Source organism: Myxine glutinosa, chromosome 1 (genome assembly GCF_964187855.1).
Source record: "Myxine glutinosa chromosome 1, kmMyxGlut1.1, whole genome shotgun sequence".
Taxonomy (NCBI): Eukaryota; Metazoa; Chordata; class Myxini; order Myxiniformes; family Myxinidae; genus Myxine; species Myxine glutinosa.
In genome coordinates this window covers 30,765,209-30,909,387 of record NC_136261.1, presented here as the reverse complement: position 1 = coordinate 30,909,387, position 144,179 = coordinate 30,765,209, and the positions used below count along the sequence as shown (strand labels likewise).

The window sequence follows — 144,179 nt, the reverse complement described above, 5'->3', positions numbered from 1 at the left end:
CGGCCGTCGCAGTACGGCATGGGATCGAGCACCACATACCAACCACGGGCCCGCCGGTCTACGCCAGGGCCCGCCGCCTCGACCCAGCCAAGCTCGCCGTAGCGAAGGCCGAATTCGACGCGTTGGAGCACCTCGGCATCGTGCGGCGCTCCGATAGCGCGTGGGCCTCGCCACTGCACATCGTGCCAAAGCCGGGGGGTGGATGGCGCCCGTGTGGCGACTACCGCCGTCTGAATGACGCTACCACCCCCGACAGGTACCCGATCCCGCATATCCAAGACTTCTCCGCCCGTCTGGATGGGACGGGTCATTTTTTCGAAAATTGATCTCATACGGGGCTATCACCAGGTACCTGTCAGGCCGGCCGACGTCCCTAAAACGGCAGTCATCACGCCGTTCGGCTTATTCGAATTCTTGCGGATGCCGTTTGGTCTCAAGAACGCGGCTCAGGCGTTCCAGCGCTTGATGGACGGCGTGCTGCGTGACCTGCCGTTCCTTTTCGTTTACCTGGACGACATCCTCGTCGCCAGCACGTCCCGGGCCGAGCACCTCCTCCACCTCCGAACACTGTTCGAGCGCCTCAGCGAGCACGGCCTCATCGTCAACCCGGCCAAATGCCACTTCGGCACGACGGCCGTTGATTTTTTGGGCCACCACATCACCAAGAACGGGGCGGTGCCGCTGCCAACCAAGGTCGAGGCCATCACCACGTTCCCGCGTCCCCGCACCATAAAGGCCCTGCAGGAATTCCTGGGAATGGTGAATTTTTATCACCGCTTCGTGCCCTGCGCTGCTCACCTCATGCGGCCCCTCTACGACGCCCTCCGGGGCAAGCCGGCCAAGCACGACATCGCCTGGTCCGCAGCAATGGATGCGGCCTTCCAACGCTCAAAGCGGGCCCTCGCCGACGCAACACTGCTCGCTCACCCGGTGCTCAACGCTCCCATCGCCCTCACCACGGATGCCTCCGACTACGCGGTGGGCGCCGTACATGAGCAATGGGTGAACGGGGTTTGGCAGCCACTCGCTTTTTTCAGCCGGCAGCTCCGGCCGAACGAGCTCAAATACAGCACGTTTGACCGGGAGCTCCTCGGTCTACACCTGGCCGTCCGCCATTTCCGCCACCTCCTGGAGGGCCGACCTTTCACGGCGTTCGTCGACCACAAGCCGTTGATTTACGCCATGGCCAAGGTCACGGAGCCATGGTCGGCCCGCCAACAGCGCCACCTCTCCGCCGTGTCGGAGTTTACCACGGACATCCGGCACGTCGCCGGCAAAAACAACGCCGTGGCCGACTGTCTTTCCCGGGCCAGCGCGAACGCGGTCCACCTGGGCGTGGATTTTGCGCTTATGGCGGCGGACCAAACCACCGACACCACGGTGCAAGCCCTCCGGGCGGCGGACACGGGCCTCCGCCTGGCCGACATCCCCTGCGCGGACACTGTCCTGCTCTGCGACGTCTCCCAAGGCCAGCCTCGCCCCATCGTGCCCGTCACCTGGCAACGCCGCATCTTCGCCTCCCTCCACGGCCTTTCCCACCCGGGCCGGAAAGCTTCCCAGAAGCTGGTGTCGGCGCGTTTCGTCTGGCACGGCCTTCGTCGGGACGTCCGCGATTGGACCAGCGCCTGCACGGCCTGCCAACGGGCCAAGGTCCACCGACACACCCAGGCCCCGCTGGCACCTTTCACCATGCCCGAACGACGTTTCGACCACGTCAACGTGGATCTGGTGGGCCCCCTCCCCCCGTCACGGGGGTTCACACACCTGCTCACCATGGTGGACAGGACCACCAGGTGGCCGGAGGCCGTTCCCCTCGTCTCCACCACCACCGCCGACGTGGCGCAGGCTTTCATCGCCACCTGGGTCGCCCGCTTCGGCGCACCGGCGGACATCTCGTCAGACCGCGGACCACAGTTCACCTCAGAGCTGTGGGGCGCGGTCGCCCGCAACCTGGGGGTCAAGCTCCACCGTACTACGGCCTACCACCCCCAAGCAAACGGGTTGTGCGAGCGATTCCACCGCTCCATGAAGGCCGCGCTCATGGCCGGCCTTCAAGACGGCGGTTGGGCCGACCGGCTGCAGTGGGTCCTTTTGGGCCTTCGCACGGCCCCCAAGGAGGACATCCAGGCATCCACCGCCGAGCTGGTCTATGGCCAGGTGCTACGCGTCCCGGGCGAATTCGTACCCGACGCTACCAGTCCCTGGTCCGCAGCTCACCAGCGCTCGGACCTCCAGGAGGCCGCCCGACGGTTTGCCCCCGTGCCGACATCCCACCACGGTGACCCCCAGTCCTACGTCCCCCCAGCACTCCGCACAGCGGAGTATGTTTTTGTGCGTCACGACGCACATCGGCGGCCACTCCAGCCGCCGTACGACGGGCCCTTCCGGGTGCTGCGACGGAACGACAAGTCGTTCGTCATCGACATCGGCGGCAGGTCGGACCGGATTGCAGTGGACCGCCTCAAGCTGGCGCACGTGGACGTCGACCACCCACCACGGGTGGCCCTTCAGCCGCAGCGAGGCCGCCCCCCGTCCACGGGGCCCCCCACTCGACCGCCCACCACCTCACCGGACCCCCTCCCACGACCCGCCAGGGGTCGCTTCGGCCGGGTCATCAGGACCCCCCTCAAGTTGACCCTGCCGGTGCAAGTCGATTCTGGGGGGACGTGTGTAGCGGCTGCCGCTGGGGTTTCACAATCGCCTTGCACCTATCAAGGACGCGGAGCGATCACCATGCCGGGCTCGTCCAGGACGCCCGTTCAGGCCCGCGCTCAACTTGCCAGGCCTCGGTCGGGACGCCCGGGCAGGCTCGCCCTCAACTTGCCAGGCCGCAGCCAGGACACTGGGCCACGCCCCCTGGCGCCGGGCCTGGGCAAACCCCCTGGGTTAATAGATATATATTGCTGACCGATAAACGGGTTTTCAGAGTGCCTGAGTGTTTGATTTCATTAAAGCAACTCGGATGAATTCTAGCTTTTTGTCGCGTCCATTCTTCCGATCGACGTGGGAGCCCCAGCTCCTTCAACGTCATCATTAACATATTTTATTCCCCATGGAGAGTTCTTTACAATGAGCCATGCCTCAATTTTTTCTATTCAGGACTTTTGGAGATGTGGAGGTGCAGAGTTTTTCGGTTTTTCCAAGATGGCGCCGACCACGTGACATATGACATCATTAACATATTTTATTCCCCATGGAGAGTTTTTTACAATGAGCCATGTCTCAATTTTTTCTGTTCAGCACTTTTGGAGATTTCGTAGTGCAAAGTTTTGCCGTTTTTCCAAGATGGCGGCCGACCACGTGACTGATGACGTCATCATTAACATATTTTATTCCCCATGTGGAGTTCTTTACAATGAGCCATGTCTCAATTTTTTCTGTTCAGCACTTTTGGCGATATAGTGGTGCAAAGTTTTGCCGTTTTTCCAAGATGGCGGCCGACCACGTGACATATGACGTCATCATTAACAAATTTTATTCCCCATGGAGAGTTCTTTACAATGAGCCATGTCTCAATTTTTTCTGTTCAGCACTTTTGGAGATATCGTGGCGCAACGTTTTGCCGTTTTTCCAAGATGGCGACCGAACCACGTGACTGATGACGTCATCATTTACATATTTTATTCCGCATGGAGAGTTCTTTACAATGAGCCATGTCTCAATTTTTTCTGTTCAGTACTTTCGGAGATATAGAGGTGCAACGTTTTTCGGTTTTTCCAAGATGGCAGCCGAACCACGTCACCGATGACGTCATCAATTGGGCACAGTCTATTCCAGGGCAAGACCAATATGTGTGCAAAGTTTGGCGATTCTACGTGCAACGGTGTAGACGCAGTGCTGCAAACAGACAGACAGACAAACAGACAGACAGACAGACAGACAGATGAAAAATCGGTCAGAGACCGAGGACTTGCCGGAATGTACTTTTTTATTGGCCATTTAGGACAAATATGGCGGCCGAACCACGTGACTGATGACGTCATCATTAACATATTTCATTCCCCATGGAGAGTTCTTTACATTGAGCCACGTCCCAAGTTTTTCTATTCAGGACTTTCGGAGATATGGAGGTGTAACGTTTTCCGGTTTTTCCAAGATGGCGGCCGAACTACGTGACATATGACGTCATCATTAACATATTTTATTCCCCATGGAGAGTTCTTTACAATGAGCCATGTCTCAATTTTTTCTGTTCAGCACTTTTGGAGATATAGTGGTGCAAAGTTTTGCCGTTTTTCCAAGATGGCGGCCGACCACGTGACTGATGACGTCATCATTAACATGTTTTATTCCCCATGGAGAGTTCTTTACAATGAGCCATGTCTCAATTTTTTCTGTTCAGTACTTTCGGAGATATAGTGGTGCAAAGTTTGTCCGTTTTTCCAAGATGGCGGCCGAACCACGTGACTGATGACGTCATCATTAACATATTTTGTTCCCCATGGAGAGTTCTTTACAATGAGCCATGTCTCAATTTTTTCTGTTCAGCACTTTTGGAGATATATTGGTGCAAAGTTTTGCCGTTTTTCCAAGATGGCGGCCGACCACGTGACTGATGACGTCATCATTAACATGTTTTATTCCCCATGGAGAGTTCTTCACAATGAGCCATGTCTCAATTTTTTCTGTTCAGCACTTTGAGATATCGAGGTGCAAAAATTTTCGGTTTTTCCAAGATGGCGGCCGAACCACGTGACTGATGACGTCATCATTTGGGCACAGTACATTAGAGGGCAAGACCAATATGTGTGCCAAGTTTGGCGATTCTACGTGCAACGGTGTAGACGTAGTGCTGCAAACAGACAAACAGACAGACAGACAAACAGATGAAAAATCGGTCAGAGACCGAGGACTTGCCGGAATGTACTTTTTTATCGGCCATTTAGGACAAATATGGCGGCCGAACCACGTGATAGATGACGTCATCATTAACATATATTATTCCCCATGGAGAGTTCTTTACAAAGAGCCATGTCTCAACTTTTTCTATTCAGCACTTTTGGAGATATGGAGGTGCTACGTTTTTCGGTTTTTCCAAGATGGCGGCCGAACCACGTGACCTATGATGTCATCATTAACATATTTTATTCCCCATGGAGAGTTCTTTACAATGAGCCATGTCTCAATTTTTTCTATTCAGCACTTTCAGAGATATGGAGGTGCAAAATTTTTCGGTTTTTCCAAGATGGCGGCCGAACCACGTGACATATGACATCATCATTAACAAATTTTATTACCCATGGAGAGTTCTTTACAATGAGACATGTCTCAATTTTTTCTGTTCAGCACTTTTGGAGATATAGTGGTGCAAAGTTTTGCCGTTTTTCCAAGATGGCGGCCGACCACGTGACGTATGACATCATCATTAACGTATTTTATTCCGCATGGAGAGTTCTTTACAATGAGCCATGTCTCAATTTTTTCTGTTCAGCACTTTTGGAGATATAGTGGTGCAAAGTTTTGCCGTTTTTCCAAGATGGCGGCCGACCACGTGACATATGACGTCATCATTAACATATTTTATTCCCCATGGAGAGTTCTTTACAATGAGCCATGTCTCAATTTTTTCTGTTCAGCACTTTTGGAGATTTCGTGGTGCAAAGTTTTGCCGTTTTTCCAAGATGGCGGCCGACCACGTGACTGATGATGTCATCATTAACATATTTTATTCCCCATGGAGAGTTCTTTACAATGAGCCATGTCTCAATTTTTTCTGTTCAGTACTTTCGGAGATATAGAAGTGCAAAGTTTTTCGGTTTTTCCAAGATGGCGGCCGAACCACGTCACCGATGACGTCATCAATTGGGCACAGTCTATTCCAGGGCAAGACCAATATGTGTTCAAAGTTTGGCGAATCTCCGTGCAACGGTGTAGACGCAGTGCTGCAAACAGACAGACAGACAAACAGACAGACAGATGAAAAATCGGTCAGAGACCGAGGACTTGCCGGAATGTACTTTTTTATCGGCCATTTAGGACAAATATGGCGGCCGAAACACGTGACCGATGACGTCATCATTAACATATTTTATTCCCCATGGAGAGTTCTTTACAATGAGCCATGCCTCAATTTTTTCTATTCAGGACTTTTGGAGATGTGGAGGTGGAGTTTTTCGGTTTTTCCAAGATGGCGGCCGAACCACGTGACCGATGACATCATGAACATATTTTATTCCCCATGGAGAGTTCTTTACAATGAGCCATGTCTCAATTTTTTCTATTCAGCACTTTCGGAGATGTGGAGGTGCTAGGTTTTTCGGTTTTTCCAAGATGGCGGCCGACCACGTGACTGATGACGTCATCATTAACATATTTTATTCCCCATGGAGAGTTCTTTACAATGAGCCATGTCTCAATTTTTTCTGTTCAGTACTTTCGGAGATATAGAGGTGCAAAGTTTTTCGGTTTTTCCAAGATGGCGGCCGAACCACGTCACCGATGACGTCATCAATTGGGCGCAGTCTATTCCAGGGCAAGACCAATAAGTGTGCAAAGTTTGGCGATTCTACGTGCAACGGTGTAGACGCAGTGCTGCAAACAGACAGACAGACAGACAAACAGACAAACAGACAGACAAACAGATGAAAAATCGGTCAGAGACCGAGGACTTGCCGGAATGTACTTTTTTATCGGCCATTTAGGACAAATATGGCGGCTGAACCACGTGACCGATGACGTCATCATTAACATATTTTATTCCCCATGGAGAGTTCTTTACAATGAGCCATGTCTCAATTTTTTCTGTTCAGCACTTTTGGAAATATAGTGGTGCAAAGTTTTGCCGTTTTTCCAAGATGGCGGCCGACCACGTGACTGATGACGTCATCATTAACATATTTTATTCCCCATGGAGAGTTCTTTACAATGAGCCATGTCTCAATTTTTTCTGTTCAGCACTTTTGGAGATATAGTGGTGCAAAGTTTTGCTGTTTTTCCAAGATGGTGGCCGACCACGTGACTGATGACGTCATCATTAACATATTTTATTCCCCATGGAGAGTTCTTTTCAATGAGCCATGTCTCAATTTTTTCTATTCAGCACTTTCGGAGATGTGGAGGTTTCGGTTTTTCCAAGATGGCGGCCGAACCACGTGACATATGATGTCATCATTAACAAATTTTATTCCCCATGGAGAGGTCTTTACAATGAGCCATGTCTCAATTTTTTCCATTCTGCACTTTTGGAGATATAGTGGTGCAAAGTTTTTGCCGTTTTTCCAAGATGGCGGCCGAACCACGTGACCGATGGCATCATCATTAACATATTTTATTCCCCATGGAGAGGTCTTTACAATGAGCCATGGCTCAATTTTTTCTGTTCAGCACTTTTGGAGATATAGTGGTGCAAAGTTTTGCCGTTTTTCCAAGATGGCGGCCGACCACGTGACATATGACATCATTAACATATTTTATTCCCCATGGAGAGTTTTTTACAATGAGCCATGTCTCAATTTTTTCTGTTCAGCACTTTTGGAGATTTCGTAGTGCAAAGTTTTGCCGTTTTTCCAAGATGGCGGCCGACCACGTGACTGATGACGTCTTCATTAACATATTTTATTCCCCATGTGGAGTTCTTTACAATGAGCCATGTCTCAATTTTTTCTGTCCAGCACTTTTGGCGATATAGTGGTGCAAAGTTTTGCCGTTTTTCCAAGATGGCGGCCGACCACGTGACATATGACGTCATCATTAACATATTTTATTCCCCATGGAGAGTTCTTTACAATGAGCCATGTCTCAATTTTTTCTGTTCAGCACTTTTGGAGATATCGTGGCGCAACGTTTTGCCGTTTTTCCAAGATGGCGACCGAACCACGTGACTGATGACGTCATCATTTACATATTTTATTCCGCATGGAGAGTTCTTTACAATGAGCCATGTCTCAATTTTTTCTGTTCAGTACTTTCGGAGATATAGAGGTGCAACGTTTTTCGGTTTTTCCAAGATGGCGGCCGAACCACGTCACCGATGACGTCATCAATTGGGCACAGTCTATTCCAGGGCAAGACCAATATGTGTGCAAAGTTTGGCGATTCTACGTGCAACGGTGTAGACGCAGTGCTGCAAACAGACAGACAGACAAACAGACAAACAGACAGACAGACAGACAAACGAACAGATCAACATACTTGCCGGAAATTTTTTTCCGGCAAGTAATGAAAAATCGGTCAGAGACCGAGGACTTGCCGGAATGTACTTTTTTATCCGCCATTTAGGACAAATATGGCGGCCGAACCACGTGACCGATGACGTCATCATTAACATATTTTATTCCCCATGGAGAGTTCTTTACAATGAGGCATGTCTCAATTTTTTCTATTCAGCACTTTTGGACACATAGAGGTGCTAAGTTTTTCGGTTTTTCCAAGATGGCGGCCGAACCACGTTACATATGACGTCATCATTAACAAATTTTATTCCCCATGGAGAGTTCTTTACAATGAGCCATGTCTCAATTTTTTCTGTTCAGCACTTTTGGAGATATAGTGGTGCAAAGTTTTGCCGTTTTTCCAAGATGGCGGCCGAACCACGTCACCGATGACGTCATCAATTGGGCACAGTCTATTCCAGGGCAAGACCAATATGTGTTCAAAGTTTGGCGAATCTCCGTGCAACGGTGTAGACGCAGTGCTGCAAACAGACAGACAGACAAACAGACAGACAGATGAAAAATCGGTCAGAGACCGAGGACTTGCCGGAATGTACTTTTTTATCGGCCATTTAGGACAAATATGGCGGCCGAAACACGTGACCGATGACGTCATCATTAACATATTTTATTCCCCATGGAGAGTTCTTTACAATGAGCCATGCCTCAATTTTTTCTATTCAGGACTTTTGGAGATGTGGAGGTGGAGTTTTTCGGTTTTTCCAAGATGGCGGCCGAACCACGTGACCGATGACATCATGAACATATTTTATTCCCCATGGAGAGTTCTTTACAATGAGCCATGTCTCAATTTTTTCTATTCAGCACTTTCGGAGATGTGGAGGTGCTAGGTTTTTCGGTTTTTCCAAGATGGCGGCCGACCACGTGACTGATGACGTCATCATTAACATATTTTATTCCCCATGGAGAGTTCTTTACAATGAGCCATGTCTCAATTTTTTCTGTTCAGTACTTTCGGAGATATAGAGGTGCAAAGTTTTTCGGTTTTTCCAAGATGGCGGCCGAACCACGTCACCGATGACGTCATCAATTGGGCGCAGTCTATTCCAGGGCAAGACCAATAAGTGTGCAAAGTTTGGCGATTCTACGTGCAACGGTGTAGACGCAGTGCTGCAAACAGACAGACAGACAGACAAACAGACAAACAGACAGACAAACAGATGAAAAATCGGTCAGAGACCGAGGACTTGCCGGAATGTACTTTTTTATCGGCCATTTAGGACAAATATGGCGGCTGAACCACGTGACCGATGACGTCATCATTAACATATTTTATTCCCCATGGAGAGTTCTTTACAATGAGCCATGTCTCAATTTTTTCTGTTCAGCACTTTTGGAAATATAGTGGTGCAAAGTTTTGCCGTTTTTCCAAGATGGCGGCCGACCACGTGACTGATGACGTCATCATTAACATATTTTATTCCCCATGGAGAGTTCTTTACAATGAGCCATGTCTCAATTTTTTCTGTTCAGCACTTTTGGAGATATAGTGGTGCAAAGTTTTGCTGTTTTTCCAAGATGGTGGCCGACCACGTGACTGATGACGTCATCATTAACATATTTTATTCCCCATGGAGAGTTCTTTTCAATGAGCCATGTCTCAATTTTTTCTATTCAGCACTTTCGGAGATGTGGAGGTTTCGGTTTTTCCAAGATGGCGGCCGAACCACGTGACATATGATGTCATCATTAACAAATTTTATTCCCCATGGAGAGGTCTTTACAATGAGCCATGTCTCAATTTTTTCCATTCTGCACTTTTGGAGATATAGTGGTGCAAAGTTTTTGCCGTTTTTCCAAGATGGCGGCCGAACCACGTGACCGATGGCATCATCATTAACATATTTTATTCCCCATGGAGAGGTCTTTACAATGAGCCATGGCTCAATTTTTTCTGTTCAGCACTTTTGGAGATATAGTGGTGCAAAGTTTTGCCGTTTTTCCAAGATGGCGGCCGACCACGTGACATATGACATCATTAACATATTTTATTCCCCATGGAGAGTTTTTTACAATGAGCCATGTCTCAATTTTTTCTGTTCAGCACTTTTGGAGATTTCGTAGTGCAAAGTTTTGCCGTTTTTCCAAGATGGCGGCCGACCACGTGACTGATGACGTCTTCATTAACATATTTTATTCCCCATGTGGAGTTCTTTACAATGAGCCATGTCTCAATTTTTTCTGTCCAGCACTTTTGGCGATATAGTGGTGCAAAGTTTTGCCGTTTTTCCAAGATGGCGGCCGACCACGTGACATATGACGTCATCATTAACATATTTTATTCCCCATGGAGAGTTCTTTACAATGAGCCATGTCTCAATTTTTTCTGTTCAGCACTTTTGGAGATATCGTGGCGCAACGTTTTGCCGTTTTTCCAAGATGGCGACCGAACCACGTGACTGATGACGTCATCATTTACATATTTTATTCCGCATGGAGAGTTCTTTACAATGAGCCATGTCTCAATTTTTTCTGTTCAGTACTTTCGGAGATATAGAGGTGCAACGTTTTTCGGTTTTTCCAAGATGGCGGCCGAACCACGTCACCGATGACGTCATCAATTGGGCACAGTCTATTCCAGGGCAAGACCAATATGTGTGCAAAGTTTGGCGATTCTACGTGCAACGGTGTAGACGCAGTGCTGCAAACAGACAGACAGACAAACAGACAAACAGACAGACAGACAGACAAACGAACAGATCAACATACTTGCCGGAAATTTTTTTCCGGCAAGTAATGAAAAATCGGTCAGAGACCGAGGACTTGCCGGAATGTACTTTTTTATCCGCCATTTAGGACAAATATGGCGGCCGAACCACGTGACCGATGACGTCATCATTAACATATTTTATTCCCCATGGAGAGTTCTTTACAATGAGGCATGTCTCAATTTTTTCTATTCAGCACTTTTGGACACATAGAGGTGCTAAGTTTTTCGGTTTTTCCAAGATGGCGGCCGAACCACGTTACATATGACGTCATCATTAACAAATTTTATTCCCCATGGAGAGTTCTTTACAATGAGCCATGTCTCAATTTTTTCTGTTCAGCACTTTTGGAGATATAGTGGTGCAAAGTTTTGCCGTTTTTCCAAGATGGCGGCCGACCACGTGACATATGACATCATCATTAACATATTTTATTCCCCATGGAGAGTTCTTTACAATGAGCCATGTCTCAATTTTTTCTGTTCAGTACTTTCGGAGATATAGAGGTGCAAAATTTTTTCGGTTTTTCCAAGATGGCCGCCGAACCACGTGACTGATGACGTCATCATTAACATATTTTATTCCCCATGGACAGTTCTTTACAATGAGCCATGTCTCAATTTTCTCTATTCAGCACTTTCGGAGATATGGAGGTGCAAATTTTTTCCAAGATGGCGGCCGAACCACGTGACCGATGACGTCATCATTTGGGCACAGTATATTAGAGGGCAAGACAAATAAGTGTGCAAAGTTTGGCTATTCTACGTATAGAAAGATTCTACATATAGAAAGTTTTCGGGTTTTTCCAAGATGGCGGCCGAACCACGTGACCAATGACGTCATCATTAACATATTTTATTCCCCATCTAGAGTTCTTTACAATGAGCCATGTCTCAATTTTTTCTGTTCAGTACTTTCGGAGATATAGAAGTACAAAGTTTTTCGGTTTTTCCAAGATGGCGGCCGAACCACGTCACGGATGACATCATCAATTGGGCACAGTCTATTCCAGGGCAAGACCAATATGTGTGCAAAGTTTGGCGATTCTACGTGCAACGGTGTAGACGCAGTGCTGCAAACAGACAGACAGACAAACAGACAGACAAACAGATGAAAAATCGGTCAGAGACCGAGGACTTGCCGGAATGTACTTTTTTATCGGCCATTTAGAACAAATATGGCGGCCGAACCACGTGATAGATGACAGCATCATTAACATATTTTATTCCCCATGGAGAGTTCTTTACAATGAGCCATGTCTCAATTTTTTCCATTCTGCACTTTTGGAGATATAGTGGTGCAAAGTTTTCCCGTTTTTCCAAGATGGCGGCCGAACCACGTGACCGATGGCATCATCATTAACATATTTTATTCCCCATGGAGAGTTCTTTACAATGAGCCATGTCTCAATATTTTCTATTCAGCACTTTCAGAGATATGGAGGTGCAAAAATTTTCGGTTTTTCCAAGATGGCGGCCGAACCACGTGACATATGACGTCATCATTAACATATTTTATTCCCCATGGAGAGTTCTTTACAATGAGCCATGTCTCAATTTTTTCTGTTCAGCACTTTTGGAGATTTCGTGGTGCAAAGTTTTGTCGTTTTTCCAAGATGGCGGCCGACCACGTGACTGATGACGTCATCATTAACATATTTTATTCCCCATGGAGAGTTCTTTACAATGAGCCATGTCTCAATTTTTTCTGTTCAGCACTTTTGGAGATATAGTGGTGCACAGTTTTGCCGTTTTTCCAAGATGGCGGCCGACCACGTGACTGATGACGTCATCATTAACATATTTTGTTCCCCATGGAGAGTTCTTTACAATGAGCCATGTCTCAATTTTTTCATTTCAGCACTTTCGGAGATGTTGAGGTGCAGAGTTTTTCGGTTTTTCCAAGATGGCGGCCGACCACGTGACTGATGACGTCATCATTAACATATTTTATTCCCCATGGAGAGTTCTTTACAATGAGCCATACCTCAATTTTTTCTGTTCAGGACTTTTGGAGATGTGGAGGTGCAGAGTTTTTCGGTTTTTCCAAGATGGCGGCCGACCACGTGACTGATGACGTCATCATTAACATATTTTATTCCCCATGGAGAGTTCTTTACAATGAGCCATGTCTCAATTTTTTCTGTTCAGCACTTTTGGAGTTATAGTGGTGAAAATTTTTGCCGTTTTTCCAAGATGGCGGCCGACCACGTGACATATGACGTCATCATTAACATATTTTATTCCCCATGGAGAGTTCTTTACAATGAGCCATGTCTCAATTTTTTCTGTTCAGTACTTTCGGAGATATAGAGGTGCAAAGTTTTTCGGTTTTTCCAAGATGGCGGCCGAACCACGTCACCGATGACGTCATCAATTGGGCACAGTCTATTCCAGGGCAAGACCAATATGTGTGCAAAGTTTGGCGATTCTACGTGCAACGGTGTAGACGCAGTGCTGCAAACAGACAGACAGACAGACAGACAGACAGACAGACAGACAAACAGACAGACAAACGAACAGATCAACATACTTGCCGGAAAATTTTTTCCGGCAAGTAACAAACGAACAGATCAACATACTTGCCGGAAATTTTTCCGGCAAGTAACAAACGAACAGATCAACATACTTGCCGGAAAAAATTTTCCGGCAAGTAACAAACAGACAAACAGACAGACAAACGAACAGATCAACATACTTGCCGGAAAAAATTTTCCGGCAAGTAACAAACAGACAAACAGACAGAAAATCGGTCAGAGACCGAGGACTTGCCGGAATGTACTTTTTTATCGGCCATTTAGGACAAATAGGGCGGCCGAACCACGTGACCGATGACGTCATAATTAACATATTTTATTCCCCATGGAGAGTTCTTTACAATGAGCCATACCTCAATTTTTTCTATTCAGGACTTTTGGAGATGTGGAGGTGCAGAGTTTTTCGGTTTTTCCAAGATGGCGGCCGAACCACGTGACCGATGACATCATCATTAACATATTTTGTTCCCCATGGAGAGTTCTTTACAATGAGCCATGTCTCAATTTTTTCTATTCAGCACTTTCGGAGATATGGAGGTGCTAAGTTTTTCGGTTTTTCCAAGATGGCGACCGACCACGTGACTGATGACGTCATCATTAACATATTTTATTCCCCATGGAGAGTTCTTTACAATGAGCCATGTCTCAATTTTTTCTGTTCAGCACTTTTGGAGATATAGTGGTGCAAATTTTTGCCGTTTTTCCAAGATGGCGGCCGACCACGTGACATATGACGTCATCATTAACATATTTTATTCCCCATGGAGAGTTCTTTACAATGAGCCATGTCTCAATTTTTTCTGTTCAGTACTTTCGGAGATATAGAGGTGCAAATTTATTCGGTTTTTCCAAGATGGCGGCCGAACCACGTCACCGATGACGTCATCATTGAGGCACAGTATATTAGAGGGCAAGACCATTATGTGTGCAAAGTTTGGCGATTCTCCGTGCAACGGTGTAGACGCAGTGCTGCAAACAGACAAACAGACAGACAAACAGACAGACAGACAAACAAACGAACAGATCAACATACTTGCCGGAAAATTTTTCCGGCAAGTAATGAAAAATCGGTCAGAGACCGAGGACTTGCCGGAATGTACTTTTTTATCGGCCATTTAGGACAAATATGGCGGCCAAACCACGTGACCGATGAAGTCATCATTACTTGTTTTCTAAACTAATTTATTCCTTGATGATGCTCAAGAAATTTCATCTTGATCGGATGAAGTTTTGTACTTGGCGAATTATGACGTCATAATGGAGGAACCTATGACATCATCATTAACATATTTTATTCCCCATGGAGAGTTCTTTACAATGAGTCGTCTCAATTTTTTCTATTCAGGACGTTTGGAGATGTGGAGGTGCAGAGTTTTTCGGTTTTTCCAAGATGGCGGCCGAACCACGTGACTGATGACGTCATCATTAACATATTTTATTCCCCATGGAGAGTTCTTTACAATGAGCCATGTCTCAATTTTTTCTGTTCAGCACTTTTGGAGATATAGTGGTGCAAAGTTTTGCCGTTTTTTCAAGATGGCGGCCGACCACGTGACATATGACATCATCGTTAACATATTTTATTCCCCATGGAGAGTTCTTTACAATGAGCCATGTCTCAATTTTTTCTGTTCAGGACTTTTGGAGATTTCGTGGTGCAAAGTTTTGCCGTTTTTCCAAGATGGCGGCCGACCACGTGACTGATGACGTCATCATTAACATATTTTATTCCCCATGGAGAGTTCTTTACAATGAGCCATGTCTCAATTTTTTCTGTTCAGCACTTTTGGAGATATAGTGGTGCAAAGTTTTGCCGTTTTTCCAAGATGGCGGCCGACCACGTGACATATGACGTCATCATTAACATATTTTATTCCCCATGGAGAGTTCTTTACAATGAGCCATGTCTCAATTTTTTCTGTTCAGCACGTTTGGAGATATAGTGGCGCAACGTTTTGCCGTTTTTCCAAGATGGCGACCGAACCAGGTGACTGATGACGTCATAATTTACATATTTTATTCCCCATGGAGAGTTCTTTACAATGAGCCATGTCTCAATTTTTTCTGTTCAGTACTTTCGGAGATATAGAGGTGCAAAGTTTTTCGGTTTTTCCAAGATGGCGGCCGAACCACGTCACCGATGACGTCATCAATTGGGCACAGTCTATTCCAGGGCAAGACCAATATGTGTGCAAAGTTTGGCGATTCTACGTGCAACGGTGTAGACGCAGTGCTGCAAACAGACAGACAGACAAACAGACAGACAGACAGACAGACAGATGAAAAATCGGTCAGAGACCGAGGACTTGCCGGAATGTACTTTTTTATCAGCCATTTAGGACAAATAGGGCGGCCGAACCACGTGACCGATGACGTCATAATTAACATATTTTATTCCCCATGGAGAGTTCTTTACAATGAGCCATACCTCAATTTTTTCTATTCAGGACTTTTGGAGATGTGGAGGTGCAGATTTTTTCGGTTTTTCCAAGATGGCGGCCGAACCACGTGACCGATGACATCATCATTAACATATTTTGTTCCCCATGGAGAGTTCTTTACAATGAGCCATGTCTCAATTTTTTCTATTCAGCACTTTCGGAGATATGGAGGTGCTAAGTTTTTCGGTTTTTCCAAGATGGCGGCCGACCACGTGACTGATGACGTCATCATTAACATATTTTATGCCCCATGGAGAGTTCTTTACAATGAGCCATGTCTCAATTTTTTCTGTTCAGCACTTTTGGAGATATAGTGGTGCAAATTTTTGCCGTTTTTCCAAGATGGCGGCCGACCACGTGACATATGACGTCATCATTAACATATTTTATTCCCCATGGAGAGTTCTTTACAATGAGCCATGTCTCAATTTTTTCTGTTCAGTACTTTCGGAGATATAGAGGTGCAAATTTATTCGGTTTTTCCAAGATGGCGGCCGAACCACGTCACCGATGACGTCATCATTGAGGCACAGTATATTAGAGGGCAAGACCATTATGTGTGCAAAGTTTGGCGATTCTCCGTGCAACGGTGTAGACGCAGTGCTGCAAACAGACAAACAGACAAACAGACAAACAGACAAACAGACAAACAAACGAACAGATCAACATACTTGCCGGAAAATTTTTCCGGCAAGTAACAAACAGACAAATGAAAAATCGGTCAGAGACCGAGGACTTGCCGGAATGTACTTTTTTATCGGCCATTTAGGACAAATAGGGCGGCCGAACCACGTGACCGATGACGTCATAATTAACATATTTTATTCCCCATGGAGAGTTCTTTACAATGAGCCATACCTCAATTTTTTCTATTCAGGACTTTTGGAGATGTGGAGGTGCAGAGTTTTTCGGTTTTTCCAAGATGGCGGCCGAACCACGTGACCGATGACATCATCATTAACATATTTTGTTCCCCATGGAGAGTTCTTTACAATGAGCCATGTCTCAATTTTTTCTATTCAGCACTTTCGGAGATATGGAGGTGCTAAGTTTTTCGGTTTTTCCAAGATGGCGGCCGACCACGTGACTGATGACGTCATCATTAACATATTTTATGCCCCATGGAGAGTTCTTTACAATGAGCCATGTCTCAATTTTTTCTGTTCAGCACTTTTGGAGATATAGTGGTGCAAATTTTTGCCGTTTTTCCAAGATGGCGGCCGACCACGTGACATATGACGTCATCATTAACATATTTTATTCCCCATGGAGAGTTCTTTACAATGAGCCATGTCTCAATTTTTTCTGTTCAGTACTTTCGGAGATATAGAGGTGCAAATTTATTCGGTTTTTCCAAGATGGCGGCCGAACCACGTCACCGATGACGTCATCATTGAGGCACAGTATATTAGAGGGCAAGACCATTATGTGTGCAAAGTTTGGCGATTCTCCGTGCAACGGTGTAGACGCAGTGCTGCAAACAGACAAACAGACAAACAGACAAACAGACAAACAGATGAAAAATCGGTCAGAGACCGAGGACTTGCCGGAATGTACTTTTTTATCGGCCATTTAGGACAAATAGGGCGGCCGAACCACGTGACCGATGACGTCATAATTAACATATTTTATTCCCCATGGAGAGTTCTTTACAATGAGCCATACCTCAATTTTTTCTATTCAGGACTTTTGGAGATGTGGAGGTGCAGAGTTTTTCGGTTTTTCCAAGATGGCGGCCGAACCACGTGACCGATGACATCATCATTAACATATTTTGTTCCCCATGGAGAGTTCTTTACAATGAGCCATGTCTCAATTTTTTCTATTCAGCACTTTCGGAGATATGGAGGTGCTAAGTTTTTCGGTTTTTCCAAGATGGCGGCCGACCACGTGACTGATGACGTCATCATTAACATATTTTATGCCCCATGGAGAGTTCTTTACAATGAGCCATGTCTCAATTTTTTCTGTTCAGCACTTTTGGAGATATAGTGGTGCAAATTTTTGCCGTTTTTCCAAGATGGCGGCCGACCACGTGACATATGACGTCATCATTAACATATTTTATTCCCCATGGAGAGTTCTTTACAATGAGCCATGTCTCAATTTTTTCTGTTCAGTACTTTCGGAGATATAGAGGTGCAAATTTATTCGGTTTTTCCAAGATGGCGGCCGAACCACGTCACCGATGACGTCATCATTGAGGCACAGTATATTAGAGGGCAAGACCATTATGTGTGCAAAGTTTGGCGATTCTCCGTGCAACGGTGTAGACGCAGTGCTGCAAACAGACAAACAGACAAACAGACAAACAGACAAACAGACAAATGAAAAATCGGTCAGAGACCGAGGACTTGCCGGAATTTACTTTTTTATCGGCCATTTAGGACAAATATGGCGGCTGAACCACCTGACCGATGACATCATCATTAACATATTTTATTCCCCACGGAGAGTTCTTTACAATGAGCCATGTCTCAATTTTTTCTGTTCAGCACTTTTGGAGATAGAGGTGCAACGTTTTTCGGATTTTCCAAGATGGCGGCCGAACCACGTGACCGATGACGACATCATTAACATATTTTATTCCCCCTGGAGAGTTCTTTCCAATGAGCCATGTCTCAATTTTTTCTGTTCAGCACTTTTGGAGATAGAGGTGCAACGTTTTTCGGATTTTCCAAGATGGCGGCCGAACCACGTGACCGATGACGTCATCATTAACTTATTTTATTCCCCCTGGAGAGTTCTTTCCAATGAGCCATGTCTCAATTTTTTCTATTCAGCACTTTCGGAGATATGGAGGTGTATTTTTTTCCCGTTTTTCCAAGATGGCGGCCGCACCACGTGACCGATGACGTCATCATTAACATATTTTATTCCACATGGAGAGTTCTTGACAATGAGCCATGTCTCAATTTTTTCTATTCAGCACTTTCGGAGATATGGAGGTGCTAGCTTTTTCGGTTTTTCCAAGATGGCGGCCGACCACGCGACTGATGACGTCATCATTAACATATTTTATTCCCCATGGAGAGTTCTTTACAATGAGCCATGTCTCAATTTTTTCTGTTCAGCACTTTTGGAGATATAGTGGTGCAAAGTTTTGCCGTTTTTCCAAGATGGCGGCCGACCACGTGACATATGACGTCATCATTAACATATTTTATTCCCCATGGAGAGTTCTTTACAATGAGCCATGTCTCAATTTTTTCTGTTCAGCACTTTTGGAGATATAGTGGCGCAACGTTTTGCCGTTTTTCCAAGATGGCGACCGAACCACGTGACTGATGACGTCATCATTTACATATTTTATTCCCCATGGAGAGTTCTTTACAATGAGCCATGTCTCAATTTTTTCTGTTCAGTACTTTCGGAGATATAGAGGTGCAAGGTTTTTCAGTTTTTCCAAGATGGCGGCCGAACCACGTCACCGATGACGTCATCAATTGGGCACAGTCTATTCCAGGGCAAGACCAATATGTGTGCAAAGTTTGGCGATTCGCCGTGCAACGGTGTAGACGCAGTGCTGCAAACAGACAGACAGACAGACAGACAGACAGACAGACAGACAAACAGACAGACAAACGAACAGATCAACATACTTGCCGGAAAAATTTTTCCGGCAAGTAACAAACAGACAAACAGACAAATGAAAAATCGGTCAGAGACCGAGGACTTGCCGGAATTTACTTTTTTATCGGCCATTTAGGACAAATATGGCGGCTGAACCACGTGACCGGTGACGTCATCATTAACATATTTTATTCCCCATGGAGAGTTCTTTACAATGAGTCATGTCTCAATTTTTTCTATTCAGCACTTTCGGAGATATGGAGGTGCTAGGTTTTTCCAAGATGGCGGCTAAACCACGTGACCGATGACGTCATTATTAACATGTTTTATTCCCCATGGAGAGTTCTTTACAATGAGCTATGTCTCAATTTTTTCTATTCAGCACTTTCGGAGATATGGAGGTGCTAGGTTTTTCCAAGATGGCGGCTAAACCACGTGACCGATGACGTCATCAATTGGGCACAGTCTATTCCAGGGCAAGACCAATATGTGTGCAAAGTTTGGCGATTCTACGTGCAACGGTGTAGACGCAGTGCTGCAAACAGACAGACAGACAGACAAACAGACAGATGAAAAATCGGTCAGAGACCGAGGACTTGCCGGAATGTACTTTTTTATCGGCCATTTAGAACAAATATGGCGGCCGAACTATGTGATACATGACGTCATCATTAACATATTTTATTCCCCATGGAGAGTTCTTTACAATGAGCCATACCTCAATTTTTTCTGTTCAGGACTTTTGGAGATGTGGAGGTGCAGAGTTTTTCGGTTTTTCCAAGATGGCGGCCGACCACGTGACTGATGACGTCATCATTAACATATTTTATTCCCCATGGAGAGTTCTTTACAATGAGCCATGTCTCAATTTTTTCTGTTCAGCACTTTTGGAGTTATAGTGGTGAAATTTTTTGCCGTTTTTCCAAGATGGCGGCCGACCACGTGACATATGACGTCATCATTAACATATTTTATTCCCCATGGAGAGTTCTTTACAATGAGCCAAGTCTCAATTTTTTCTGTTCAGCACTTTTGGAGATATAGTGGCGCAACGTTTTTCGGTTTTTCCAAGATGGCGCCAGAACCACGTGACTGATGACGTCATCATTTACGTATTTTATTCCCCATGGAGAGTTCTTTACAACGAGCCATGTCTCAATTTTTTCTGTTCAGTACTTTCGGAGATATAGAGGTGCAAAGTTTTTCGGTTTTTCCAAGATGGCGGCCGAACCACGTCACCGATGACGTCATCAATTGGGCACAGTCTATTCCAGGGCAAGACCAATATGTGTGCAAAGTTTGGCGATTCTACGTGCAACGGTGTAGACGCAGTGCTGCAAACAGACAGACAGACAGACAGACAGACAGACAGACAGACAAACAGACAGACAAACGAACAGATCAACATACTTGCCGGAAAATTTTTTCCGGCAAGTAACAAACGAACAGATCAACATACTTGCCGGAATTTTTTCCGGCAAGTAATGAAAAATCGGTCAGAGACCGAGGACTTGCCGGAATGTACTCTTTTATCGGCCATTTAAGACAAATATGGCGTCCGAACCACGTGACCTATGATGTCATTATTAACATATTTTATTCCCCATGGAGAGTTCTTTACAATGAGCCATGTCTCAATTTTTTCTATTCAGCACTTTCAGAGATATGGAGGTGCACAATTTTTCGGTTTTTCCAAGATGGCGGCCGAACCACGTGACATATGACGTCATCATTAACATATTTTATTCCCCATTGAGAGTTCTTTGCAATGAGCCATGTCTCAATTTTTTCCATTCTGCACTTTTGGAGATATAGTGGTGCAAAGTTTTCCCATTTTTCCAAGATGGCGGCCGAACCACGTGACCGATGCCATCATCATTAACATATTTTATTCCCCATGGAGAGTTCTTTGCAATGAGCCATGTCTCAATTTTTTCTGTTCAGCACTTTCGGAGATATAGAGGTGCGAAGTTTTTCGGTTTTTCCAAGATGGCGGCCAAACCACATGGCCGATGACGTCATCATTTGGGCACAGTATATTAGAGGGCAAGACAAATACTTTCGCAAAGTTTGGCGATTCTATGTGCAACGGTGTAGACGTAGTGCTGCAAACAGACAAACAGACAAACAGACAGGCAGACAAACGAACAGATCAACATACTTGCCGGAATCTTTTCCGGCAAGTAATGAAAAATCGGTCAGAGACCGAGGACTTGCCGGAATGTACATTTTTATTGGCCATTGAGGACAAATATGGCGGCCGAACCACGTGACCGATGACATCATCATTAACATATTTTATTCCCCATGGAGAGTTCTTTACAATGAGGCATGTCTCAATTTTTTCTATTCAGCACTTTTGGACACATAGAGGTGCTAAGTTTTTCGGTTTTTCCAAGATGGCGGCCGAACCACGTGACACATGACGTCATCATTAACAAATTTTATTCCCCATGGAGAGTTCTTTACAATGAGCCATGTCTAAATTTTTTCTGTTCAGCACTTTTGGAGATATAGTGGTGCAAAGTTTTGCCGTTTTTCCAAGATGGCGGCCGACCACGTGACATATGACATCAGCATTAACATATTTTATTCCCCATGGAGAGTTCTTTACAATGAGCCATGTCTCAATTTTTTCTGTTCAGCACTTTTGGAGATTTCGTGGTGCAAAGTTTTGCCGTTTTTCCAAGATGGCGGCCGACCACGTGACTGATGACGTCATCATTTACATATTTTATTCCCCATGGAGAGTTCTTTACAATGAGCCATGTCTCAATTTTTTCTGTTCAGCACTTTTGGAGATATGGTGGTGCAAAGTTTTGCCGTTTTTCCAAGATGGCGGCCGACCACGTGACATATGACGTCATCATTAACATATTTTATTCCCCATGGAGAGTTCTTTACAATGAGCCATGTCTCAATTTTTTCTGTTCAGCACTTTTGGAGATACAGTGGCACAACGTTTTGCCGTTTTTCCAAGATGGCGACCGAACCACGTGACTGATGACGTCATCATTAACACATTTTATTCCCCATGGAGAGTTCTTCACAATGAGCCATGTCTCAATTTTTTCTGTTCAGTACTTTCGGAGATATAGCGGTGCAAATTATTTCGGTTTTTCCAAGATGGCCGCCGAAACACGTGACCGATGACGTCATATATTGGGCACAGTCTATTCCAGGGCAAGACGAATATGTGTGCAAAGTTTGGCGATTTTCCGTGCAACGGTGTAGACGCAGTGCTGCAAACAGACAGACAAACAGACAGACAAACAGACAAACAGACAGATGAAAAATCGGTCAGAGACCGAGGACTTGCCGGAATGTACTTTTTTATCGGTCATTTAGGACAAATATGGCGGCTGAACCACGTGACAGATGACGTCATAATTAACATATTTTATTCCCCATGGAGAGTTCTTTACAATGAGCCATGTCTCAATTTTTTCTGTTCAGCACTTTTGGAAATATAGTGGTGCAAAGTTTTGCCGTTTTTCCAAGATGGCGGCCGACCACGTGACATATGACATCATCATTAACATATTTTATTCCCCATGGAGAGTTCTTTACAATGAGCCATGTCTCAATTTTTTCTGTTCAGTACTTTCGGAGATATAGAGGTGCAAAGTTTTTCGGTTTTTCCAAGATGGCGGCCGAACCACGTCACCGATGACGTCATCAATTGGGCACAGTCTATTCCAGGGCAAGACCAATATGTGTGCAAAGTTTGGCGATTCTACGTGCAACGGTGTAGACGCAGTGCTGCAAACAGACAGACAGACAAACAGACAAACAGACAAATGAAAAATCGGTCAGAGACCGAGGACTTGCCGGAATGTACTCTTTTATCGGCCATTTAAGACAAATATGGCGTCCGAACCACGTGATAGATGACGTCATCATTAACATATATTATTCCCCATGGAGAGTTCTTCACAAAGAGCCATGTCTCAACTTTTTCTATTCAGCACTTTTGGAGATATGGAGGTGCTACGTTTTTCGGTTTTTCCAAGATGGCAGCCGAACCACGTGACCTATGATGTCATCATTAACATATTTTATTCCCCATGGAGAGTTCTTTACAATGAGCCATGTCTCAATTTTTTCTATTCAGCACTTTCAGAGATATGGAGGTGCACAATTTTTCGGTTTTTCCAAGATGGCGGCCGAACCACGTGACATATGACGTCATCATTAACATATTTTATTCCCCATTGAGAGTTCTTTACAATGAGCCATGTCTCAATTTTTTCCATTCTGCACTTTTGGAGATATAGTGGTGCAAAGTTTTCCCATTTTTCCAAGATGGCGGCCGAACCACGTGACCGATGGCGTCATCATTAACATATTTTATTCCCCATGGAGAGTTCTTTACAATGAGCCATGTCTCAATTTTTTCTGTTCAGCACTTTTGGAGATTTTGTGGTGCAAAGTTTTGCCGTTTTTCCAAGATGGCGGCCGACCACGTGACTGATGACGTCATCATTAACATATTTTATTCCCCATGGAGAGTTCTTTACAATGAGCCATGTCTCAATTATTCTGTTCAGCACTTTTGGAGATATAGTGGTGCAAAGTTTTGCCGTTTTTCCAAGATGGCGGCCGACCACGTGACATATGACGTCATCATTAACATATTTTATTCCCCATGGAGAGTTCTTTCCAATGAGCCATGTCTCAATTTTGTCTGTTCAGCACTTTTGGAGATATAGTGGCGCAACGATTTGCCGTTTTTCCAAGATGGCGACCGAACCACGTGACTGATGACGTCATCATTTACATATTTTATTCCCCATGGAGAGTTCTTTACAATGAGCCATGTCTCAATTTTTTCTGTTCAGCACTTTTGGAGATATAGTGGTGCAAATTTTTGCCGTTTTTCCAAGATGGCGGCCGACCACGTGACATATGACGTCATCATTAACATATTTTATTCCCCATGGAGAGTTCTTTACAATGAGCCATGTCTCAATTTTTTCTGTTCAGTACTTTCGGAGATATAGAGGTGCAAATTTATTCGGTTTTTCCAAGATGGCGGCCGAACCACGTCACTGATGACGTCATCATTGAGGCACAGTATATTAGAGGGCAAGACCATTATGTGTGCAAAGTTTGGCGATTCTCCGTGCAACGGTGTAGACGCAGTGCTGCAAACAGACAAACAGACAGACAAACAGACAGACAAACAGACAGACAGACAAACAAACGAACAGATCAACATACTTGCCGGAAAATTTTTCCGGCAAGTAACAAACGAACAGATCAACATACTTGCCGGAAAATTTTTCCGGCAAGTAACAAATGAAAAATCGGTCAGAGACCGAGGACTTGCCGGAATGTACTTTTTTATCGGCCATTTAGGACAAATATGGTGGCCGAAACACGTGATAGATGACGTCATCAGTAACTTATTTTATTCCCCATGGAGAGTTCTTTTCAATGAGCCATGTCTCAATTTTTTATATTCAGCACTTTCAGAGATATGGAGGTGCAATTTTTTTCCAAGATGGCGGCCGAACCACGTGACATATGACGTCATCATTAACATATTTTATTCCCCATGGAGAGTTCTTTCCAATGAGCCATGTCTCAATTTTTTCTGTTCAGCACTTTTGGAGATATAGTGGTGCAAAGTTTTGCCGTTTTTCCAAGATGGCGGCCGACCACGTGACATATGACGTCATCATTAACATATTTTATTCCCCATGGAGAGTTCTTTACAATGAGCCATGTCTCAATTTTTTCTATTCAGCACTTTCGGAGATATGGAGGTGCAAAGTTTTTCGGATTTTCCAAGATGGCGGCCGAATCACGTGAACGATGACGTCATCATTAACATATTTTATTCCCCATGGTGAGTTCTTTACAATGAGCCATGTCTCAATTTTTTCTGTTCAGGACTTTCGGAGATATGGAGGTGCAAAAATTTTCGTTTTTTCCAAGATGGCGGCCGAACCACGTGACCGATGACGTCATCATTTGGGCACAGTATATTAGAGGGCAAGACAAATACGTGTGCAAAGTTTGGTGATTCTACGTGCAACGGTGTAGACGTAGTGCTGCAAACAGACAAACAGACAAACAGACAAACAGACAAACAGACAAATGAAAAATCGGTCAGAGACCGAGGACTTGCCGGAATGTACTTTTTTATCGGCCATTTAGGACAAATATGGCGGCCGAACCACGTGACCGATGATGTCATCATTAACATATTTTATTCCACGTGGAGAGTTGTTTACAATGAGCCATACCTCAATTTTTTCTATTCAGGACTTTTGGAGATGTGGAGGTGCAGAGTTTTTCGGTTTTTCCAAGATGGCGGCCGAACCACGTGACTGATGACATCATCATTAACATATTTTATTCCCCATGGAGAGTTCTTTACAATGGGCCATGTCTCAATTTTTTCTATTCAGCACTTTCGGAGATATGGAGGTGCGTAGTTTTTCGGATTTTCCAAGATGGCGGCCGAATCACGTGACCGATGACGTCATCATTAACATATTGTATTCTCCATGGAGAGTTCTTTGCAATGAGCCATGTCTCAATTTTTTCTATTCAGTACATTCAGAGATATGGATGTGCAAAGTTTTTCGGTTTTTCCAAGATGGCGGCCGAACCACGTGATTGATGACGTCATCATTAACATATTTTATTCCACATGGAGAGTTCTTCACAATGAGCCATGTCTCCATTTTTTCTGCTCAGCACTTTTGGAGATATAGTGGTGCAAAGTTTTTCGGTTTTCCCAAGATGGCGGCCGAACCACGTGACTGATGACGTCATCATTAACATATTTTATTCCCCATGTAGAGTTCTTTACAATGAGCCATGTCTCAATTTTTTCTGTTCAGGACTTTCGGAGATATGGAGGTGCAAAAATTTTCGGTTTTTCCAAGATGGCGGCCGAACCACGTGACTGATGACGTCATCATTAACATATTTTATTCCCCATGAAGAGTTCTTTACAATGAGCCATGTCTCAATTTTTTCTGTCAGCACTTTGAGATATCGAGGTGCAAAAAATTTCGGTTTTTCCAAGATGGCGGCCGAACCACGTGACTGATGACGTCATCATTAACATATTTTATTCCCCATGGAGAGTTCTTTACAATGAGCCATGTCTCAATTTTTTCTGTTCAGCACTTTTGGAGATAGAGGTGCAACGTTTTTCGGATTTTCCAAGATGGCGGCCGAACCACGTGACCGATGACGACATCATTAACATATTTTATTCCCCCTGGAGAGTTCTTTCCAATGAGCCATGTCTCAATTTTTTCTGTTCAGCACTTTTGGAGATAGAGGTGCAACGTTTTTCGGATTTTCCAAGATGGCGGCCGAACCACGTGACCGATGACGTCATCATTAACTTATTTTATTCCCCCTGGAGAGTTCTTTCCAATGAGCCATGTCTCAATTTTTTCTATTCAGCACTTTCGGAGATATGGAGGTGTATTTTTTTCCCGTTTTTCCAAGATGGCGGCCGCACCACGTGACCGATGACGTCATCATTAACATATTTTATTCCACATGGAGAGTTCTTGACAATGAGCCATGTCTCAATTTTTTCTATTCAGCACTTTCGGAGATATGGAGGTGCTAGGTTTTTCGGTTTTTCCAAGATGGCGGCCGACCACGCGACTGATGACGTCATCATTAACATATTTTATTCCCCATGGAGAGTTCTTTACAATGAGCCATGTCTCAATTTTTTCTGTTCAGCACTTTTGGAGATATAGTGGTGCAAAGTTTTGCCGTTTTTCCAAGATGGCGGCCGACCACGTGACATATGACGTCATCATTAACATATTTTATTCCCCATGGAGAGTTCTTTACAATGAGCCATGTCTCAATTTTTTCTGTTCAGCACTTTTGGAGATATAGTGGCGCAACGTTTTGCCGTTTTTCCAAGATGGCGACCGAACCACGTGACTGATGACGTCATCATTTACATATTTTATTCCCCATGGAGAGTTCTTTACAATGAGCCATGTCTCAATTTTTTCTGTTCAGTACTTTCGGAGATATAGAGGTGCAAGGTTTTTCAGTTTTTCCAAGATGGCGGCCGAACCACGTCACCGATGACGTCATCAATTGGGCACAGTCTATTCCAGGGCAAGACCAATATGTGTGCAAAGTTTGGCGATTCGCCGTGCAACGGTGTAGACGCAGTGCTGCAAACAGACAGACAGACAGACAGACAGACAGACAGACAGACAAACAGACAGACAAACGAACAGATCAACATACTTGCCGGAAAAATTTTTCCGGCAAGTAACAAACGAACAGATCAACATACTTGCCGGAATCTTTTCCGGCAAGTAACAAATGAAAAATCGGTCAGAGACCGAGGACTTGCCGGAATGTACTTTTTTATCGGCCATTTAGGCCAAATATGGCGGCCGAACCATGTGACCGATGACGTCATCATTAACATATATTATTCCCCATGGAGAGTTCTTTACAATGAGTCATGTCTCAATTTTTTCTATTCAGCACTTTCGGAGATATGGAGGTGCTAGGTTTTTCCAAGATGGCGGCTAACCCACGTGACCGATGACGTCATTATTAACATATTTTATTCCCCATGGAGAGTTCATTACAATGAGCCATGTCTCAATTTTTTCTATTCAGCACTTTCGGAGATATGGAGGTGCTAGGTTTTTCCAAGATGGCGGCTAAACCACGTGACCGATGACGTCATTATTAACATATTGTATTCCCCATGGAGAGTTCTTTACAATGAGTCATGTCTCAATTTTTTCTATTCAGCACTTTCAGAGATATGGAGGTGTTAGGTTTTTCGGTTTTTCCAAGATGGCGGCCGAACCACGTGACATATGACGTCATCATTAACAAATTTTATTCCCCATGGAGAGTTCTTTACAATGAGCCATGTCTCAATTTTTTCTGTTCAGCACTTTTGGAGATATAGTGGTGCAAATTTTTTGCCGTTTTTCCAAGATGGCGGCCGACCACGTGACATATGACATCATCATTTACATATTTTATTCCCCATGGAGAGTTCTTTACAATGAGCCATGTCTCAATTTTTTCTGTTCAGCACTTTCGGAGATATAGAGGTGCAAAGTTTTTCCAAGATGGCGGCCGAACCACGTGACTGATGACGTCATCATTAACATATTTGATTCCCCATGGAGAGTTCTTTACAATGAGCCATGTCTCAATTTTTTTGGTTCAGTACTTTTGGAGATATGGAGGTGCAAATTTTTTCGGTTTTTCCAAGATGGCGGCCGAACCACGCGACTGATGACGTCATCATTAACATCTTTTATTCCCCATGGAGAGTTCTTCACAATGAGCCATGTCTCAATTTTTTCTGTTCAGCACTTTGAGATATCGAGGTGCAAATTTTTTCGGTTTTTCCAAGATGGCGGCCGAACCACGTGACCGATGACGTCATCATTTGGGCACAGTATATTAGAGGGCAAGACCAATATGTGTGCTAAGTTTGGCGATTCTACGTGCAACGGTGTAGACGCAGTGCTGCAAACAGACAAACAGACAAACAGACAAACAGACAAACAGACAAACAAACGAACAGATCAACATACTTGCCGGAATCTTTTCCGGCAAGTAACAAACGAACAGATCAACATACTTGCCGGAAAATTTTTCCGGCAAGTAACAAACGAACAGATCAACATACTTGCCGGAAAATTTTTCCGGCAAGTAACAAACAGACAAATGAAAAATCGGTCAGAGACCGAGGACTTGCCGGAATGTACTTTTTTATCCGCCATTTAGGACAAATATGGCGGCCGAACCACGTGACCGATGACGTCATCATTAACATATTTTATTCCCCATGGAGAGTTCTTTACAATGAGGCATTTCTCAATTTTTTCTATTCAGCACTTTTGGACACATAGAGGTGCTAAGTTTTTCGGTTTTTCCAAGATGGCGGCCGAACCACGTAACATATGACGTCATCATTAACAAATTTTATTCCCCATGGAGAGTTCTTTACAATGAGCCATGTCTCAATTTTTTCTGTTCAGCACTTTTGGAGATATAGTGGTGCAAAGTTTTGCCATTTTTCCAAGATGGCGGCCGACCACGTGACATATGACATCATCATTAACATATTTTATTCCCCATGGAGAGTTCTTTACAATGAGCCATGTCTCAATTTTTTCTGTTCAGCACTTTTGGAGATTTCGTGGTGCAAAGTTTTGCCGTTTTTCCAAGATGGCGGCCGACCACGTGACTGATGACGTCATCATTAACATATTTTATTCCCCATGGAGAGTTCTTTACAATGAGCCATGTCTCAATTTTTTCTGTTCAGCACTTTTGGAGATATAGTGGTGCAAAGTTTTGCCCTTTTTCCAAGATGGCGGCCGACCACGTGACATATGACGTCATCATTAACATATTTTATTCCCCATGGAGAGTTCTTTACAATGAGCCATGTCTCAATTTTTTCTGTTCAGCACTTTTGGAGATATAGTGGCGCAACGTTTTGCCGTTTTTCCAAGATGGCGACCGAACCACGTGACTGATGATGTCATCATTTACATATTTTATTCCCCATGGAGAGTTCTTTACAATGAGCCATGTCTCAATTTTTTCTGTTCAGTACTTTCGGAGATATAGAGGTGCAAAGTTTTTCGGTTTTTCCAAGATGGCGGCCGACCACGTGACATATGACGTCATCATTAACATATTTTATTCGCCATGGAGAGTTCTTTACAATGAGCCATGTCTCAATTTTTTCTGTTCAGCACTTTTGGAGATATCGTGGTGCAAAGTTTTGCCGTTTTTCCAAGATGGCGGCCGACCACGTGACTGATGACGTCATCATTAACATATTTTATTCCCCATGGAGAGTTCTTTACAATGAGCCATGTCTCAATTTTTTCTGTTCAGCACTTTCGGAGATATGGAGGTGCAAAGTTTTTCGGTTTTTCCAAGATGGCGGCCGAACCACGTGACTGATGACTTCATCAGTAACATATTTTATTCCCCATGGAGAGTTATTTACAATGAGCCATGTCTCAATTTTTTCTGTTCAGCACTTTCGGAGATATGGAGGTGTAAAGTTTTTCGGTTTTTCCAAGATGGCGGCCGAACCACGTCACCGATGACGTCATCATTTGGGCACAGTATATTAGAGGGCAAGACCAATATGTGTGCCAAGTTTGGCGATTCTACGTGCAACGGTGTAGACGTAGTGCTGCAAACAGACAAACAGACAGATGAAAAATCGGTCAGAGACCGAGGACTTGCCGGAATGTACTTTTTTATCCGCCATTTAGGACAAATATGGCGGCCGAACCACGTGACCGATGACGTCATCATTAACATATTTTATTCCCCATGGAGAGTTCTTTACAATGAGGCATGTCTCAATTTTTTCTATTCAGCACTTTTGGACACATAGAGGTGCTAAGTTTTTCGGTTTTTCCAAGATGGCGGCCGAACCACGTTACATATGACGTCATCATTAACAAATTTTATTCCCCATGGAGAGTTCTTTACAATGAGCCATGTCTCAATTTTTTCTGTTCAGCACTTTTGGAGATATAGTGGTGCAAAGTTTTGCCGTTTTTCCAAGATGGCGGCCGACCACGTGACATATGACATCATCATTAACATATTTTATTCCCCATGGAGAGTTCTTTACAATGAGCCATGTCTCAATTTTTTCTGTTCAGTACTTTCGGAGATATAGAGGTGCAAAATTTTTTCGGTTTTTCCAAGATGGCCGCCGAACCACGTGACTGATGACGTCATCATTAACATATTTTATTCCCCATGGACAGTTCTTTACAATGAGCCATGTCTCAATTTTCTCTATTCAGCACTTTCGGAGATATGGAGGTGCAAATTTTTTCCAAGATGGCGGCCGAACCACGTGACCGATGACGTCATCATTTGGGCACAGTATATTAGAGGGCAAGACAAATAAGTGTGCAAAGTTTGGCTATTCTACGTATAGAAAGATTCTACATATAGAAAGTTTTCGGGTTTTTCCAAGATGGCGGCCGAACCACGTGACCAATGACGTCATCATTAACATATTTTATTCCCCATCTAGAGTTCTTTACAATGAGCCATGTCTCAATTTTTTCTGTTCAGTACTTTCGGAGATATAGAAGTACAAAGTTTTTCGGTTTTTCCAAGATGGCGGCCGAACCACGTCACCGATGACATCATCAATTGGGCACAGTCTATTCCAGGGCAAGACCAATATGTGTGCAAAGTTTGGCGATTCTACGTGCAACGGTGTAGACGCAGTGCTGCAAACAGACAGACAGACAAACAGACAGACAAACAGATGAAAAATCGGTCAGAGACCGAGGACTTGCCGGAATTTACTTTTTTATCGGCCATTTAGGACAAATATGGCGGCTGAACCACCTGACCGATGACGTCATCATTAACATATTTTATTCCCCACGGAGAGTTCTTTACAATGAGCCATGTCTCAATTTTTTCTGTTCAGCACTTTTGGAGATAGAGGTGCAACGTTTTTCGGATTTTCCAAGATGGCGGCCGAACCACGTGACCGATGACGTCATCATTAACATATTTTATTCCCCATGGAGAGTTCTTTCCAATGAGCCATGTCTCAATTTTTTCTGTTCAGCACCTTCGGAGATATGGAGGTGCAAAGTTTTTCGGATTTTCCAAGATGGCGGCAGAACCACGTGACATATGACGTCATCAGTAACATATTTTATTCCCCATGGAGAGTTCTTTACAATGAGCCATGTCTCAATTTTTTCTGTTCAGCACTTTTGGAGCTATAGTGGTGCAAATTTTTGCCGTTTTTCCAAGATGGCGGCCGACCACGTGACATATGACGTCATCAGTAACATATTTTATTCCCCATGGAGAGTTCTTTACAATGAGCCATGTCTCAATTTTTTCTGTACAGTACTTTCGGAGATATAGAGGTGCCAAGTTTTTCGGTTTTTCCAAGATGGCGGCCGAACCACGTCACCGATGACGTCATCAATTGGGCACATTCTATTCCAGGGCAAGACCAATATGTGTGCAAAGTTTGGCGATTCTCCGTGCAACGGTGTAGACGCAGTGCTGCAAACAGACAGACAAACAGACAAACAGACAAACAGACAAACAGACAAACAGACAAACGAACAGATCAACATACTTGCCGGAATCTTTTCCGGCAAGTAACAAACAAACGAACAGATCAACATACTTGCCGGAATCTTTTCCGGCAAGTAACAAACAGACAGATGAAAAATCGGTCAGAGACCGAGGACTTGCCGGAATGTACTTTTTTATCGGCCATTTAGGACAAATAGGGCGGCCGAACCACGTGACCGATGACGTCATCATTAACATATTTTATTCCCCATGGAGAGTTCTTTACAATGAGCCATACCTCAATTTTTTCTATTCAGGACTTTTGGAGATGTGGAGGTGCAGAGTTTTTCGGTTTTTCCAAGATGGCGGCCGAACCACGTGACCGATGATATCATCATTAACATATTTTATTCCCCATGGAGAGTTCTTTACAATGAGCCATGTCTCAATTTTTTCTATTCAGCACTTTCGGAGATATGGAGGTGCAAAGTTTTTCGGTTTTTCCAAGATGGCGGCCGACCACGTGACATATGACGTCATCATTAACATATTTTATTCCCCATGGAGAGTTCTTACCAATGAGCCATGTCTCAATTTTTTCTGTTCAGCACTTCCGGAGATATGGAGGTGCAAAGTTTTTCGGTTTTTCCAAGATGGCGGCCGACCACGTGACATATGACGTCATCATTAACATATTTTATTCGCCATGGAGAGTTCTTTACAATGAGCCATGTCTCAATTTTTTCTGTTCAGCACTTTTGGAGATATCGTGGTGCAAAGTTTTGCCGTTTTTCCAAGATGGCGGCCGACCACGTGACTGATGACGTCATCATTAACATATTTTATTCCCCATGGAGAGTTCTTTACAATGAGCCATGTCTCAATTTTTTCTGTTCAGCACTTTCGGAGATATGGAGGTGCAAAGTTTTTCGGTTTTTCCAAGATGGCGGCCGAACCACGTCACCGATGACGTCATCATTTGGGCACAGTATATTAGAGGGCAAGACCAATATGTGTGCCAAGTTTGGCGATTCTACATGCAACGGTGTAGACGTAGTGCTGCAAACAGACAAACAGACAGACAGACAGACAGACAGACAGACAGACAAACAAACGAACAGATCAACATACTTGCCGGAAAATTTTTCCGGCAAGTAACAAACGAACAGATCAACATACTTGCCGGAATCTTTTCCGGCAAGTAACAAACGAACAGATCAACATACTTGCCGGAAAAAAATTTCCGGCAAGTAATAAACCAACCAACTAACATACTTGGCGGAATTTTTTCCGGCAAGTAACAAGAAAGTCCTTGTGCAGAGCAAGAAACTTGCAAAATCCGCTCCCACTCCACAGAAAAAAGGTGCCATGGATGCATCAAATTGTCCATTTCATTAAGATTCTGATGCACATGATCTTAATCAAAGCACTGGTCAATCTGATGAAAATTGATTAGTCAGATGAAAATAGATGAATTTAGAAGTTTGACCTTGAGTTGACCTTTGACCTCAAAAATAGTTGGTTTCCAAATTCAGTGATGAACTGAATCAGGGATGTGATGCATATAATTGCTGTTTAATTTCCAGGTTAATATTTGATGATTTTATGTGTTTGACCTTGAGTTAACTTTTTTATCTCAAAAATAGTTGGTTTCCCAATTTATTGAGGCACTTTGCAATTGCTGTTTAATTTCCAAGTTAATGGAATGAAAATTGACAAATTTTCAGATGAAAATTCATGATTTTAGAAGTTTGACCTTGAGTTGACCTTTGACCTCAAATATCGTTGATTTCTAAATTCAGTGATGAACTGAATCAGGGATGTGATGCATATAATTGCTGTTTAATTTCCAGGTTAATATTTGATGATTTTAGAAGTTTGACGTTGAGTTGACCTTTAACCTTTTGACCTCACAAATAAGTGGTTTCCAAATTCAGCGATATACTATAAAATTGCTGTTTAATTTCCAGGTTAATATTTGATGATTTTATGTGTTTGACCTTGAGTCTACTTTTTTATCTCAAAAATAGTTGGTTTCCCAATTTATTGAGGCACTTTGCAATTGCTGTTTAAGTTCCAAGTTAATCGAATGAAAATTGACAAATTTTCAGATGAAAATTCATGATTTTAGAAGTTTGACCTTGAGTTGACCTTTGACCTCAAATATCGTTGATTTCTAAATTCAGTAATGAACTGAATCAGGGATGTGATGCATATAATTGCTGTTTAATTTCCAGGTTAATATTTGATGATTTTAGAAGTTTGACCTTGAGTTGACCTTTGAGCTTTTGACTTCAAAAAAAAGTTGCTTTCCCAATTCAGTGACCCAATATACAAATCCTGCTCAACTTTCAAGTCAATCGGATTAAAAATGACGACTTTAGAAATTCCACCGCAAGATGACCTTTGACCTCAAAATCAATAGGCTTCTCAGTTGAGACTCCCTCCACAACTTGGTGAAGTTTCATGACGATCGGTTTAGAATTGTTACCTGTATGCAAGTGACAAACAAACAGACATAGAATAACAGTCGGCAGACCAATATACGAGTACCTGAAAAATGTTTGATTTTGCAAGTAACAGTCGGACGAAAACATGACCTCCATCCAACTTCGGTGACGGAGGTAAGAATGGAATACATTGGGATATTCAATATCGCTGTTCACGAGGCAGTTAATGTCTGATCTTGACATCCATGAGCAGATGTTTCGTTCACAAGATGGAAAGATAAATTTCCTCGATGTCATTCGGAATATGTCCCCTATGATCCTCCACCTGTGTTTGTGCTGCAACTTTGGGAAAAGATTATTAGATCTTGACCTACTTTTCAAGTAAGATTTTTTTTCCCCTGTTCATATGCAGTACATCAGTGCTGGTAGCATCATTGGCTGAGAGTGTTGCTGTGCCCTCTGCTAGTTAAGGCAGGAGTTTGGAATTTGGCCAAGGTGCGGACCATCTTTCCAGCGTTAGGCCATCCTTCCAGCACAGCCCAAACATTTCAGTAACTGAACCTCTTGAAGTTTGCTGAGGAAGGAGATGGAGGGTTCGCAAGACACTGCGTTCTCCTCCTCTTCCCTTGATAAGTGGTGAGGTCCAATGGCACCAAGCTTTTGCCCTGCCCATGATACTCCTCCACTCCCCTCTGTCCTCAGCCAACTTTCTCCACCCACCCCATCTTACTTATATCCCTCTTCACAGAATCCTCCCATCTACCTCTTTTCCTCCTACCTTATTCCCTCAACCTATCCACTCCCTGGCATTCTCTCTTCCCCCATCCGCACCCAATGTCCAGCCCATGTCAGCCGGCATTTCACCAATCTCCCCGGCAAACTCATCTGCACATCAATCTCCTCCCTCAGTTAATCCATTCTCCTTCTATCCACCCTCTTCACTCCTACAATCCTCCTGACAGTTGTTTTGACAAACCTGCAGCCTCTGTTGTTGTCTCTCTGTCAGTGCCACCGTCTCCAGACAATAATGGTAGGCCGGAATTACACACGACAAAAGTGTAAGAACCTTCCCTTTCAATCTCCTTGAAATCTTTCTGTCTGCCATTGCACCCTCCACCCTCGTCCACACATTCACACCCACCTGAATCCTCCGCCGCACCTCTGCCTCTGACTTACCAACCCAGTCTCTGTCCCCTCAGATAATTATAATCAAACCAATTTCCCTGTTTGATCTCCTTCCCCTCTAACTTGATATTCATTTATTTTCTCTGCTGCCCGACCAACATCACCTCAGTCTTCTCCATGCTCATTTTCATGTTTCTCAAATGCCTCCTTCCACTCCTCTAGTACTTCCTGCATCTCCCACCCACTCTCCACCACAACAGCCAGATCGTCCACATACAATGTCCTTCCCAGAATATCGTTCATGTTACCTTCCTGCTTACCAGCTAAACAGGAGTGGGCTGAGAGCGCTTCCCTACCTTAACCGACGTTCATATTGAGCTCCTCCGACATCCCAGGACCAACCAAAGTCTTCCCGTCTTTTGAAGAGATGGACCGATTCTTTTTTTGCGTTGAAAGACATTCCAAATGAAGGAGCAGTTCCTGATTCCATCAAGGTCTGCAGAGAAAGAAGAGGCTGTTGTCTGCCTATCTGAAGGATGAGAGATAAGGCAAATGGTGGAATCGTCAGAGATAAGCAAGATTTTCCAGGGAATTAGAAGGATCATCAGTGAAGATGAGGATCACAACGCATTGACAGGGGGATTTGATATCAATTAAGATGATGGCTTCAATGGCTTTGCTTAGAATTGGTTTCTGCATCATGTTTGGGTATTGCAGTGTTGTTGGCCTAGTTTAGGATGTCGGGAGGGCGAAATTTGTGGTAATCCTGTTGTATAAGTGACACAGTAGTAGATCCAGCTGGATCACAGACTGTTAACCCCTCAGCATTGGTTCGTGCAAAACAGTGATACGTTCAGCTGTCCTCAAAGCCTCGGCTTCAGCGTGAATGGGAACGGCATAGGTGGGATCGAGTACCGTCAGAAGGTTGCCGTCCATGCAACAACAGAAGTCAATATTCGGGTTTGCAGACAACAATTAAAGCACGATTCGTTAATAACAGTAATAAAGGCTCATTGAACAAAACATTAAAAACAAACATTTTGGTTGTTTGCAGTGAGTAAAAATATAACCACCTTTAGAGGCCATTTTTCCCCGCAAAGCGGGGGTTGGCCTTTTTCGGGAGCCGTGGTTGTTGTTGTTTTTCGGTCCCCTTTTTGAAGCAATGTTTTACGGCCGGATGCCCTTCCTGACGCCAACCCTTTTTGTCGCCTTTAACGACAAACAGGGAATTACCAGTGAGCTGGTACTCAATTAGCCGACCTCGGAAGGTATGACAGGCTGAGTCAACCCCCCTGGCGTTAATTCAGCGATCGACCGGGATTCGAACCCAGGATCCTAGGATCCTAAGCCGGCACCCTAGCCGCTAGCCCAACACCAGGGTTATGTGTTTGCAGTGAGTAATGGTGAGTAACCACGTACATGCTTTAATTGACCTGTCCAAAGAAACAAAACTTTATTCTGATACCTGGACAAAGACGTTATAAATTTTAAATTAATTAACAATATATAAATTATAATAATTACATTTATTTAATAATTTATATTAAATACATTTATAATTAAACAAATATAAATTCTATTAAATATATTGTTACGTTTGTAGGGGGTAGGGATACCATAGGCCAGGTAGAGTGTATGGATTAGTGTGCTCCAATGCCGCGAAGAAGAAGAACCACCTCGATGTACTATAAGAGGGATCCGGTAGACCGTGTGTTCGGATTAAGCGTATCTTCGACCCCATTATGAGGAGTGGGGTATGTTAATTATTGCCGATTTGAGTTGAGTCCCCTACATAAATTACACGTTTTCAGGTTATTTTATCCCATTGTCTGTATACGAGTGGTTGTGGGAGCGCTCCAAATTAGGAACCAACGGTAGTCACGCGACAATATAATTAGATAATTTATTAATTTAATTAATTAGATTAAAATAATTAATTTATAAATAATTAAATTAATTTATTAATTATATAATTTATAAATATATAATTTATTAAATATATAATTTAATAATAAAACATTATTTTCATCATAATAATTCTATTATATAATTTTTAAAAGTAATTAATTATTAATTTTTCTTTTACTTACACTGTATAGTTTAAAATGTTTTTACTATGTCAAAACAAAAGCATGCTAAACTATACTGTTTCTGCAAAAGCTTCAGAAGGGTAAGTTATCGCAAAATTTTGTCTTTTTGTAAATTTGGGAAGGTATTTGGGACAAATGGTCTTTCCTTTTCTTATTATGTTCATTTGTGTTCTAGGAGCTTGTTTCATTGTTCATGAAGTAGACGATGGATTGTCAATTGGCCCTCCCTTGAGCTGGATTTTTGTGGAACTACCAAACAAATTCTGAGATTCCCGAGCACAGCACGTGCATTTTAGATTAGAAAATAAGGTACACAGAGGTATAGGGAATGAGGATGGATGAAATCAACAGGATGTTGATTGAGGTATGCTAAACACCATGAGTCAATGGGCCTATCACTTTCCCATCACAGAAAGGTCGGTGGTCTCTCTGTCTTCTCCTGCCTCCTTTAAGGTCTTGCACCATATCTGCTGTTTCCATGGTTTGTCTCCCCCAGGTTTCTGCAGGCCACACACAGTCCACCATCAACCTCCTTCTGGTGAAACTACCTAAATCCAGGATCACTGCTCACCTCCACTCATTTGGTACACATAGGTAAGGTACACAAACTGCTCTTTCTGCTCTTTCCATGGTTTGTCTCCCCCAGGTTTCTGCAGGCCACACACAGTCCACCATCAACCCCCTTCTGGTGAAACTACCTAAATCCAGGATCACTGCTCACCTTCACTCATTTGTTCCTCTTTTTCCCCACCTGTAGAACAAACTTCACATCCTCTTCAATCTAATTCTTCCCTCCAGGTCTTCAAGACAGTTGTTCACCACCATCCCAGATCATCCCAATCCAAAACCAAGATCTTTTCTCAACCCTGTTAACTCCCACCTCCAAACCCTTTGGTGTGAAGCCGACATTTCAGGTATGAATGCGTCAGAGCAAGAGCAGTGATAACCCTCTTATAATGAAGAGCAGCTATATCCTCATTCTGCTTGGGATATCCCAAACAAATCTCCTGATGCATTTCTCATGAGATTTGAAGAAAATATCAGATCCTAATATAAAAACGAGGTCATAAATGTTTTAAAAATAGGATTTGTGTGTACTCGTTCATGATCTTTCCTGAGCCTTCAATGAATGCATTAAAAAAAAAGTTTTACATCATCTGCAAACTGCACTTTATTGAGACTTTGTTCAGATATTCAACCAAAACGTGTAAATAAATGTTCAAACCACAAACAGAAGGCAGAGGAAAAAAACAGCCAGTTTGTGAAACTTGGGGGATTTTCGAGTCCTGGGATAGCTAGCAAAGTGACAACAGCAGCGTGTGATAGAGATATGAAGCTGCTGAGTGGTGTGAAGCAGGAAGTGAGCCCAGCTGGATGTGAAAGACCAAGGGCAAAAAGCTCATTTTGCAGGAAAGCAAAAAGGAATGAGAAAATACATTTTCAGGCGAATGAGTCTTCGGATATACCTCCGCCTGCATTAAATGTCAATGTATCGTTAAGTCTGATCTCAAGTAAACGTCACATGAAATATTAAGTCACGTGAGAGAGAAAAGAGACACATTAGGATTAGATGCTTCCAACTCGTCATGCTCTGCAAAATGATCTTCAAAGGTCATGTGACCTTTGATCTTTGACCTGTTGAACCCCCATTTGAAACAGTATCAATATGTATTACAGCGAATACCTGTGCCAAGTTCGGATAGATTTATTTTTAAAAAGGACCGTCAGAACTCGATATACAATGATCAAAAGGCTTTTAAAGCGTCAAGTTGCTACAAGAGTTGGACCAAATGATGACTCGTTTAGAAATACGTTTCTGAGTCTCCTTCAAGCAAAAATAAAAAAATAAAAAAGGGAAGCTTGTGTTCCACGCACTCTTTTCCTTACAGGTAAACAAATGGACACCTAGCTGGGCCTATCGAGTGGAATTAAACTGTCGACTAATTGTTACTTTAGAAGAAAAAGCAAATGGACAACCATCTGAGTACGTATGTGCACAACCACACACCTGCTTGATGCACCACACAGGCCCATGTCACAATGCTAATGTTGGCGATAGTGAAAACATTTTAATGCGACAAAATAGATTTTCTCTTGTACCATTCGGCTTGTACGGGTGCATTCTCCTCTCGGCCAAAGGCTGCATCTGACCATCGTAAAAAGGAAATTAAAAAGTGCGAGCCATCCTTGTCAAACAGCTGGAAGGGAGACAAAGATGAAATAAATTGCGTTTCTCATAACAACAATCGAGGTTTAATCAAATCGATGATTCATCGAGAACAAGTTAAACTGGTGTCCAGACCCAGAGCAGACATTTTGACAATTACAAGCAGAAATTAAATAAGTCGATCTCAATGTGGTCCATAGCCAGAGATACCATGCAATAAATGATGAAATTGCAGTGTTGCGACTGCAGTGTTTAATTATATTAAGATCTCAGGCCTGTGGTGCAGATCAAAAAGATCTACCATATGATCAAATCTCGAACAAGGATGTCAGGAGACGTCGATGCACTTTCTGCATCGATTACAAAGAAATTGTGATTCTTCACCATTGAGAGATAACGCCAAAAACGATACAAATCACGATATCTCAAAACTTTATGGACCGGTTCGGACGAAACTTGGTGAACAGGTTGGGTGTGTGAAAAGGAAGAATTGATTCAATTTTGGTGAAGATCCGAATACGGATCTGGATATGGGATTTTAAAAAAAATTTTGTTAGGGAATTCTTTACCATTGAGTGATTGGCAAAAAACGATATTTGTCACGATATCTCAAAAATGTATGGACGGATTATGACAAAATTAGGTGGACGAGTTGGATAGGGGACAAGAACAAGCCGATTCAATTTTGGTTTCCGTCCGGATCCAGATCTGGCCTATCAGTGGGATACAAAGCGTAATCCCTTCAGCCTGGCAGAGGTGTGCGTCCTACCCAGTGCCATTCTTGTTACCTCCTGCTTCAACACTATTTCCGTGGTAATTCTATCCTCTATCTCTCCTCACCTATCCTCCAGTTTTGATTCTAATGAATTCCCTTTATCCTCCATTCTTCCCTACATCTTGCTTTCCAACTTTACCATTTTCCCCTCAATGTCTCCTAATTTATTTCCCAATGTTCCCATCCCATGCTCCAACTAATCGGTCTTATTACATTTTGATTCCAATTCGTCCTTGCATAATATTAATTTAATCTGCAGCCCCAAAACCCTAACTGTTTCGGTGAGTTTCCTCCTGCATTTGTTCTCCAAATTCTCATATTTTCTCTACCAGTTTGTTTTCCAAATCGATTTATTCCTCCCCCGAAGTTGTGCGCCCTGTGCTTGCTCAAGAGGAGTTTGTTTGTTCGACTTCTATGCATTTCTGAACTACTGGATAGGATGAGTTAAAAACTGGTGATTGCACTCGGGGTGTGCATATGAAGGTTTTAGGAGGTAAAACAAAAAAAATCATAGTCCCGGAGGGTCAGGAAGGGGAGAGGACCCCAATTTTCTCTATGTAAATATGTAAGGCACAGTGTTGCTCCCATTAGGAAGGGTTATTACAAGTCTAACACAATTATGCCAATTCCAAATTATGCATTATTACCCCGTCCATAATTCTGTGGTTTTTATTACCCCGTCCGAAATTCTATGGACATTATTACCCCATCTGTAAGGACAGGTTCTTGGCTGTTATATACTAGTGGGGTGTGCTTGCAATGGGGGCATGCTTTCAGACTGCAAGCAGATGATGGGGGGGCATGCTTTCAGACTGCAAGCAGATGATGGGGGGGCATGCTTTCAGACTACAAGTGGATAAATAAATCGATTAAAATGAAGAACGAGTGAGCAGTACGAGCTCTATTTATTCACAGCCCAGTAGAGTATAAATCATTTTGCATGGTTTTAACAGATGTAATGATGAAAGCAGGTCTTCCAGGGTGGGTAAAATGCTGCTGGGGAGCATAAATTGACCATACCATGCAACGAGCTGTTAAAACACTGCAAATTGTATAGCCACTGATTTGACTTTTCCTATATTCCATTTCCGAAAAGAAATTCTGTTTCTTGTCGTCTCCAGGCCTCTTCCCCAGTCTCTTCCAATAGGGCGGGTCGAAGCACACCACACCAAATGAGTGTACCCGTACCTCTTCCTCAGCGGAGCCCCTTGGCAGTGTATTTCACCACCAAGGTGACGCAGAAACGCAGGGAATAATAAAATGATTGTATCTTTTAAGGTTTTTAATCTGGAATATTTTTGGCAATCTCATCTGTGTTTCAAGGATTTTTTCATTCAACTTGCCGGGACAAAGCAATCATTATATCCAGGTCATCCAGCAATGTGTATCGTTATGTCATAACTGGATAAACATGCATCGACTAAAGCATGTCCTGAATCTTGTGATCGTTATAAGTGACTGTTCTGTCTGACTAATCTTTCAAAAGCATTGGTATCTCTCGCGATGAAGCAGAGTTGGTGGTCTCCGTCTTCTTCCGCCTCATTTCTGGTCTTGCATCCTCTACCCTATCCATGCTCTGTTCCCTTCATGGATCTGAAGGATGCATGCGGTCCGCCAGCAACCCCCACCTAGTGAAACTGATAAATCCAGAACCACTGCTCACCACCACTCTTTACCCTGCACGAGCGAAGCGAAAAGTGGGGTTAAGTGATCGATTGTATGATCTTGTCACATACGCAACCAAGTTTTGTCCAAATCCGTCCACAACTTTTTGAGACATCTTGTTCACAGACAGACAAACAGGGGTGAAAACATAACCTCCATCCACCTTCAGTGGCGGAGGTAATAATTGCATCATACAATTGCTGTGCAGAGGGGTAAGCATCTATAACCATTTGACAGCATATACAAGTATAAATACACTTTTAGAACACTCGTGTTTCACATTTGCCTGCACAAATCTTAGAAATTTCTCAGACATTCAGAAAATACTCATCTGGAAGATAAGTGATGGAATATGGGATGATCCATCCACATTCAAAAATGAAGGCATCACCAACTTGTATAGCATCCCAACCAGCAAGGCTGAAGTACACCTTGCATGCTGGGCAGCGATACTAGTTGGTGGAACCTTTAATTAACAAGTACAAAAAGTTTTAATTAAAACAAAAGCCGCGTCGATGTTACACAATGCCCAGATGCAGCTGTGCCTATAACGTCGATGTTATAGGCACAGGACATTCCTATTGATTCGATTACTTGATGTTATTTTTGTGCAAAGTGAAAATATATCTCGGCAATTTCCCGTGTGTGGCGACGAATTTTTAATATATCTCGGCATTTTCCCGTCTGTTATTTCAGGCGGTGTATGACTGACCATGCCGCGATTTAAAAAATATATATCTCGGCAATTTCCCGTATGTGGCAACACGTGAACGAAGCTATGCTCCTCTCTCCACATTATTGTGACGGCGTATAAATTAAATATTTCATCGTGACGATTGTCATCAAATGGACGAATTTTTAATATATCTCGGCATTTTCCCGTCTGTTATTTCGGGCGGTGTATGACTGACCATGCCGCGATTTAAAAAATATCTATCTCAATGGACTTGAAGTTACAGGCCTTTAAGAATTCATTTCGTTCTATAAAGGGCAACTTTCATCGGATTTTCTTCCTGTTTTTTTTCAACCGAGTCTAAAACTATGTTAGCGACTGTGAAAAATGAAATGATATATCGAATTTGATTTGAAATAAAACTGTGTGAGAGAGGAAGACACCACAGGCCTACAAAACAGGCCTCAAAGCTATGCGAGTTAATAAAATGGTGGATATTTGTTTATATGAAGCCTCTCCCAGAATGGGTGGAGCTATGGTTCCCAGAATGGGTGGAGCTTTGAGGTTTTGTCTTCTCTGCAAGAACAAGAACAAGAAGAACAACAACAACAGCAGAGGGCACTCTATGACCAGCGTCTGCGACGCGGCAAAAAATTTGGAATATGAGAAAGCAAGTGAAAATTATTTTTTTTAAACGGATGAGAAATAAGAATGGTGTTGAGAGATTGCCCGGTAAGATTCAGCATTTCAGAGCTGTCAATTCACACACCTGTGTCAGCAGATGTTCAGTCTTCAGTTGACCTGTGTTATGGGCAGGAACTGTTGGTAGAAGCTCTTTGTGACATCTGTCATCAATTCTTGTGTGCAATCTGGGAGTTCGGTTGTGAAGACTCCTGGGAATGGGGGGCGGGGAGAATTGAATTATTGCACATGGTACAAATGACTTTTGGAAAATGCTCTTCTTCATTCGCCTAACACGAAAGCATCTCCCTGATGGCAGTTTTTCAAAAAGTCCGTTCAATAAGTGACTTTCATCGGTACACACCTGCACCGACGTCCTTTCCAATGCTCGCATGTATAGAGACTCCATACTGGCTGAAGGCTCACCCACTTTAAATGTCAATGTAATGACTTTTCTCACTCGTGACTTGTTCCGCACATTTAGATAACTGAATATGAATATGAATGACCGTTTTTAATGCCATTTTCCCCGCTAGAGCGGGGGTTAGCCTTGAAGGCCCCATGGCAATCATGGTTCCCTGTTTGAGGCAATATTTTTATGGCCGGATGCCCTTCCTGACGCCAACCCTTGGTCTTGGTCACGCTCTTACGATGCGTAGGTACCTATTCTAAATCGGGGTACACACCGTGATCATTCATCCCAGCAAGCTGGTACTCAATTTGCCGACCTCGGAAGGATGACAGGCTGAGTCAACCCCCCTGGCGTTAATTCAGCGATCGACCGGGATTCGAACCCAGGATCCTAGGATCCCAAGCCGGCACCCGAACCGCTAAGCCAACACCAGGGATAAATAACTGTACCAGGAAATCAAATTTAATGACAAAACACTGATCAGTAAGGAATTGGTCAACATTAGCTTATCATAACTTATTCGGTAAGTTAGCTTGTTATCAATAATAGTGTCCAGGTGTTAGAATTTGTTAACAATTTCCACCTTATCACCATTTATGCTTACAGGCTCGTGATTGTGAACTTTTCGAAAATCCAAAATCATCTCTTTAGTTTTGCACACATACAGAGTGAGACAGAAGTCCCCACACCATCAATTGAATGTGTCAATCTCATTGAGGTACGATACAAAGGATGATTGATCGGAAAGACAGCCAGGAGGAATTTGAAGGAAAATGAAGGAATTTGAGAAGTCTAAGAGTTGACATCATGTGGGATACTTATGTCACCAGCAGCATTAAAGAGTCTGTTGGAGAAAAAAATAAGAATAAATAAAAAAGGAGGAAAGGGCATTCGGAGGAAAGTTGCTGATCAGAACAAAATCTCTTGAAACTGCGAAGTGCTTCTTCTCCATGACCCCTCAAACGAGCAGGAAATCTTTGCATTTCTCTCTGACAAGATTAGCGAAACAGATTTCCCCCCTGACAAACAGGTTACGATAACAGCTGGTCAACAAGTGATTGTCAGAGGATCTGACCATGTGACATGACATGTGACCACAAGGACGCTGACAGAATACTGGTGGGGTACTGGTTCTCCTGCAAGATGCCTTGAAGAACAAATCTCCCAAATACCTTTTTCACTCTGTGGATACTGATGTCGTCATGATTCTGATTGGCAAGTTCTACCCTCTGCTAACCATGTGCCCTGCTGAAGTCACATGAGTAGTTTTTGGCACAGGAAAGAATTTCACTAACCTCTGCATCAATGCGACATCTCCTGCTTAGGGGAAAGACAAACCGCTGGCATTGCACGTTTTTCACAGTTTCACAAACTGACACAACATCAACTTTCTATGGAAAAGGAAAAAAGCTGCATGGCAGGTGTGGAAATGCTATCCGGAGGTAATCGACACATTCACCGTTGTCACTGACCTTTACTCCAGTCAATTTTGATGCCAGCCATTTCAAACTCTTGCAACGCTTCACTGTCCTTCTCTGTGACTCTGTGACTCTGTGACAGGACGAGCCACCTAAGCTCTGTCAGAGGATCACAAAAATGTTCATGTGAACAGTTTAACATGGGATTTTAATGCCACACCATGATTGGTGGTTTGTGGACAAACCCAAAGCCAGCTAAAAAGATTGCAGTAAATGCCCCCAAAGATTAGAAGTGAGCCAAGGCAAGAGTATAACAAATAATTAATGTGAGCTGAAAGTATTTCAAGATAGTGTCACTGCTGGTAAATGGAAAGGAGGAGGGATAGGGTTGGCCAACGTGCGACTTTTGAAAAGACGTAATCCACCCCAAAATGCTCGGAGTACATGCGCAGAAACTCCAGGAAGCTCAAGAGGTTGGGGTGAAATAAAATGCATTGTGCCAGGATAAGGATTGTTACCTGAAATGGCTCACCAAACATTTTTCCAAAAGCTTCCGAAAAACATCAGCAAGTACTTGGAAAAGTACCTGAGAGAAAGTGCTATGCCTCCACACAACTAAATATTTGGATAACTTTCTCAGCTCGCCGAATGGGCACCTGCTCGTACTGACAACTCCCAAGCAGGTGGGTTGGTGCATTTCCCGAGTGAATCGGCATGTGCTGCATAATCTCCCGACGGATCACGACCAGTGAATGGACTGTGTATCTGGATTAGGTGCTTTTATGAACGCTGATGGAAAGGATCTGGAGCTTGTGAATGCACAGAGCAAGTTCAAAATGCTATTTACTATTAATCATGTTGGGATGGGTGGGGTAGAGGGAGCTGTGGAAGCTGTCATCAACATATTGTCGAATTCAAGCGGTTCGTTAAAACAGTCCACTGAACGGATGGACCGAACTGCTTTTAACTCCCTCAGACTGCGTCAAATATGGCGGATTTGCACGCACACGTTTGAGAATGCAGCCGGGAGCTGAACCGTCCGACAGAGCAGAATTTTTGATCTTAGTTCAGATACTGTCATAAGTGTATGTAAAACTCACAGTTACCGACCTGGTTTTCTTCCTTTTGGGGCTCATCAGGCAGGCTGCTCATCATTGACAGGCAGAGCGTATGTACATGGCAGTGACGTCATTGCGTGCGCTCATTGAAAGCTGGAGAACTGAAGATATATTTTGATTGGTTGCTCCCGGATGCATCCAGGCGATTCAATATAATGAGTGGATACCAGAGATAATGTGCCATGTGGCAGACTGTACTTATCGCTCCCATTAAGGTACAGCATAGCTGGATAAATAAATAAAAAATAACCACCTAACCAAATAACCACATGTATATATGTATGTATATATACAGTGAAACCTTGACTTACGAGTGCACCAACTTACGAGTTTTCCGAGATACGAGCCGTCGCTCGGGCGGTTTATTGCTTTGAGATGCGAGCCGAGATCTGAGTTACGAGCTTACGCCACCCGCCACGAGGTGGGTTCCGGTCACGTGGTTATCTTGCCGTGCAAGCATCTCTGCCGTATATCGCTGCTGCTTTGTTTTCGCATTTTGGTTATTTTGGAGCTTACGCCACCCGCCACCAGGTGGGTTCCGGTCACGTGGTTATCTTGCCGTGCAAGCATCTCTGCCGTATATCGCTGCTGCTTTGTTTTCGCATGTTGGTTATTTTTGAAAATTTCTTCGTTTTAACCATGGGTCCTAAGAAATTGAGTGAGCATCTTCGTCTGATCTTCAAGTTAAATACACTTAATAAAACCAGTTTATTTCTTTACATTGTGGCGGACACGGAAGCTCACTGGCGTGGTGACATCATTCCGCGCACCGAGTGGGCGGGGGCCACGCCGAGGGGTAGGCGTGGCCTCAGGATATACACCGGGCGCGCAGCCCGGAGCGCGCCAGTGTTACAGTGAGCTCTTGAATAAAGACTCTTACAAATTACCGCGTTGTCCGCTTCCTCCTTGTTTACAAGCAGCGCGCGTAACGCCGCTTATTATGTACAGTATATACGAGGTCGTGCTTGTTTATACATTATTTGTTATTTATAAAGTACATATTTCTTATTTCAAAACACGTAACAAAAAAAATTGGTGTGGTTTTTGGGGGCTGGCACGGATTAATAGCATTTCAATGCATTTTAATGGGGAAATTTAATTTGAGAAACGAGCAAATTGAGTTACGAGCTCGGTCACAGAACGAATTAAACTCGTAAGTCAAGGTTTCACTGTATATATATATATATATATATATATATATATATATATATATATATATATATATATATATATACTGTATGTATGTATGTATATATATATATATATATATATATATATATATATATATATATATATATATATATATATATATATATATATATATATATATATATATATATATACAGTGGAACCTTGACTTACGAGTGCACCAACTTACGAGTTTTCCGAGATACGAGCCGTCGCTCGGGCGGTTTATTGCTTTGAGATGCAAGCCGACATCTGAGTTACGAGCTTACGCTACCCACCACCAGGTGGGTTCCGGTCACGTGGTTATCTTGCCGTGCAAGTATCTCTGCCGTATATCGCTGCTGCTTTGTTTTCGCATTTTGGTTATTTTGGAAAATTTCTTAGTTTTAACCATGGGTCCTAAGAAATTGAGTGCCAAGGGAAGAGAGGATGATGTGCTTGGATATAAAACACGCAATCGTCGAAAAACATGAGCGAGGTGTGCGTGTTGTCGACTTGGTGAGGCGGATGTGAAGGCAGCTGAAGATTTTATTATAACTGAGAAGAAGAAGAGGATGATGTGCTTGGATATAAAACACGCAATCGTCGAAAAACATGAGCGAGGTGTGCGTGTTGTCGACTTGGTGAGGCGGATGTGAAGGCAGCTGAAGATTTTATTATAACTTTTGCCGAACTGATAGAAGCCGAACGATACATCCCCCAGCAAATCTTCAACTGTGACGAGACAGGGCTCTTCTGGAAAAAGATGCCGAGGAGGACGTATATAACGGCAGAGGAGAAGAGCATGCCAGGCCACAACTTGTTCAGAGTGCCGGCGAAAGCTCGCCTTCTCTTTGTGGAAAACACGGTACTGAGAAGAAGAAGAGGATGATGTGCTTGGATATAAAACACGCAATCGTCGAAAAACATGAGCGAGGTGTGCGTGTTGTCGACTTGGTGAGGCGGATGTGAAGGCAGCTGAAGATTTTATTATAACTGAGAAGAAGAAGAGGATGATGTGCTTGGATATAAAACACGCAATCGTCGAAAAACATGAGCGAGGTGTGCGTGTTGTCGACTTGGTGAGGCGGATGTGAAGGCAGCTGAAGATTTTATTATAACTTTTGCCGAACTGATAGAAGCCGAACGATACATCCCCCAGCAAATCTTCAACTGTGACGAGACAGGGCTCTTCTGGAAAAAGATGCCGAGGAGGATGTATATAACGGCAGAGGAGAAGAGCATGCCAGGCCACAACTTGTTCAGAGTGCCGGCGATAGCTCGCCTTCTCTTTGTGGAAAACACGGTGAGATCCTTAACATCCAATGGGACGCAAACGGGGCGCCCAGTTTAGCGGTACACACATTGATGAATCACCCTGCCTGTGATTCACCCATGACAGGTTATAGCTGGGTCGGGATTCAAACCCAGGCTGGACAGTTTAGAGTCAAGTGTGCGTACCTCCAGTCCAGGCCATCCTGCCAACTTGTATGCTGCATACAGGTGAAATATAAAGCGCGAGATATTTTTATATATACTGTATATTTAAAAAAAAATTGGTGTGGTTTTTGGCGGGCTGGAACGGATTAATAGCATTTCAATGCATTTTAATGGGGAAATTTAATTTGAGAAACGAGCAAATTGAGTTACGAGCTCGGTCACAGAACGAATTAAACTCGTAAGTCAAGGTACCACTGTATATATATATATATATACAGTGGAACCTTGACTTACGAGTTTAATTCGTTCTGTGACCGAGCTCGTAACTCAATTTGCTCGTTTCTCAAATCAAATTTCCCCATTAAAATGCATTGAAATGCTATTAATCCGTTCCAGCCCGCCAAAAACCACACCAATTTTTTTTTAAATATACAGTATATATAAAAAATATCTCGCGCTTTATATTTCACCTGTATGCAGCATACAAGTTGGCAGGATGGCCTGGACTGGAGGTACGCACACTTGACTCTAAACTGTCCAGCCTGGGTTTGAATCCCGACCCAGCTATAACCTGTCATGTCGGTGTTTCACAGGCAGGGTGATTCATCAATGTGTGTACCGCTAAACTGGGCGCCCCGTTTGCGTCCCATTAGTTGTTGGATGTTGAGGATCTCACCGTGTCTTCCACAAAGAGAAGGCGAGCTATCGCCGGCACTCTGAACAAGTTGTGGCCTGGCATGCTCTTCTCCTCTGCCGTTATATACGTCCTCCTCGGCATCTTTTTCCAGAAGAGCCCTGTCTCGTCACAGTTGAAGATTTGCTGGGGGATGTATCGTTCGGCTTCTATCAGTTCGGCAAAAGTTATAATAAAATCTTCAGCTGCCTTCACATCCGCCTCACCAAGTCGACAACACGCACACCTCGCTCATGTTTTTCGACGATTGCGTGTTTTATATCCAAGCACATCATCCTCTTCTTCTTCTCAGTACTGCCCTTGGCACTCAATTTCTTAGGACCCATGGTTAAAACTAAGAAAATTTTCCAAAATAACCAAAATGCGAAAACAAAACAGCAGCGATATACGGCAGAGATACTTGCACGGCAAGATAACCACGTGACCAGAACCCACCTGGTGGCGTAAGCTCCAAAATAACCAAAATGCGACAACAAAACAGCAGCGATATACGGCAGAGATACTTGCACGGCAAGATAACCACGTGACCAGAACCCACCTGGTGGCGTAAGCTCCAAAATAACCAAAATGCGAAAACAAAACAGCAGCGATATACGGCAGAGATACTTGCACGGCAAGATAACCACGTGACCGGAACCCACCTGGTGGCGGGTGGCGTAAGCTCGTAACTCAGATCTCGGCTCGCATCTCAAAGCAATAAACCGCCCGAGCGACGGCTCGTATCTCGGAAAACTCGTAAGTTGGTGCACTCGTAAGTCAAGGTTCCACTGTATATATATATATGTATGTATATATATACATATATATATATATATATATATATATATATATATATATATATATATATATATATATACATATATACATACATACATACATACATACATACATACATATATATATATATATATATATATATTGTTGCGGACATGAGGCCTGTATTTTTTTGATTGTGTGCTGTATTATTATTATTATTGGTTATTCTGCGCGCCCCTACCTCCGGAGCTGTGTAAAGGTGAAAGGGCATCCCATAATTAGTCCACGAGCATACACATCAGCCAAGTAATAGAATACCCCTGTTGATAGTTATCTCTTATTCTGTGTTTTAGGGTAAGGCTGTGTCTCCCATTAATTGAAGTACTCCATTGCACCAGTGAAAGAGAATAGATCCCCTTTCCTTCCCATCCCCAAAATCTCCCTTTCCTTCCCATCCCCAAAACCTCCATTTCCATATTACATCCCCTCTCGTCATTGCTGAGCCCTCGATTCCCAATCACCTCGCCTCCAATAACCGCCATTGACCATGTGCTTGAGTCGGAGAAGAAAGGCGTGTCTCCACCTCGTCAGAGAGGGGAGGAGGGGCGTACCCGCCCGTCGTCATCGAGGGCGGAGCCCGAGGGTCGCGCGACCAACCAGGGCCGAGGTGAGCACCCCGATGGGCGTGTCAAAAACGCCGGCGGCGTAATCGCTGGAGGCGCTATAAAAGGCGCAAACGGAAGTGAGTAGCGAGTTGGTCTGAGTCGGTTGCCAGAGGAGGGTCAGTGGTTGCGTTGGTTGCGGTGGTAAGAAGTCGGTGGTGAGAAGTGGTGGCGTCGAGGGGTCAGTGGTTGCGTTGGTTGCGTTGAGTTGTCGATGGTGAGGAGACACCAGGGCCAAGAGAGAGAAGGTGCCAAGGGCCATTACCAGCAGTTGCGCCAGAGACGGCAGACGCGCCCTGAGCTGAGCCAGAGAGGCAGCGTTGACTCCACCAGGCAGCTTCAACCCGTTACCCCGCAGGGACCAAATAGCGGTGGCATCGGTGGCCGTCGAGGTCCAGCCGACGTCCGTGCGGGATCAAGCCCGAACCATCTGCCCCAGCTGAACCTTCCCATTCCTCCTTCCAACATTCATTCCATTCCATCCTTCTGGTATACGTGAGTTTGTTTTGTTTGTTCTGTCCCTGGGTATTTAATTAAGTCTGTAGGTAAGCTAAAATTTGCACTGTGTCACCTGCGTCTTATGTGTTGTAAATAAAACTTGATTGCTCCTTTTTGCTTGTGTGTGTAAATAATAAACCCCATTACTCGTCTGTACGTCTTCTCGTTTTATTCCTTTTCCTCTTGCATTGCGTCGTTTTTGTCTTTTCCCTCATTGAGCAGCTGTGGTGCGATACGGCCAAAGTTCTGGGTGAATCGGGTGAGTCAGGGATCCTGTAACGGTCGCGGCAATACCAAACCGCTCGGTAACTAACATCTTAATCCGCGATCTGTAACAATATATATATATATATATATATATATATATATATATATATATATATATATATATATATATATATATATATATATATATATATATATATATATATATATATATATATTGTTGCGGAGATGAGGACTGTATTTTTTTGATTGTGTGCTGTATTATTATTATTATTGTTTATTCTGCGCCCCCCTACCTCCGGAGCTGTGTAAAGGTGAAAGGGCATCCCATAATTAGTCCACAAGCATACACGTCAGCCAAATAATAGAATACCCCTGTTTGATAGTTATCTCTTATTCTGTGTTTTAGGGTAAGGCTGTGTCTCCCATTAATTGAAGTACTCCATTGCACCAGTGAAAAAGAATAGATCCCCTTTCATTCCCATCCCCAAAATCCCCATTTCTTTTACATCCCCTCTCGTGATTGCCAACCCTCGATTGCCAATTACCTCCCCTCCAAAACCGCCATTGACCATGAGGCAGGGTCGGAGAAGAAAGGCGTGTCTCCACCTCGTCATAGAGGGGAGGAGTGAGCCAGAGGGTCGCATGACCAACCAGGGCCGAGGTGAGCACACCGATGGGCGTGTCCTGAAGGCCGGCGGCTTGATCGCTAGAGGCGCTATAAAGGCGCGCGTGCAAGTGGCGAGTGAGTGGTGAGTTGGTCGTCAGAGGAGGGTCAGTGGTTGCGTTGGTTGCGTTGAGTTGTCGGTGGTGAGGAGACACCAGGGCCAAGAGAGAGAAGGTTCAAGGGCAATTACCAGCAGTTGCGCCAGAGACGGCAGACGCGCCCTGAGCTGAGCCAGAGCAGCAGCGTTGACTCCACCAGGCAGCTTCAACCCGTTACCCCGCGGGGACCAGATAGCGGTGGCATCGGTGGCCGTCGAGGTCCAGCCGACGTCCCGTGCGGGATCAAGGCCGAACCATCTGCCCCAGCCGAACCTTCCCATTCCTCCTTCCAACATTCATTCCATTCCATCCTTCTTGTGTACGTGAGTTTGTTCTGTTTGTTCTGTCCTGGGTTAATTAAGCTTGTATAAGTTAATAATTGCACTGTGTCTCTGATTCTTCTGTATATTATTTTATTATCTTTCCTTCTCCTTGGTTACTTTGAGCATGTAAATAGTAGGAATAAATTTAGTAGTATTTCCAACCTTTTTGTCTTCTTCTTCTTCTTCTTCTTCTTCACATCCGTGTCGCCTTTGTCTTTTCCCTATTGAATAGCTGCGGTGCGATCTGGTCAACGTCGGGTGGAATCGGGCCAATTGGGGATCCTGTAACGGTCGCGGTTGGACCATCCGCTCGGCCCATCATAACATCTAAACCGCGATCAGTAACAATTGGTGTCTGGGAGTGAGATTCGGGGCCCGAACCAAATTTTAAAAACATCGAAAAAAAAAATTTGGTCAAAATTTGGAGCGGCCGAAATTTGTTTTGTTTTACAAAACCTGAACTTTGAAATCGCGCCATGGCTGGTCAAGGCGACGGGATGCCGGTGGGAGAGATAGACGGGGTAGAATCGACCCAGGACCTCGGGGAAATGTATGTGGAGGAAGGAGAGGAGGAGAACATTGGCGATGTGGTTGAGGGGGTATCAGGCGCACAAAATGGCGTCCTCGCGCACGTGGGTGTAGCGGCACCAAATTTTGCCGCGCCCGCGACCGTAGCAGCGCCACTGGTGGATTGGAATCTTTTTATGATCCAAATGAAGGCCCTTATGGATGCTCAGAGTGAGCGATTGGAGGGCCAAATGGGGGTAATGGGGAACCGGATGGATGCTCAGGGTGAGCGATTGGAGGGCCAGATGGGGGTAATGGGGAACCGGATGGATGCTCAGGGTGAGCAAATGGGGGTAATGAGGGACGAAGCGAGGGGTACCGGTGAGAAGTTAGACAATAATTTTGAGGGGTTAGACAACGGGATAAAAGAGGTGAAAAATGGGTTAATGGGGTTAGAAAATAGGATGGAGGACAAATTGCGGGAAATAGGGGAGCAATCCGCCCGAGAAATTAAACAAATGGGAGAGCAGATAGAGGAGGTAAAAATCGGGGTAGAAACCAAATTGGATGCTCAGAGGGATGAATTGGGACAGATGAGGGTGGCATCTACAAAAGAAAGGGAGGAGATGAAAGAGGAGATACGACGAGGTGTGAGTGAGGAGGTCTCGGGGCTACGCGAGGAGGTAAAGCGAGGTGAGAAGCGTATGGAGAAAGAGGTGAGGAATAATATGGCTAGGTTACAAGGGGGAATAGAAGATCTGACGGAGGAGGTGGAACAGCTGACAGAGGGACAAACGGAGTTAGTGGAGCAGGTTCAAAGGAACACTGCAGTACTCGGAGGGTTAAAGGCGACACAAAAAGAAATTAAAAATGACTTGATAGCGACACAGAGGCAATGTCAGATGGTACGTGAGGAACTGACAATGAGGGCGGACGAGGTGACAGAGATAATGGAGACGAAGGACCGAGAGGTGAGGATGCACATAGAGACGGTCACGGTAGCCTTAGAGGACGAACTTGAGGAGACGCACCGGGGAATAAAAGAGGTGAAGCGAAAATTAGAGGAAGTGGAAGAAGAGGTGAGTGAAATTAAGAAGGGACAGACAGAAACTAAAAGAGAAATCCAGGAGGAGGTGATGGAATATGTGCAAGGTCGGTGCTCAACTCATAATGTGATGCTCACTAACCAAATAAAGAGTTTGCAGGTGGCAAAGGAGGTGCGGAGACGAGGTACGGAGGTGAGTGGCAATGTATATGATGTGAGGAAAGCTTCAGTCGGCTTGGGGGTTGCTATGGATCCGGGTGTTCGTGAAAGGCCGTTGGTGAAGTGTGCGACAGGTCTGGTGTGCGAAAAAAGAGGTGTGCGAGAATGTCTGACCATGGGGTGTGTGAGGAAAAAGTGCGCGCCGACTAGTGAGTGTGCTGTCGAGAGTGAGTCGGTAGTAGCGCGTGTGCGAGGGGGTACATGGAAGCGCGGTGTGGCAAGTGTTACGGAGGAAGTAACGAAAGAGTGTGCGCAAGAGTGTGCGCGAGAAAGGTGTGTAACGGACAGGTGCATGAGGAAAGAGTGCGCTGTCGAGAGTAAGGGTGAGTGTGCTGTCAAGAGTGGAGGTGAAAGTAGTGAGAGTGACACGGAGCGTGAGTTGGTTGTGACAGGTGAGCGAGGATGTACACCTGGAATGGAAGGATGCACACCTGGAATGGTAGAGCGTGTGTGGGAATGCACACTTGAGTTGGTCGTGAGGCACGTGGTTGGGTGTGCGGGTGAGAGCACACCTGTGGTTGTCACAGAGGAGGTGACCGAGGAGGGGGCGCGAAGAGGTGTGTTGGTGAGGTGTGCGAGCGACGAATGTGTGCCAAGGTGTTTCGGTGGTCAGGTGTGTGACCAAGTCGGTGAGCGGAATGAGTGTACCGAGGTGTGTAAGGAAAGGTACGAGGAGCCTGGGAACAGCTGGAGGTATGAGCAAGAAAGGGGTAGCGTATGCATGTAAGCATGCAGGTGAAGCATCGACGGTGACCGGGTTAGAGGTTAGAACGACTTATAGCCGAATCGGGCCCTCGGTGCGCGTCGGGCAGCTTCGCGTGCCGCGAGGACCAGCGGGGATCCGAACCACGGCGGTTTCGAAAGAACCGCCGTACGCGATCCACGCTGGGCCTCGCTTGGAACGGCCGCGTCCGGGCTCCACTAGGCGGAGCGGGCAGCCCGATAGGAAGGGTCGTCATGGCGACCACTTTCTATTGAGACGTGCCGGCAGGTCGAGATCAGGACATTGGATGGCTCCACGCCGAGGTGGTGCATGGGATCTCGGCCCGGGTAAGCCCCCGTCCCTGCCCCGAATGCCGGACGCATCCAGCCGCCGGCACCAAAGAACCCGCGTTCATTGCTCGGCTGTACGAAGCCGAGCTTTAGAAGGGAATTGGCGCACCGAGAGGCATTAGTAAGTAGACTGTAATGACGAGGATAGTGTTTTGGCCCCGAAATTAGAAAAACAAAATTTGATGATTGGCAAAGGATTGGCAGTAATGATTGGCAGATGATGGGTAGTGATTGGCAAATTTTTGATTTGTTGAAATTTGATGTGCAAAATTGGTAGTGGGAGATGCCCGATGTGGTGGGATGGCAACTCTGTCATCCCTCACAAACGTGGGGCAAATGCGCGATAGTTTATGGGGTTGATGGCAGTGAAAACTAGCCCGGGTGGGTTAGGATATATCGTGTGTAGGGATCTAGCGAAGATGACATTAGGTGACGTTAAGGTTAATTAGTGACAAGGATACCTGTAGTGGGGACGCAGGTAGCTTAGCGTGGATGATAATGACGTGGGAGCGCAATAGTTTAAAGGGACGACTGGGAAGCGCAAGTTTCAGAGGGGAGTAGTTAGCTGAGATGATGCCGTGTGTTTGAGGATTGAACAGGTGTGATTGAACAGGTGTGATTGCACAGGTGTGCAACTGAACAGGTGTGTGGAGCAGTGTATGAGTGAGTGAAGGTGATTGTGTATTGTGCTGACCCAATGGTCCAGGAAGAGGAGGAGGGTGCAGGTGGCACCAGGTATGATTGCACAGGTGTGCAACGACAGGTGAATGGAGGACAGGTGTATGGAATAAATGGTATGGAGTATAGGAATGGATGGTCGTGGAGTGAGTATGGTGGAAATTGTGGAGTGGAGTGGATGGTGCGAAGGTGTGAATGGGGGAAGAGTGGACCCCCATCACGGATACCCGGGGCGGGTAGTGTAAGTGTTAGGTAGAGGGTACAGGTAAATTGTGGTTGGATATTGGCATCTGTGGTGCGAGTGAAAGAATGGTCTTTGGATGGGTGCATTAGTGTTGTGGAAATGGCTGGGCGTGTAGCCTGTTAGTGTGTGTAGTTGGTTTGGGCACTCCATCACTGTGAGGATGTCGGCCAGGTGAGGCCGCAGGTGGGCTCTGGGAGCCGGTAGTTGTGGATGGGGCCCGAGGATCCGGAGGACGGACCCGGGTAGCCCAGTGCCAGAGGGCACCAAGGGGTGACAGAGCCAGGAGAGGGCCTTCCCCAGTTAGTTAGGTTAGGGTGAGGAGCTAGGTAAGCTCGGGTGGCAACTGCAGTGGTGGAGGTGTGCAGGTGGGTAGACCTGCTGGGAGAGCTACACGTCGCAGCCCAGAAATTGTGCGAGGGCACCGGGAGATGAATCGGGGGAGTGAGACCCCAAATTGAGAAGCACCACAGTTTGGTCAATGGGAATTGGTTTTTAGAACCCATAGTGTAAGTTGGCCAATGGATTGGCAGGGAGAGACCCCGGGTAGTGTAAAGTGTGTTAATGTCATTTAGAAAGTAGTTAGGATGAAGTCTCCTCGCACCATCTGCATCCACTCACCTGAGGTGACAGGAACTCCACACCATGCCATGTTTTATTATTTTTCATTGATGCAAATGTTTGGATTGTGAGACGCATCATGACGTGGGTGTGACATTGTGCGTAATTACATCTCTCCCTCCTTATGAGGATTGATGACGAATTGGGTGATGGCAAATTTTGGATAGTGGGGGAGTGAAGACGAATTTGGTATAGGAGAAATATGGGGAAGACGTGACAGTAGTGACGAATTTGGGTAGTAAATGGGTAGATTTTGTAAATATGGGGTAAGGGCAAGGGTAGTGTAGGTGACAGGGGGGTGACGTACGGTAGGGACGAGCTTTCTCACTTCGCCCTCCGTACGCATTTCGCCTTGCATTGCCTTATTGATGTGTACCCTTGTGACCTTACCCCTCGCTCATTTGTCTTTCCCCTTTTGTCTCCCACATGACCTGTGCGCCATTGGGTGCCGAGGGGAGCGTGCGTGGGTCGGCCATTGTGCGCCCGAAATTCCCAGAACCAGCTGTCTGCATCGATACACCACATTATGGACCACATGCCTGTGGCCGAGCACCACTTATGGACCCCATGGGTTGGGGCATGGCCCCTCTGCTGGAACCGGCCATGAGGGCCCGAAATCTTGCTGGCGGACCTTGGCCACAGGGCACCGATGCCCCACAGGTGAACCACACTAGTCGGCCCTGTGGGCCATAAATAAAATAAATTAAAATGGACACATTGGGTGCAAGTTTTAATACAAATAGGCCGCCAGTAAGCAAAGCAAAAGAATGACAACATCTGGAAGACCAAATATAATAACCAGCAGAGGGAGCCGAAGAGCAAGAGATCACCTGCAGGGTTAGGGGTTGTTGATTTATTTTTTTATTGTTGAACATTGATGAACAATGGTGACTGCACCGATTGGTGCTTGGGTGTGTATTGGTGCGTTTTTGGGTGCTTTCATGGTGCATTGATGCAGAGCAGACTGTCTCCCCCCCCCCAGAAAGAACAATCACAGGTCCTGGGTTAGTTTTGTAAATAAAAATAGTGTCATTGTAAATAATGCTTCCCACCGTCAGTGTGTAGTTTGAAGACCATTCCGCAATTCGGTTAACTGTGGGCGTAAGTCTGTTAGGCAGGGTGCAATGGAGCAGCGGGACACATTTATTTATGTTTTAAAACTGTCGCACTCAGGGTCAGGTTAAAAGTAGAGGGAACTACACCTACGTGTCACACTAAATAAAAGTTGTAGGCCCGGGACGTGCCTAAGAGGAGGAGGGTGCAGTGTTGCGGAGATGAGGACTGTATTTTTTTGATTGTGTGCTGTATTATTATTATTATTGTTTATTCTGCGCCCCCCTACCTCCGGAGCTGTGTAAAGGTGAAAGGGCATCCCATAATTAGTCCACAAGCATACACGTCAGCCAAATAATAGAATACCCCTGTTTGATAGTTATCTCTTATTCTGTGTTTTAGGGTAAGGCTGTGTCTCCCATTAATTGAAGTACTCCATTGCACCAGTGAAAAAGAATAGATCCCCTTTCATTCCCATCCCCAAAATCCCCATTTCTTTTACATCCCCTCTCGTGATTGCCAACCCTCGATTGCCAATTACCTCCCCTCCAAAACCGCCATTGACCACGAGGCAGGGTCGGAGAAGAAAGGCGTGTCTCCACCTCGTCATAGAGGGGAGGAGTGAGCCAGAGGGTCGCATGACCAACCAGGGCCGAGGTGAGCACACCGATGGGCGTGTCCTGAAGGCCGGCGGCTTGATCGCTAGAGGCGCTATAAAGGCGCGCGCGCAAGTGGCGAGTGAGTGGTGAGTTGGTCGTCAGAGGAGGGTCAGTGGTTGCGTTGGTTGCGTTGAGTTGTCGGTGGTGAGGAGACACCAGGGCCAAGAGAGAGAAGGTTCAAGGGCAATTACCAGCAGTTGCGCCAGAGACGGCAGACACGCCCTGAGCTGAGCCAGAGAAGCAGCGTTGACTCCACCAGGCAGCTTCAACCCGTTACCCCGCGGGGACCAGATAGCGGTGGCATCGGTGGCCGTCGAGGTCCAGCCGACGTCCTGTGCGGGATCAAGGCCGAACCATCTGCCCCAGCCGAACCTTCCCATTCCTCCTTCCAACATTCATTCCATTCCATCCTTCTTGTGTACGTGAGTTTGTTCTGTTTGTTCTGTCCTGGGTTAATTAAGCTTGTATAAGTTAATAATTGCACTGTGTCTCTGATTCTTCTGTATATTATTTTATTATCTTTCCTTCTCCTTGGTTACTTTGAGCATGTAAATAGTAGGAATAAATTTAGTAGTATTTCCAACCTTTTTGTCTTCTTCTTCTTCACAACCGTGTCGCCTTTGTCTTTTCCCTATTGAATAGCTGCGGTGCGATCTGGTCAACGTCGGGTGGAATCGGGCCAATTGGGGATCCTGTAACGGTCGCGGTTGGACCATCCGCTCGGCCCATCATAACATCTAAACCGCGATCAGTAACAATATATATATATATATACAGTATATATACACAGACTTGGCATTTAATATGGAATATTTTTTTTGTGGGGGTGAACTTACTTTTCAAGATGTCTTTGAACCAAAAGTTCATTGGAATTATGTTGAAATTGTTCTAGATTTTGTTAATGTGACCTTTAAAGAAACAAAAACCACATTTGACATTTCGAAACAAATAAATTGATCCTTGAAAGTGATGTAAACTGATATCGAACTCAATTCATGGACAGTACTGTGTTAAACTTCTGTACGTTTTCCAGAAGTATCTCTTTATTTTGCACATTAGCCAAATTTTTTTTTAACAAAAACAAAAGTTAAATTGCGACTGGGATTACGGACAGTAAAATTACAGTTCAGTACTTCGTGTAACCCCCACGAGCATTCAGGAGAGCACGTACACGTTGAGGCATGCTGTTCACGAGATTTGCCAAGGTTTGGACAGGAATCGCTCGCCATGCAGTGACAATAGCCTGCTGCAATTCACACACAGAGGTCGGCTGCTGGACCAAGTGGTCGATTTGACGCGTTAATTCTGCCCACAAGTTCTCTATCGGATTCATATCCGGGGACATGGCAGGCCACTCAATGTGCTCTACACCACGGTCAGCAAGAAAGTGTTGGATCATGCGAGCACGATGAGGCCGTGCATTGTCATCTTGGAAGACAAAGTTTCCTCAAAAGGCTGCACGAGCAAATGGAAGCAATGTTTCTTCCAGAATGGCCCTGTACTTGAACTGGTTCAGGTTTCCATTCAGAACAACCAGGTCAGTTTTGCCGCCTGCATGAAAAGCAGCCCAAACGGTCACCCCACCACCTCCAGCTTGGACTCTTGGCACTATACAATCTTTGTTGTAGGCTTCATGCACTTGTCTGCGCACTCGGACGCGGCCATCTTGACGATAGACCAGAAATCAAGACTCGTCACTGAAGATCACGTGATTCCAGTGTCCTGGCTGCCATTGACGGTGCTCTCTGGCCGACTGCAATCGGCGCTGGCGGTATTGTCTGGTCAGGCGTGGCTTTCTCAGGGGACGCCTGGCACGATAGCCTGCTTGAACCAGTCGTTGGTTGACGAGCCTTCTGGATAGAGGCACATTTGTCAGTTGCTGCCACTCAGCCCTAAGCCGATTAGCTGACTTGGTATGGCCATTGCGGGCTAACCGGTGCAGCTGGCGATCATCCCTCCTTGTGGTTCTGCGGGGACGTCCTGGCCTCGGTATTGGAGTAGGGACACCCCTCTGAGCATTTCGTTTCAGGATCTTTGACACCTGACCTTGAGTGATGCCATACTGCCGAGCAATAGCACGCTGTTTCATGCCGTAATTTCGTAAAGCCACCACTCCATGACCAACAGCATTGTCGAGTTGACGGACCATCTCCAGAGGAAGCGGCAATAACTTTTGGAGACGTGCAACAGTTGTTTTCCACTAATACAGAACGCAACAACCCTTGTATACCCGACTGTGAAGCCAATCATCAAATGCACCTGTCCGTACATTTTGCCACGCCACCTGTGATATAATCCTGTTGTTGACTTCTTGCTGCGACAGACAATCAGTGACATGGTTCTTTTAACAAATAAATCACCAAAGTGTAAAAGAAACTCACCAGATTTATACACTGAGTTAAGAAAGTAAACCCAAGTCAAGGAAAAAAAAAAATTCCATTTTAAATGCCAAGTCTGTATATATATATATATATGTTTATGTATATATATATACACCAGTTACTATGCGATTTCATACCATCAGTGATATAAACAACCTCACATTTGCAGTTGGGACAGTTTTACATCCCCTGTGAAGGAGGGAAGGTAAAAATGTCGATAATGGTTGATAACACAATCTCAGGAACAGCAGGTGCAGTGACAGAGGCAGTCACATTTTATATTGTTGTTTTTACCAGGGGAGCCGGAGAAGATGGTAAATGGAGGAACGACAGTCTCTGGAGGAAGCACGGTGCCATCAAGAACACGACAGCAGTCTTTGAGGACACAACGGCGCCCCTGGAGGACAACAAAAAGCTCAAGATAGGACAACGAAATGCGGGGCAGTATAAAATAAATTGTTCAGCTAAAGGTCCTGAATTTGAAGAATTTGCTCTCCCAGATAAGTCAAACTTGCTGTCTTGCCAGATGGCCTTAACTTCAATGTTGAAGATCCCAAATGTTATCCACAAAATGCGAGAGGACAGTCCACTTTTTTTTCATTAAAATACGATAACACCAGAATGACTAAATAATGTAATTTCAAACATGTACATTAAATGAACTCATTCATCATTATCAATTAAAATATTGAAATAATTATCAAAAATGAGAAAAGTAGGTGACGATACAACTTGGAGTTGATATCAATTCAAGGTGGGAAATTGTTGGAATTAATTGATATGGTGTCGATTAGCACAAGCGTGATGGGACCAAATCTCCCAGATCCAAATCTCTTGTGTATCCTTGTGCGACTGTCAACTAAAGAATGATTACCCTGTGCTTGCCACCATCACCAGGCCAGCCAACAATTGTAAGCCAATCTAGATTATACCCCAAGTCATATTTTGTTAACTCTATCTCCGATCGAAGCCTGGCGTTGGCTTAACAGTCAAGGTGGCTGGCTTAAGATCTTAGGATCCTGAGTTTGAGTCCCTGTCATGCTGATAAAATAACACCAAGTGGGTTCGCTCAGCCTGTCATCTTTCCGAGGCCGGCACAATGAGCGCCAGCTTACTGGGAAGAATGAGCTATTTGAGTATCCTGCATGGAGTGGTGACCGTTCCGGGATCGTGTGTCTCTTAACCAAGGAGAAACTGCCTCAGCAGCCATGTGCATCTGAAGATGTGAAAGGAATGGTTCTTCTTTTATCTCTGATCACTAGTCTTGTTTCTGTCTTCACCACATCATCACGGGGCTTTACCAAACCTCCCCCCCCCCCCCCCCATCCTAGCCACTTCATTCTCTGTAATAATTCACCAAATGTCCGTCTGTCCGTTCGAAGGTACCGCAAAAACGGCTGAAGCGATTGCAACGATATTTTGGGTGGGTAATTCTGGAATCCCCTGGAGTAAAATAGGGTATATTTTTTTTCCAATTTTTACAATTTTCCAGTTTTTCCAAACACTGGAATTATATTTACCGATATGAACAGTGATGTGGCTTTTGTTGAAATTCTACAAATACTGTTTATTCTATGTACCAGGAGAGAGTAGATCGACTCCTGACGAATTCTTCCTATGTAAACGTGCCGCTCCGAAGTAACATGGCAGCGTGTGCAAAGCGACTGAGAAACAGGTGTAGCGGTCGCTTCCATGTTAGATTCGGCGCGCACTCTTCACACATAAACGTGCGACTGAGAAAGACGTGTAGCGGCCGCTTCCGTTTTGCAGAATTCAATCTTTTTTCAAAATGGGCGCCATGTACTGTTTAGATTTTGATGATTTGCGTGTGATATGATTCAACGGATGTTTATATGAATCGTTTAAAATAAAAAAAAGCCTTCAATTTCTGATATTTTTCCTTTTCATTTGGGCTTCCCAATTGAAGCCCCGCCCATAGGGCGAGTACCTTTGCTAGTTCTCAATAATGTGATCTTCTATGATCTTCTCATGATCTCAGTAATGGGTACTCTGAATGTCAATTACAGTTACTAAACATCTCCTGAGTCTTTGATACCATCGAGTACTAAAGCTTTGTGCTCAAAACCTTCCACCAGTGGCAATCAGGGCCTTATCCTTGAATGAATGACAGATTTCCTCATGGCACAAGCAATATGTTGCTTTTGGTAACATTATTTTTCTTACTATTGCCATGAAGGCTGGTGTTCCACAGGGCAGTGCACTGTAACCAATCATTACCTCCACCACCAAAGGTTATGTTTTCACCACAGGGTGTCTGTCAGTCTGTTTGTCAGTGAGCAGGATAGCTCAAAAAGTTATGGATGGATTCGGACTACATTTGGTGAACAGGTTGGTTGTGTGACAAGGACGAATTGATTCGATTTTGGTGAGGATCCGGATCAAGATCCAACATATTTTAAGCGATTCTCCACCATTGAGTGATTGGGCCAAAAATGAAACAAGTGCAGAAACATTCAAAGTAAATCGTCCCCATGCCAAAAAATTAAATATCCTCCAGCGCGGCATTGTCGGGGTGCCTTAGGGACCCGGCAATACCGCGGTGCAGCTCATAGAGACTGTATTGGGTGGGAGAGGTGTACAATAATTGATTGATTAATTGCATAATTCAAATCAATAAATAATGATCGTAATAGATTTTCTTAATCAATTGGCTAATAGCATACATACCTAAACCACCAGTGCTTCATCCAAAGCTGTAGCTTTTTGAGCATTAATTAAATAAGGCATTAATCAAATTTTTAAAATAATTAATTGATTAATCAAAAAGATCCTTTATACTTGTAGCCACATTGCTTGTTCACTGTCGTGTCCAAATATCAGCTTCCAAGCTCAAAAGGTGCCTGAGATATTGGCCAGATGAGAAAGGAAATAAATAAGCACTTAATTCATCAATAATAATTAACTAACTAATTAATTAATTAATTAATCAAAAAACAAATCAAATACTGTTGTTGCCAAAGCACGTGCGCACTATTGTGCCGACATTTCAGCTTCCCAGCTCAAAGCATGGCTGAGATATCACCCAAACAAACAAACAAGAAACAGGAGTGAAATCTTAGTATGGTACTCCCTTTCAGCGTGTGTCATTGCCGGGCCTCCTTCGGCGCCCGGCAATGACGTTATGCAGCACCTGGAGATGGCACAGGAAAGGGGCGGTGTACAATATAGCACAATATTGTTACATTTGTAAGGGGGGGGAGCAAGAGGAGGAGCTTGTGTCGCATGGGTTAGGGGCGCTGGAGGATCGCGCTGGCTGAGGAGAATTGGCAGTGTGCCAGAGGGAGAGCATCAAGCCAGAGAGGGAGAGGATCGCGCCAGAGAGGGAGAGCATCGCGCCAGAGAGGGAGAGCATCGCGCCAGAGAGGGAGAGCATCGCGCCAGAGAGGGAGAGCATCGCGCCAGAGAGGGAGAGCATCGCGCCAGAGAGGGAGAGCATCGCGCCAGAGAGGGAGAGCATCGCGCCAGAGAGGGAGAGCATCGCGCCAGAGAGGGAGAGCATCGCGCCAGAGAGGGAGAGCATCGCGCCAGAGAGGGAGAGCATCGCGCCAGAGAGGGAGAGCATCGCGCCAGAGAGGGAGAGCATCGCGCCAGAGAGGGAGAGCATCGCGCCAGAGAGGGAGAGCATCGCGCCAGAGAGGGAGAGCATCGCGCCAGAGAGGGAGAGCATCGCGCCAGAGAGGGAGAGCATCGCGCCAGAGAGGGAGAGCATCGCGCCAGAGAGGGAGAGCATCGCGCCCGAGAGGGAGAGCATCGCGCCAGAGAGGGAGAGCATCGCGCCAGAGAGGGAGAGCATCGCGCCAGAGAGGGAGAGCATCGCGCCAGAGAGGGAGAGCATCGCGCCAGAGAGGGAGAGCATCGCGCCAGAGAGGGAGAGCATCGCGCCAGAGAGGGAGACCATCGCGCCAGAGAGGGAGACCATCGCGCCAGAGAGGGAGAGCATCGCGCCAGTGACGGAGAGCATCGCGCCAGAGACGGAGAGCATCGCGCCAGAGAGGGAGAGCATCGCGCCAGAGAGGGAGAGCATCGCGCCAGAGAGGGAGAGCATCGTGCCAGAGAGGGAGAGCATCGTGCCAGAGAGGGAGAGCATCGTGCCAGAGAGGGAGAGCATCGTGCCAGAGAGGGAGAGCATCGTGCCAGAGAGGGAGAGCATCGTGCCAGAGAGGGAGAGCATCGTGCCAGAGAGGGAGAGCATCGTGCCAGAGAGGGACAGCATCGTGCCAGAGAGGGACAGCATCGTGCCAGAGAGGGACAGCATCGTGCCAGAGAGGGAGAGCATCGTGCCAGAGAGGGAGAGCATCGTGCCAGAGAGGGAGAGCATCGTGCCAGAGAGGGAGAGCATCGTGCCAGAGAGGGAAAGCATCGTGCCAGAGAGGGAGAGCATCGTGCCAGAGAGGGAGAGCATCATGCCAGAGAGGGAGAGCATCGTGCCAGAGAGGGAGAGCATCGTGCCATCGAGCACCTGCCTGTGTGCTTGGTGGCCTGTTCATCTGTTCCTTGTCCTGCCTCACCGACCTCATCGCCTTCTCACAGTCTCTTCATTGCCTGCTCATCCTATCACATCCTTCTCCATTACCACCAGAAAGAGATAAGCCCATCCCGTTCTCATTCCCTTTATCCGTCTGTGATCATATCCAGTGTGAGGCACCTTACATTTCTTTGGATTTATTTTATCTCGTATATAGTTATATCGTAAATTTATCTTCCCTTAAATTCCGCCATTGAATTCCCCACCATCTGATTGAATCTTCCCTGTTTTGTTTGTGTTCGGGAATAAAGCCATTTGTTTTGCAAGAGTTTTGAGGTTCTCGTGTGTCTCCTCATAGCCATGCACATGCGTAAGTCCGCCATAATTGAACACAGTCTGAGGGAGTTAGAGCCAGTTTGGTCCATCCGTCGAGCATCGGTGTTAGTTGGCCTGGACGTGACAATTGTTGTCAGGAGTGTGGATTTTTAACCCCACTGAACAACATTTGGAATTTTCGACTTCAAAATTTAAAACGGTCACTCCTGACCAACACTACATTTGTTGATCAGGAGAGGGATCTTTGGACACAAGGACTTCTAAATTGAAAGTTAATTGGTGTCGGGCGAGTGCACGGGAGCACGCTGCAAATTTAACAGCATTTTTTTCCTTTAAATAATTATACACATGCGGGAAGAAAGACCCTGCACAAAATGTCCGACGTGAAGGAGATGGCGGGATGAGGAATCAGCAAGGAGGAAGGAAGTGAGCCGGGGCTGGAGGCTAGTGAGAAGGCTAACCTCCACCATTCCTGAGCAGATGAGCCAGGAAGCAGGTGTGATGTCCATCCAGGCCATTTTTGAAAAATTTATGGAACAAATGAGGGGAGATTTGAATAAAATGAATGAACAAATGAGGAGAGATATGAATAAAATGTGTGAACAAATGATTCATAAAATGGACATGGAATTGAGAGAAAGTCATGATAAAATGGAATTGAAAGAGGCAAAGAAACTGACAAAATATAATTGAATAAAAACAATGACATTTTGGGGGCACAGGTGGGGAGATGTTTGTTGGGTACATGACGCGGTTGGACCCAGCGGGAGTTATTCTGACTAGCCCAAGACCAACGGTGTGCAAACTGACGCCAGCTCTGAGATGCGCGCAGGCAGCTGAGCCTGGCCTGGAGAAACATGTACGCGAGCCTGCAACATACTGAGTGGCGGGCGAGCCTGCCCAACATGAAGGGGCAAGCTGGTGTGCGTGTCCGAGCCTGCGCTGGGGAGCAAGGCTACGTCGGTCACCGTGGGTGAGCTGGAATCTGCGGTAGTCGAGTGTGTTCCCGGGGTGCTCGGGACGGACACTGTCGAGGTTGACTCAGTGCCTGGGGTTGTCGACTTACTAAGGAGGGTATGTGTGCTTGTGACCATGGGGCAGCGGGTAAGGAAAAGGGTGAGTGGTAGTAAGATACTAAGGTAGCCTAAGGCACCCCGGCAATGCCGCGCTGGAGGATATTCATTTATTTGGCATGGGAGCGGTGTACTTTGAATGTATCTGTACTTGTTCATCTTTGATCTCAAATCCAAATTTCTTCAGTATATAGCAATAATAACAAATTTGACTTCACTGTTCCAATACCTAAGGAGGGCACTGTATGGGTTTATTGTACTAAGTTCGGTGGGGTAGGTGGGGTCATGTGGAGTTTCACATATTTATAACGAACACTAGTCTTGAAATTGCACAACAGACAAGAGGGAGAAATGATGATGATGAGCAAAACCAATTCACAAGATAATAAAACAAAGACATGGCAGAACAGCTCACAATGACACAGCCACGGCCAATGTGCACAAACGAGCCGATCTGTGCGGCGTTCACCACACAGTCCTCTTCAATGAACACGTGATCTCCAATGTGCAGGGGGAAGAAGGCAACACTGAAAGAACAACAGTACACACAAATACTTGGTTCAAATGTGGACTGTATGCATCATCAACAACAACAACAACAACAGGCATTTTAAGGCAATTTTCCCTGCTAGAGCGGGGGTTAGCCTTGTGGGCCCCATGACAATCTTCTGCATTTTGCCCTATTTTCTACATCTCCCCTTGTTAACCCCCTTGCCCGCATTTCTTCTTCCAACACCTTTAGCCAAGTCTTTCTCGGTCCTCTACTTCCTTCGACATTAATTTCCATCACTCTTCTCAACCAGTCACTTTCATCCTTCCTCAACACATGACCAAACCATCTCAACCTGTTTCTCTTCACAGCATCCATCACAGGCTCTATTCCCATCATATTTCACAATTCATCATTTGTCTTCCTCTCTCTCAACGATAATCCACACATCAACCGAAACATTCGCATTTCCACCCTTTGCTTCTCCGATATCCTTCCTGCACACAACACGGCCACTTCCCAGTTCTTTCCACGTCACCACATGCTTTACCACTTGCCATCACCTTCGTCTTTTCGATATTCACCTTCAGACCTTTTGCCTCCATACATTCCTTCCACTTGTTCATCTTCTCCTTCAGTCCATCCATACTCTCAGAAATAAACACCAGATCATCTGCACACAACAACTCCCACGGTAAACCCCCCTTTACGTTCGAGCCAGCACCTCCATCACAGCGACAAATAGTAGTTGACTTAGTACCGACCCCTGATGCACTCCCACCTTCACCTCAAACTCACCACTGTTCCCGTCCTTTGTCCTTACAGCTGTGCGCGCTCTTTTGTACATTGCCATCACTATTCTGATCAACCATTCCTCCACTCCTAACTTCCTCAATGCCCATGTCATCACTTCACGTGGAACCCTATCGAATGCTTTCGCCAGATCAACAAACCCAACAACTTCTTCCTCTTCTCCATGTACTTCTCCTGCAACTGCCTCACAATAAAAAGCATGTCTGTCGTTCCTCCTCCTGGCATGAATCCAAACTGCATTTCGTCGATCTTCACATTCTTCCTTATCCTCCTCTCCAACACCCTTTCCAATACCTTCATTCCATGCTCCAATAACTTTATCGCTCGATACGAGCCACAGTCCAGAGGGTCACCTTTCCCCTCGTATAGAGGGACGAGGGTACTCAGTTCCAAATTCACTGGAATGCGACCTTCTTTCACCGCCAGATTACAGATCTCTGTCATTCTCTTCACATCCCAACTTCCTGCTGCGTTCAACATATCTCCCACAACTCCCGTCGGCCCTCCCGCTTTTCTTCTCTTCATTGCTTTTATCGCTTCCTCAACTTCCTTCTCAGTTATCTTCTCTGCCGGTCCTAAAACTGGGTTACTCTCGATGTTGCCATCCCATTCATTCTCTGTATTCAACAGCATTTCCATATATCTCTTCAATCTTCCTTTAATTCCATCTGGATCCACAACAATTTGTCCCACTTCATCCTTCAAGCAACTCACCCCCATAACATCACACCTCTCTTTCGCTATCTGCTTTGCAATCCTGAATATCGCTCTCTGACCCTCTTCCGAATCCAAGCGTTCTCCGAATATTTTCCTACATGCCTCCTGCACCTTTGCTACCTGTTTCTTTGCAGCCTTCTTGGCTGCCTTATAACTTTCATGCTCTGCCTCTTCTGACCCCGTCCCCTTCGCCTTCTGCCATTCCTTGAACTTCTACCTCTTCTCGTCAATCCTCTTTCCAACTTCATCATCCCACCACCATGTTTCCGAGTGCCTCAGTGGTCCTTTAGTCCATCCACATAACTCACCAACAGCTCCCAACAGACTATCTTTCATTGACATCCAACCACTTTCAAGCTCAACCACATCATCCTCTGCCATACTCAGCCTCTCTTTTAATGCCTCCCTCACTGTCACCGCTTTCAACCTCCACCCCTTCATCCTCGGTTGGTACGACACCCGCCGAGCTCTCCTCGCACCTTTCACCCTTATGTCACAGACAACCAAGTGGTGCTGCGAAACAGCCTTCTCCCCCGGGATCGCCTTTGTGTCCCGGAGGTGCCCCCGATCTCACCTACGCACCATCAGGTAGTCAACGGTTGTCGTCGACCCACCTGACGTGTATGTAACAAGCTTATTATCAGCTTTCTGGAACTGAGTATTACAAATCAACAAACCAGCTCCATCAACAAACTACAAAATCCTTTCACCTTCTCCATTTCTCACACCATATCCGTAATCCCCATGAACTCCCTTGTGGTGAAAATGTAAGTTGAACCCAGGTGTGACGCTCACTTAAACCACTGGGTGGTGTCTATAAGACCTCGGGACGTCCGCGACTCGAGCCCACTCCTGCGACTTTATACAATGACATGTAGAATTGAATGGTACGTACCCACTTATATTCTAGGCTTGCTTGCATTGACTGATATATCCAATCTTTCTCATATGATGCCTTGATCCTGACATATATGTTGCATGGTGTATTTTACAGGATGATGTTACGATCTAATTTAAATTAAACCTATCTATGGGACGAGTTGTGGATTTGGTTGATTTTCACAACACTTAATTTCAATTATGATCTTCGGAAATGGCGGGACACGAGTCTTGCGATGGCTGGATAAACGCAGATCACAGACGAGCGTTCCCGACATTCTCCGCGCTCCTGCGAGGCCCACCTCGGAGAAGAATGACCGGCGGAGGACCCGTCGAGCTAGCTCCAGCTACGGAGCTCCGACTACTCTCGCCGCCGGTCTACCTCGACGGGACTGGAAGCGCAAGCATTTTGCGGAACCGCGCCGTCAAAGCGCAAACTGCTCTCCTGGGGCCCGGACGCCGGAGCAGGCATGACGGACTCCGGCAAGGCGCCTGCGGAAGGAGGCCACTGGGAAATGTCCTGGGCCGCAACCCCGTCGGAACGACGGACCCGCTTGGCGCCGAAGGTACGAGTCTAGCCTCGGTTGCTCGAAACGCGAACGGCTCCGTCCGAGAGAATCATCCAAGATTTGCGTGCCTCGGCCCGAGATGAGATTCCCACGCGAGTGATCACGACTCCCATGTCGGCCATGCCTCCACACGGCCGGCACACTCCGACCACTCGCTACTCGGTGGAATCGCCTCCTCCGCGCGGATCGCGCCCTGCTCGTCGGGATCACGCCGTGCCTCACACGGCCGGCTCACCCTGACCACTCGCTTCTCGGTGGAACCACCTCCTCCGCGCGAATCGCGCACTGCTCGTCGGAATCACGCCGTGCCTCACACGGCCGGCTCACCCTGACCACTCGCTTCTCGGTGGAACCACCTCCTCCGCGCGAATCGTCGTGCACTGCACCCATCGCGTGCTAATACTCTGGGAGGCCCACGATTCCGATCGCTGCTCGGAATCACCTCCTCGCCGCGAAGCCGCACGTTGCTCCCTTCGCGGGCCCTACTCGGCGAGGTCGGCGATTCCTATCGCTGCTCGCCGGAATCACCTCCTCACGCACAAATCACGCGCTGCACCATCGCTGGATGGCATCCTCACTAGGCACGACGCGCCAGTCGCGCGCGCCGCATCTTCGCTGGATGGACCCCTTCTTCACACGAAGCGCATGCGATTCCCCTTGCTGGCACTACTCTGTGGCCCCGTTGCTGCTGGTCGGAATCCCACCTACGCATGGCTTCTCAGCGAGGCCGGCGAACACCGCTGCCCGGACTCGCCTCAACGCGTGAGGCTCGTTTGGCTCCCGGATTCGCCTCAACGCGTGAGGCTCGTTTGGCTCCACTCGGGGACTCGCCGAGCATGGTCTTCCTAAACTTTCATCATCTTCCGCTGTCATAACCTTAATAAACAATCTTAAAGGGTTCTAAGGGGTTCACGGCACTCGGGGATTTGTGTAATGTGATTTGTGAAATGTGATTTGTGTTGGCGTGATGTATCGTATCATGCTAGATACCGTTGATAACTACCGCACTGCGGCCGCTATTCCCCCGCTTCAACCCCGGACAAACCCTGCCCGAAAGCCATCGAACAAGACGCTACTTCAGGCCTCTCGTGCGTCTCGTGCGTGCGTCTCGTCTCAGCGTGCCACGCTGGCTGGATTTCGCCAACGAACCGCACGTGCCCGAACCAATTGATGACGTCACCGACTAATCACGCGTTTGCTCTACGGCGTCATTAACGTAATTGCGTGCTTCACGCGATCTCATCGGGGATTCGTTTACATTTCCATGTACCTTGGTAAACTACGTACCAAATGTCCTTTACGTAAACGATGTAAACTACGTAACGCGGCGCTACCTCAAGGTCGCGCGCCCACGCCATTTAGGGAGTACACGGTGACCTCGTGAAATGGTGACATTGAGCGTCGCGCCCGACTCCCTTGTCACCTGCGCAAGTAACGGGGGCACCGTACTGCCTGCTCGCCCTTGACTCTGGGCTTGTTGTTTATCGGACAGAGCTCTTGACTCGTATCCACGCACATTTCGAGACTGCGAGACGCCTCGTCTGATTCCATTTTCCCTCTGCCCCAGACTGTCTGTGACTCAGGCTGACCCAGACTGTGAAGGTCGTCTGACTTCGGTATGGAGCGCGCTGCTGCAACCTCGGTGGGGGGGGGGGGGGGGGTGGGATCCCAGGAGGTTATTGTTGCTCGCCCGGATGCCGTCCGGTATAACGACTCCCACCTCGCCCCTTGTGGGGACCCAGGATGACGTCCATGGATGTCTTTGTGTCTTTGAGTGAGTCTTTGTGTCTTTGAGTGAGTCTTTGAGTCCATGGATGGTCGATCCGAGCCATTCAATGAAGGTGTTGAATGGATGGATTGGTCGGACATCCGTGGATGGACAGTCCATCCGGGGCGATGGCTGTCTTTGGGTCTCTGAGTGTTTGCGTCCATGGATGGTCGATCCATCCGCGGTCCGGCTGGATCCGTGCCATGCAATGAAGGCGTTGAATGGATGGATCGGTCGGACATCCGTGGATGGCCAATCCATCCGGGACATCTAGCATGACAATCATCTCGACATCTAGACAATCCATCCGGGACAACGCTGGGACAAACAAGGTTTGTCCAGCCGGGACTCTCTCTCGGTTTGCCGATCTTCTCCGATCCTCCGCGCGCTGTACAGCGGGACAGGATTGCCATATGCATCCCGGAGGTTCTGCGCGCTTCGCTGGAGAGGCGCGTTTCGGTCGTTTTTGTCGTCCATCTGGGACGCTCTCTCGGCAGCCGGTAAAGCCGGTCTTCTCCGATCCTCCGAGCGCTGTACTGCAGGACGGGATTGCCGTATGCATCGCGGAGGTTCTGCACGCTCCGCTGGGGAGGCGCGTTCCGGTCGTTTTGTGCGTCGTCGTAATCAGCCATGCCGGTCGTCCAGGCAGCCTTCAGAGGCCGCTCGTGTCTCGTGCGAAGGATCGCTGCCAACGGTAGATTCGCGTGCCGAAACAAGAGTTTGCAATGCGTATGAGCTGCCGTCAGAGGACGCTCGAGTCTCGTGATTCAACAGGGCCGCTGCCGGTGTCGAGTAACTCTCGTTATGGCTCTCATCAATTCTCTCCCTCGGCAATTCCATGACATGGACCTAACATGGATCGACCATGTACCCTTGGGAGCCAAGGCAGGTACAGACTTACTGTAATTGACTTACACTGTCATGGCCTCCTGTCATGTAATCTTACTTACTGTTACAGCTTACTGTAAAGAGGCTTACTGATTTACACATCTTCCACATCGACACATCTTCCTGTAATGTGTTGCCTTGCGACGAATAGACATGGCTTACTGGTTTACACATCTTCCACATCGACACATCTGCCTGAAATGCGTTGCATTGCGACGAAGGGACATTCGCTCTTCGACAAGGCACACCTTATGTAATGAGTTGCATATCGCAAAGGTACACCTTATCCAGCACATAGGCCTGTGAGACTAGCCTATTGTGACCCACAGGCTCATCGTCTGCCAGTATCGGACATGTTTGCTAACCAGGCTATGAGTGCGCCTAGAGAACATCTGCCGTCCCTCCCTTCGCCTGATACACCCCTGCCTGAAGCGGTGAGGGCACTGAGGTGCCCCTCCGACACCTGCCTCCAGCGGCTACTCCGAAGCAGGGGACTCCGGATTTGGGGACGTCGTACCCGGTAGTTTCCGAACCTGTGCTGGCAGGGTAATTCGCCACACTGACCTCTACGGATGGACCGACTGACCTGTACTACTGATAATGGATTTGTTTCGTATAGCGCTTTCCAGGAAGCCCTAAAGACGCTTTGACAGTGTGCGAAACATAACACAATGGCGCAAAGACAAGAATCAATAGGGATATTTCTTTGACACCCTATTAATGATATAATGACTTCCTCTACCTATTAATGGAGGAGGGGTTTAAACCATTTATCCATTTATTTATGAGAAAGATATAACCCATTACCCCTTTTAGTTAGTTTAACACCCGCTTGAGCGATAGAGGAAAGCATATCTCCAACTAACAATCTAGCTTTATCAGGTAGACTTTCAAGTTTTTGAGCAAAATGCACAATTACACCACTTCCACTAATTTGTTTCTCCAACTCCTTGTTATGTCTTTCCAATTATTTTTTAGCTTTTAGTTGTGCCTTCCTTTCGTTAGCAGTTTTTACCGCTGCTGAAATACCACCAGTCAATGCTACCGCCGCACTTAAACCAGCAAATAAAGGAATTAGAAACGGGAGAAATTCTCCCTCTTGTATTGAATATTTCTTTAACATAGGTTTTGTCATTTTAATTTTAAGTGAACCAGCATCATTTAGTGTTTTTACCTGCTCTCTTGTGAGTAAAACATCAATTCTTACTGCTCCTTTTCTTTGAATTGTATTAACGTTAATAATACAAGGCTTTTGATTTTGAATACAAGATGTTAATTTATTAAGATTGATTTGATTAACATATACCAGTTCTTTCCTACTCATTTATTTATGAGAAAAAACCTATGTGATATTAATCATAACACCATTATCTGTATTAATCTGTAATTCTGTTTCCTCCAAAAGCAAACAATAAGCATCAACTTCTTCATTCTCTCCTCTTTCAATGTATAGAGAAGTATCCACTCTATTAGACTTTATAGTTTCCTTTTGAGAACTCAGGTCAATTGCGTAGATTGTATGAAGTTTTTGAAACGCAACCATATCCAAAATAGGTTCATTATTACCGTTGCTTTCACACACCTTTTGGTAAGACTTGTAGGCTTCCGCATAATCATTTTTTTCCCAATCAATTTCCAATCTATCTCGCGGATAAAATGTTCCATCAAGAGAAACCCGAAGTTGTTTCACCTTAGCATTATCACTCAGCGCATTATTATCAGTACCCTCCTCTCCATCTGGTTTCTTAAAAATGAGCCATAGGTATCGTGGCTTTCCTTCAAGAACACCCAAATTCCAAGTGTAGGTAGTGTGTTCCAGTTTAACGTGTTGACATCTTCTTTTAAGGTATGATACATTTAGCGGTTTCTTTGAGTTAAGTCTTCTATTTAACATCTCTTCCGTTTTAAGATTAGGAGTATATTCACTAATATACCAACACAAATCATTAATAACAAATTTATTATTGTCGCCAAAAGCATTTTCAGCCCCAAAAAGCAATCTATTTACATTATCATTCCTTTGTAGTTGAAATCTAATTTTAAGACCATACAAAACTTTATCATAATCACAAAATCCAAATATACCTTTCAGAGGTACTGCTACGGTAAAACTATTCTCTGCTTTTGTATCATCATTATACATTGACTTCCTTTGACTATAACCAGGGTCAGCATTTGTTCCCGTTGACATATCAGGAATAAAACCTTCAACAGCTCCCTTACCCATTCTATCACTAAACGAATATAATGTAAATTTCATCATTTCAGATATAGCAGAGACATAATCAACCACTTCAACCTCTTGTGTTCCAATATACAGGCGGACACTATCAAACATTTTCCAGAAGAAATCATTTACGAGTGTAGCATTAGTATTATTCGCAGCCTTAGTGAATTTAAATTTACACAGCAAGAAACTATCAGCTACTAGACGACCCATGACCCGTTGGGTCAATGTTATTTAATATATAATTAAGGGGTTAACATGGTTACAGTGGGGGTCAAAGGTCAACCTATGGTGAAGATATATAATTTTCTCACACTTTCTAATAGAGAGGCAAAATGCCATATAAAACTAAATTTACTGGTTCTCATTGCTTTTATTTATCAATCCTCACATAGAAGAGCAGTTTTTTTCCACCCGTTTCAGGACACCTCTGGTCGTCATCGAAGGCAATCTCACTAGTCAGCGTTATGTCAATGAAGTTTTGAGACCTCATCTGCTGCCATTTGTCCAGGCTCATCCTGACATCGCAGTTTTCCAGCAGGACAACGCTCGACTCCATGCTGCTCGACTGACCACCAACTTCCTCCAGGAACAGAGTGTTGAAGTGATGCCTTGGATGCCTTATTCCCCTGACCTCATTCCCATTGAGCATTTATGGGATGAGCTTGGTCGATGCCTTGCATCGAGGAGATCAACGGCTGTCAATTGGCAAATGCTCATTCAAGGCTTGCAGGAGGAGTGGGCCAGACTTCCCCAGGACCGCATCAGACGCCTGGTACAGAGCATGCGTCGGAGGTGCACAGCCTGCATCACAGCTCAGGGAGGACACACACGATATTGAGGACTGCTGTCATTCTGTCCTTCACTGTGAGGAGTGTTGTGTCCATTCCTGTGTCATTTTGTTTTGACTGTATTCAGGTGCGTGCCTTTTTGTTGCAGTGCTGTGACTTTTGTTGCATCACCCCTTGTGATGTTCATGCTTTTCTGTACTTGAGGCAACCTCTTGTTTATTGACATGTGTTGAGTTAGTAAAGATAGCTCACGGGTCAGCCCACGGGTCCTAAAATCATGTTCTTCTGCTCTTTCACTCCCTCTTTCTGTTCTCTTCACCCTCTCTTTTGCTCAAGGTCATCTGCCATCTGCTTGGAAATCAGCCAACATCACCGCTTTGCACAAAAAAGGTGCAAAAAACAGATCCCAGCAACTACAGACCAATCAGCCTTCTCCCAATTATCAGCAAAGTCATGGAATCCATCATTGCTTCAGATATTAAATCTTTCCTCTTCTCCAATGGCTTGATCTCTGATCATCAATTTGGTTTCAGACCTGGTCACTCTACTCTGGACATGCTGCTTCTGCTTTCTCAACAATGGATGGAGGTCCTCAACGCCAAACAGGAAATTAGAGCTGTCTCCCTTGACATTTCACGTGCCTTCGATACGGTCTGGCACCCTGCTCTGCTCACCAAACTCTCCTCCTTTGGTATCCATGGAAATCTCCACGCATGGCTGGCGGACTTCCTCTCTGGTCGTAGTCAACGTGTGGCCCTGAATGGGTTTCTCTCATCTCCTCTTCCTGTTCAGGCTGGAGTTCCCCAAGGTAATGTTCTGGGCCCTGTGCTTTTTCTGGTCTTCGTCAATGATCTCTCTGACTCTCTTGAAAATCCTCTCTATCTCTTTGCTGACGACTCTACTCTCTGTCGCTCCATTCCTCATCCCTCAGATCGGCAGTCTGCAGCCTCCTCACTCTCTGCAGACCTGGACAAAATCACAGACTGGTCAAACAAGTGGAACATGTCTTTCAATCCTGACAAATCTCACACTCTTACAATGTCTCTCCGAAAGGACCGACTGGACAACCCTCCCATCTACTTTCTCAACAATCCTCTCCAAGAAGTTCTGTCGCTCAAGCTTTTGGGTCTCACTATATGCCATGATCTTTCTTGGGAAAACCACATTTCCAAGCTGGCCTCCAAAGCCAGTCGCCGACTGGGCATCCTCCGTCGTGCGAAGTCCTTCCTTGGCACACCTGAGCTCCTCACCACATACAAGGCTTTCATCCGCAGCTCAATGGAATACTGTTCCCCCCTCTGGGCTGGTGCTCCTGCCTCACACCTTGCTCGGCTTCACGCTGTTGAGGCCAAAGCTTTCAGAATCATTGGAATCTCCTGCGATGTAGTCAACACCGAGGGCCTTTCACTCACTCACCGCAGGCAGGTTGGTGGTCTTTCTGTCTTCTACCGACTCCTCTCCGGCCTTGCTCCCCCAGCTCTCTCTGTGCTCTGTCCCCCCAATATTCCTTCAGGTCGCACAAGATCTGCCTGCAACCCTCTTATGGTTAAACTGCCAAAGTCTAGGCTCTCTGCTCACCTTCACTCTTTCATTCCCCTTTTCTCCCGCCTCTGGAACAAACTCCCCCACTCCCTTCAATCCCACTCCTCCCTCCAGGTCTTTAAAACAGCTGTTCACCACCATCTCTTATCTTCCCCCATCGAAAACCTTGATCTTTTCTACCCCCGGTAATTCACCCGAGTGCTTGCAGTGTTCATATGTTTTATTCCTCTCCCACCTCCCCCCAAGTCCTCCCGATGTCCCTGCTCTCAAATGTTGTGTTTGTGTCCTTCCCCCTCTTCCCCCTCTCTTTTGTGTCCTTCCCCCTCTCTCCCCATCTTGTCTGCCGCTCCCCTTGTTTTTTGTGTTTTGTGTGTCAGTTTGTCTTTTTGTGTGATTAATGTTAGCTCTTTCACGAGCCTCGATCTTGTATACAACAAAAAAAAAAAAAAAAAAAAAAAAGCTGAACTTTACCTGTGTTCAAATATTTTTCATTTTTGCGTGGAGGATTTCAATGAGTGTCCTTCTAAAGATTTGATAAGTTTATTTTGATGTTGAATTTATATATATATATATATATATATATATATATATATATTGTTACAGGATATGAAGCTTGCATTTTTTTGATTGTGTTGTATTATATTGGAAATGGTGATGAACATTGTTTGAATATGGCCCCTCCTGCCTCCAGAGTTGTGTAAAGGTAAAAAGGGCGTCCCGGTAGTTAATTCCAGGAAACACCACATTGAAGGACCCGATAAAACCCTTGTTCAGTAGCTTATATCTTATTATGTGTTTTAGAGTAAGGCCTTGTCTTCCATTAGAATAATACTCCATTGCACCGAATCAATTAAGAATAGCTCCCCTTCAATACTTCCATTTCCCAGCCAAACTCTCCATCTGTGGGTAAAGCAGTTCACAAGCGTGGGGTGCACGCCCTCTCATTTCGCTGCTATAGTGAATATGTGCTCCGTGCTCTGTTTGAACAGGAGGGGCGGGGTCGCCAGGGAGAGGCAAGCCCAGGGCGCGCCACGAAGGGCGGGGCTGTTCAGTCCCATGCCCAAATAAGGAAACAAGCCCGTGGCTCGCCACGAGGGGCGTGCCGTCGGCGCCATGCCCAAATAAGGAGACAAGCACGTGGGATTACCATACAAGGTCACGAAACAGAGCACGGGGGGGAGGGCGGTACCGAAACCGAAAAGGGCGTGTCAGACCCGCACTGAAGGTATGAGAGAAGGGTGCGACGATCGCTGGGACAAGCTACACGAGAGATACGGCAGATGAGTCCAGGTGCGTAAGAGGGTTGGCAGTCCACCGGGAGAGAGTTCAGAGTTGCACCGGAGTTGCGTGAGAGATACGAAAAGCCTTTGACAAAGAGCCGCTTCAACCAGCCCCGTTTCAACCAGCGAGTGACCCTGCCGGCGTGCGCTGTAAAGCCGAATACAAGGAGCTGCCGGCGTGCGCTGTAAAGCCGAATACAAGGAGCTGCCGGCGTGCGCTGTAAAGCCGAATACAAGGAGCTGCCGGCTCCTCGCCTCCCGCCCGGAGTGGACCTGCTCGCTGTGCCCTGTGATCCCACCTGCTCATCCCTCCAAACGATTCCTACCCTTCCATCCATTTGCGTACGTGAGTTTGTTCTGTTCGTGCTGTCCTGGGTAGTAAACTAAGTCAGTATAAGCTAGTAATTTGCACTGTGTTACCTGCTTTTTCATGTCCGCTGTAAATACCCGTGACTGCTTTTTTTTGCTTATGTGTGTGTAAATAATAATAAACCCCGTTACTCTTCTGTACGTCTTCTTCTTCTTCCTCTTTGCATTCGTCGTCTTAGTCTTTTCCCCATTGAATATCTGTGGCGCGATACGGCCAACGTTTGGGTGAATCGGGTTGAGTCGGGGAACAACTGTTCGGCCGCGGTGCCTTCGCTCGGCAAACAACATCCTTATCCGCGGACTGTAACAATATATATTGTTGCGGATATGTGATTTATCCATCCATATCCGCTTGTAAATATTCCCCTATTTCCTCAATACTTCCCAACTATCCCCAATCCCCCATTCCCTAGTCCCATTATCTGTAAACAACACTCTGTAGACCCGACCTCCCCCTATTTCCCCCATTAAATGTCATGCCCAAGTTCACCGCATCTCATGTAAGACAACTATAGGACATCTTGCTAGTTATTCTTAGTCTATGTCAGTTAAGGACTCGTTTCCATTAATTCTGACCCTTCGTTGCACCAGAATGTGATTGTATGGCACTGTTAGGAAGTTTAGGACCTCCCAATACCTCCCCGCAGCTCTTCCTCACAGTTCAACAACAACAACAACAACAACAACAACGAGCGCAGGAAGTGCGCGTCCTCACTCTGGCTTGGTTGGTAGGGGGTGTTGGGAGGGCACCAGACCTTCCCAACGAGCCGCCATCAAACATGTGCTCGACGGGGTTACCAAATAGGGGCTCCCCGTCAGCTCCTTGTCAAGGGCGGAGCCCGGTAACCCCCGCACCCAATGGAAGCGGCGGACCGGCCCCAGTGGGGCGGAACCAACCAGCCGAGGGCGTGTCACTCCCCGCTGAGCATGCGCAGTGAGGGGGAGGTGACGTCAGATGCGCGCTGAGCTTGAAGCAAGAAAGACGTCCCCTCCGAGCGCTGTGAGGCCTCCCCGCATCTTCTGGACCGTGCTTTATCCTGTCCCCGAGCCAAGGTGCACCTTGTGCTATCGACCTACCTGTCCCTTCCTGCCATCAATCCCTGTGTAAGTCAGCCTTGTTCCGTTTGTCTGTGGTCTGTCTGGGATAAGATAAGACGGTAATTAAGTGCCCATCTCTTCTGTGTCTTTACCTCACTGCCTTGTAATCTACCCCTTTTCTCCACCACTGTAATTATACCCTCCTCCGGAGGTCTTGAGAACTGTACCCCTTGCGTCGTTTCCTCTTTCCCAGTCGTCGTGTCCTTTCTATCATTGATTTGGCATAGCGCGATTTGGCCAACGTCTGGGTGAATCGGGTGAGTTGGGGAAGAATCGGGGGAACTGTTCGGTCGCGGTAATACCAACCGCTCGGTAAATAACATCTTTAACCGCATCCGCAACAATATATATATATATATATATATATATATATATATATATATATATATATATATATATATATATATTGCTACGGTTCTGAGATTTGTACAAATGACATCATTAAAGGTTAAAGGTTTGCCCCCCATAGTTAGTCCACAAGCAACACGTAGGCCCACTTAGAGTATTAGTCATGTCATAGTATGTGTAAGAGTAGGCCATTTCCCTAGTAACATCTGTGTTGTGTAAAGAAATTAGCTTAGGTCCTTTTCATTTTGCGGCCACCCTCTAATTCCACCGATGGGCAAACTCGATCCCCCGCCCCATTTGGCTGATCCCTCCGTGTGGTACGCTTTGGCTGCCAGCAGCATTCGCTGCCCTTGGTTTGCTCGAAACTAGTCCAGTGACACGAGGTAGGCCTGAAAAGAGGGAGGAGCGCGGGGTCGGGGTGTGGCAGAGTCGAGGAGCACGTCAGAGGCGGTGACGGTAAGGGCTACCAGCCAACCAGGGCTCAGAAGGCATGGCATGATAGGGCATGGTAAGGGCGCGTCTGGTGAGTTCCAGAGGGTTCCAAGGGCGTGGCAATAAAACCCTTTGCGCGACGCCCCCACCGGAGAGATGAGAAGGGATGCGCGGTGTTGAATTGAGTTGACAAGGGAGAGGACTCGGAGCACTCGTATGAAAGGATTTGTCGGATGACTTGAAGGAATTGAGAAGCGCATTGTTAGCGCCTATTCGCTTATTACATACGCAGCCTGCGAGTGATTAACCGCCAGAGCCCAGCCCTACCGTTCGCCCCGTAATTATCCTGTGCGCGCCAACGACACGTGGAGAGCTCCTGCCGTCTCGAGTCATCTACTTCGCGGTGCGAGCTGGGGACCGGAGGAAGAGCTGCCCGGACGCCATCCCTGGACGTGCTGACCTGTTCGTCTGCAAACCCCGTGTGAGTGTGTCTGAGTGTGAACGGGCCCGTTTGTCCAGGGAATAAGTATAAGACTGTTTAAGGACTGCACTGTCTTCTTCTGCTGATCCTTGTACATCATGTAAATAAATCTTGTTTTTCCTTTTCTTCTGAATTCGACCGTTTCTGTGATTTCCCTCATTGGGTAAGTGTGGCACAATTAAGAACCGCTTGAATCAGGGTCTAGTCATTGATAACGGCTCGGGTCACGGGTTCGCTACCGCTCGGCGTATCCACCAACACCCGTGATTCGGGCGAGGCTTATCTCCTCGTTTCAGGGTGGCGTTAGTACTTAGGTAATAGCGAATCTGGTCCTACAAGCCTATTTAACGCTGCCCGGAAAGGACGTCATAGGCCTCGGGTCCCGTCGGTCAGTCAAGGACAAGGGGACTAATCCACCCTTGGTTAAGGGCCGGCGCAGAGATCCGCAACAATATATATATATATATATATATATATATATATGTATGTATGTATGTATGTATGTATGTATATGTATGTATATATATATATATATATATATATATATATATATATATATATATATATATATATATATATATATATATATATATATATATGTATGTATGTATATGTATGTATGTATATATATATATATATATATATATATATATATATATATATATATATATATATACTGTATATACAGTGGAACCTTGACTTACGAGTGCCCCAACTTACGAGTTTTTCGAGATACGAGCCGTCGCTCGGGCGGTTTATTGCTTTGAGATGCGAGCCGAGATCCGAGTTACGAGCTTTCGCCACCCGGTCACGTGGTTATCTTGCCGTGCAAGTACAGTATCTCTGTCGTATAGCGCTGCATTTTTGTTTTCGCATGTTGGTTATTTCGAGTTTACGCCGCCAGGTGGGTTCTGGTCACGTGGTTATCTTGCCGTGCAAGTACAGTACGTATCTCTGTCGTATAGCGCTGCATTTTTGTTTTCGCATGTTGGTTATTTTGAGTTTACGCCGCCAGGTGGGTTCCGGTCACGTGGTTATCTTGCCGTGCACGTACAGTATCTCTGTCGTATAGCGCTGCATTTTTGTTTTCGCATTTTGGTTATTTTGGAAAATTTCATGTTCATGTCGAACATTTCATGTTCATGTTTTCATGTTCATGCCATGCCAGGCCACAACTTGTTCAGAGTGCCGGCGATAGCTCGCCTTCTCTTTGTGGAAAACACGGTGAGATCCTTAACATCCAACAACTAATGGGACGCAAACGGGGCGCCCAGTTTAGCGGTACACACATTGATGAATCACCCTGCCTGTGAAACACCGACATGACAGGTTATAGCTGGGTCGGGATTCAAACCCAGGCTGGACAGTTTAGAGTCAAGTGTGCGTACCTCCAGTCCAGGCCATCCTGCCAACTTGTATGCTGCATACAGGTGAAATATAAAGCGCGAGATATTTTTATATATACTGTATATTTTAAAAAAAATTGGTGTGGTTTTTGGCGGGCTGGAACGGATTAATAGCATTTCAATGGGGAAATTTGATTTGAGATACGAGCAATTTGAGTTACGAGCTCGGTCACAGAACGAATTAAACTCGTAAGTCAAGGTTCCACTGTATATATATATATATATATATATATATAATCGTTAGATTAAATAAGACGCGGACGTAGCTTCAGGACGTCGATCTTTAATTGTCGACCAAGCTTTCGACCAACAAAGGTCTTCTTCTGAGTCTACAAAAACAGCAGGCATGTATATCAGTCAAGCGTGTATGGTGATATCTGTGTGAGATGTGTGACGTGTGTAGAAAATGCATACAGAAGGAAGAGCCACACCAAAGCTCACTCACCAGCCCCAAGTTCAACGGAAGTGACCGTTTCCGTTACGGTCACTTCCGTTAGAGTGCACGTGCATATACAAATATAGAGATATACATACATAAACACACAAGCATATATTCATATCCCATTTATATTCATATAATATATTTATATATTTATATAAATGACATATAAAGGTAGAATGAATGAATGAATGAATGAATGATGAATGAATGAATGAATGGGTTACGGTTAACAATTTGATTGGGTTGATGTGGGAACATGCTTTAGTCATCAAAATTTATGCCATGAGGGACTTTTGTCCGAAGTTTGTGTATCCAAAAGGACTCACGTTTCAGAATCGTGGTGTGTGATCGATTTGTGATTGATTCAATGGCAGAGATCTGAATGTCATTTATAGAGTGATCCGGTTGATTAAAGTGTGTCGTGTAAGGTAGAGATTTGCCCTGACTGGTGTGGAAGTTATTGATTTCTGACCGGGTGTTATTAACACGATTTAATAACACCCGGTCAGAAATCAATAACTTCCACACCAGTCAGGGCAAATCTCTACCTTACACGACACACTTTAATCAACCGGATCACTCTATAAATGACATTCAGATCTCTGCCATTGAATCAATCACAAATCGATCACACACCACGATTCTGAAACGTGAGTCCTTTTGGATACACAAACTTCGGACAAAAGTCCCTCATGGCATAAATTTTGATGACTAAAGCATGTTCCCACATCAACCCAATCAAATTGTTAACCGTAACCCATTCATTCATTCATTCATCATTCATTCATTCATTCATTCATTCTACCTTTATATGTCATTTATATAAATATATAAATATATTATATGAATATAAATGGGATATGAATATATGCTTGTGTGTTTATGTATGTATATCTCTATATTTGTATATGCACGTGCACTCTAACGGAAGTGACCGTAACGGAAACGGTCACTTCCGTTGAACTTGGGGCTGGTGAGTGAGCTTTGGTGTGGCTCTTCCTTCTGTATGCATTTTCTACACACGTCACACATCTCACACAGATATCACCATACACGCTTGACTGATATACATGCCTGCTGTTTTTGTAGACTCAGAAGAAGACCTTTGTTGGTCGAAAGCTTGGTCGACAATTAAAGATCGACGTCCTGAAGCTACGTCCGCGTCTTATTTAATCTAACGATTATATATTCAATTCAAATGAGACGCCCTGCTCGTACTTTGGAGTTTCTACTATTTCTTACAGTTATATATATATATATATATATATATATATGGGTGTGTATTTGTAAAATTTATTATTTTGTGTTCTCCATATTCTCAGAATAAAGGTTTGCTGAAATTTTGATGACAAAAGATCAAATGGTAAAAAAAATGTATGGCCTCGACAGACATACTGAAGCTCAGCGGTAAATAAATAAACTAGAACGGCACTCAGTAGAGAGCATACCTCTGCCAGGTGAACAGTTTACGTTTTGTATACCAGGGTAGACCAGAAAATCACAACACAGAATCATAATTTAATCAAAATCATCGGTCCACAACTTTTTGAGATATCCCGCTACGTATCGTTTTAGACCCTATCTACCAATCGTGAGGAATCACTTGAAAAATTATACTAACCGGATCCGAATCCGGATATGCACCAAAATTGAATAGTTTCTTCCTCGTCACACACACGTCCACCAAGTTACATCCAAATCCGTCCATGACTTTTTGAGATATCCTACTATATGTTGGTTTTAGCCCTATCACTCAATGGTGAAGAATCACTTTTAAAATTTATTAATAATCCTCATATCCGAATCCATATTCAGATCTTCACCAAAATCGAATCGATTCGTCCTTGTCAGACCCTCAACTGGTCCACCAAGTTTCGTCCAAATCTGTCCACAACTTTTTGAAATATCCTGCTATATGTCGTTTTTGGCCCTATCTCCCAATGGTGAAGAATGACTTTAAAAATTCTCGAAGCCGGATCTGAATCCGGATCTTCACCAAAAAGGAATCATTTCGTCATTGTCACATAAGCTACCTCTGCAAATTTAGTCCGGATCCGTCCGCAACTTTTTGAGATATCTTGTTCACAAAGAAACAGACAGACAGGGGTGAAAACATAACCTGCATCCACTCAGCCTGTGGAGGTAATAAACAGAAGCGATCTTAAAAATCCCGTCCTCTCACACTGTGCAGTGGCAGACCGGCTAATAAAGCATATTTGTACTTACTGCGACCTTGCCCTTTGACATTTTGACCCAATTATAAATTATTTTTTCCATATTCTCATAATAAAGGTTTGTTGAAAATAGGATGCCAAAACCTAAAATTGTAAAAACATTATGGCCTGTACGGATTGATAGACACAAGAGATTGCAAAAACCCCATCTCCCGTTGTGCGGGCGTGCGGGCTAAATATCACCTGGGTACTCACCCTTTGCTGAATTTCTTGAACGGCGGTCGTATAACACTGCGACTCTTGAGCACACAGTGTCGGCCAACACGTACGTTGGCCAAATCTCCGCGGATGATGCAATCCTCCATCACAATGGTCTGCAGATGAAAAATATAAATGAAAAAAACATGCCAGCAATATTTGAATTGGGCCATGAGTAGGCTTGAGCTATCGTTCAGTTTCGTTCCATCAAAGGTGTACTACTTGTTCAGCTCCAGGAAACATTCAAAAACGTGTGATCAGTGCCCAAGGCTGAGGAATCATTGATAATATTAAGCAATAATTCCTGGCCAGCTAAGTGCATATGGCAGCAGTGAATCAGCACAGCAATATGGCACACAAGCTGTACTTGTTACCTCCGCCTCCAAAGGTGGATGGAGGTTATGTTTTCACCCCTGTCTGTTTGTCTGTCCGTTTGTTTGTTTGTGAACAAAATATCTCAAAAAGTTGTGGACGGATTCAGACGAAATTTGGCAGTGATGTAGATTGATGGTGATGCAGATGCAGACGAAATGATTAGATTTTGGTGAAGATCCGGAATCGGCTGCGAGAATTTTTAAAGCGATTCTTCACCATTGGGAGATAGGGCCAAAAACGATACATAGCAGGATATCTCAAAAAGTTGTGGACGGATTTGGACGAAACTTGTTGGACGGGTTGTGTTTGTGACAAGAATCGATTCGATTTTGGTGAGGATCTGAATATGGATTCGGATATGAGAATTTTTTTTAATTTTTTAAGTGATTCTTCCCCATTGACTGACATGGCCAACCAGGCAGAGGTCTGCTCTCTACTGAGTGCCGTTCCAGTTCAGTAATGGCTGATTGGCTGCCTCCAAGTAGGTGCGTCAACAAGATGTCTGGAGCTGAAACAACTGGAAAATTGCTGTTATGTGTTACATGCATGTACCACCATAGATAAAAAGTCTGGTGTTGGCTTAACGGTTAAGCTGGCTGGCTTACGATCTGAGGGTCTTGTGTTTGAGCCCCAGCCGTGCCATTGAAATAACACCAAGTGGGTCGACTCAGCCTGGCATCCTTCCGAGGTCGGTAAAATGAGTACCAGCTGACTGGTAACAGGGGCACTGCATCAGCTCAAATATCTATGGGATAAATACCTTGAGCGTTTTGCAAAATGGATATATTTGGACAGAGAATGGCGTGACCTTGCCAAAGGTCAATAACAATATGAAAAACATGTTGCTATTGATTTTTCTGATGTGCCATCTGGTACTGGATATCAACAAACTTATCAGCAATTTATTGACAAGAAAAGATGGCTGGGCAGTTAAAACTGTTGAGGGATAACATTAACAAGGAAGGCAGCCTCATCCCAGAAGAAAGTTTGTTCAAGTTGCTCACTGTAGAATGAATCGTGTAGCAAAGTCGTGTAGAATGAATGCCACCTGTAATTGTCAGAGTTGCATCCAGTGAGTGCGAGTGTCTCACCTTTCCACTCAGTACGATGTTCTGGCTGCCACATAGCACCGACTGTCGGCTAACCTTGTTACCAGAAGCCTGCACACAGCAAATATGAGAAAACGTTCCTGCTAATTCATATCACGATCCACATTACCGTTTTCAGAGAAAAAAATCTCATTTTCTTTTATTATTTTTTTCTCACCGTCTCGATGAAAGCTGCTTTGTTGTAGAACTGCTCAGACAACTCCATGACACCCACTTTGTAAATGTACAAAATCCTCACTTCCGCCCAGAAGTTGTAATAAGATCAATAATTTTAATAGATCCTACCGTCTATGGCATGACATACTTAACTTCATATTATAAAAACTATGTCAACAAAACTGACAATCTTCGAAGAGGAAAAAAAAAAACATCATCGAAAGAGTTGCTGCTTACTATTCCATCATGGCCACCTTCCGAGGTGGAGCCATTTACCACACGAGCATCGCTCAAAAACAAAACAAATCCCGATAAATTGAGACCAATATTTTATGTACAGGTCAGGTTGCAGTCCTCGCTAGTACACCTAAGGGAATTTCCAAACCTTGTGGTGCTGAGGAAGCGATCCTTAAATAAAAATATAGAATCACACGTGCTTACTATACTATCATGGCTACCACCACACGAGCGAAGCTTTTCACGCCAGTCGCCAACAATGCAAGAGGACGGTCGATAACAAGTAAGGTCGAGCTGCAAACTAACGTTAAAAATGCAACATTTATCACAACACTCCTGATTTCCTTTGCTACTGTAACGATTAACTTATTCACAAGGACACTCGACGCAGGACGAGGCCATTCGGACCATCTTGCCTTGCCACATTAACACCAGACCAATTATATCCGTTGGAATGAAACGACGTAATTTGATTGGTGGAATGAGGGGAGGAGTGTGGATAAGGCAATGTGGATAAGGCAATGTGACAAGCCCAAGGACATCCCAAGAGTGAGAAAATTAAAATGGGGGAAAGTATATATATTTGAAGTTTGTCTGTGAGAGCGAAGGTAAACTGGTGCCATGTCTATTCTCACTTGAAGTCCTACCGACTGTAGTTAAGTAGTTGTGCCAGGAAATGCTTGTTCAAATATTATTCCGATGCCAACATGGATGTTTGTTTAAAGTGATTTTTATTTGGATACCAAGTGGAGGCTCGTGTAAGAGCTAAAACATAGAACTATATAATAAAGGGAACTGGTGACAAGACGGGGAGAGAAAGGGAAGTACAACAACAGTAAAGAACAGGGACATCAGGAGATCTGTGGAAGGGAGAGGGCTGAAGCAGGGTACACGGGATAAACAAGACGGACACGACAGGGGATTTCAGGAAAGAAAACAGGGAATGGGGGAAGACAAGAGATGGTGGTGAACAGCTGTTTTAAAGACCTGGAGGGAGGAGAGGGATTGAATGGAGTGTGGCAGTTTGTTCCAGAGGTGGGAAGAAAGAGGAATGAAAGAGTGAAGTTGAGGAGAGAGTCTTGATTTTGGCAGTTTCACCAGAAGAGGGTTGCTGGCAGATCTTGTGTGACCTGCAGGAATATTTGAGGGACAGATCACAGAGCAGGGGGTGCTAGGCCGGAGAGGAGTGGGGAGAAGACAGAAAGACCACCAACCTGCCCGTGGTGAGCGAGTGAAAGGCCCTCAGAATCAGCTTCATCCCGGGAAATTCCAATGACTGAAAGATTTGGCTTCAACATCGTGAAGCCAAGCTAGGTGTGAGGCAGGAGCACCAGCCCAGAGGGGAGAGCAGTATTCCATTGAGCTGCGGATGAAAGCTTTATATGTGGTGAGGAGCTCAGGTGTGCCAAGGAAGGACTTCGCACGACGGAGGATGCCCAGTCGGCGACTGGCTTCGGAGGCCAAATTTGAAATGTGGTTTTCCCAGGAAAGATCATGGCAGATAGTGAGACTCGAAAGCTTGAGTGATAGAACTTCTTGGAGAGGATTGTTCAGAAAGTGGATGGGAGGGTTGTCCAGACGGTCTTTTCGGAGAGACATATTGAGAGTGTGAGATTTGTCAGGATTGAAAGACATGTTCCACTTGTTTGCCCAGTCTGTGATTTTGTCCAGGTCTGCAGAGAGTAAGGAGGCTGCAGACTGCCGATCTGAGGGATGAGGAATGGAGCGGCACATAGTGGAGTCATCAGCAAAGAGATAGAGAGGATTTTCCAGAGAGTTTGAGAGATCATTAATGAAGACCCTTAAAAGCACAGAGCTCAGAACACTGCCTTGAGGAACTACAGCCTGAACAGGAAGGGGAGATGAGAGAAATCTATTCAAGGCCACACGTTGCCTTCGACCGGAAAGGAAGTCCGCAAGCCAAGCGTGGAGATTTCCATGGATACCATCGGATGAGAGTTTGGTGAGCAGAGCGGGGTGCCAGACCGTATCGAAGGCACGTGATATGTCAAGGGAGACGGCTCTGATTTCCTGTTTGGCATTGAGGACCTCCATCCATTGTTGAGACAGCAACAGCACATGATATGTCAAGGGAGACGGCTCTGATTTCCTGTTTGGCATTGATGACCTCCATCCATTGTTGAGACAGCAAAAGCAGCATGTCCAGAGTAGAGTGGCCTGGTCTGAATCCAAATTGATGATCAGAGATCAAGCCAATGGAGAAGATGAAGGATTTAATATCGGAAGCAATGATGGATTCCATAACCTTGCTGATGATCCGGAGCAGGCTGATTGGTCTGTCGTTGCAAGGATCTGGTTTAGAATGGCCCTGTAATGACACCAGTTATCTGTTGCACCAACAATGTATTTTCCACAAGGACAATTTGTACTTGTTCTCTTATGCCAATGTCATTCACTCATGTGAACTGCTTTTGTACCAGTATGTCCAAATTTGAGGCCCTCGTCTGTATATGGGTTGTTGATGCCCATGCGTGTTTAGATTGTCTTCGCACACACATGGTTATTCTTTACATTAATGTTATTGCATTGTTTGCACCCCTGTATTTACCTAAGACCTCCTGTAGTGAGGAAGAGGTTTGCATTTCTTTAGTCTGGGTATCTTTGTTCATCCCTTTGTAACATGGTTAATTAACACAATAATAAATATTTATGTAAAAGGGAGACAAAAGGAAAGAGGTCACTCCATTGCATATTAATGACCCTCAGTGGGTGGGGGTTCTGGACTTCCGGTTGCGGGAGTTCCGGTGGTTTTTGGCGCTTCTCGTGTGCAGTACAGTCTTTGCTGCAATAAATACCCTGCACTGCTTCATCTCCAATGGTATTGTGATTCGTTTGTTGTGCCTACATCAACTTAAACACAGCCTACTGGCGTCACCCATCAAAATATTTCGCATTAATGGTGACTGAATTGGTGAAATGTTATGAGTTTGGTTTCACTGGATCCGGATCATGCTGTTGCGCTGTATAACTTGGATTGGATGGGATTCCACTTTATCTGTTATTGTCATCTCACAAAACTGTATGTGACAAAACCCAGCAAATTAACCACGTTTGATTACCTTTTTAAACAGTTGCTAATGCTGTTTAACACTAAACTGTAAGAAATCTGGAGGAATCCCGACATCTGTGAGGCTTTTATTTATGGAACTGAAGATCCACTGTAATCGATATACCCCACAAGGGTTAATAACGTGACCCTTCCTGCTGCTAACGTGGCGTTTTTCGTGGCGGCCTTTTTGAAACAGTCGCTCCTGCTGTTTAACACGAAACTGAGAGGGAGGAAGCCTGGGGGTGTGTTCAGCTACCAAGCAGCTAGCTAGCGTTTGCCAGGCCAGCCGTTCCTTATCAACGGTATTGAATGGAGTGCTTTCTCGAATGCTTGAAGCCCAACCGTAGACCTACTGTAATCTATATACCCCAAAGAGAAATGACCCTGCCGCCCCCCGTGAGCAACGAGTGCACGAGTTACAAATAAATTTGTTTTAAAAAAGTCTATTATGATTGATGTAAATCATGAAAACATACCAGCAACTCAAATTCAGTCGTCATTATCCTCAGTTAAAACAAGTCCAGTCCTCTGGTGATCTGGTGATGTGAGCGTCGCAAGCCGATCCACGCTAGTATATACGCTAATCACTAATTATTTAAAAACCAAAAATATGTACGTTAGATCCCGGGCAAAACAGGGTACCTTTGTCGGAACAAGCAGGGGAAGGGTGGACCGGAGCAATGTTTGTGGGTCTGTCACAATGTCACATCCCCAAAGCTATCCTATCCTGGGGTCATCTTCCAGGGACTAGTGTCTATCTTCCAGAGACACAGTTGACTAGTGTCAACTTCCCATACGAGGATGCACAATCGCCATATATGGCTACCATTGGGTCACATATTTCTTTATAGTTGGAACCTTCTTTGCATAAAAATGACAACACCTCAACACTGCATTTCAGCAAGATCCATAACTGTATGACATAGCAATCTTAAGACCTAGCCTAGAGGTACACATGCTCGCCTCCAAGTTGTCTACCCTGGGTTTGAATGGGTTCACAGGATGGCCTAGAGGTATGCACACTCGTTTCTAAGCTCTCTAGCCTGGGTTGAAGTCCCAATCTAGCGATAAACTGTCATCCCAGTGTTTCACAGGCAGGGTGGTTCATCGATGTGTGCGCTGTCCCTCGGATGGACATTAAACGGGAGTCCCATCTGCCGGCATTTGTTGCTGGATGTTGAAGATCCCACAGTGTCCTTCACAAAGAGTAGGTGAGGCATCGCCGGCACCATGAACAAATTACAAATTCCTGCTCTAACCAGTAGGGGGGCACTGCTCCAGCGGCACAGCCACACCCTCAGCTTATGATGCTGCCCCGCAGCTTTGTGTTGCATACAAACAAAGAAGAAGTGCTAATATATATCCCGTTCCGAGAACATTTTCAACACCCATCAATGTCACCGCCAACCTCATATAGTCCGGCAGCTAAGCTAAATATAGCATAACAATTGTGCATTTTGTGAGGAAAGCACCAAATTTGGCACACTAGTAGACTATCATATTATGAAAAGATCTGGATATTGGGCCATCTCAGATTCAGAGATTTGATTTTTGCAAGATTTGCAGATTTTGCAGATTTGTAAGCTGAGATTGCAACGCCAGGGACGGCCGACTCCTTCCTGCGAGCTGCCCACGTCACCCGCACAAGAAGAGCTCATCAAATCACTGCAGCGGCACTGCACATCCTGCAACACCGTGCGTATGAACGCCACTGTTTGACATATGCTGATGATGCAGAAAGACCTGCCTGAGTTCGAAGACTTGTGTCACCAGAGAGGAGAAGACATTCCCAACTTTCAGTACTGGGCAACTGTGCTGGAACTAGAGATGTTGGTACTGGTCTACGTGCGTTCTCTGCGGCAGGCTTCATTCACGATGTACCTTGATGCCCCGACGGATCTGGTCCCATGGTTCCATGCCTTAGACCACACACACTATGCCAGGTGGGTCCCTGTTCACCTGAGGGACATGGTTGCACTCCCAATGAAGCACCCAGATGTAGCCAGAGAATTCAGGGCTGGCAACTTCACTGTACAGAAGACGAAGAAGGTGTTCTCTTCGATCCCAATCGAATCGAAATCTTGCAAAAATCAAATCTCTGAATCTGAGATGGCCCAATATCCAGATCTTTTCATAATATGATAGTCTACTCGTGTGCCAATTGGGTGCTTTCCTCACAAAATGCACAATTGTTATGCTAAGTTGCCCCACTAATACATGCAAACATCGAAATAAAAAAATATTCAATTAAAAAAAAACTGCCGTTGATTTTGATCTTTTATTCAGAACCAGTAAAATGAGTAAAACATAGCTGTATAGACAAAGAAATAGGAACGGTTAAAACATCAAAACTGCTCTAAAATATATAAGTTATGAAAAGGTGCGGATTAGATTTATTTTTGACTATTCGAGGCACTCTGACTGACCCAGATGCTCACGAGAATGTGACGACACTTCAGAGCAGCAGAATGCACAAATACGTCAGTGTTCAATTAAACAAAATGATGCCATTTTTTGTATTCATCGATCTTAATGTTTCAATGGAAATCTATTTTTGACTGTTCCGCTTAATTTTCTAACTTAGTTTCCAACTTTTACATTTGTATAAAACAATGAGACATCCTACCCCAAAATAGTTTTCGAAAAAACGTATATATTCACTTTGGCATCTTGTAAATGGGACCAAATCTCAAATTATACGCAATTGCATTGGGTTTCCTTTCGTAATGGAATAGCATGTGCTAGTTTGGTGTGTCACATTGCAAGCCACCCTGTCAGAGTACCAGGCCTCGAGATAGCAATCGCACGAGATCCTGCAAGTGACAGTGATACAGAGAGCCCGGAAAGTTGGAACGATACTGAATACGAGCTGGAGCAGGTTGGGTACCGGTCGTGGTAGACCCCAAGTGTTTTGCCTGCGTGAAGTTATTCAGTCTGTAATTATGAGTTCATCGACGCCCCAATCTTCAAAGCTTCCATCAGGTAGATATCGGCGAATTATGATGGGGATTTTCCTTGCTCTAGAAGAATTGGATGGAAGAATTGGTGAGGTGGACAAGGAAAAATATAGATGAGATTCTACAAGAGGTAACATTTCCAAAATTATCTGCAAGTCAGATTCTCAGGTCTACATATGCAGGAAGAAGGGAGGAAGAAGAGGACACAAGAGAAAATCAAATTTGAGCAGAAAGGAAAGGAAAGGGAAATGAATAGAGCAGAAAAGAAAAGGGATGGTAGAAGTGAGGAAAAGGTTTTTTTTTAGATAATACGAACATGGGTTAAAAAAGGGAAGACATGGACAAAGGTGGAATGTGTCTGAGCACAGAAACACAGAGACAGATACACAGAGAGACACACACACACACACACACACACACACACACACACACACACACACACACACACACACACACACAGGCACACACACACACAGAGGCACACACACACAGAGACACACACACACAGAGACACACACACACAGACACACACACACACACACACACACACACACACACACACACACACACACACACACACACACACACACACACACACACACACACACACACACGTTATGCCAATCAGCACAATGAACAAATACAGTTTGAGGATGCATTACTTGAGGAACCGAAACATCCATTCCACTGCTGGGAACGTTTGTTACAGCAACACTTACTTGAGTTCCTTCATGGCAATCTGCAATGGGTCTGTCTCTCCCTCGAGCTCTACCATGACTGGAGCACACATGCTGAGGAGGGAACGGAAAGGAAACCATAAGGGGTGTCGAGAAGGGAATGGGAGTGGGGAATGTGGACGAAAAAAGAAAAGAGGTCGGAGGAGGGTGAAAAGAGACGATCACTCATAGCAAGGGGGAACGACTAAAGATCACTACAGGCCGGTACCTAAAAGCTACAACACAAACTTCAACTACAAAGAGCAGTCAGAGATTGCAGACCTTTGCCTGGACGTTTTTTTTTTTGTGGTTTTTAAGGCTTTTGTGTTAAAACAAATATGGCGGCCGAACCACGTGACCAATGACGTCAACATTTTTTTTTTCTACACCAATTTATCCCTCAACAAATTTCATCTTGATCGGATGAAGTTTTGTACTTGTCGAATTATGACATCATAATGGAGCCACCTATGACATCATCATTAATATATGTTATTCCCCATGGAGAGTTCTTTACAATGAGCCAGGTCTCAATTTTCTCTACGCAGCACTTTCAGGGGACATAGAGGTGCAAAATTGTTCAGTTTTTTTCCAAAGATGGCGCCCATACCACGTGACCTATGACGTTATAATTATCATTAAAAAATTATCCAGGTGGAGTTTCACCTATGGTGAAAATTTCCCTGTCAATCGGACCAACGGTTGCAGAGGAAAGCATATTTATTCTGTGCGGATAAGCAAACAGACAGACAAACAAACAAACAGACAGACAAACAAACAGACAGACAGACAAACAGACAGACAAACAAACAAACAAACGGACTCAAATGCAATGCCCTCTACTCTGGCGAGGGTAAAAAGCCATTTTATTCCATAAGCACTGGATATAATAAAAAACAAGAATTCCAATTACATATCTACGATCACAAAGTGATTGCCAAAGGAAAGCCTCCTGCCAAGCGGGCCAAGTGACCAATGGCAGGCTTACCCATGGCGATACAATGACAGCCATATATATTTTTTGGACCACCATATCACCTTGATAAACAACATGTAGGGATGGAGTGTAAATTAAGAAAACGTGTCCCCATCTGCAATCTATTCCTAAAACTCAACGTGGAAATCGGAGGAAAATTATTCAAGTTATGATCAAAAAGGTGTGGTTTTTTTTTTGTTAATTACGTCACAATCCGAAAAAGTATGTCGAGGACACTAATCACAATATCAGGTGCACATCAGTGCAGATCCACTATTATGTTGCAAGAACATCTTGGAAAGCCAAGCGGTCTTTAAGATTCCACATTGGCAGAATTGAGCGATGACCAAAAAGCACTATTTTTTCAGGCCGTCATTTGACCTTCACTTTTAACCCGGAGGGGCATGATGGAAAATAAGCGTAAATGCGCCTTAACTGTAGGCTATCTTGGGAGGGCAATTTATTTCTGAATAGACATGCTTTGGTCAGGTTTTATTGAAAAATGTTAAAATGTCTAAATTGGGTCATGACCGAAATTTTTTTGACCAAAGTCAAAATAATGATGTCACTCTCACATATTTTGTATTCCCATTATTGAGGCAAGATTCCATTTCATGTCAATCAGTGAGCCGGAATTGGCTTTAAAAATATGACAACAGGCTGATTGGGAAACGGACATTTGATCCACCACGCGGTAACCCGGGTTGCCCCGTGATTTTTTAATCATTTTAAATAATTAATTAATCTATTTTAGGGGGAGTGTAACCCGGGTTCGCGTGATAGGAAAATCCTTTGTGACACATTTTTTGTGACAATAAGCCTTCCTTTATGCTATGGAGAGGTTAAATGAACATTTACTTACAAAGCAAAGAACAACCAATCTGCAGCTAAATATTAGCAACACAAAATTTTAAAAACTTATTCTTAAAAAAGGGCAGCTCACACAAAAAGATAGGCGGAGATGAATGACTGCATGCAAGGAGAGAGATGAGATGCACAAGGTGTCTGTGAGAATGTACTTACGCAATCTGCAGGGCCCGCGTTCCCAGAACCCGAGCACGCTCGTATTTTGTCATGTACGGCGTCGTGATGCGTTTTTGGTTTCCGGGTTGGCCCTCACTAGTAGGCAGCACCTCCATTTGCTCCTCATTCTCCTGCAAATGCAAAATGGTCTATTTTTGTGGAAAAAGATTGTGGGACCAGGAATGACCCATTTTGAGTAAAAAAAATTCTCTTTTTACCCCTGTGACCCGAGGTCCCCACCCCATGGGGCATGAACCAAGGAACAAATACAAACATATGTCATATTTCATGCGTCCCCCAATGGTGATTGCATGTCTAAAGTTTCATTTAAAAAGATGCTTGGCATTGCATTTTTTGGTATTTGACCTTTTGATCCCACCCCAGGGCCCCAGGGGGCAGGGCCAAATATACTGCTCTCACACCTTATCGCCATGTGGTGATCCCACCAGGTTTGGTGAATTTTTGCACAACCGTTTAGGAGATAGCGTGACGGACAGGCAGTCAGATGTATGGACAGGAGCTGATTTTTTTTAAAGCATAGGGATAATATTGTTGCGGAGATGTGGTATGGGTTAAAGGGGGTAACACGGTATATATACTGCATTTCATTGTGAAATGTGTAACATAGGAGTACGACATCTGTGCACAAAGATTACGTGTCGAAATATGTCGAGACAGACTTTTAATTGGACCCTTCAATCCACCGTTATCTCTGTTAAACGCTCCTTCAATTCTTCAAAGTCATACTCTGTCTCAAGACTGCTTAAGCAACCCGAAAGGCATGTGAAAATAGTTTGCACGCTGTTATCAATATCGGCAGACGGTTATCAGGATCGGCGGAAGGTTATCTGGATCGACAGACGGTTATCAAGATCGACTGATGGTTACCAAGATCAGCAGACAGAGATAAAGTCCTTAAGATTGACAAACGATAAAAAGTGCTAAAAGACCAAGATAAAAAGCACTTATGAGTGGACAAAATGAAAGAAATAAAGCAGCTCGATGTGAAATGCAGATTAATGTCCGTAGGTAGATATGGACCAAATTACTCCCTTGAGTCCTAAGAGAGGAGTTTTGTTTTCTCCTCCGTGCTGCTGGATGCGTCATGCTTGCGTTGAGGGCTACTAAGATGCACCTCGCTGATGAAGCCTTGTTTCTTGTTCCTTCCTCGGTCGACGTGCAGAACGAGCAGTCACCTCCAGCCAGGACTGGGACGAAACTGCCTCCAGACACTTTGCCCGGATGGGTTTGCCGATCGTCTGTTGCGTATTTCCCCAGTGTGTAATGTTTGTCGAGTGGATGGTTAAGGTGAACAGTTAAGCCGAACAATGGATTATCGTGGGCGAGAGAGAATCAGAACCAGTGGTGTAGTCTACGTGATACGCAGGTATACGCCGTATACCCACTAGGAAAGGTCCAGGATTTCCGTATACCCACTTAAAAATGCGCGAGGATACGTAACAACATAGTTTCGTGACAGAACTTTCACACTTTCATTCATAAAATGCGCTATATAAATAACTTTCATTCATAAAATGCACTATATGAATAAAATTTGATTTGATTTGATAAAATTCACCCCGTCTGTGTTAAGAAGCACTGACTAATGTCATTGGGGCTTCCGTGACCTGTGACCCAGATCTGACGTCACCTACCAAGGAACAACCACACAGTTGCTTAGCGGTCATTCTCGGCGCGAAAATAATGTGAATCAATAAAGGAGAAAACAAACATATTTGGAAAGCTTTGTAGACTACCAGGCTACCCACCCTCCCCTTCTTACCCCACCCCAAGCACACTGCCAGCAAACCAGGTGGAACAGGAGCTGGGCTGCCTGTTAGTGTTCCATCCTTTTTCCAGGGCTTGTGGACTAACACAGTGAACCCAGTATGGATACTTTGATGATGTTAAGTGCCTTTTCAACCTTTATTTGTTAACACATTCACATAACATCTAAGCTAAATAGCTCTTAACTGGCTGAGTCTTGTTGCTAAAAAATTGAAAATAAATTGATGTTGATAACACATAACCAGTCTTTCAGAATGTTCTCAATTACGTGTAGATGCATACTGTATGCATTAGTGAGTGTGGTGGTGCTTATGGGGTGTCGCTTCAGGATGGGTGTCTATGAGGCTGGAAGGGAAAAATCACAGTATACCCACTACAAAAAACTAGACTACACCACTGATCAGAACTGTATGTATAATCTGTATCTCTTTGTTATGGTACAGTACTGTACATCAATTCGGTAATTGCTCTTGATACATGTTCTTCACTCCTCGAATCTCCACTCCACCATTTATTAAATCTGATTACTTCAATTACTTGTGTCGGCTGGTATACAACAACAACAGGCATTTTAAGGCCATTTTCCCTGCTAGAGCAGGGGTTAGCCTTGCGGTCCCCATGACAATCTTCTCCATTTTGCCCTATTTTCTGCATCTCCTCTTGTTAACCCCCTTGCCCGCATTTCTTCTTCCACCATCTTTAGCCAAGTCTTTCTCGGTCTTCCCCGTCCTCTACTTCCTTCTACATTCATTTCCATCACTCTTCTCAACCAGTCACTTTCATCCTTCCTCAACACATGACCAAACCATCTCAACCTGTTTCTCTTCACAGAAGTTTCCCTTCACAGGCTGGTATACAGTTCATTATTTGGCTAATAATCCCAATTGTGGGAAATCGGTGTCATGACCTCAAAGGAGGTTTAATTAAACTACTGGAACACCCCAGGCACTGCTCGGGCTTCCATCCTGTTTTGAAGGGCGATCGAGCATCAGTCAATCAATCAATCAATAATTGGTTTATTACAAAAAGACTTTTGCAGTCATAGGCTGAATTACATTGCAGGGATAAGAACAAAAAAATAACGAGAACGGCACTCAGGAGAGAGCATACCTCCACCTGGTTGGCCACATCACTCAATGGTGAAGAATCACTGAAAAATTCTACTAGCTGGATCCGGATCAGGATCTTCACCGAAATAGAATCGATTCTTTTTGTCACACACACAACCTGTCCAACAAGTTTCGTCCAAATCCGTCCATAGCTTTTTGAGATATCATGCTTTGTATCGTTTTTTGTATGCATGCATGCATGCTTTGTATCCTGAGAACGTCATCTCGGGATATGCTCCGCAGGTTGGTCGGAGCGAGGAATATAAGGACAAGTTCTGGTGTGCGATAGAGAAGGTGATGGAAAACGTGAAAGATGAGGAAGATGTTGTGGTAGGAGGAGACCTAAATGGACATGTGGGAAGGAGTATGGACTTTTTTGAGGGAGTTCATGGGGGTTACGGATATGGTGTGAGGAATGGAGAAGGCGAAAGGATTTTGGAGTTTGCTGATGGAGCTGATTTGTTGATTTGTAATACTCAGTTCCAGAAAGAGGATAATAAGCTAGTTACATACACGTCAGGTGGGTCGACGACAACCGTGGACTACCTGATGGTGCGTAGGCGAGATAGGGGGCACCTCCGGGACACAAAGGTGATCCCGGGGGAGGAGGCTGTTTCACAGCACCACCTGGTTGTCTGCGACATAAGGGTGAAAGGTGCGAGGAGAGCTCGGCGGGTGAAGTACCAACCGAGAATGAAGGTGTGGAGGTTGAAAGAGGTGACAGTAGGGAGGCATTAAAAGAGAGGCTGAGTAGGGCAGAGGATGATGTGGTTGAGCTTGAACGTGGTTGGATGTCAATGAAAGATAGTCTGTTGGGAGCCGTTGGTGAGGTATGTGGATGGACAAAAGGACCACCGAGGCACTCGGAAACATGGTGGTGGGATGAGGAAGTTGGAAAGAGGATTGACGAGAAGAGGAAGAAGTTCAAGGAGTGGCAGAAGGCGAAGGGTACGGGAGCAGAAAAAGCAGAGCATGAAAGTTATAAGGCAGCCAAGAAGGCTGCAAAGAAAGAGGTAGCAAAGGCGCAGGAGGCATGTAGGAAAATGTTCGGAGAAAGCTTGGATTCGGAAGAGGGTCAGAGAGCAGTATTCAGGATTGCAAAGCAGATAGCGAAAGAGAGGTGTGATGTGATGGGGGTGAGTTGCTTGAAGGATGAAGTGGGACAAATCGTTGTGGACCCAGATGGAATTAAAAGAAGATGGAGGAGATATATGGAAATACTGTTGAATGCAGAGAATGAATGGGATGGCAACATAGAGAGTAACCCAGTTTTAGGACCGGCAGAGAAGATAACCGAGAAGGAAGTTGAGGAAGCGATAAAAGCAATGAAGAGTACAAAAGCGGGAGGGCGGACGGGAGTTGTGGGAGATATGTTGAAGGCAGCGGGAAATTGGGGTGTGAAGAGAATGACAGAGATCTGCAATCTGGTGGTGAAAGAAGGCCGCATTCCAGTGGATTAGGAACTGAGTACCCTCGTCACTCCATACAAGGGGAAAGGTGACCCTCTGGAGTGTGGCTCGTATCGAGCGATAAAGTTATTGGAGCATGGAATGAAGGTATTGGAAAGGGTGTTGGAGAGGAGGATAAGGAAGAAAGTGAAGATTGACGAAATGCAGTTTGGATTTATGCCAGGAGGAGGAACGACAGACGCGCTTTTTATTGTGAGGCAGTTGTAGGAGAAGTACATGGAGAAGAGGAAGAAGTTGTTTCTTGGGTTTGTTGATCTGGAGAAAGCATTCGATAGGGTTCCAAGTGAAGTAGTGACATGGGCATTGAGGAAGTTAGGAGTGGAGGAATGGTTGATCAGAGTAATGATGGCAATGTACAAAAGAGTGCGCACAGCTGTACGGACGAAGGACGGGAACAGTGGTGAGTTTGAGGTGATGGTGGGAGTGCATCAGTGGTCGGTACTAAGTCCACTACTATTTGTAGCTGTGATGGAGGTGCTGGCTCGGAATGTAAAGGCGGGTTTACCGTGGGAGTTGTTGTATGCAGATGATCTGGTGTTGATTGCAGAAAGTATGGATGGACTGAAGGAGAAGATGAACAAGTGGAAGGAATGTATGGAGACAAAAGTTCTGAAGGTGAATATAGGAAAGACGAAGGTGATGGCAAGTGGTAAAGCATGTGGTGAGGTGGAAAGAACTGGGAAGTGGCCATGTGCTGTGTGCAGGAAGGGTGGCGGAGTGAACTCCATTCAATGTACAATGTGCGCTGAGTGGGTTCATCAAAAATGTAGTGGTCTGAGAGGGTCATTTACCAGTGTGACAGCTACATTCAAATGTAAGGTGTCGTGTGCACAGAGGGAGCTGCAGATGGAGGAAATGTTGAGTTGGATCTTGGAGACGGCGTGAAGTTGGAAGGTGTGAAAACATTTTGCTACCTCGGAGACATGCTGAATGGAGAAGGTGGATCAGACTCGGCAACGGCTGCAAGAGTGAGATGTGCATGGAAGAAGTTTCGGGAACTGAGTGGCGTGCTGATGAGGAGGGGAGTGTCGTTGAAGCTGAAGGGAAAGGTGTATGCTGCATGTGTGAGAAGTGTTATGATTTATGGGAGCGAGACATGGGTAATGAACGTAATGTGGGTGATATTCTGTGGGCATATTCCAAAGTGGGTCTAACATACTGTTATTAAGTCAGAAACCGGTATTATATTACAACGTTTCAGTTGCCGCAAAAAGTAGAGTTTTCTGTTGAAGGTTTTACACATGGCCTGAACTTGAGTGTCCCATTTCAAGTTTTCTTGCACATGGACACCCAACAGTTTAACACAATCTGTTTGATTAATAGCTGAGTCTGAGCTGAGAATAGTAATACCCATATGAAAACTAGGCACCTCAGCCGGGAGTCTTCAAAAACATGTAATCATGACTTGGCATTTACTAGTATTAAGATTCATATTGTTTTTAAATGACCATTCCTGGAGACAGTCAAGTTGCTGCTGCATATGACTAGTTTGTTCAGTGTCACTAGAAGTTTGACAAAATGTCATGTCATCAACATACTTGTCGTGTGAATCTTCAGGATAACCGGAAACAGTCATTTATCATATTCTTATTAGAGCTACCTATACACAAAGAATTAAGTTAAGCACCCCCCCCCCGTTTTTTTACAACCTCGCACATTACAAGTTTGTTGTCGTCAAAACAGTGTAATATACCCATGATATTGCTATATTTTCTGGAGAAGTGATATTATGGTCACATAAAAACATAACAATCATGCCGTTTTCAATATTTTATTCTGAATAATTTAAGGTGAAATTTTTTGGGAATTTTAGGCATATTTTCACCTCAATTTAAGTATGGAGCTATAGGTCCATCACGGACAGTGTGGATGACGTTTATGTTTTCTAACGTACAGTCATTGTTCTGAGAAGACCTCTAGCGATCTTTGCGTCAATAACGTGTGTAGGACCCACGTGATCGGATCACTGACTCAACCCTACGTCTCATAGACCCTGTAAGCCGTCGTATGCGTTGCTGTGGCAGGTTGTTCCATTCCCGATGTAATGCACGTTCCAATTCATCCAGATTGGCTATTGGAGGGACCATCTTTGCAATTTGTCGTCCCAACATGTCCCAAACGTGCTCGAGGGGGTTCAACCTGCCACAGCAACGCATACGACGGCTTACAGGGTCTATGAGACGTAGGGTTGAGTCAGTGATCCGATCACGTGGGTCCTACACACGTTATTGACGCAAAGATCGCTAGAGGTCTTCTCAGAACAATGACTGTACGTTAGAAAACATAAACGTCATCCACACTGTCCGTGATGGACCTATAGCTCCATACTTAAATTGAGGTGAAAATATGCCTAAAATTCCCAAAAAATTTCACCTTAAATTATTCAGAATAAAATATTGAAAACGGCATGATTGTTATGTTTTTATGTGACCATAATATCACTTCTCCAGAAAATATAGCAATATCATGGGTATATTACACTGTTTTGACGACAACAAACTTGTAATGTGCGAGGTTGTAAAAAAACGGGGGGGGTGCTTAACTTAATTCTTTGTGTATATATGCTGAAAACTGAAGTAAAGATCAATTTGGCTTTACCGGCGGACGGCGTATAGTCTCTTTCGACGATCCATCACTAAATTGGTGATCGTAAGGGTGGAGGATTTGACCTCGAGTCCACCCCTGTTCGACCGTAATATTGATTCATCAGGATTGGGATTGGGAAACTCGTCCAAATCCGACAACCGTAGCAAGAAAACAAAATTGAGAGAAAACAGTTCAGAATAAGTGCTGGCTGAAAGCAAACTTAATTCGGTGAGATACAAGTGCCCACTTCTACTCTTGTGTAAAACCATTTGGGATCCCAGCCGGCCCAAGCGGAGCCAGGTAATGTAATGATATTGTTGCAGTTTTGTGAATAAAGGATGACCCCCCTCGTAGGTAGTCGCACCACAACATGGAGCCTCACTTTAGTTCAGTTATTTCTTCGTAAATGTAAGCGTAGTCTCCTTTCCTGTGTTAGTTTGCGTTGAGCAGGCCAGTGAGTTCGGTGTTCTTTTGGGCTGAAATGCCACATGCTCGGCCTGGAACAAGTCTGGCAAGGCCGAAGGGAGGAGCTGCAGGGAGTGGCCGGTAAGCAGCGAGCAGCCAATCGGAGCTCAAGGGGAGGGGCTCATAACTGCAACGAGAGGAGGGGCTTGGAACATTCGGGTAAGACTCTGGGGCGGGGCCATAAAACCCTGCCCTGGGCCCCCCGCCTCAGTCGGAGAGGGAGTGCCCCAGCGAACGAGACAGAGCTTGAGAGTTGGTTCGTGCCCGAGTTCGTGGTTTGAGAGCGTGGTGATTGAGCAGTGAGAAAGAGACATTGTCGCAGCACGATTGAAGTGCCTTGCTTGTTATAAGCCTCCCCTCTGTACACAAACTCTCCCCGTGCCCTGCGCTCTGCTGCTGCTGTGATTAACACGTTCGTGAGGACGATCCATTCTGGGCCACCGACGCACGGTCTCCCTGCCTGCGCTCCCAGCATACGTGCCGTGAACATCGGAGGGCCATGCCCGGCGAGCTGTCCCGGAGCGACCGGCGTCAAGGCGCGTTTCGAGCGCGAACTGTCCTTCCTCCTTTTCCCTGCATGAGTGAGTGGGCCCATGTCTGGGGGATAAGTTAAGACTGCTTAAGCCTGCTCTGTGTCTCTTCGCCCTGTATAACTGTAAATAAACCTGTTCTTCCTTCTATTTGATCGTCCCCGTCAGTTCCATCTATTGGCCTAGCATCGCACGAATAAAACCGTGCAAATCGGGTTCAATAAAAGTAACGGCACGAGTCACGTGATACGCAAACCGCTCGCGTATTCGATTAGCGTGGCTGGTGCGAGGTCCAGTCCCCGTTTTCGTGGCAACCGAAGGTACGTGTGGAATCGACCCGATAACCTTTCCCACGCTCGCTACGGGAGTGGCGACTCGGCCTCGTGGACACGAAGACCCGAGGGGGAAAAGGGGTTTAACCCCCCCTCTGTACGTCGACGGGCTTCGAGAGATATGCAACAAATTGGTGTCCGGGAGTGGGATAATTGGACCTAGAGTGCGCTTCACGCACTCAAAAATTACGGGTGGACGAAATTAAGTTTTTAAAAACCAAATTAAATTCGTACGATGGCTGGCCAAGGCGGTCAAATGCCGGTGGGAGTAGTAGAAGAGTAATTAATGGCCCAGGACCAGCAGGAAGGGTTGGGCAGAAGAGGAGGAAATTGATGAGGGTGCGGCAGCTGGCGAGGAAAATGGCGGCGCCTCGCACGTGGCGGCGGAAGCCGAGCCCGCGGTGCCAGCGGGTTTGGACATGCCGCTACTCATGGCGCAAATGATGGCATACATGGACAAAATGGGTGGTCAAATGGCTAATCAAATGAAAGAAATGGGGGGCAAAATGGACACCCAAAGGGATAGCATGAAAGAACTGAAAGATGGGTTAACTGGGTTGGAAAACAAAATGGATGCCCAGGGGGGTAAATCCACCCGGAAAATGAAAGAAATGAAGGAGGGGTTGGAAAACAAGATGGGTGGTCAAATGGAAAAATTGAGGGAGGAGTCCAGGTGTGACATGGAAAAGATGAGGGCAGAGTCGAAAAAGGACATGAAAAAGGCAGGGGAGGATATTGGGCGCAAGTTGAGCGGGAAGGTCGCGGTGGTATGCGACGAGGTGGAGCGATACGGGGAACGCATGGGGAGCGAGCTGGAGCAGAAGACAGCCAAATTGACCGGGGCTATGGGAGTAGCGACACGGGGTGTAGAGGAGCCGGCGATCGTCACATTGGAAAACCAAATTTTGGGGGCGCCGGCGAAGGCTGAGTTGGAAAAGGAAATTCTAGGGGAGCCGACGATTGTCGTATTAGAAAAAGAAGAAATAATTGGGGCTAAAGAGACAGAGGAGAAAGAGAGTAAATCACGGGAGGAGGTGATGGAATCCGCGCAAAGTTCGTGTTTGCACCGTAATGCCGGGCTTGCTAACGAAATAAAAAGTTTGCAGGTGCTGGCGGAGGAGGGCCCCGCGATGAGTAATAATGGCGCGAATGTGTTTGGCGCGCTTGGGAGGCGAGACCCGGGCGTTCGCGATGGGCCCATTGTGCGGTTTATGAGTGAGGGTGGCACGGAGTATGAGAGAGAGTGTGTACCCGAGTGTGTGAGAGACGAGAGTGCACCAGAGTGTGCGATGGGCGAGTGTGTAGGGGAAAAGTGTGCACCGGAGTGTGCAGAAAAAGAGTGTGCACCGGAGTGTGCGATGATTGAGTGTGCAAAAGAGGAGTGTGCACCGGAGTGTGCGATGGCCGAGTGTGCACCGGAGTGTGCAAGAGAGGAATGCACACCGGAGTGTGTGCGGGAAGAGTGTGCACCGGCGTGTGCGATAACTGTGTGTGTTGGTAAAGAGTGCACAACGGAGTGTGTGAAGGGCGCGTGTGCGCCTGGTTGTGCGGTAAAGGAGTGTGTGAAGGACGCGTGTGCACCTGGGTGTGCGAGTGTGGAGTGGGTCGCGAGGTGTGAGGACGCGGCTCAAGCATCGACGCAGACCGGGGTAGCGCGTAGCGGGACGGGTAGCGTATGTGAGCCCCCGGTGAGTTGTGTGCTGCAGGGACCGGAGGGGATCGGTGCTGCGTCGGTCTCACGAGGACCGGCGTGCACGATTCATGCCTCGGGCCCCCGCACTGTATGGTTGGTGTCGTATGGCGGCAAAGCCGATCGGCCGGGTTCAAGGGGAGGTAGGAGTTTTCGGGGCCACGCACCATGTCGGGTGCAGTGCTCCGACCGTGGCCGGCTGGGTCATCGCGCGTGGGACCGCGAGGCCCCATCAATCCCTCCCCCCTTGGATCGAAAATGCCGGACAGACACCCCATACAGGCGACCAACCACCCGCATGGATCGCTCGGCCCTTGGAGGCCGAGCCGTGACAATGTACCTCCATGAATGGGGGCTCGTAGTCTAGAGGACTGGAAGTAATGTACCCCACGTGGGGGGATGGTAGTGTCACCATTCCTCACACAGGGGGGGGGGGGGGGGGCATGAACACTAGTTTAGGGGGATGGCAGTTTTAGGCCCATGGAGGGGCCAGCAATGGTTGCATCCATGGGGCACCGAAGCTAGCCGAGGGAGGGTTAGGATAATTGATAGGGATTTAGAAGACAGTAGAGACAGAGATTTAAGTAGTGACATCTGAACTATGGAGGGGACGTAGAGAGTTTAGGTGGTCGTTAAAGAAAAAGAGTGTGCTTAGTTTAAAGGGACGACGAGGGAAGCACGAGTTTTAGGGGGAATTAGGTAGATAGATGATGCTGTGTGTGAGGAATTGTGTTGAGAATAATCGGAGTTGTGTAGTAGTGTGGATGGAATTGTGTAATGGTGTGTGAAAGTAGTGGTGTGGAAGTAAAAGGTGTGGAATGCATGGTGCGAAGGACTGAATGGGGGGGAGAGTGGAACCCATGCACGAAGGCCCGGGGGGGGGGTAGTGTAAAGCCAGGTCGAGGGCATAGGCAAATTGAATGGATATTGACACCTGTGGTGTGGGTAGTAGCAAGAAGTGCTTTGTCGGGTGCATGAGACTGTGGAATGGCTGGGCGTGTGGCTTAATTGGTGTGTGTAGTTATTGAGGCACTCCGCCACTGGTAGTTTGTCGGCCAGGTGAGGCCGCAGGTAGGCTCTGGGAGCCTGTTAGTTGTAGTTGTGAGTGGGGCCCGAGGATCCCAGGAGAGGACCCTGGTTGCCCGATGCCAAGGTGGGCATAGAGGGGATAAGCAGCCAGAGGAGGGCCTTCCCCAGTTAGGTAGTCGTCAGGAGCAGGCAAGCTCGGGAGGTGGCTTCAGTGGCGGAGGTGCGCAGGTAAGTAGACCTGCTGGTAGGGCCACACAACCCAGCCCCGAAATTGTGCGAGGGCATAGCGAGAAAATTTGTGGGAGTGAGACCCAAATTCAGAGGGCACCACAATGTGGGCAATGGGAATTCGGGTTCTTAGAACCACATAGTTTAAGGAGGCCGATTGGCAGGGTACGACCCCGGGTAGTTTAAATGAGTTAATGTTATTAGAGTAGTTCGGATGAGAGATCCCTTCGCACCATACACAGCCAGTCACCAAGGAAGACGAGGTCCACACCGAGGCTCTGTGGACTGTTTGGGAAGTGAGACGCATCATGACGTAAAGGTGGGTTTTCACGGGACACGCAAACGGTTCGCGAAGGATGCGAATGTCGAAAAAATGGCAAAGTCCAACATTCGTATTTTAGGCTCCAAAAGTTCGCCAAACATGCGCGGGGGTTCGGAAGCGTCGTCAATTGTTCGCAGGAGTCGTTTTTTGTTCGGCGGGTTGTTCGGCGGCCTCTCCATTCAAAAATGTTTGAAATACCCGCCGAACAAAAAACGACTCCTACGAACAATTGACGACGCTTCCGAACCCCCGCGCATGTTTGGTGAACTTTTGGAGCCTAAAATACGAATGTTGGACTTTGCCATTTTTTCGACATTCGCATCCTTCGCGAACCATTTGCGTGTCCCGTGAAAACCCACCTTAAGTGAGACATTGTTGTGTTCCATCCCTTCCTTCTTGGGAGGGATTCGGGGACGTATTTGGCATATAGGGGGATATGGGAGACAAGACGTAGAGACGGATTGTAAATACAAGGGGGGCTAGGGTAGTGTAGCCAACGGTGGGGGGTACGGACGGCTCGGGACGAGTTTGCTCTGCTCGCTCCACCGTGTCCATCGCACCACACCAGGCATGGTGGTGCCTGGTCACCTTGTTTTTCGTGTGCCACTGTGTCCTTTCTGTTTTGCTTGTTGTGCCTCGTCTTCCCTCCCCGCCCCAGGACCATTTTGGAGGCCGACCTGGGCAGCATCCATTCTGCACCCATGTTGCACCTGTGCAGCCTAACTGTGCAGCACTTTGCTGCCAACCACTTTTGCTGCACCCTTGCTACACCTGTGCAGCCAAACTATGCAGTACCTTGCTGCCAGTCCCCATGCTGCACCTTTGCTACATATGTGCACTGTGCAGCTCACCTGTGCAGCACGTTGCTGCCAAACCCACCTTGCTGCACCCTTGTCACGCTTATGGACCACAAGCCTTGTGGCCTCGCACCTCTGCTGTGCAGCATCTTGCTGCAAAATCGTCTTGCACCTTCGGACCACTTGTTGAGTGGCACTGATGCCACGCAGTTGGACCACGTGGGAGTGGCCCTGCTTGGCAATGAAAAATAAAAGCAATTGTGTGCAATTGTGTATTGTGTGCCAGGTATGAAGAAGATATGGAAGATTAGATGGCCCTGATGCTTCAAATGGCCTGTATGCCGGTCAGGGCCAGCCAGTTTTGTTAGCCGCACACAGAAGACGCAAGATGCAAGGTGCAAGCAGCAAGTGCCATTTGAGTGTGTTTTTCTCCCCTCCAATTCTTTCTTCCTAAAGTACAGGTCCTGGGTCATAGAATTGTAAATAAAGTTTAAGTTCCGTGCATTGTACATATAAGAATGTTGCCCACCGGCTATGTGTTTAGTTTGAAAATTCCGGAAATACTCGGGTAGTTGTGGGTGTGAATCTGTTAGAGTAGCTGCTCAACGCAATAGGGGGGACATATTTAGTGTTAAAAATGTCGCACACATGGGTCAGAATAAATGCTAGAGGGATTACACCTATGTGTCACATTTAAAAGTAAGGTTAAATTTGCATGCCAGGCTCTACCGGTCATTCCATTGTTGGGGTCGACTCGGGCCGAGTCTGGTGAGAGAGAGGTGTAGTGTTGCGGTTTTGTGAATAAAGGATGACCCCCCTCGTAGGTAGTCGCACCACAACATGTAGCCTCGCTTTAGTTCAGTTATTTCTTCGTAAATGTAAGCGTAGTCTCCTTTCCTGTGTTAGTTTGCGTTGAGCAGGCCAGTGAGTTAGGTGTTCTTTTGGGCTGGAATGCCACGTGCTCGGCCTGGAACAAGTCTGGCAAGGCCGAAGGGAGGAGCTGCAGGGAGTGGCTGGTAAGCAGCGAGCAGCCAATCGGAGCTCAAGGGGAGTGGCTCATAACTGCAACGAGAGGAGGGGCTTGGAACATTCGGGTAAGATTCTGGGGTGGGGCCATAAAACCCTGCCCCGGGCCCCTCGCCTCAGTCGGAGAGGGAGTGCCCCAGCGAACGAGACAGAGCTTGAGAGTTGGTTCGTGCCCGAGTTCGTGGTTTGAGAGCATGGTGATTGAGCAGAGAGAAAGAGACATTGTCACAGCACGAATGAAGTGCCTTGCTTGTTATAAGCCTCCCCTCTGTACACAAACTCTCCCCGTGCCCTGCGCTCTGCTGCTGCTGTGAATAACGCGCTCGTGAGGACGATCCATTCCGGGCCACCGACGCACGGTCTCCCTGCCTGCGCTCCCAGCATACGTGCCATGAACATCGGTGGGCCACGCCCAGCGAGCTGTCCCGGAGCGACCGGCGTCAAGGCGCGTTTGGGCGACAAGTTACGACTGCTTAAGTCTGCTCTGTGTCTCTTTGCCCTGTATAACTGTACATAAACCTGTTCTTCCTTCTATTTGATCGTCCCCGTCAGTTCCATCTATTGGCCTAGCATCGCACGAATAAAATTGCTCGAATCGGGTTCAATAAAAGTAACGGCATGAGTCACGTGATACGCAAACCGCTCGGCGTATTCGATTAGCGTGGCTGGTGCGAGGTCCAGTCCCTGTTTTCGTGGCAGCGTGGGTACCGAAGGTACGTGTGGAATCAACCCGATACCCTTTCCCACGCTCGCTACGGGAGCGGCGACTCGGCCTCGTGGACACGAAGACCCGAGGGGGAAAAGGGGGTTAACCCCCCCCTCTGTACGTCAACGGGCTTAGAGAGATCCGCAACAATATTGTCATGTGGTCAAGTGCTGTATTATTTCACACAACATTCAAATGGCCCACCTTGTCTACACTTTATGGCCATTTACTCAGATGTTCAATGACAGCAACTTCATGGAAAAGGTTTGTTGTGAACTTATCCCAGTTAATTGCCTATTACTGCACATTACTAAAATATATTTAAAATACAAAAAATTTCACGTGAATGTGTTGATGGATATTCCTCCACCCACGTTACATGCCATCCCACTGTCATGTTTGGTCTCAATTAAAAGTCACATGAAAAACTAGAACGGCACTCAGTCGAGCGCATACCTCCGGATCCAGATATTCACCAAAGTCTAATCAATTTGTCCTTGTCACGTACCACATGACACATGACCTTAGACCTTTTGAACCCAAAATTTAATCAGTTAATCTTTGTATTACAATACAAACTTGCGCCAAAGTGTGGTTACGGTTCACATTCCTTCAGCGGTTCACAAGTTATCATGTTATGAAAAACAACCGATAGTGGACGGACGGATGCACACACAGACGTACAGCCCGAAAACATCATGCTTCAGCTGCGGAGGTATAAGGACTACATTAGAAAGACGATGGGCAATCTGATTGTCTTGCAAGCTTTTTGAGTGGCAAGAGGAGGATGCCAGTTATGCTACGAGTTAGCTCAGGACATATATATTGTTACGGAACCCAACGTCGGCCTCTTTTCCCCTTATCGAGGGGGGATTAATCCCCTCGTCTATGACTGACCGACGTGGTCCCGGGGGTATGACGTCACGCCCGGTCGGCGCTGGGTAGGGTATTAGGCCCAACCGTCCTATGACCTAAATACCAGCGCCTCTCGGTACGCGAGGAAATACTCCCGCTCACGGCCGCAGCATAATAGATTGGTTGCGCCGAGCGAAGTGAACTGCGGCGTGAGCCGTTTATCGAAGGGGCTAAACCCGATTCCTATGCGTCGGCCGAATCGCGCCACGTATACTCAATTTGGAAACCTCTAAAGCGACCGAATGTGAGGAAGAAGACAAAGTAGGAAGAACAGGGATTTATTATTATTTACACACAACTAAAGGAAGAAAAGCAATCAAAGTAATATACAAGGAAATAGAAGAATCAGAAGGACACAGGGCAATTTCTAGCTTATCTATGCAGTCTTACTTAAACCCAGGGACAAGACACACAAAACAAACTCACGTACACGAATGGGGAATTTCAGAGTGGATTGGCTGGAGGGAGAGGAAGGTAGGACCACAAGGATGGAAGGTATGGCAGGGCGCACAGCAAGCAGGTCCTTTCCAGGCTGGGAGCGAGCAGGGCGGCGGCGGCGCACGTATCTCGTCCTTCCTCGACACGCCTCGGGCTCTTTTGTCATCTGCTGCGGTCCTCTCTTCCCTCAAAATCGTCTGACGTGTCTCTCTCCCTCAATTATCTCTTGCGCGATTTTCGCACGCATCTATCATACCTCAAGCGCGGGTGTGACACGCCCTCGTCTGTTTTGATACCGCCCTCCCCCGTGCTCTGTTTCGTGACCTTATATGGCAATGCCACGGGCTTGTCTCCTTATTTGGGCATGGCGCCGAACGGCGCGCCCCTCGTGGCGAGCCACGGGCTTGTCTCCTTATTTGGGCATGGGGCCGAACAGCCCCGCCCCTCCTGTCCAAACAGAGCATGGAGCACATATTCATTATAGCGGCGAACGCTGCTTCCAAAGCCAGGCCAGTTGAGGGGGCGCGCACCCCACGCTTGTTAAGTTGCGTTACCCAGAGAGGGAGAGTTTGGCTGGGAAAGGTAATTATTGAAGGGGAGCTATCCTTATTTGATTCGGTGCAACGCAATGAATTAGTGGACCACAGAGCCTTATACTGACATTTACTAAGGACATAACTACTGAGGGGAAACTTATGATTGGCTACGTGTGTGCGATGGCCTAACTAAGGACGACCTTTGACCTTTACAATTGGAGGTATTTACAAGGAATATTTACAGCAAATTACACACACAGTTCCCAAATCCTCAACAATATATATACATGTATATAAAGATCGTTTTTAAAAATCTGAAGTTTCACGCTACTAACTCTTATACACCACCTTTATACACTGTAATAATATGACGTTGAGTCGCAGTTTCGGAGATGGAGACTTTATATTGATCACCATAAACGCAGCGTAAATCAACATCATACATAGCCATATCGGCGCTTTCCTCTTCACTCCCGTTATGCGTCCTCTCACATGTTACACCCTCTCATGCTATATATAATCGATATATATCATGGATATATATCATTAAGTATTATGAAGGTGATTTGTGTTCCACAGTGTTCAAGTATATAATTCAATATGAAAAGGTTTAAAGAGGTTTAAAGGTGTGTAAATAAATTATTCCGGATTTTACCGTCATTTTAACCAGCGTCTTTTACACTCACCTTCTTTAACACATTATATGAGTTATTCGTGCCTGTTGTTTGTGTCCTTTATAACATCCTTAAAAACAGCAAGTTTCCTGTTTGGAATGATTTTCAATTTTGTTTCACATTCAATTTCAATTAAGTTGTTCCTCGATCATAAACTGACGTTTGTGGACAGACACTCAGACAGACAAAGTGAACCAATTGCTTAACCCCACTTTTGCTTCGCCCGTGCAGGGTAATATTTCTAGTTGTTCCATGCACTTCAGAACAGTGACGTAATGTAGTTCCTTCTGAACTAAAATGTCAACTAAAAGAAACTATTTACAGATTAGCTATCCAGATTCATGATAGATGTTTCTCAAGCAGGTGTTTTTGAGTGGTGCATAATGGAGGTGAATGGATGAACGTACTCAGGTGCGTATGTTGAGATCATGCATTTAATTATGCCTTTTGACTTATCTAATTAATGTTTGCTTCACAATTAAATATAGAATTAAGCTTTTTACTTCACTATGTTTCCTTACATGGCTTTCAATTCGTTTTTACAGCCAAACAGTTAAGGCTTTGGAATGTAGTCCAAGAGCATTAGCACCAAATAAGGTGAAACCCGGAACAAATTCAAACAAAGCTGAAAATTTCAGGATATGTTCAGAAAACTGTCCTGAATAACATACTAAAAGTCCCCAGACATCGCCCTTGTGCTTCAGCGGAAATTCAAGATGGCGTCCAAAATGGCGGCAATTTTGGCATTTTATCATATTACCACCTAAAAACATGATAGAAATGCAAACAGGGTGTCAAAATACATGTTTTCAAACACGAGGATTGTTTTAAAGATTACATTATGAGTTTATAGGATTTATATGTGTCATTTTCAAGGTCAAATGATACTTATCAAGGTCATTGTTGGCCAAAAACGGCCGTAACTCTGAAACATATTATCTAGGCTCTTAGGACCTAGGTTTATTCTATTATAGGTTGATACTAGGTTTATTTTATAATATGTCTTATTCCCACTGGGCGACGCGATGGTATTGTGACGTCATAGGCGAATGATGTCATAGGCGAATGATGTCACGCTAGATGACCTGACTTCTCAGTAGTAGTCTCACGTCACTGTGTTGTCACTTTTAGCATCATCATCACAAATCAATATATTTGATTGTGATAGAGAAATGAACAAACTGTATCTAAAGTACTCAAGAACATACTACTGGTAAGTTTATGATTTTTGGCACATTGTGTCTCCGCTAAGACGTTATGCGCTTGACCTTGCTTGAATTGTGTTGCTTGTGCCAAGGACAATCTAAAAAAGAAATATATGATATATCCGCTATGATAGAAACCAGTAGCAAAATCGCACTCAAACGAAGGAAACCCTTCAGCAATGTTCAGACCATTGAATATAAGGACAGTGTTTCGAAACGCACAAGAGAAAGATGTGATGAGTGGGGCAACAAAGTTGCCAAGAGAATAGATGCCGTCATAGATTTGGTAGCAGCTGAGGCCAAACACCATAGAGCCTGTGGTGTTGAGTTCTTTACTAATACTGAGAAAACACAATCCGTTGGCAAACCAGCTGATGCTGTAAGAGATTATGCCTTCAATACACTCTGTTCATTTATAGATGAGAATGATGAATGTCAGTTTTCTATTTTGGTGCTCATGGAACATATGGAAACGTTTCTTCAAGGTGAAGAAGGGTATTCCATCAAATACTTCAAACAGAAGCTGAACGAACGTTATGGTGAGGACATCATCATCACAAGTATCCCTGGAAAGACAAGCATTGTCAGTTTTCGTGACTCTGCGCACCGGATCCTTCTTGAAAAGTGGGTGACCGACAGAACAACTGGGAATTATAACGAAAATGATCGAATAATTGAAATGGCTGCATCAATTATTCTTGATGATATTCGCTTATCAATTTATGATCTCACTGAATACCCCACAATGAAAGACACTGAGAATGGTAACACCTTGATTCCTGACTCACTAAAGCGTTTCTTGCAAAAATTGCTAGATCCGAAGGATAAACAGTCTAGAGTTGTAAACAGACGTGGCACGGCCATAGCCCATTCCATCATTTCAACCTGCAGGCCGAGGTCATTTAGCTCACCATTGCTACTTGCCATTTATTTTTATTTTTTTTATTTTTTTGTATACCAGATCGAGGCTCGTGAAAGAGCGAACATTAATCACACAGAAAGACAGACACATAAAACAAATAACATCGGGAGCGGTAGACAAGATGGGGAGAGAGGGGGAAGGACACAAACACAACATTTGAGAGCAGGGACCGAGAGACATGGAGACATCGAGAGATCTGTGGGAGGGAGAGGGCTTTGGGGGGGAGGCATGTGAAGGGGGGGGGGGGCATGTGAAGGGAGGGGGAGTGGGAGAGGTATAAACATATGGACACTGCCAGTATTTCCAGGAAAGAAGTTGGAATTTCAAACAAGGTGGATCTGGGGTGAATTATTGGGGGTAGAAAAGATCAAGGTTATGGATGGGGGAAGATAAGAGATGGTGGTGAACAGCTGTTTTAAAGACCTGGAGGGAGGAGAGGGATTGAAGGGAGTGTGTGAGTTTGTTCCACAGGCGGGAGAAAAGAGGAATGAAAGAGTGAAGGTGAGCAGAGAGCCGAGATTTCGGCAGTTTAACCATCAGAGGGTTGCTGGCAGATCTTGTGCGACCTGTAGGAATATTTGGGGGACAGAGCACAGAGAGAGCTGGGGGAGCAAGGCCGGAGAGGAGTCGGTAGAAGACAGAAAGGCCACCTACCTGCCTGCGGTGAGTGAGTGAAAAGCCCTCAGAGATAGCTTCATCGCGGGAGATTCCAATGATTTTGAAAGCTTTGGATTCAACAGCGTGAAGCCGAGCCAGGTGTGAGGCAGGAGCACCAGCCCATAGGGGAGAACAGTATTCCATTGAGCTGCGGATGAAAGCCTTGTATGTGGTGAGGAGCTCAGGTGTGCCGAGGAAGGACTTCGCACGACGGAGGATGCCCAGTCGGCGACTGGCTTTGGAGGCCAGCTTGGAAATGTGGTTTTCCCAAGAAAGATCATGGCAGATAGAGACCCAAAAGCTTGAGTGACAGAACTTCTTGGAGAGGATTGTTGAGAAAGTAGATGGGAGGGTTGTCCAGTCGATCTTTTCGGAGGGACATAGTAAGAGAGTGAGATTTGTCAGGATTGAAAGACATGTTCCACTTGTTTGACCAGTCTGTGATTTTGTCCAGGTCTTCAGAGAGTGAGGAGGCTGCAGACTGCCGATCTGAGGGAAGAGGAATGGAGCGGCAGAGAGTGGAGTCATCAGCAAAGAGATAGAGAGGATTTTCCAGAGAGTCGGAGAGATCATTGATAAAGACCAGAAAAAGCACAGGGCCCAGCACACTTCCTTGGGGAACTCCAGCCTGAACAGGAAGGGGAGATGAGAGAAATCCATTCAGGGCCACACGTTGACTACGACCAGAGAGGAAGTCCGCAAGCCATGCATGGAGATTGTACATACATCGTACATACATTGTACATACATTGCATTGTACATACATCGCAACTACGCCTCACGTGAGCTGATAGATATCCTGAGCAGTATCACCTTTGCTGACGATTACAAGGAAGTGCAACGACTTGAGAATAGTCTAATACCCACTTGCGAACCTTCCTATGGCTTGAATGGTTTTACGCAATTTGTGTTTGACAATGCGGACTTCAACGTAGCTACGCTGACCGGTCACAACACATTTCATGCTGTGGGTGGAATAGCATGTGTAACTCCTTACGGAACAGTGGATAAGTCGCCCATCAAGCGCACAGCGAAAGCACCATCAACAGAGCTATTAGGTACATTTGCGCAAATCCCCATCAAGACTTACAGCAAACCGCCAGTTCCTGGGCTTCAGTGTGTAACAGTTGAGTCTCTGAACATTTCTGACAGTCAAATTCTTCAAGCGACAGCTTTTGATTTGGTTTGGATGCTTGGGTATGTGTTGAACCTATCATCTCGAGTTCCTTGGAGTGGATTCATGAAAACTGTTTTGTTTTGTTTGTTTGTTTTTTTTGTTTGTTTTTTTTGTTTGTTTTTTTGTTTTGTTTTTTGTTTGTTTTTTTTTTGTTTTTTTGTTTTTTGTTTTGTTTTTTGTATACAAGATCGAGGCTCGTGAAGGAGCGAACATTTATCACACAGAAAGACAAACCGACAAACCGACACATAACCGACAAACCGACACATAAAACAAAAAGCATCGGGAGCGGTAGACAAGATGGGGAGAGAGGGGGAAGGACACAAACACAACATTTGAGAGCAGGAACCGAGAGACATGGAGACATCGAGAGATCTGTGGGAGGGAGAGGGCTTTGGGGGGGAGGCATGGGAAAGGGGGTGGGAGAGGCATAAAACATATGGACACTGCCAGGACTACCAGGAAAGAAGTTGGAATTACAAACAAGGTGGATCTGGGGTGAATTAGTGGGGGTAGAAAAGATCAAGGTTTTGGATTTTTTTTTTTTTTTTTTTTTTGTATACAAGATCGAGGCTCGTGAAAGAGCGAAAAAGATAAAGGGGGGAAAAAGACGGGGGAAGATAAGAGATGGTGGTGAACAGCTGTTTTAAAGACCTGGAGGGAGGAGTGGGATTGAAGGGAGTGTGGGAGTTTGTTCCAGAGGCGGGAGAAAAGAGGAATGAAGGAGTGAAGGTGAGCAGAGAGCCGAGATTTTGGCAGTTTAACCATCAGAGGCTTGCTGGCAGATCTTGTGCGACCTGTAGGAATATTTGGGGGACAGAGCACAGAGAGAGCTGGGGGAGCAAGGCCGGAGAGGAGTCGGTAGAAGACAGAAAGACCACCTACCTGCCTGCGGTGAGTGAGTGAAAGGCCCTCAGAGATAGCTTCATCGCGGGAGATTCCAATGATTCTGAAAGCTTTGGTTTCAACAGCGTGAAGCCGAGCTAGGTGTGAGGCAGGAGCACCAGCCCACAGGGGAGAACAGTATTCCATTGAGCTGCGGATGAAAGCCTTGTATGTGGTGAGGAGCTCAGGTGTGCCTAGGAAGGACTTCGCACGACGGAGGATGCCCAGTCGGCGACTGGCTTTGCAGGCCAGCTTGGAAATGTGGTTTTCCCAAGAAAGATCATGGCAGATAGTGAGACCCAAAAGCTTGAGCGACAGAACTTCTTGGAGAGGATTGTTGAGAAAGTAGATGGGAGGGTTGTCCAGTCGATCTTTTCGGAGAGACATAGTAAGAGTGTGAGATTTGTCAGGATTGAAAGACATGTTCCACTTGTTTGACCAGTCTGTGATTTTGTCCAGGTCTTCAGAGAGTGAGGAGGCTGCAGACTGCCGATCTGAGGGAAGAGGAATGGAGCGGCAGAGAGTGGAGTCATCAGCAAAGAGATAGAGAGGATTTTCCAGAGAGTCGGAGAGATCATTGATAAAGACCAGAAAAAGCACAGGGCCGAGCACACTGCCTTGGGGAACTCCAGCCTGAACAGGAAGGGGAGATGAGAGAAATCCATTCAGGGCCACACGTTGACTACGACCAGAGAAGAAGTCCGCAAGCCATGCATGGAGATTTCCATGGATACCATAGGAGTAGAGTTTGGTGAGCAGAGCTGGGTGCCAGACCGTATCGAAGGAATGTGATATGTCGAGGGAGACAGCTCTGATTTCCTGTTTGGCATTGAGGACCTCCATCCATTGTTGAGACAGGAGAAGCAGCATGTCCAGAGTAGAGTGACCTGGTCTGAATCCAAATTGATGATCAGAGATCAAGCCATTGGAGAAGAGGAAAGATTCATATCCGAAGCAATGATGGATTCCATGACTTTGCTGATAATTGGGAGCAGGCTGATTGGTCTGTAGTTAAAAGGATCTGTTTTTGCACCTTTTTTGTGTAAAGCGGTAATGTTTGCTGATTTCCAGGATGCTGGCAGATGACCTTGAGCAAAAGATAGGGTGAAAAGAACAGAGAGAGGGTGAGATAGAGCGGCAGAGCAGGATTTTAGGACCCGTGGGCTGATGCCGTCTGGTCCAGTTGCAGAATCAGAGTCGAGGTTAGACAAAAACTCCTCCACCTTGTCAGGAGAGAAGGACACAGAGTCCAGGAGCAGTTGGGTTCGACTGGGAAAGGTGGGAACAGAGAGAGATAGGTTTGGGACTAAAGATTTTGAGGCAAACACAGAGTTGAGGCATTCGGCTTTGTCACGTGCGATGTCAACTGTGTGGCCATTTGAGGTAAGGGAGGGGTTGGAGGGGGAACAAACACCAGAAACGGATTTGACCAGACGCCACCAGGATCTGGAGGAAGGAGACAGGTTTGAGAGTTCGTTCTTGAGTGAGGAGAGATAGTGCTTCCTGGCACTCCTGAGGGTCGACACACACTTGTTCCGAGCTTGGTGGAAGGAACTGAGATTGCCTTCAGTTGGATTAGCCTTCCAAGAGGCAAAGGCAAGTTGTTTCAGGGCAACTGCCTCACCACAAGATTCGGTGTACCATGGACGGGAGGAAGGGTAAGACAACTGAAGACGAGATGGGATAAATCTGTGCATGAGAGAGATCAGTTTGCTTTGGAAGAATTCCCAGGAAAAATTGATGTCAGAGGCAGTGGAGATGGGAGACCAATCCAGATGATTGATGGCTGCTTGAAGCCCATCCCAGTCGGCCTGAGTGAAATGCCAGACTCTTCGACGCTGAGGAGGCTCTCTGAGAATGGCCAGAGAGATGTCCACTTTGACAAGCACATGATCAGAAGAACCGATTGGAGCAGAAGAAGAGCAGCAGACATTAGCAGGGAAGTTTGTCATAACCAAGTCTAGAAGAGAAGAAACTCCATTGGCTGAGATCCGGGTCGGGAAATTGACAGATTGTGTCAATCCCAGTGAGTCACAGAAGTCCTTTGCTGAGGTGCCATGACTGGTGAGAGAGGAACCCACACCCAACCAGGTGGCATGATGACAGTTGAAGTCACCACATATGAGGAAGAGAGAGTTGGGATGAGTGGATAGAAGTTGGTCCATGTTGTCAGACAGTGAAATGTAGATGGAGTCATCACTGTTTGGGGGACGGTACAGAACACATATGAACAAAAGGTGGGAGCGGAGAGGAAGCCGTAGCCAGAGGTACTCCTGGGGGTGAGGAGGAGAGAGGGCAGTGCAAGGAGAATGAGGAAGAGAGTTTTTGATAAAGATAGCCACCCCACCACCAGGACGAGGCTCAGGTCTATCATACCGGAAGAGGGAGTAACCAGGAAGAGATATTGAGGAATCAGAGACATCTTGAAGGAGGAAAGTCTCTGTTAAGCAGATCAAGTCTGGATTGTCAGAAGCAACCTGTATGGAGAGATCAGTCAGGTTTGAGCGAAGGCCCCGGATGTTTGAGGTCCATACCGTTAAAGAAGAGAGAGGGGGAGCATCGGGTACAGGACAGGGGAGGGGAGGAGTAGGGTAAGATGAAGGATGAGAGGGGGAGGTAGGGAGAGCAGTTGATAGTGTGTCAGAGATTACAGAAGAGTTCCAAGAAAGGGAAGGATGAGGAGGATGAAAGGTTTGGTGGTGAAGGGATGAGGCAGAGTGAGGGGTTGTTTGAGGGGGGGGGGGGCATGGGACAGCAGAAGGTTGGGGGGGGTGGAGGCATGAGATAGAAGGGAGACGAGGTGGGGAGGAGGCAACTTTGAGGAGGGGGGAGGAGGGAGAATTTGAGAGGAATGGTATGGGGGGAGATTTGAATGGGAGGAGTTGGGGGGGAGTTTTGAAGGGGAGGAGTGAGGCAGGAGCTAGGAGGGGAGGGGCAAGGGGGGAGTTTAGGAGGGGAGGGGCAAGGGGGGAGTCTAGTAGTGGAGGGGCAAGGGGGGAGTTTAGGAGTGTAGGGGCAAGGGGGGGGGATTTGGAGGGGAGGGGCAAGGGAGGAGTTTATGAGGGGAAGGGCAAGGGGGGAGTTCAGGAGTGGAGGGGCAAGGGGGGGGATTTGGAGGGGAGGGGCAAGGGGGGACTTTAGGAGGGGAAGGGCAGGGGGGAAGTTCAGGAGTGGAGGGGCAAGGGGGGAGTTTAAGAGTGGAGGGGAAAGGGGGGAGTTTAGAAGTGTAGGTGCAAGGGGGGGGGGATTTGGAGGGGAGGGGCAAGAGGGGAGTTTAGAAAGTGGATGATTAATGAAAGACAAACATTGATAACAAATTGGGTTTGTTGTGATTTTCAAGTTAGCAATCCGATTCAGAACGATGGAGGAGGGATGGAATGAATGTGAATTTAGACCATGTAGTGAGGGAGACGTATAAGATATTGAATTTCTTATTTTTGACGTGGAATGAGTTGGAGAGGAAATTGAGAAAAGCCTTTTAAATAGGAAGAAAAACAGCGTGTTGTAATATACCACTGAATAAACCACTGAAGGGGAAAGGTTAAACATATTTAAAATAATATTTAAACAGAACCGTGAACAATCTTATATGCACAAAATACCAACGGGGGGAGGGCCGAGAGGGACCACCACGAGTCACGTGAACAGGGCAAAAGGTGGATGGCAAGGAGATAATGGGGGCGGGGCGAAAAGCACCGCGATACACCTGGACAGAAAGTACAGGATGAGACAACGGCACACGTGGAGAAAGGAAAAATAAATGTTGTTTTTTTTTTTTTTTTTTTTTTGGGGGGGGGGGGGTGGGGTGGGGTGGGGTGGGGATTTAAAACGTTAGACAGAGAGTATTACGTTCGGTGTAGAAGGGAAAAACTGAGAGCCAAGCAAAACACGATGTAGGGGACTTAAGTTAACAAACACCGACAGGGGTACAAGGCCGCACACGAGGCGCAGAACAGGATTAACTAATTACGAGTTACAGGAAATTCAAACCAAAACTAACTATAAACAAACAATAAAGCATGGACGATAAAGTAACGAGTTGAAATTTGACAAACACACGAATGAAAAAATAACCACTTTGGATGCCCGGAGAGAAACCAAGCCTCCAGGTCGGAAGCTTCCACAACTAGGCCGCGTGGCCGCGCGCGGCACGAGATACTCGACTATTTTTTACAGGTATGAAAGATTAACCCCGATAAAACTTCCGAGGGACACTTAAAAGGTACACACACGTAAGATAAACAGTTTAGACAAGAATACAAATGTGACAATGACTTAGCTTCGAGCGTGCGTGAAGATCGTGGAACAGCTTCGAAAATCCGTGACCGCCCCGATCACGGACCTGTTGTGAGGAATGTCGAGTTTCATACCTCCAGAATTGAAACTCTCCCCTTCATCAATCTTGATCCTAGTAACCCCAGCACCATCTACTCTGCACTGTGTTTTGCCCAAGAACAAAGTGAAAAACATGATCTGAAAATCTGTCCTGTAACTTTTGATCAGCCTTTGTTCCAGAAGGCTTCAGAAATAGTTGCTGCTTCCAACAACTTGGACAGAGTGATTGTTCGACTTGGTGGATTTCATCTTCTGATGTCATATCTTGGTAGTATAGGCCATATCATGTCAGGGAGTGGGTTAGCGGAACTGTGGGGAAGAGTGTATGCCAATGGGTCTGTGGTACACATGCTGACTGGCCATGCTTACTCTCGAGCAGTGCGGGCTCACATTCTCTCCTTGTTAGCTCTCATAAGTGTCATGCTGGAGAAGTCTGACTCGTTAAACCAGACTGACAGAGAACACCTGGCCTGTGTGCACGACAACACTATTCACCAAGATGTAGGCACCGCTAATGTAGAAGAGGACGAAATTGTTACGCAGTTCCACCAACTACTGTCACAACAGCTTGACCAAGCAGCTAGCCATAGTAGAACTGGCAAGCTATGGGTGCAATACGTCCATCAGGTTATCCTGATGCTGAACTTTGTCAGAGCTGAGGACAGGTGATTGGAAGCTCCACCTTCAGAGTGTAAGGGAGATGATTCCACATTTCCACGCAGCTGGTCATCTTCCTTATGCCAAATCTGCCAGACTCTACCTCCAGCAGATGGAATCCATCAACAAAGTCATGCCACCTGATGAGTATAGTTTGTTCACTGACAAAGGTTACTTGACAATCCGCCGAGCTAATTAATTCTGGGCTGGGAATTTCTCTGATCAAACAATCGAGCAGTTCTTGATGAGGATGCTGAAAATGAGTGGGGGAATGACCCATGGTCGAGGTATTACCGACAGTACCTTGGCAAAATGGGTTCATGCTTTACCTCAATGTGTCCCTGTCTGTGATGATCTGGAGGAGTTCACTGGTGTACACACAACTAACTCGGAACAACATAAGGATCTCCGTTCATCCACCAAAGAAAAATTCAACACGGATCATGGTGTTTTCAGGCGCATCCACCATTTGCTGGTTATCAACGAGACCGTCTGGTGTCAATCGCGACTGGAGTTGTAGCTGATGTCTCGGTCAACTGTGATGATGCAGTGAACGTTGGTCTTAATGCGGCCTCTAGGATAGCCGGCAAACGCTTCACAGAGATCACACTGCACCGCAGCGACAAAGTGAAGACATTGAATGATAAGCATAATAGCATCAACATCAGGGGGCAAAACACAGTCGTGAATCCTGATCTCTTCTTCAACAAGATAAACTGTGTCTTGAAGACTAGCTCGGACCTGGAAGAGTTTCTGGCATACGAACTTGGCCCTCAACCTTCTTCCCTGTTTCACGATGGCGCCATGCGGAAGACAAACAAGAGTGCCCTAGGTACACTCCTGAAGTCGTTTGTCCCTGCACAGCCGGACATGCCCGACAAGTGTCGCTACGTTGTGGATGGGGGTCATCTGTTGCAGTCGGTGTTCTGGCCACAACCATCGAAGTACAGTGATGTGTGTCATTGTTACGTTTCCTATACTTTGAAACATTATGGAGCAGGCAACACTGTTGTATTTGATGGCTATAACACCAGCTCCACAAAGGCAGTTGAACAACAGCGGCGGGCAAAGAAAGCCACATCCAGTAACATCTTGTTTGACCATAACATGCAATCCACCACTTCCCAGGCAATCCCTTGCAGCCAACAGAGTGGGGATGGAGATTGCAGGATAACAATCTCATTCCCGTTGAAACAGACCAGCCCATTGCCCCTGACACTCTGCTAAACATGGTATCATGCTGCTGCAAAGCAGATGGCTGTGGCTCGTTGTGCGGTTGCAGGAAGCTTGGGTTACCTTGCTCCACCTTATGCGTAAAGTGCAATGGCCAGACCTGCAACAATGCTGCACCATTTCCATCACTGCTGGATGAAGATGGAGAAGATGAAGAGACTAGACCAGTTTTTCCTGACAGTGATGAAGACAATGATGATAAAATATAATCTTATAAGTAGTTGAAATTGTTCATAATCGATCGAATGACACATATAAGTCATATAAACTCATAATGTAATCTTTAAAACAATCCTCGTGCTTGAAAACATGTATTTTGACACCCTGTTTGCATTTCTATCATGTTTTTAGGTGGTAATATGATAAAATGCCAAAATTGCCGCCATTTTGGACGCCATCTTGAATTTCCGCTGAAGCACAAGGGCGATGTCTGGGGACTTTTAGTATGTTATTCAGGACAGTTTTCTGAACATATCCTGAAATTTTCAGCTTTGTTTGAATTTGTTCTGGGTTAAATCTATTATTCCTGGACTAATGTGCCAATGGATACACTTACAGAATTTGTGCCTCGGTAAAACTGCGCTCGGTGGAAAACAGATTTCGCAATCCCTGCGTCCTTGTAAAAGCTCGGCTTCTGCAAAGGCCTGGGAAATAGCCTCACAGGAGATAAGAACTAACTCAGAGAACTCGGGAATGCTACAACGTCTCTCCTACACTTTCCCTTGGCTCAGTGTGCCAAACAAGATAGGACAAGGGTGGGGGCTGCTCGTCCACTCTTCCCCCCCTTTGTTCAAAATCGATGAGCATGCAGAATTAGCGGAGATTTCTATCTCACTTGGATGTATATAAGAAACGCCTTGCCGAGTTACTTTCAGAGAGTGTCTTGCACCATCTCTGCTTATTTTGAGCTTGATGTGTCTTGATCTCTCTCCACAGCTGTGATTGATCTTTCAATAAACCGCTTGTTACTCTTTGATTGTTGTGGAACCTGGTTCGATTCCCCACACGTACACCTGTCACAATTCCTGCAAATATTACACGAGTTGAGATATATTTTAGGCGACACAAAAAAAAAATGAGAACGAATAACGCCAGAACCTACCTCTTCGGCATTGTCCAAGTCATCCAACTGTTCGTCGTCTTCAGGAAAGTCATCGCCTTCAAAGCTGAAATAGAAGGGCACGTTTGAACATTTTGTGTGAGAAATCTGGCCTATGCAGGAAGCACATGCATTACAAACTCACCTCAATGGCTCCATACTAGACCAGGCCCATAGGTTATGCTTCCATGTGAATAGTGGTAATTCCACTCATTTTGCTAAGGGTATGCAGGGGATGCGAGACATTTATTTTTTCTAGCCTTTATTAATTTTCTATTTTCATTATCCCGTCCTCCACACAACAGGAGAAGGAGTTTTGCAATCGTACGTCTCTCCAGGGAATAACTTATTTTACCATTTCAGCTTTTTTCATCAAATTTTAAACAAACCCTTGTTTATGAGAATATGGAGAAGAGACATTAATAATTGGTTCAAAATGTTAAAGGGCAAAGTCACAGTAAATAAGTTTACAAATAGACCTTATCAGGCCATCCACTGTGCTTCTGTGCGAGATGACCGCAGGGCCAGCGCAATCACAAGGCAAACAAGCGTTACGCCGAGGTCCCCCGTCCGGGAAGTGATGTGAGTTGACAAAGTGGAACACGCAGAAAACATGCTATGATATGATATTTCGCTCACAAGGGTCAGACATACATGGAGGCGGCCATCTTGGATTTTGACGTGGCGACCCAATTTTCAATAGCAGTCTTCCTTATGCCGAGATACACCCACACACCAAATTAGAAGTTGGTACTTCGCTTATCTTTCAAGATATTCTTCTCACAAGATTCAGACATACATGGCGGCGGCCATCTTGGATTTTGAAGTGGCGACCCAATTTTAAACAGCGCCGTGTGCCTAGATACACCCACACACCAGATTAGAAGTTGGTACTTCGCTTATTTTTCGAGATATTTCACTCACAAGGTTCAGACATATATATGGTGGCGGCCATCTTGGATTTTGACGTGGCGACCCAATTTTCAATAGCGTTCTTCCTTATGGCGAGATACACCCACACACCAAATTAGAAGTTAGTACTTCGCTTATTTTTCAAGATATTCATCTCACAAGGTTCGGACATACATGGCGGCGGCCATCTTGGATTTTGACATGGCGACCCAATTTTCAATAGCGTTCTTCCTTCTGCCTAGATACACCCACACACCAGATTAGAAGTTGGTACTTCGCTTATTTTTCAAGATATTTCGCTCAAGGTTCAGACATATATATGGTGGTGGCCATCTTGGATTTTGACGTGGGGACCCAATTTTCAATAGCGTTCGTCCTTATGCCGAGATACACCCAAACACCAGATTAGAAGTTGGTACTTCGCTTATTTTTCAAGATATTCATCTCACAAGGTTCAGACATACATGGCGGTGGCCATCTTGGATTTTGACGTGGCGACCCAATTTTCAATAGCGTTCTTCCTTATGCCTCGATACACCCACACACCAGATTAGAAGTTGGTACTTCGCTTATTTTTCAAGATATGCAGGTTACAAGGGTCAGACATACATGGCATCAGACATACATGGCGGCGGCCATCTTGGATTTTGACGTGGCGACCCAATTTTAAACAGCGTTCTTGCTTGTGCCGAGATACACCGACACACCAGATTAGAAGTTGGTACTTCGCTTATTTTTGAAGATATTTCGCTCACAAAGTTCAGACATATATATGGTGGCGGCCATCTTGGATTTTGACGTGGCGACCCAATTTTCAATAGCGTTCTTCCTTATGCCGAGATACACCCACACACCAAATTAGAAGTTGGTACTTTGCTTATTTTTCAAGATATTCATCTCACAAGTTTCAGACATACATGGTGGCGGCCATCTTGGCTTTTGACGTGGCGACCCGATTTTAAACAGCGTTCTTCCTTGTGCCGAGATATACCCACACACCAGATTAGACGTTGGTACTTCGCTTATTTTTCGAGATATTTCGCTCACAAATTTCAGACATATATATGGTGGTGGCCATCTTGGATTTTGACGTGGCGACCCAATAGATACACCCACACACCAGATTAGACGTTGGTACTTCGCTTATTTTTCGAGATATTTCGATCACAAATTTCAGACATATATATGGTGGCGGCCATCTTGGATTTTGACGTGGCGACCCAATAGATACACCCACACACCAGATTAGACGTTGGTACTTCGCTTATTTTTCGAGATATTTCGCTCACAAATTTCAGACAAAAATATGGTGGCGGCCATCTTGGATTTTGACGTGGCGACCCAATTTTCAATAGCGTTCGTCCTTATGCCGAGATACACCCACATACCAAATTAGAAGTTGGTACTTCGCTTATTTTTCAAGATGTTCATCTCACAAGGTTCAGACATACATGGCGGCGGCCATCTTGGATTTTGACGTGGCGACCCAATTTTCAATAGCGTTCTTCCTTATGCCTAGATACACCCACACACCAGATTAGAAGTTGGTACTTCGCTTATTTTTCAAGATATGCAGGTTACAAGGTTCAGACATACATGGCATCAGACATACATGGCGGCGGCCATCTTGGATTTTGACATGGGTTGCACCCACACACCAAATTCGAATGCGGTCCTTCGCTTACGCACGCACGCCCGCACACACGCACGGACGGACGGACGGACACACGGACGGAGGGGAAAGCCATAGTCCCCCTTTCGCTCCGCTGAGCGATGGGGGACAACTAGGCAGTCGCCAAGATTGGTGAACCCAGTGTAAAAACTGGACTTAAGGTCCGCCTATGGGGAGGTGTGTGCACACTGATCCTTTGTGCAATCCTTTTGCTGTTAAAACTACTATTGGTAGAACTGCTTTTGGGGATGCTTTGCAGCTCCAATGTGGTAACGAAGGTCGTTTTATTGTCGCAGTAACAAACGGCATTACATCACAGTCACTGAGTTAGAGACATTACACCACAGCTGCAATCATGGGTGTGATTGCAGAAGTGTACCACCATTGACCACAACAACCCAAAAGGGACTGTGAACAGTGGTCATAGGGGTTTCAAAACATTATGCCGACACAACTTGGACAGACGTTTCTGTTTCAACAAGATACAAACAAGAAGATGTCATGCAGAGCACGACACTTGCAAAATCCACCCCCTTCGCCCCAAAAAATGTTGCCATTGATCCAGCAAATCGTCCATTTAATAAAGATTAAAATTGACGATCTTGATCAAAGCTCAGGTCAATAGGATGAAAAGTGATGATTTTTAGATTGAAACTGATGATTTTAGAAGTTCACGCTAGAGTTGACCTTTGACCCTTTCACCTCAAAAATAGTTTGTGTCCCAATTCAATGAAGCACTATGCAAATGCTGTTAAATTTTCAAGTCAATCGGATGAAAAGTGACGATTTTTTAGATGAAAATTGATGATTTTAGAAGTTTGCCCTAGATTTGACCTTTGACCTCAAAAATAGTTGGTTTCCCAATTCAGTGAGGCAACATGCAAATGCTGTTAAATTTTCAAGTCAGTCGGATGAAAATTGATGATTTTTCAGATGAAAATCGATGATTTTGGAAGTTTGATCTTGAGTTGACCTTTGACCTTGTGACCACAAAAATAATTATTGGTTTCCCTATTTAGTGACTCAATGTACAAATGCTGTTCAATTTTCAAGTCAATTGGATAAAAAATGGCAATTTAAGAAACTTGACCTCCAGATGACCTTCGACCTCAAAATCAATAGGCTTCTCAATAGTGACAACCTCTACAACTTGAAGTTTCATGACGATCGGTTTAGAATTGTGACCTGCAGGCGAGTCACAAACAGACAGAATAACAAACCCAACCGACCAATAAACTTGAAAATCTTCGATTTTGCAAGTAATAAAACAAGCAAGATTTTGCAAGTAATAACAGAATGTATATTTATACTCTGGTAAAGTGCGTCGAGTCTGTCTTCACCTGTTAAGGTTTTTTGTTCTTTCACCAGCATCCGCGCATTTGTGATGTCCTTCAACTTTCAGTGTTTCTTTTGACATTTCACGTAAACCATGCCGACTTAATCGGCAAGTGAGAAGCTCTGCTATCCAAGACGTATGTTTGTGGAAACTTTTGAAAATCTGACAAATGCAGACTTTCTTACCCTTAGGGTAAGGTTTGTGATACCATATGGAGATAAGACCCGAAAACAGAAAGACAGATTTTCATCCAAATGATTAATTTAACACTGGAATTTATAACAGTTTGTAAACGTTAAAGACCCTTTTGTATTATCGAATCGCGTTTGTCCATTTGTTAGGCGGTAGTGCCAATGCTATTGAAAGCTGTGGATTCCATAGCGTCCGTGGCTGGGAGTCATTAATGGGCAGCAGAGAGCAGAACTCCAAACAGCCTTGGACAAAGATAGTGTAGGACGTAAGAAATTCAGCTTTGCCAAGGAAGGACTTGGCATTATGGAGGATACCAAGTCTGGAGCTGGCTTTAAAGGTCAGCTTCGATGCAAGGTCTGCCCAAGTAGGACAATTTGTGAGGCCCAGAAGTTTTCGGGATCGAACTTCTTTGAGTCACTGATCAAAGTGATAGATTGGCGAGTTCACTAAATTATCTTTTCAGAAGCACAGGTGAGAGTGATTGGAATATTCCACCCGTCGGACCAGCATCTGAACTTTTCCAGATCTGCCGAGAGGGCTCAGACACGAGTGTGCATACCTCAAGGCCTAATACGAAGGACGACTGGAAGAACATGTGCATCCAGGGAAATCTGGGAGGATCAAAAGGCTAAGAGAGCAGATGCAGCGAGAGTGAAGGTCATGTGGTTTAAAAAAAAAAGAAAAGAAAAAAAGAGGTGCCTCCATTGAGCTACAGAGAAAGGCTATATAGGGTGCGAGTGCACAAAGAGGAAATGAGGGATTTCTAGAGAATGAGAGAAATGAAATATGCAGATGATGTCCAAGATGATGCAATGGGGAATTCCAGCCTCCATTGGGAAAAAGGTTAAAGGAGTACCATTGAGAGCATGTGTGGAGGACGCTGGTGAACAGAAAGAAAATTTGGCGAGTAGAGGGCGGTGCCAGACAATGTCAAACACCAGTGAGTATAGTCCTTAGCTCTAAGACCTTTGCAGGTTCAGGTCCTCCCATTTTTTTGGAGCAAAATATACAAATTTGAATAGGATAATCAACATGGATAACCAAAGATCGAGAGACTGGGCCCGTGGAGTTGTGAGTAGAACACCCCTCTTTGAGTCTGAGAGGATGGTGGTTTGAACCGAATGGCAGCAGATCATACCAAAGACGAAAGATGGTACACGTGCTATTTCCTTGCTCCGGCGCTCAGCATTCATACAGGATACAGCACGGAGAACCAGCGCTTGGCAACCATTGCACATACTTTATGGGCATAACCTTCTCATTTGAACAGTTGCTTCAACAATATAAAGGATTGATTTGTCCATGTATAGAGTACTGCTCTCACATCTGGGGAGGTTCTAGCTCCACATACTTCCTGGACAGAATTGAATCCAAAGTAATCCAACTTATCAACTCTCCCAATCTGACCTCAAAACTCAACCCGCTCAAATTACGTCACAGAGTTGGTTCTCTTTCTCTTTTCTACAGATACTTGACCCGCTCAAATTACATCAGAGTTGGTTCTCTTTCTCTTTTCTACAGATACTTGACCCACTCAAATTACATCAGAGTTGGTTCTCTTTCTCTTTTCTACAGATACTCAACCCGCTCAAATTACGTCATAAAGTTGGTTCTCTTTCTCTTTTCTACAGATACTCAACCCGCTCAAATTACGTCATAAAGTTGGTTCTCTTTCTCTTTTCTACAGATACTTGACCTGCTCAAATTACATCATAAAGTTGGTTCTCTTTCTCTTTTCTACAGATACTCAACCTGCTCAAATTACGTCACAGACTTGGTTCTCTTTCTCTTTTCTACAGATACTTGACCCACTCAAATTACATCAGAGTTGGTTCTCTTTCTCTTTTCTACAGATACTCAACCCGCTCAAATTACGTCATAAAGTTGGTTCTCTTTCTCTTTTCTACAGATACTCAACCCGCTCAAATTACATCATAAAGTTGGTTCTCTTTCTCTTTTCTACAGATACTCAACCTGCTCAAATTACGTCACAGACTTGGTTCTCTTTCTCTTTTCTACAGATACTCGACCCGCTCAAATTACGTCATAAAGTTGGTTCTCTTTCTCATTTCTACAGATACTTGACCTGCTCAAATTACGTCATAAAGTTGGTTCTCTTTCTCTTTTCTACAGATACTTGACCCACTCAAATTACGTCATAAAGTTGGTTCTCTTTCTCTTTTCTACAGATACTTGACCCGCTCAAATTACGTCATAAAGTTGGTTCTCTTTCTCTTTTCTACAGATACTTGACCCGCTCAAATTACGTCATAAAGTTGGTTCTCTTTCTCTTTTCTACAGATACTTGACCCGCTCAAATTACGTCACAGAGTTGGTTCTCTTTCTCTTTTCTACAGATACTTGACCTGCTCAAATTACGTCATAAAGTTGGTTCTCTTTCTCTTTTCTACAGATACTCGACATGCTCAAATTACGTCATAAAGTTGGTTCTCTTTCTCTTTTCTACAGGTACTTGACCCGCACAAATTACGTCATAAAGTTGGTTCTCTTTCTCTTTTCTACAGATACTCGACCTGCTCAAATTACGTCGCAGAGTTGGTTCTCTTTGTCTTTTCTACAGATACTTGACCCACTCAAATTACGTCGCAGAGTTGGTTCTTTCTCTTTTCTACAGAGACTTGACCCACTCAAATTACATCATAAAGTTGGTTCTCTTTGTCTTTTCTACAGATACTCAAACCACTCAAATTACGTCATAAAGTTGTTTCTCTTTCTCTTTTCTACAGATACTCAACCCACTCAAATTACGTCATAAAGTTGGTTCTCTTTCTCTTTTCTACAGATACTCAACCCACTCAAATTACGTCATAAAGTTGGTTCTCTTTGTCTTTTCTACAGATACTTGACCCGCTCAAATTACGGCATAAAGTTGGTTCTCTTTCTCTTTTCTACAGATACTCGACCCGCTCAAATTACATAACAAAGTTGGTTCTCTTTCTCTTTTCTACAGATACTCGACCCGCTCAAATTACGTCATCAAGTTTGTTCTCTTCCTCTTTTCTACAGATACTCGACCTGCTCAAATTACGTCATCAAGTTTGTTCTCTTCCTCTTTTCTACAGATACTCGACCTGCTCAAATTACGTCATCAAGTTTGTTCTCTTCCTCTTTTCTACAGATACTCGACCTGCTCAAATTACGTCATAAAGTTGGTTCTCTTTCTCTTTTCTACAGATACTCGACCCGCTCAAATTACATAACAAAGTTGGTTCTCTTTCTCTTTTCTACAGATACTCGACCCGCTCAAATTACGTCGCAGAGTTGGTTCTCTTTGTCTTTTCTACAGATATTCAACCCGCTCAAATTACGTCATAAAGTTGGTTCTCTTTCTCTTTTCTACAGATACTCGACCCGCTCAAATTACGTCATCAAGTTTGTTCTCTTCCTCTTTTCTACAGATACTCGACCTGCTCAAATTACGTCATCAAGTTTGTTCTCTTCCTCTTTTCTACAGATACTCGACCTGCTCAAATTACGTCATCAAGTTTGTTCTCTTCCTCTTTTCTACAGATACTCGACCTGCTCAAATTACGTCATAAAGTTGGTTCTCTTTCTCTTTTCTACAGATACTCAACCCGCTCAACTTACGTTGGAAAGTTGGTTCTCTTCCTCTTTCCTACAGATATTACTTCGGTTTCTGCTCCCAATAACTTGCTGCTCGTTACCTCCACCATTAGCAAGACCATGGAATACTCGACGAGCCACTACATCACATGATTGGCAACTCAAGGGTGTGCTGTCATGATGTTTGTTTCTTCCCCTCCATTGCCAAACTCTGGAACTCTTTACCTTCCCATGTATTTCCAAACATTTACGACATTCCCCTTTTAAAAAAGCAGACTTATTTACTTCCTCAAAAACTTAGACTATTATCTCTTTCTTCACTTTTCTAGCAATACAGCTCTTATGTTTAAGGTTTGGCCTCGATGAGGACAATATAGTCCGTGACTGGAGCCTTCAACATAAAATAAAGAAATTAATAATGGTCTCCTTTTACGTTTAAGTTCCTTGTAAGGGAGCTCGTATTTATTAGCCCCCTGTTGGACTTAGTCCAAAACGGGGGCTTACGGATTTATTGATTGGGTCTCGTCTGTCCGTGCGTCCACAACCACATCTCGGAGATGTATGGACCGATTTTGTTCATACCTGGCACAAAGACAATACATGTTGGTAAACATATGCACATCATTTTGTTTCGCGATGCTATCAAATATGGCTGATTGATGGCCATTTTAGATGTAAAAAACTGGATGTTGAACGCGTCCTCAACCATTTCTAGACATGCATTTACCGCTTTCGTTCGAACTTGGCACAACGACAATACATGAGTATACATATGCAGATTTTGTTTTGTAATCTGACCAAAGATGACCGACTGACAGCCTTTAACTCCATACAGCAAAATTACTAAAACCACGGGGGCCATGACATTTTACGTCTTTTTTTTTAACCTCCACCACCAAAGGTTGTAATGTTTTCACCCCTGTTTGTCTGTCCATTTGTCTGTCTGTTTGTGAACAAAATATCTCAAAATGTTGTGGACGGATTCGGACGAAATTTGGCAGAGATGTAGCGTATGTGACAAGGATGAAATGATTAGATTTTGGTGAAGATCCGGATCTGGATCCGGCTACTAAAATTTTAAAAGCGATTCTTCACCATTAGGACATGGGGCCAAAAACGATACATAGCAGGATATCTCAAAAAGTTGTGGATGGATTTGGATGAAACCTGGGGGAGTGGTTGGGTGTCTGGCAAGGACAAACAGATTCGATTTTGGTGAAGATCTGAATATGGATTCGGATATGAGGATTATTTAATTGTTTAAGTGATTCTTCACCATTGGGAGAAAGTGCCAAAAAAGATACAGAGCGGGATATCTCAAAATGTTATGGATGGATTTGGACGAAAGTTGTTGGACCGGTTGCGTGTGTGACAAGGAAGAATAGATTCGATTTTGGTGAAGATTCGGATCCGGATAGGTTCCAGCGAGTAGAATTTTTAAAGTGATTCTTCACCATTGAGTGATATGGTTAACCAGGTGGAGGTATGTTCTCCACTGAGTGCCGTTCTCGTTTGTTATTTGTTAATTAAAACGTAATTCGCGAAAATGAGACCGTGTTGGCTGTGATGATGGATTCCACAATGGTTTATCAATAGGTCTATGGCGTGATAAATAAAAAAACACAAATCAATGACTGATACACCTCAAAACATGGATATGCGGCACCTGGATGACAGTAGCATCACCTGTGCCGCTGCTGCAATGCCCCCTGTAGATTCGGCCAGTAATTAGTTCAAGGTGCCGGCGATAACATGCCTGCTCTTCTCGAAGGACACCGTCACGGTGGGATCCTGAAGGTCGACCAACTAATGGCGCCAGTTTCTAACGTCAGGGAAGTTTACATCGTCATACAGGTGAGCATCGTCGTCGTCATACAGGTGAGCACCCGTGATGCTCAGTGAACCCCACAGACAGTCATATCGATCCACAATACAAACATAGTCGAGGCCTAGCAGCTGCAGCCGACTCTGAAACACGTGACCTGCACTGGCTGTGAGCGACCGAAACGTGAAATGATTTACTCAAGGTCTTCCTCGAAAAGCAGATTTAATAACCAACTTAAAACGACATTACTACATGTTCTTAGTAGCAAAGGCAGACACAACTTTCCACAGAAAAGGGTGTCAAGCTTACGTTTCCTCATTGTCCGACATCACGTAAGATACTGTAAAATTAAAAACATCCACCGCCTTTGGACGTCCGGCTAGTGTTTCGTGAACCTTATTCCTTCAACAAAAAAGAACACCCATTTTATGGTTAGAGAATAAAAAGATCTACCGACTGTATGTTTAAAATAAAAATACCAAAAACGCAAACCAAACGACTGAACGAAGTCTTATACACCGCCCATTATGTAATTTGTTTTCATTGTTCAAATATACAATTTTTCTTTCAAATTGTAATATATTATACTATCCTGCACATAATACGAACTTGCATAGTGTGAAAATACAATTAATAATTCATTTAATTAAGCGTGGATCGAAACTTGCACCATTGCCTATTTCGATTTCGGTATGAAACACCTTCACCACATTGTCCAGCGCTGTCTATTTTATACGTACGGACAAATGGGCGGCCTTTTCGGCTTACACCGAGCACGAGGAAGTATTGGAATCGAGAATATTTCGCATGATTGTCCGATGACTTCATTTGCATGAATAGTCGAGGCTCATGGAAGAGCTATAGTACTAACTAGTACACTGTTGTGTCGTAAAGTACTCCAAGAATGAAGAATTCAGTGAGGTCCAACTGTTTTATTCAATCCAACATCGGACGCACTTCCCGTTCCAATCCTCTCCATGCTCCATCCTTTTCCCGGAACTCCTCCTCCTATTCGCCACGCCCCCTCTAACGTACCTTCGATGCACACACAACACCATATACACTGAACGGATCAGGACATTCATTAAATGTCCAGGGGGAAACATTCATGAAAACACATTCAACAAAAAGACATCCAGGAACACAGCACAGGGGGAAACATTCATGAAAACACATTCAACAAAAAGACATCCAGGAACACAGCACAGGGGGACCACGAGGGAAAGACAGCACAGTGGGAAACATTCATTAAAACACATTCAACAAAAAGACATCCAGGAACGCAGCACAGGGGGACCACGAGGGAAAGACAGCACAGTGGGAAACATTCATTAAAACACATTCAACAAAAAGACATCCAGAAACACAGCACAGGGGGACCACGAGGGAAAGACAGCACAGTGGGAAACATTCATTAAAACACATTCAACAAAAAGACATCCAGGAACGCAGCACAGGGGGACCACGAGGGAAAGACAGCACAGGGGGAAACATTCATGAAAACACATTCAACAAAAAGACATCCAGGAACACAGCACAGGGGGACCGCGAGGGAAAGACAGTACAGGGGGAAACATTCATTAAAACACATTCAACAAAAAGACATCCAGGAACACAGCACAGGGGGACCACGAGGGAAAGACAGCACAGGGGGAAACATTCATGAAAACACATTCAACAAAAAGACATCCAGGAACACAGCACAGGGGGACCACGAGGGAAAGACAGCACAGGGGGAAACATTCATGAAAACACATTCAACAAAAAGACATCCAGGAACACAGCACAGGGGGACCACGAGGGAAAGACAGTACAGGGGGAAACATTCATTAAAACACATTCAACAAAAAGACATCCAGGAACACAGCACAGGGGGACCGCGAGGGAAAGACAGTACAGGGGGAAAAATTCATGAAAACACATTCAACAAAAAGACATCCAGGAACACAGCACAGGGGGACCGCGAGGGAAAGACAGCACAGGGGGAAACATTCATGAAAACACATTCAACAAAAAGACATCCAGGAACACAGCACAGGGGGACCGCGAGGGAAAGACAGCACAGGGGGAAACATTCATGAAAACACATTCAACAAAAAGACATCCAGGAACACAGCACAGGGGGACCACGAGGGAAAGACAGTACAGGGGGAAACATTCATTAAAACACATTCAACAAAAAGACATCCAGGAACACAGCACAGGGGGACCACGAGGGAAAGAGAGTACAGGGGGAAACATTCATTAAAACACATTCAACAAAAAGACATCCAGGAACACAGCACAGGGGGATCGCGAGGGAAAGACAGTACAGGGGGAAAAATTCATGAAAACACATTCAACAAAAAGACATCCAGGAACACAGCACAGGGGGACCGCGAGGGAAAGACAGTACAGGGGGAAACATTCATTAAAACACATTCAACAAAAAGACATCCAGGAACACAGTACAGGGGGACTGCGAGGGAAAGACAGTACAGGAGGAAACATTCATTAAAACACATTCAACAAAAAGACATCCAGGAACGCAGCACAGGGGGACCACGAGGGAAAGACAGTACAGGGGGAAACATTCATTAAAACACATTCAACAAAAAGACATCCAGGAACACAGTACAGAGGGACCGCGAGGGAAAGACAGTACAGGAGGAAACATTCATTAAAACACATTCAACAAAAAAACATCCAGGAACACAGCACAGGGGGACCACGAGGGAAAGACAGCACAGGGGGAAACATTCATTAAAACACATTTTAAAAAAAGACATCCAGAAACACAGTACAGGGGGACCGCGAGGGAAAGACAGTACAGGGGGAAACATTCATTAAAACACATTCAACAAAAAGACATCCAGGAACACAGTACAGAGGGACCGCGAGGGAAAGACAGTACAGGAGGAAACATTCATTAAAACACATTTTAAAAAAAGACATCCAGAAACACAGCACAGGGGGACCGCGAGGGAAAGACAGTACAGGAGGAAACATTCATTAAAACACATTCAACAAAAAGACATCCAGAAACACAGCACAGGGGGACCGCGAGGGAAAGACAGTACAGGGGGAAACATTCATTAAAACACATTCAACAAAAAGACATCCAGGAACACAGCACAGGGGGACCGCGAGGGAAAGACAGTACAGGGGGAAACATTCATGAAAACACATTCAACAAAAAGACATCCAGGAACACAGCACAGGGGGACCGTGAGGGAAAGACAGTACAGGGGGAAACATTCATTAAAACACATTCAACAAAAAGACATCCAGGAACACAGCACAAGGGGACCGCGAGGGAAAGACACTACAGGGGGAAACATTCATGAAAACACATTCAACAAAAAGACATCCAGGAACACAGCACAGGGGGACCACGAGGGAAAGACAGTGCAGGAGGAAACATTCATTAAAACACATTCAACAAAAAGACATCCAGGAACACAGTACAGGGGGACCGCGAGGGAAAGACAGTACAGGAGGAAACATTCATTAAAACACATTCAACAAAAAGACATCCAGGAACGCAGCACAGGGGGACCGCGAGGGAAAGACAGTACAGGGGGAAACATTCATTAAAACACATTCAACAAAAAGACATCCAGGAACACAGTACAGGTGGACCGCGAGGGAAAGACAGTACAGGAGGAAACATTCATTAAAACACATTCAACAAAAAGACATCCAGAAACACAGCACAGGGGGACCGCGAGGGAAAGACAGTACAGGGGGAAACATTCATTAAAACACATTCAACAAAAAAACATCCAGGAACACAGCACAGGGGGACCACTAGGGAAAGACAGTACAGGGGGAAACATTCATTAAAACACATTCAACAAAAAGACATCCAGGAACACAGTACAGGTGGACCGCGAGGGAAAGACAGTACAGGGGGAAACATTCATTAAAACACATTCAACAAAAAGACATCCAGGAACACAGTACAGAGGGGCCGTGAGGGAAAGACAGTACAGGGGGAAACATTCATTAAAACACATTCAACAAAAAGACATCCAGGAACACAGTACAGGTGGACCGCGAGGGAAAGACAGTACAGGAGGAAACATTCATTAAAACACATTCAACAAAAAGACATCCAGGAACGCAGCACAGGGGGACCGCGAGGGAAAGACAGTACAGGGGGAAACATTCATTAAAACACATTCAACAAAAAGACATCCAGAAACACAGCACAGGGGGACCGCGAGGGAAAGACAGTACAGGGGGAAACATTCATTAAAACACATTCAACAAAAAAACATCCAGGAACACAGCACAGGGGGACCACTAGGGAAAGACAGTACAGGGGGAAACATTCATTAAAACACATTCAACAAAAAGACATCCAGGAACACAGCACAGGGGGACCGCGAGGGAAAGACAGTACAGGGGGAAACATTCATGAAAACACATTCAACAAAAAGACATCCAGGAACACAGCACAGGGGGACCACGAGGGAAAGACAGTACAGGGGGAAACATTCATTAAAACACATTCAACAAAAAGACATCCAGGAACACAGTACAGGGGGACCGCGAGGGAAAAACAGTACAGGGGGAAACATTCATTAAAACACATTCAACAAAAAGACATCCAGGAACACAGCACAGGGGGACCGTGAGGGAAAGACAGTACAGGGGGAAACATTCATTAAAACACATTCAACAAAAAGACATCCAGGAACACAGTACAGGGAGACCGCGAGGGAAAGACAGTACAGGGGGAAACATTCATTAAAACACATTCAACAAAAAAACATCCAGGAACACAGCACAGGGGGACCACGAGGGAAAGACAGTACCGGGGGAAACATTCATTAAAACACATTCAACAAAAAGACATCCAGGAACACAGTACAGGGGGACCACGAGGGAAAGACAGTACAGGGGGAAACATTCATGAAAACACATTCAACAAAAAGACATCCAGGAACACAGCACAGGGGGACCACGAGGGAAAGACAGTACAGGGGGAAACATTCATTAAAACACATCATCATCATTATTGCGTTGATAAAACGACATGGAACCTTGAGCCTTGAGCTTCACACCCTCGGGACTGATAAATGAGCTGAGACTGGCAGATGTTTTGGAGAAGGAAGCCCAACAACACGCGTCCAAGCACATTCATGGATTGTTTCTGCGCAGTAGATGGAGACGAATTTCCATCCATCAAAGTCCTACTCCATATTGGATGCACCCTCCCTGTCATCTCCTGTGAGGCCGAACGCTCATTTTCTTGCCTGCGTCGTCTGAAGACCTACCCAAGAAATCCCATGGGAGAAAGTCGGATGGCATCTCTGGCCCTCATGAACATACACCATGACGTCACCATATCCCCACATGATGTTTGTGACATTTTCATTCAGAAACACAAGCGCCGTCTATTCCAAAATAGCAAAATTTACGATTACCGGTAATAAAATAATTCACATTCCGCTGTCCTATCTGATCTCTTTTGTGGGAAGAACCCCCTGCCTTGAGCTTCACACCCTCGGCGCATGGCGGTGCCGGGCTTTGACCAGCACCTATTAAGCTGCTGTATACACCTTAACATGGCGTGCGTTTAGAAACATGGGAATTCTTCTGGATTCTTTGTAGTTAATTAGCCTAATTAACTCAGGAGATCATGACAATCATTTCGCGAGAACTACACAAATCAGAAATACCATATCAGAAAGCTCCAGTAGAACGACACAAAAAACATGCCGCACGCATGCACACACACAGGCACACACACATACAGAAACACACACCCACAGACACACACACCGACAAAATTCATCAATTTATAGCAGAAGGACCAGCTGGACAAGTCGTTTCACCAGTTCCTCTATCTGACCATTAGTCATCGCGAATCTGCTGAACTGTTGGACCAGAGAAGAACACAAGGAACTGCAGAAACTTCCAAGAACGCACGAAATGCCGTTTCTGACGATCAATTTTTAAAAAATTCCTGGGGAAGGACCCCCACACCTCCCTTACCCCCCCCCCCCCCCGTCTTGAAATTCCTGGATCCGCCCCTGGGGATGATGGTGTTGAACAGCTTTGTTGAAGACCTGGAGGGAAGAAGGAGATCTTAGAGAATGTTGAAGTTTGTTCCACAGGAAGGAAAAAAAAATAAGGAATGAATGGATGAAGGTGAGTTTTGGGTCAAAAAGCAACATATTTTTCCAGTTTAGGGTCCAGCAGAACACATTTGAGATGGTAACTAATGATTGGCATTCAATAATAATGCGAAGTGATGCGATTTACGTGTATGGTGAAGACTATATGCTAATTATGCATATTTTTTCTCTAATTAGGTCATTTGCTTATTCATTTGCATATTGCAAACATCTGAGAGGGCAAATGACAAAACAAATGTCATAATCAATGTTCCTTGTGAAATTTGCCACATTTTGGTACCAAGGTCGATATACTTTGAATGAAGTATGGTCACTATAATGACGTTTGAACTTTGACTTTGAGTCAAGGTCACTAAAGGTCAACAGAAAAAAATGGCGACATCATTTTTCCGATTAGTAGGACCCAGTAGAATACATTTATAGTGTTTGCCCAAAATTAACATGAACTGCACACGTACGTGAAATTGAGTACATAGGCCCCCCCCACTATTACAACCACCAACACAACCTGTTGGAGCTGTTTGCTCTTTCTTGTTAGATATTGTGGAGCTATCAGAGATTGCAGATCCTCACCAGGATGTGTTTTTAATGCTTGTGTTAAAACAAATATGACGGCTGAACCATGTTACCGATTACGTCATAATTTTTTTCCCTCCAATTTATCCATGGATGACGCTAAAGAAATTTCATCTTGATAGGATGAAGTTTTGTACTTATGACATCATAATGGAAGAACCTATGATATCATTAACATATGTTATTCCCCATGGAGAGTTCTTTACGAGCCATGTCTCCATTTTTTCTAAGCAGCGCTTTCGAGGATGGAGGGGCAGCTTTTCAGTTTTCCCAAGATGGCATCCTACCACGTGACCTATGACGTCATAATTATCAATGCAAAATTCTGCAGGAGGAGGTGCAACTATGTTGAAAGTTTCCTGTCAATCTGACCAATGGTTGCAGAGAAAATCATTTATTCTGTGCGGACAAACAAACAAGAATACTTGCAATATCGATTTTTTAAGTTTGACCTTGAGTTGACCTTTTGACCTCAAAAATTGTTGGTTTCCCAATTTAGTGAGGCACTATGCAAATTCTATTAAGTTTTCAAGTCAATCGGATGAAAATTGATGGGTTTTCAGATGAAAATTGATGGGTTTTCAGATGAAAATTGATGGGTTTTCAGATGAAAATTGATGATTCTGGAAGTTTGACCTTGAGAAGTTAACACCACCGACCGTTCGTTTTTGGCTCCATCCCTCAATGGTGATGAATCACTTTAAATTTTTCAAAACTCTCAGATCCGGATCTTCACCAAAATCGAATCGATTCTTCTTTGTCACACACCCAACCACCACGTCTTTGTCACACACCCAATCTTTGTCCACCACGTTTCATTCAAATCCGTGCACAACCTTTTGAGTTATCCTGTTCACAAGCAGACAGGGGTAAAAACATAACCTCCGTCCACCGTCGGAGGTAATGAATAAGATCTGCCACACTCAAATGCCAAATTTCCATCTTCCAAGCCTGACTCAACGGAAAACACATAAACAATCCATTTGGCCATTGAGCCAAAGCTACACTGCTGTGGATGTTTCAACTCGTGGTAAAAAAAGAAAAGAAAAGAAGTACAGGTGGACTGCAAGGAAATGTAATAAATAATCCGACATTTAAAAACTGTTCTTATTGGCTTCAGATGAACAGACAATTGCTTTGATATGAGCACACCTTAACGATTCTTACACTCCGAGCGTTCGTAAAGCATGGCCCTGGGGACCTCTTACAAACAGTTCTTTTTATTGCTTCCAATAAAACACCTGTAAACTCCATCCCCATGGGCAATTGGTTGTGCTAAATCTCTACACAATTGCAATAGCCACTTAATGGAACATTTTGCAAGTTGTTGCGGACATCAAGAGTCAGTCAGGACGGTGATCAGGCAGATTGCAGTCTTGGTGTTATTATTCACTCAGCACTCCTTTGATTAAAACACCACCACTTGCTGTTTTTTGACAGTTCGATGAAAGCCTGCCATTTATTTGGTCACGAACGAGTTAGATGTGCCCACTGTTTCTAAGAAGGCACATCAAACGTTATACAAGAGGGTACAGAGTGTTGTGATTGGTGCTACGTACTGCGTAGTGACGTCTGGGGGCG

The 144,179-nt window shown here is 45.2% G+C and overlaps 2 protein-coding genes across 3 annotated transcripts; both read right to left on the bottom strand.

Annotated features, from left to right (window-relative positions):
• Positions 1-39,338: 39,338 nt before the first annotated feature.
• DCTN5 (dynactin subunit 5) lies at positions 39,339-89,258 on the bottom strand. Of its 2 annotated transcripts, XM_068109194.2 has the most exons (8): positions 88,585-88,705; positions 88,410-88,478; positions 86,941-87,059; positions 68,387-68,498; positions 62,371-62,473; positions 46,026-46,130; positions 44,230-44,353; positions 39,339-40,378 (listed from the first exon to the last, which is right to left on the bottom strand). In XM_068109194.2, exons 1-7 carry the CDS (start codon positions 88,630-88,632, stop codon positions 44,253-44,255), a joined length of 657 nt encoding a protein of 218 aa, XP_067965295.1. In that variant the 5' UTR covers positions 88,633-88,705; the 3' UTR covers positions 39,339-40,378; positions 44,230-44,252. The 2 variants fall into 2 exon arrangements, with proteins under 2 accessions (XP_067965295.1, XP_067965300.1); XM_068109199.2 differs by lacking the exon at positions 46,026-46,130 and having other exon boundaries at positions 88,585-89,258.
• A 4,891-nt stretch (positions 89,259-94,149) lies between these two features.
• POLR2F (RNA polymerase II, I and III subunit F) lies at positions 94,150-136,392 on the bottom strand. Its single transcript, XM_068109186.2, has 5 exons — positions 136,204-136,392; positions 126,376-126,439; positions 97,563-97,693; positions 95,567-95,638; positions 94,150-94,910 (listed from the first exon to the last, which is right to left on the bottom strand). The coding sequence occupies exons 1-5, from the start codon at positions 136,221-136,223 to the stop codon at positions 94,820-94,822; spliced, it is 378 nt and encodes a 125-aa protein (XP_067965287.1). The 5' UTR covers positions 136,224-136,392; the 3' UTR covers positions 94,150-94,819.
• Positions 136,393-144,179: the final 7,787 nt, after the last annotated feature.

Excerpts from the sequence above, each read along its gene's own strand:
- DCTN5 (XM_068109194.2), bottom strand. The coding sequence starts at position 88,632 with ATGGAGTTGTCTGAGCAGTTCTACAACAAAGCAGCTTTCATCGAGACG. Across the intron at positions 88,479-88,584 it reads AAGCAGCTTTCATCGAGACG|GCTTCTGGTAACAAGGTTAG; the intron begins GTGAGAAAAAAA and ends TGCTGTGTGCAG. Across the intron at positions 46,131-62,370 it reads CATCTTCTCCGGCTCCCCTG|AGCTTAGGTGGCTCGTCCTG; the intron begins GTAAAAACAACA and ends ATCCTCTGACAG.
- POLR2F (XM_068109186.2), bottom strand. The coding sequence starts at position 136,223 with ATGTCGGACAATGAGGAAAC. Across the intron at positions 126,440-136,203 it reads ATGTCGGACAATGAGGAAAC|CTTTGAAGGCGATGACTTTC; the intron begins GTAAGCTTGACA and ends CTTCTATTTCAG. Across the intron at positions 94,911-95,566 it reads ATTGCCATGAAGGAACTCAA|AGCAAGGAAAATCCCCATCA; the intron begins GTAAGTGTTGCT and ends CAATTCTTCTAG.